The sequence below is a fragment of the Gymnodraco acuticeps genome, unplaced genomic scaffold (assembly GCF_902827175.1).
Source record: "Gymnodraco acuticeps unplaced genomic scaffold, fGymAcu1.1, whole genome shotgun sequence".
Classification (NCBI taxonomy): domain Eukaryota; kingdom Metazoa; phylum Chordata; class Actinopteri; order Perciformes; family Bathydraconidae; genus Gymnodraco; species Gymnodraco acuticeps.
In genome coordinates this window covers 614,618-732,741 of record NW_022990299.1, presented here as the reverse complement: position 1 = coordinate 732,741, position 118,124 = coordinate 614,618, and the positions used below count along the sequence as shown (strand labels likewise).

Genomic DNA, 118,124 nt, shown 5'->3' with positions numbered 1-118,124 from the left:
GTGCGTGAGCGGTAACGTGGAATGTTGTTGTTAGCATCTGGTTAGCTAGCTATGCTAACGGATATAAAGGGCTGTTTCTACACCAAGGTGGAGGAGAGTCCTCTCCTGTCAGACTGAGAGGATCTTATAACGTCAGCTCAGTGAGGTAAGGACTCTCTCAGTGTTTAGATAGTTCACTTTAGTGTAAGTTATCTCAGTGGGTCTCAAACGGTTTGGTCACCATTTATGTAAGTATTTTCGAGGAATACCTTTTATATGATCATTATAGTTATTAAGAGAATAAATGAAAAACGGGTATGAAATACTATAGGACAGTAACACAAGAATACAGTTTAAAAGGGGAATGATTAGTAAAATATCCATAAAGAAAAAGTAAATCTGTTTACAGTTCTGTTTCATATGGATGCTGAGAGATGTCAACCCAGTCTCACAGCATTTAGCTCTCAAAGTGCACCAGATTGATGCATTTAACTTCAATATTTTAAAGATAATCTTCCCGGGGGAGCATGCCCCCAGACCCTCCTAGAGGAGGTTAGGTCCACCCCCACCTAAAACATGTTCACATGGATAGGATACTAAATACATTTGCACACTTTTTATATGGTGGCCTATCTCCATATCAAATCAAATCAAGTTTTATTTATATAGCACATTTTTCAACGATTTTTGGTCGAGCCAAAGTGCTGTACATATAATAAAAAATAACCTACAGTAAAGACACTTTACAGCAAATACAACAGCACAGTTTGTGCAGAATATCAGTATGAGAAAACGACACCCTCTGTCCTTATATGTTTCTGTTTTGGTGGTCGTGCGACTCGTGCCACAACCGTGCATGTATGCACAAGTCATAGGTGCGCTATACAATAGCACTACACCCTGCAATGTGTGTGAAAAACAATAGACTTTACAGCATGTTTTTTGAAATTGAAGTTGCGTTGGTGTTTGTGTGTTGGTTGTTGACGGCAGTGTGTGCCCCCCCTTGGTAAATGATTGCCCCCCCATTCGATTTGTTCTAGAGCCGACCCTGGTTGGAGAGAAACCCCCCTCTGGAGGAGACTTTGGGATTTGAGCATTTGCAGACCATTTACATGCACACAAACGTTAACTTTATAATCCTAATTACTTTTGCCAAATATGTTTTAAAGTAAAACACAAAAGCTGCTGGTAAAATGTGCACTGGCAACATTTATTTGACATAGGAATGCATGTTATTTGACCTGAGCACAAGGGAAGGGGTATGGTTGTAAACAAGAAAAAGGACCCTAAAGTCATGTGGTTTGGTTAAGGCAACAGCGTTAATTATGGTTAGGGAAACACTGGACACTGTTGAAGTCTAGTGTCATGCTTCAAGCCTGAAGTTTCTCTGTAATCTTAACCAATTTTCTTCTTGCCTAACATAACCATAAAAACATAAATCAGGCTTTTGTTGCTATGAGATTGCTATGAGGATAGTGTTGGGAAATTACCAAATAGAGAACATCTCTTTATAATGTTTATACATAGCATTATGTTTCTCTCAGAATGCGTAAGCGGTTTCAAATGAGTTGTATATCAATGTTATTTCTAGGAGAATGGGTTGCCTAAGGTAACTAGCCCCAAGCCCATTTGTTCCTACTGCAGACATAAATCATTCAAAACAATTGAATAAAAAATTTCCTAAAACAGCTTGTTAGTTGAAAAAAAACATTAACAGGAGGAGTATTGGTAGGGACTATTTTCAGCTGCGGATTAACACAAATTTGGATCAATAAATTGTAGTTATTACAGTATGATGGCGTACGTGGGATAAAGTGAAAAAAACATTGTGTGTTTATAATAATGAAGGGCCATGTCACCCTCTGTGTGGCTCATGAGGTGTTTGTTATTAGTTTTTAGAGTAAATTGGAATTATATATATCAGGCATGGATCCAACTCTCTCTCACAGCGACCCAATTTCACAGTAGTATGATACATCTTTCGACTCCACTTCGAGCGATAGAACTATTAACAAAACACTTATATACTAATAAAGGGCTGGCTTATCTAAAGCCAGTTGAGTAGCACTTGCAATGTTTTTGCTCTATGAAGCCTGATGTACTTATATGATTCTGTTTTCTTCAAGTTTGTATTTTGTTGGTCGAACGCACTTATTGTAAGTCGCTTTGGATAAAAGCGTCAGCTAAATGCAATGTAATGAATGCTTTGTCTTTCATGGGATAAGACCACAGCCTTGATTAGAATATCCCTGAATATTCTGCAGCATCATTTTGGTTAAATCTTTCAAAGATGTGATTACAATACACTCCTCTGATCCACTTTCAAGTTTGCTCTACTCCACTCCTCTGCTCTGTCTGCAGCCAATTACATTTTTCTCCCTCCCTGTCAACCTCCATTTCTCTCTCCTTCTATTTCTGTCTGCATTCAACTCCAAATCTCTCTATGTCTCTCCTACTCTCTCCATTTCTCTCTCTGCTAGCACAATTTCTCCCTGCATCTCTCTTTCTACATCAAATTACATTTCTCACTCTTGATGTATAAACATTTCTCACTCACTGTCCCATTCGCTGCATCTGACTCCGAATAGTTTTCTCCCTTTCTCTTCCCCCAACCTGTCTCTATTTGTCTATGCCTGTCTCTTCCTTTGCTCCGTCTCTGTCCAGCTGCATCACTTTCTCTCGCTGTCCGTCTCTATTTGTCTGAGTGGACAGGTTGGTTTCTCTGAGGGCTGCACTCTGACACGGTGAAATGGAGTTAGTTTGTTCCTGCAGCGATGGCGGCACTTTGCAGTCAGGATAACAACTCCACATATTGACGGAGAGCAGGGAGAGGACTTCAGGGGTCAGCGTGAGCAGGCACTTTCTGCTTTATCCTAGGGAGCCAGATTAAACAAATCTCTTTTTAGTTTATTTATTTCATTTAGTTTCAGCAAGCAATTTCGGCCTAATAGATTATTTCATTTGTTGATTTGGCCTCTTGCTTCAGAGTATTGCTAGTTAACTTAACTCTGTCGGAGTAATAAATAACTTTCTACAGACTTCAATTCATTGCTGAGACTTTTTGTTTGGGGAATGTATCGTTTCCCACAGAATTAGGCTATTTTTGTACCGTAAAGGGAATTTGTGTTGTATGTGAAAATACTGTGAATGGTCTTTCCAAACCTTAATGCTGTTCTCCCACACATTGGGGGCTTTGCTGGCCCTCTTTTACATGCTGGCAAAACTCCTCATTGGTAGGTTATTTCTCTCGTGCTTTTGGTTGGCAGTTATTATTTGTGTGTGGGAGTAGCCTACAGTATTTGAGTAAGTGAATAACATCACAACGTATCCCAACAATGAAAAGTTGGGTCGATTAAAAAAAAGCGCATTTGTTTTTGATTACAAAAGTCTTTGGAAACGTTGTCACATTAAATGGATGCAAAACCGAGATCCTGTCAGAGAAGTTGGTGAGAAAGGGCATGGTTACTCAACCAATGTATCAGACTGGTCGTGTTCCTGAGGGTCTACATGTGGAAGGGAAACTACCGCCCAGTAAGGGTAAACTGGCCCCTCTTGGCAGTCAGGATCAGGATGTTGACCCAATAATTCTGTCACAGGATATGGTAGATACTAAGGTTTTGAAAGACGCAACCTAGAAACCAACCCCTATTATACTGTTTTTCATCAATATATTATAGGTCTCAGATATATAAAATTCATATGTCTCTGAAGTGTTTGGCTTCAAATACCAAACAGATCATGCATTGTAGCATTACATAATCCCCTCTGTTTCAGCCCTGTTTCCAAAGTGCTGATTCTCTGTCTGTTACTTTAGATGAAAATAAGGAGCCCCTCCCCACGCCCCTCTGAGAGATATTTGGTTAAAAAGAACACAATGGTGCTCTAGGAGGAGATTCAGTTGATAAGAAGGGGGGGGCTAATGGTTACACAAGCCAAAAAACCATTATGACATCCTAAAGTGGCCAAAATCTGATCAGCTCATTTTCAGACAGGTTTTTATAGAAATGGATCAGAACTAAAATTGGGGGGCGTCTTTTCTCTTTACACAGAGGGAACACATTTGTATGTATAAAAGACATGAAAAAGTGGATTATGGATAATAGGTGACCTTTAAGGTTAGGTGCATTCACCTCAGAATAAGTGCCTTAAAAATGTAACGGAGCTAAAGCTATGCTAACGATATCGGTTAGCATTTTGTTTCCTGCTCCAGGTTTCTGATGTCAGTAAATATTGTTAAGAGTGAAGAAAACTAGCTCTCTTCTCTTTTTCAGCTTAAACCCAAGGCTGAAGTATAAATCACACCTGCGCCATAAGTATCAATGGCAGGACTGTTGCTAAGCACTTGCATCAAATATATATCCAGCTTTATACTCCCACTCTGTTATACTGGACACTTAGTAGTCTATACTTAGACGGTAGTATATTATTGCCTTCCAAATAGGAACATGGCCAGTTAACTTGTTGCTAGTTCCGATACGCTGTGTCAAAGAAGTTGTAACTTGAACATCCTATTATGACTGTCCTTTCAGACAATTAATCATTTCGATCAGACAGAAATAAGTGTGTAGTAATGATTAAGAAATATAAAACTGGCTATTCTCTCTCCAGGAGCTGGAAGTAAATGTACTCTTCTGCAAATTTGAGTTCTCCATGACAATTCAGATATGAAAAGTGTACTCCTTTTCTCCTCTACATTTATCTATCATTTGTAGTTACCAGTCCTTATGCAGATTAAGATTTTACATTAAGATAATATTTTCTTTAATAATTTATGATACATTTGAGTGGTAATGTTATAAAAGCAAAACATTGTTAAACCAGACTTGTTATGGGACCCCCAGAGTTGGGCCCCTTGTCACATTTCAGATGTCTCAGAGTTAGCAAGAGTTAATTCCACTCTAACTTCTCACATGGTTCCATTTAAATAACTGTTCAAGGCCTAAAGGCCTCGAATTATCCAATATTTCACAAAACAAAGCAGAAATTCCGTTTAGTCCAACAACTGGAAACAGCCAATTGTATCACAATGTATTTTCTGTTCTAATTCTTTCATTAATCATTTCAAGACCCATCAGGTTTATCTTGTGACACTCTAGGTTGGGATCTATTGGACTAAAATAGATAACTGTATAAAGTAGTTAAAACCAATTCCCCCTCAGGCATACAGCGGTAACAATTCTGCTTACACATTGATGCATCAGTATTAACAAGCTGTGTTATATGTTATGCCCTTACATGAAACTAGTTCCTTTGGTTTGATACTTTAAGCACATTTCACTGCTTAATATTGTTCCCTTAATTAGAATTGTTAATTAGTTTTCACTTTAAAATGGGTACTTTATTGTCTTATAGCTATATTTGTACTTACTCATGTGGATACTTTGCGCGAGAGTTACTCCTTTAGATACTTGAGCTGCTCTAAAGCCAGTTTTGGGCCAGTGTTGGCACCCAGATTCAGACCCACTGTACCGCAACCGATTCTCATGCATTGTTCATCATCTGACTACCAGGCATGTTGACTGCATCTCTGAACCAAGAAGACGTACAAAAAATACGTGACATCCCATAGGTGAGCTTATTTGTTAAATTGAATTTCTGGTTGACAGAGGGAAAGGAGTGTTATCCATAACTGAACAATATATTCTTCACTGTTGCTACGAATTAAAATCCCATTTAGCTGTGCCGTGGAGGCTGGGGAGCCTATTAGCTTTTTAGGGTGAAAGCTAGATTCATTTAGAAAACTACATTTTAAGAAGTATTGCTCATGCACAGCCTTGAGGATGAAAATATATCCTGAGCAGCAACTGAAAGAATATCAGTATTACCGACAAATGAATCCTTTAGTGTGATTCCTTTTCTGTGGCATTTACATGTTGTAGCTATGTGACAAAACCTTTGAGAGAAGTGCATTTAGCATGTGTGTCAGTATGCTTGTTCCACACAGTCTTCATTCAGAAACTCTAAAACACAAATGCATTTGATGTGAAAAGTCCCCTCAGTAGTTCTGCTTTCTGACAGGAAAATATTTTTAGTGATTGTGACCATGATTGATCTAGTTGGGAATTGTGATCTTGTGAGCGGGTGTTTGTGTGAATGAGATATCTTACCAGTTGGGTCTGAATCAAACATGACATTTTTCTCCAGTGATCTCATTCGCTCAGCGTCGTAAACCACATCCTGTCATTCTTCTGTAAATAAGCCAAGACTAAATCACCAGCCTGTCACATGATCCAGTGTTCTGTCAGCAGCAGCTTCATGACAACATTCAGACTTTGTGACAAAGACGTACTGTACATATGCATTTTAAAATAGCTACATGAAAGATAAAACATATGTATGTATGTATATATATATATATATATATATATATATATATTGGAATGACAGAATACATAATGTACAAGTGCTCTATATCCACTTACACTTACTCACACAGTTAGACTCATGAGGTGCTTCCCACCCCTCCAGCAACAGAGACGCGCACACACACACACACACACACACACACACACACACACACACACACACACACCCTCTGATATACAAAGCCCAGCATCTCATCTTCCTTATTAGCCCGTCTCACTGTTTCAGCTAATCTTTACCATCACAGGCCAGGCCGCCATTGTTGGGATTTCCTCTTCTTAATTACTGGGACACTGGGCTTTGTGCTGGCTGCGCGGCTGTTTCAGGCTCCATTTCTAACCCCGTTGTGTGTCTTTAACCCCCCTGTGAGTGTAAAGGGCCAGGGGGCAGCTAGGTTTACCACCTGTTGTGGCAATTACTAACCGAACAAAGCATAGAATGCTAGGAGGGGTTTTATTTCACCTGTCAATGCTTGTTTTATTGTAGTCACCATCATTATCCAATACACTGAAGCTGCAGCAGTTTATGTAATGAAATACAAACTAGCAAAGGAGCTAGTGCTTGAAAAAGGGGAACAATGACTGAATACATTCCACCACTCAAAGAGTAAAGAGGTCAGTTTAATGTTGTCCTTTTCACAACCTTTTGTGATTATAATGGTTATCATTTATTGTCTTCTGTTAAACTCATCGTCAACCTCTTGCTCAAATCATCTAGCCTACCTTCAATGAATGCAAAAAGAAGTGAAGCTGATGTAGTTTCCCTCGCTTTGAACCTTGATGAAGACCTACAAAAATGTCATGTTAATGGTATGGTCCGAAAATGAAACTATGGAACTAATAAGGTCCTTATTTACTATAACCTTTCTCCTGTACAGGGTGTTCAAGTTTGTTCTTTCATTCTGAGACCATTCAGATACATTATATTTCATTTAGCTGACGCTTTTATCCAAAGATACGACTCTATGTTATTGAATGTAACTATCCACACAGGTTCAAATGCGTCAGATGTTCATGTGAAAGACTGGAATTTGTGTCTCATCCGTCGTGCTTTGAAAACAAAAATAAATCAATAACCACACACTCTCTTTACCTCGATCATACCATCGTTTCCTTACACATATAGTCTATTATAGAAATGCAGACCTTCAATAGGTGTGAAGGACAACCTTCACAATAGAGAAATTGTATGAAAAAGGTTTATTTGAAGAACTTATCGGACCAGCTATAATGCCAATAAACGATATACAGTAGAAGAGACACTGTACTATGCAGATCTCTTTGTACATATCCCCCTTAGAGAAGATGGTTTCTACAGCAGTCACCAAGGTGATTTTAAGGAGGGTAATCTCTCATAATTCAAGTCGGATGGATTCACCGGAAATCAAATCAGCTTCCCAGACTGTGAGCTGAGGAGGCAATATCCCAGTGCAATTCTTCATTGACCTACATAGCATTTCTCCCTGACAGTTCTCTCCCGCTCTACACCCCCCTCCCCCTCCCCCCCTCCATTGCCCTCATCTCTGGGGCTTCTCCCTGTGCGTTTGATGATGAGCATCACAAAATTCATCATCTCAGTCTCCGAAAGTGGAGAAGAAAAAAAAAACCCAAGTGGAGAATGGAACATTAACCCAAAAAAGAAAAATATTTATCAAAATTTGAAATTTGCCAGCCGGTTCGCTCCCCGGCTTTCCCCCCGAAATGTAATTAAGCTCAGGCACAATCGCGAATCTGTGTGTCTCCCAAAAAAAAAGATGGCTTGATTAGGTATCGAGGACGGGTAATTTCCATCAGTGATGATGTGAAATTGGGGTGCTGCGAGAGCCGAGTTGCATATGTGTGTGTAAGCTCACACATACATATATACACACACACACACACACACACACACACACACCCATTTGCGGGAAAAGGCTGTCACATGTGCAAACACTCATACAGACCCACATGCACACCCAGAGACAGACAGTAGGCTAGGCTCCCTCATCATTAATTCAGGAGCCATCACTCTCACCCTCCTTCTGCCCCTGAGAGTCTCTCCATGCTTCCCGGCAACATTATGCATATTTATTCATACATCCTCCCCGTTTTACTAAATGTCACTGTAAATGTTTCTACTTCCAATGAAGCCATTTCTTTATGTTTTTTCTTCTATTCCCTTTACCCCGCCCTCCTCCTCTTCCTCTGTGTTTCCCCTCTGCCGCCGCTCGAATGAGGAATATCCCTGAAAACGCTTCAGTCTCGTTGTTCTTTTTTTATTACCATAATGTCTCTAAAACTTCAGAAGCGCTTTATTCAGCCCTCTACTAATTCCATTCACACTTAGTTTCACCTCGCCCAAACGCCTCAAAGGAGTAACGCTGCCTTTGTAGCAATTATTCCAGACCTTGATCTGACTGAACCCCTGCACAACCATAGACTGCACAACCAACACCCTCCTCTCGAGTCAGCAGTGCAGCGATTTTTTTCAGGGTCTCCTCAGTTTCTTAACCAAAAGTGAGTTAAAAAGAGCCACCTCACTTTGGTTTATTATGTATTTTCTCCGCTTTGTTTTGGGTTCCATTCACTTCTCTTCCCCTGCTTCTCCACCTCCTGCATTTCACATTCCTGCGAACACAAAAGTCCCGATAACAAAACCCTAACAGAGTTTGAAGGTGTGTCGTTTGTGCCAGCAAGCCTGTTCAAGTGAAACCTTCTTTGGCTAGTAATTATCAACAGCTCCAGAAAATGTGAAACAGGTACAGAAGCATACCCTATTCACACGCACAATAACCTTTCAGCCTGTCTTTTACTGCGGTTGTCATGGAAGAGAAACTTGAACATGGCCTGATTAGTCGGTAACAAGGTCTTTTTTTAAAGTTCATGGCCTGCACCTCTAATCCACTTTGCAATGCAGTGAAACAAGATGAGAACATGCATTCAAATGGTGGAGGAAATACTATATCTCTCATCTCATACTGAACCTAAATGTCTAGAGTGTGAGCCATAGCAATGTGCCTGTTGCACTTTGTTTTCACGCAGGAAATACTTCCAGGATGGTGTAGCTCATATCATACGCTTGAGTTTTTTTAGTGCATAAATCCAAGAGATGAAATTGCCCATGCGATAGCGGCAAGCAAGATTCAGTGTCTGCCTGAGATCAACGCAACCTTCATTGGATGATATGACATCAGGACTGGCATCCTGCACCCAGTCATTTTGGGTGCAGGGCTGAAAATATCAGTGCTTGCTGTGCAGCTGCAAGTGAAAAATAAACCAAATCTCTGATTGGGTGGCTCAGTATATTCCCCTCATTCTGCTAGCTATTACTGCCAGGGTAAGTTGACCCAAGATGGTGATCATTTCAATGTGAGGGAGGGTAGCTAATGGAAAGGTCCTGAAGAGGGATCTGAACTCCTGTATTTTGTTGCCGGTCTACGTCAGACCTCGATTCATTCTTTGGCTAGCTGCTTGCAATTGTTGATTTCACACATTGCTGCAGAAACTTTTTAGATCAGACTTGCGTTTTGTCTGATGATCGAAGTTCTGATAATGATCACACAACTAACAAACCTTTATTGAGAGCATTTAGGATCATGAAAGGAAGTCTCTCACCCTCTTTGTGTGTTGTAATCCGTTGTAATTATGTTCTTTTCTTTGTCTTGGTAGCCAGTACTCAAGTTCTAAAAAAAATCAAGGGGGATGGTGGATTTTATCACATGCGGACATCATTTGTGCTGATAACCCGCAGAGGGTGGGAGACCAACCAGCATAAAGATAATTATTATACTCCTAAAACAACATGCATGTTATGGATGTTCAGATACTCCTTTCATTGCTCTTGACCAAGGCACCTCAGAATTGGAGTCGGTCCCCGGGCTGCATTGGCACCACTAACATTTAGGGTCAAATGCAGAGGACCAAATCTTTTGTTCACTTTAATTTAAAGGGGGGGAGGGGATACAAAAATGTGGTTATAATGGAAGTCTATGGTACAAATCTTGCAGGTTAACAGTCCCTCCTTTATTATTCAGATGGATCAGCTGATGATACTAATAATAAAGTCAAATTTGTTTTTAGAATATTGAATTATAGTGTATTTTTACAAAAAAGCAGTTACTGGTATATGATCAAAACTGGTATCTAAAGGGTTAATTTTGTATCGTGATTAATTAAATCATTATGTAAATTAAACACTTCATGAAAAAATTGAGGGAAAAAACTAGAAAAATATTGATCCGTCATCATTTTATTGCAGTCAAATACAAATATTTTATGTTAACATTCCCAATGTTACTTTTTTTAACAGGGCAGTGCAGATTGACATTTTCTACAAAATATGAAAATATATTAAAAGATTATACAGATAATACAAAATAGGACCAATTTTGTCAATGGCTGCCTACTCCACTCTCCCCCATCTCATATACGTTTCCAAAGATTTTCATAATCATGCTTTTTGGTCTCAATTTTTCTGGCTCTTGCTTTCGGATTGTTAGCTAAGCAATGACTTTGAAGCCAAGTCTTGACATATACATCTGGTCTGAACTTGTTCAGTGGGGGCCAACACACTTGATGCAAGGCTGACATGCTTTTTACCTCTAGGGAGCTTCTAGTTGTGGTTAAAATGTTCATCTGACTAAACCCACGTTCACACTCAGCTGTGGAGATGACCAGAGTGTTCACTGCTTGAAGGAGGGGTTTCAGCTCTTCTGGTGCTGGTGGTATCATTTCATCAACAGTTTTGAGTCTTACCAGCTAGCTAACACGAGAGAAAAATGTAGCTAAACTCCAAACTAAGTTGTTATTGCTGCTTATGTCCATAGATTCCACCTTTGGTGACTAAAGTAATGAGTAATGACTAAGATTACTGACTCTTGATTTACCTAAAATGTTATTTTTAGTCTTTTTAAATATGAAGTCCCTCAGATCGCGTTGTCCTCCGTGGTGCCCTCTAGGGCACTCGCATAGCATAGCGTCAGTGACTTGGTAAAAATGTCATTGCATGTGTGCGTGCTCCCTCGCCCACAGTATTTTACTCAATATGCGCAAAATTAATATTGAAATAGCAGTTGTCATGATTTGAGTTTTGTGTGTTAAGTTTTGGGTTTATTTTGAAATTCTGTTCTCCCTGTCTCTTGTTTTCCTTCCTGTGTTTTTCCTCCTGTGTCTGATTGTTTCATTGTGTTCACCTGTTGCCCTTGTGTTTCTGCCTCCCCTTCCCAGCTGTGTCTTGTCCTGTGATTACTGTTACGGTTGCTGTTTGTCTGCTCATTAATCTGCCTGTGAGTGGTTTCAGCTGTGTGTATGATTATGTAAATGAGCTGTGTGGTTGCCCCAACATCATTGGCTGCCCATCCTCTGGTCCGCCTCTGAAGATGGTGATTGGATTGACGTCATCCAATCGCAGAGCACAGCCGGCGCACACCTGCTGGGGAGGAGTACAAAGGCCGCGGACTATCACCACTCTGGAGGCTCTGTGATGTGAGACAGACGCCTCTAGCCTCTTGGTGCATTTACTTGTTTGGTTGACATTTAGTGCTTTTGTGTTATGTGTTAAAGTTGTACTGTTTAGCAGCGTGTTAAACCCAGTGCTTCTGTGTGGGATAAGCAGGAGCGGACCTAGCACATTTGGTGCTCTAGGCGAGCTTCACCACTGCGCCCCCCCCCCCCAAAAAAAATATCAAAACATCTTAACAGTTATACAGTAAAGTACTGCACCTTTATTTATTACAAGCAAGAACAAGAGGTAAGAATAAATGTAAAGTGCACACTAAATAATTAAAACAAACAACTTAGCTAACAAACAATAATAATAATAATAACAATAACAAACAATAAAAGAATGTGCAAATTTGCTTTCAAAGAAAATTAAGAAGAAATGTAAAATATGTTACACATGTCAAATAATCAATATATAATATGCTAAATAAACAAACAAATAAATAAAAATTAAGAACTATTTACATTCCACTCACTATCATCACATTAGCCTACATATTAGCTCCTACTGGTTTCCATTTACAGTGCAATCCTTCTGGCCTTCCTCGCTGCAAAGTCATCAATCACATCATCATGTGAAATCTGACCACCAAGCTCATGGTTAATACTGATTACAGCCAGACCACTGAGGCGTTCTTGAGCCATGGTTGACCTCAGGTATGTTTTCAAGAGTTTTAATTTGGAAAAACTCCTCTCGGCTGAAGATACTGTTACTGGTAGCGTTGCACTGATCCTCAGAGCAATACACAAGTTGGGATATATTTCGGTGAGCTGCTTTGTGTGTATGAATTTCAACAACTCAAGAGTTGTCATGCTCTTTGATGGCAAGTCAGGTACATTTTCCAACTCCTGAGCCAGCTCCTTCCCATACAAATCCGATTTCCCTCCATGGCTTAAGGTGTGTGCAACTGCCTCTGCTTGCTTCATCAGCTCTTGGTGTGGCAGGTCTGAGAAGTACAGAATGCCAAACTTGTCTTGCACATGTTTAAGAGTGGTAAACCTCTCCTTTTGTGCTGACACTGCAGCATCCACCACCACGTTAAGGAAGGTTACCTCCAGATTTTGCAAGGCATCCCTCAATGGCTCATCAGGAGACTAATATGAGAAGTGCCTCTTTGTTGACTTCAGCCGCTTTTGTTTCTTGTCAACTGATGCAGCAGGTGGTCCCAGATATTTTAAAAGTGAATCTAAAATGATATAACAAAATGTGTATTATCAACATTGAATAATTTCCATTTGTTAAATGTAGCTATTATTTAGTTAGTAAGCATTTGGACAGCCTGACAGGTCTGATTGAACTAATCAAGAGCTATGCCTATGTTATTAGAACAGTTGAACCAGGTGTGTTAGTTCTGGGTTGGAACTAAAACATTCAACAGGACTGGAGTTGAGAACCACTGAGCTAGTTAGCTAACGTTAGCGCACATTATGACAGGGTTGCATTTGGCAAATGTTTGACTCGAATAGTCAATGTGCTTTCTGAGGTAAACTTAACGTTAGCTAACGTTACCAACTAACTAACATTCCACCACACTGGCTAGCTCGCTACACCAAAACTAACATTGTTATTATTACTAATATTTATATTTCATGACACAACGAAAATAGCCTTATGACAGTTTCGACTGAATGACAAGCTAGCTAACGTTGGCTTGGCTAACTAGCAAGATTACATGATCCATTCGCTAATGTTGACAATACAATCAAAATTGCATACCTTTCACCTTGGCACGTTTCTCTTCTTCTTCTTTTCTTCTGTTTTTATACTGCGCCTCGGATGGCTTTTGCCTCTTCATAGTTCTCTAACGTTAGTCTTTCTTTCCTCAACGCTCAATTTTATAAACACTTGACCGATACCCATCAATGCACAGCGCTCTAGCATGTTCTGACTGTGAACACCTAAAGCCGAGGCTCTTAGACCGACCGACCGTTTTAGATTTTTGGCTTATTTCCCCTTATGTTAGAAAAAAAAAAAAAATTGTTGGTGCAATTTTTGGCGCCCCCCTCTGGGTGACGCTCTAGGCAATCGCCTGTATCGCCTGTAGGAAGCTCCGCCCCTGGTGATAAGAGATTACCGTGTACATGTGTAAATAGGTTCCAGGGTAGCTTAACGGTTAGCACCTGTCGATCAGCAGCAGCTGTGGTTTTTGCACAGCCTTTTCAGTTACATGTACCACGTTTAACGTGAGGTTTTTGTTTTCCCTTAATTATAACTCTGTATGATCTGTCAAACTCCCTTTTGGAGTCCTCCTTTGTTTGTTCATTAGTTAAGTCGGCGCCCTTTGGCCATTTTGTTTGTTTCAGGCTGCTTGCCTGCCATTTTGTTTCACCCTTTTACAATAAAGCCATTTATAATTATTACCAATTCCAATCTGGTGTATGTTGCTTTCCTCTCCCCCTAGTCGGGATGTAACAATTACCCTTCTGTGTATTTAGTTTTGTCCTCCCCTATGCTCCATGTCGGTTCGTTGTATTTTCTCACTCTCCATGTTTGTCACTTATCTCATGCTACCTGTTTATGATTCACACTTTTTTGTTCTTGTTTTTCATGCCAACAGCTTTATTTAAATAAAGCTCGCTTTTGTTTTGAAACCCGCTTCCCTTTTTAACTGCATTTGGGTCCTACCTTTTCCCGAATCCTGACAGAAGTAATACCAGTGCCACGTTCATTGATAAAATGACATAAGGGATGGAAAGGGGGGATGGCAGTTTTTATTTCAGGGGGGATGCCATCCCCCCTCAACTTGAGTACTGTTGGTAGCAAGTCCTGCTGTGCTTTCATGTTAGGGTGCTGGGTATAAGTGATATGCCTCTGTTTATTCCACCATTAATAATGTTTGTTTGCTCAGCAGCACTGTTGCTGTTGTCCGACACTGTTGGCAGCGTTAGCAGCAACCATCGCACTGATACAATCCCTCATTCATAGATATACTCTGAACTCTCTAGAAAAAACGTACATTAGTTAAGTATCCCTAAAAAAATACATCCATACTAGAAGATTCTTGAGGTGCTAACGTTGAATGTCAATGCAGGATGAATTTCACCCTTTATGTAGCTGAAATCAAGTGTGGTCAGAGTGTATAGTAGTATGTCTTGCTTAAATGAAGGCGACAGGCCTGTAATTCATATGTTTTGTTTTCATCATGCATAAAAAAGTTACCCCAACCTTGATAAAGTGTACTAATTGCCATAGTGCAAGAGTAATTTTTTGTATAACCATCATCGTATCCTAACCTTTACGAGAACTCTCGGCAGATGACTCCACAGACAGACTTTTCAATCAGACAGACACTGAGATGGAATGCTCACACTGACTTTGTGCCAAATGGATTGAACCTGTACATTTCACTCTGACTCACTCACTTTGGTGAATAAAGGCCAGGCTAATGAAATCAAGTCCACTGCTCACAGGAGCCATAAAACGTCTGCTTTTGTACCAGAGCTAATTATTCATCAGGGCTGTACTAAAGATTAGTGCGGATATATTTGAAGAAGCAAATCCTTTAAATGGCTCTTTTATTGTTCCTGCACTACCCCCCCACCCTCATTTCAGATACGGCACAGGCAAGCGCCCTTGTGAAATGACTCCAAGCCATTGTTCCTGTGTTATCCTGAAGACACGAAAGGCTAGTTAGTGCTGCCTTTGATAGAGATGCCCGGCACCATTTTAACATTTGTGTTATCAGCAAGACAGAGAATTACAGAGGCTGGGATGGGAATAAAGTCACTCGATCCTCTGTCTCCCTCACTTTCCAGGAGCAGAAAATAATAATGTGCAGGGATTGTAGGCTTATCTGTCTCTTTTGTGTCACCAAAAAGAAAAAACTTTTAAAACGGGGGACATCTCAATACACTGTGAATAAAATATGACACGTTCTGAATTGACTACTTACATCCCTTCAACACAATGGTTTATTTCTTTAAACAGTAGATTATAATACAAAGTTCATGACAATTAGTTCACCACTGATATAAAGAATAATAATGTTAATGCTGACGAATGGAAAGTCTGACTCAAATGTATGCTGAATATAGTGATTAAGTCTGAAAAACCTTTAATCAGCGCCCCTTGTTTGTAAACCCAGCTGTGCAATCTCAGGGCATTACAGTAAAATGAGATTGAGGAGCAATAGGTGGCTTTCTGTGAGCTGCTCACCACCTCTGATGCCCCCTACAGGGCAGAAGCCTCAACACCACGGAGACCTGCAGCTGTAAACCTCCAGTTATTGCATTCTATTGAGCTGAAACAGCAGAGAAGTGGAGCAGCAGTGTGCCAGGCTTAACCTCCTGAGGCCCGGTGACAGAAGCAGGGTCATGGAACTTCTACGCAGAACACTGTTTAAGTTTCAGTTCCCCTCACTGGAATTTCACAATGAGAGAAATATGAATTTCCTAGATCTCAGAATACTTTCATGTCACCTCTCCTGTTCATACATGCCAAGTCCAACAAATGCTTAATTTAAATAGCTGTCAACCCTGTTTGAATCCTTGTTATAACCAAATATAGGGAATTTTAAAAGTGTTTGTTTTTAGTAACTTCACTTCATGCACCTTTAATGCCACCCATGACAATATCTGCTCAAACTGACATATGCTGTCATTCAAGAGTGTGTGTGTATTTTTGGTTCAGGCTAAAGAGTGTGACAGACAGATTGTCCATACACCAACAGAGAAAAGCTTCTTTGTTCATGGAAACAACAGTGAGTGTCTCAAGGGCCCATATAGGCTCCTAACAAACCAGCCTATAGTACCTCTATGATATGTGTATGATATTTCGATAGGAAGCACAGTAGTCCCTTCAATAATCCTACAATGCTCCCAGGGACTTACAGGTTTACTTTGATGTTCCTGTTGCATCCTTAGAAAACGTATAGAAGTGATATTGTTTCCTCACCAGACAGATAAAGATAAGACACATTTTCGGAGTGATCAAACAATAAAACTGATCTCATTCAAGATGGCTCACAGGCTTAAAGACGCCATCACGTTAGTCTATATTCTGTCTTCTAATGTGACTTTCTGATGTAAAGGCTACAGGCTGAGAGAGAGAGGCAGCTGGGTAAAATCTGCATCTCGATTGCAGACACCCCTTCCACACACTTCAACACACACACACACACACACACACACACACACACACACACACACACACACACACACACACACACACACACACGAAGACGATCACGATCACGCACGCACGCGTACTCATCTCTCGTAAAGGGGCGTGTGGGTCTGGCAGGGACTCAAACCCTCTGCATTTGCATCAGCGGAGGAGCCGAGAGCGGTGGCGTACTGAGACACGGACCGGAAGAAAAACTTATATTAGATCAACCAGGACTTTTCTGCATTATTCTTTAAATCCCTTTGACATTTCTGGAACTGCTTATTTTTCCCCTCACACTTGCCGGATTTCACACGTGACAGCGCTGAATGAAAGGCAGCGAGACAAGCGAAGAGAGCAGCGGGGAGTAGGCTAGTGTGCACGCGGAGAGGAGAGCGAGTCTCCGGGCATCGGCTGTGCGTATTTGCGCGCTGGGGACCTATATGACCGATTCCGACTGCGCTGTGGTTCTCCCCCGCTGTAAGAAATAAGGATTTTGGGGTGGAAATAACTTGACTTTCTCCTGTGGGGCTCTTGAGAAGATCTGCTGTCATTTTTGAACAGAATCGCAAGAAGCCTATCGGATCACTCTGCTCCACGCATGTTGGAAGTGGTGAGAGGAGAGCCGGATGTCTGCGGGTTTGCGAGTCCTCAAGACGCAGGTGAATGCAGCTGTTTTTATTTCTCTTATGCATAGGGCTTAAGGAAATATCGCTGAGTTAGAATGCACTCAAACGAGCATGGACATTTAATAATTTTCTCAAACTGTTTTAGGAACTTGACTCTATTGTTTAACAACCCTTTATTTTTTGGTTTTAGAATATTCCAATTACAACATATTTATATCAAAACTATGTTGTTATGTATCGCTATGCAATATATTAACGCAGGATTGTGCACTATGTACCGGTTGAGGTTTGTTGGATAAAGCCTGCTCTGTTCCTTTTTGTGCGGAGTGACCCAGTAAGGGCAGCCTTGAGTAAATGACTCGAGGCTTCTTTAATTTATGCTTTAATTGATTTCCCCTAAATTATAGAGTGCCAGTTTAATGGTGTCACTGTTGTGGGGCAGACAATCAGCGCATCTGGGTAGCTACTGGTGCATAAAAGAAACCCACAAGGTCTGAGAGGAAGAGAAAAACACTTTCTATTATTTAACTCCAGTGCAGAGACAAATTGGGCCTATAATAAGCACTGCAGTATGCTCCCATTTGAGCTGGAGGACCAGTGTTTTTGAAGGATTGGAAAACACAAAAGGGAACTTCTGTAGATTGCAGTGTATCACACAGAGTCCCAAGTGGAATTAAAGGAGGACATCCCGAGGAAACACCTAATGTATTTCCTATCATCTAGTTTTATAATCGTTCCAATAAATCTTATTTTAACATATTTTTGACACATGTATCATTTGTATTCAAGCCAAATAATGTTTTTATTGTTTCTGGAGGGAGTCCTGTTCTGTTACATCTCCTATTAATGTCTAGCTCGTTTTTGTTATAAGAGGAAAGAAAGAGAGAGGGAGGGAGGGAGAGAGAGAGTGAGTGAGTACAAGCGAGGGAGAGGAAGAAAGAGAGGGAGTCATGTCACTTAACGGACTGCTGGTACTCTGTGACTCAGTGTGCAGCTCCGCTTACATATAAAGACACTGGGCTTTTCTCACATAGGTTGGCTATTTGTAATCAAGCCAATCATCAACCCAGTCCACACTCTGAGCCTATAGAAGCGAAGTGGTCACAATTTTGGGGAAGGGGTGTATCCATGCTGTTATAGTCTTGTTTATATCAGTAACAGCGCGTTTAGACAGATCGGGTGAAATGTGCAGAGCGCAGCAGCAGAACGCATTCCTAACCTGCTCCCTTCTCTCTTTTCACTCCACAGCCGAGGATTACCTCCATCCAGGGCACACTTTAAAGGAGTAAGGACACAATAAAAAAAGGAGTGTGAAGTTTCTTCTTAAATCTTGGCTTCTTTGAAGAGGGTATGGCACGGTCGTTGCTGGAGAGAGGAGCGCAGCCGGCGCTGGAAATAGGAAACAGGAGCTGAATGACAGGATGCCAGCGACCTGAGTCCGCTCTCAACTTCGTTAAAAGAGACACTTCTGCTTTATTTTCTCCAGTTCAGAGAAGGAGAGAAGATACTTGCCAAAAAAAACCTGTTGGAGGAGTTTAATTTCGGAGTTTTTTTTGTATGCATAATTTTATTTTTGTGGAAAGGAAACAAGGATGCATTGTGGATTAGTCTTTATCCTGTTCATGGGAATCCTTTTGGTGGTCAAGGCTTTCAAAAACGGTAAGTGTGACATCTGATATATGTATAAATACAGCTTTTATGTACTCTACAAAGCCTCTAATCCCAATATTTTTCTAAAAGATTAGCCTTCTCTGATCTCCGCTGATCTTTTGGCAAACTCGCAAGCGCTCACGTGCCCATTCAGCCAACACCTTGGAAAATCTGGTTTATTGAATTGCAACATAGATTTAGACACTATTGCTCATACTGACTTTAAGAACATTATTTTAGCCTTGTTTAATTGTCTTGCCTACTTTTTTTTACATCAACTTTATTTTGATATTCCTGTCGATAACTGTTATACCTTGTTGCTGCGTTTTGATCTTCCCTGATAAATTCAAAATGTAACTTCATATATTTTCATTTGTATTAATGCTATACAGCGTTCGTTTAGGCTTGTAAACTTCATCGTAAACTGTTTTTAGAGCATAACATTAATCCCTTTCTGTGTGGCAATCGGTTACGGAGGTCTGTGTTTTGGTGGAGTTCAAAAAGTCAGCCCGAGTTACTGAACTTCCCAAGTTTTAGTATTCTTACAGCAGCAGTTTCGTTTCTAGCTTTGATTTTATACTCGTTTTATATTCGGATTAAATTGATTTTAAAGAGGCTGTGCTGAGCAGCAGGTGTGGAAAGCGTCAATGATTAAAGGATGAAAATGGGCGCGAATGAAGATAAATGTCAGTAGCGGGGCCTTAGAAAACAAAGGATAATCCTTTTTAATGTTGAAACTCACATGAGGTTTTAAGGAACAGATTCTTGTGACTTTTGGTTTTAGCGGAACAAAAACTTTTTTTCCAAAGCTTTTACAACTTTTTTTATGAATCGTGCATACATCCACCCAATGCTGTTCCTTAATACATTATATTTACATGTATATTTCACCTTAATATAACTTCATCAAGAACGGCAGAGCAAGAAATAAAATATATACTTTATAAGAGCTCATCATATTCAATGTGATTACCCAATATTATTATTATTAATAATGAGTAATACAAAACATACTTTCAACCAATCAAGCTCTGAACATTTACCATGAGTTTGTCAAATGAAACACTTGTGAAAGATAGATAGATAGATAGATGGATGGATGGATGGATTTTCTATCTGTAAACTGCTATGAAATCATTGTAAAAATGGCTAGATAGGCTATAGCTTAAAAACAGCAGCAATGTGGAATATGTTTTTCTTTCTATAATTGAGCTCACTTTGGTGTCCTCTGCAGATAAATGTGGAGACAACATCAGAATCTCAACGGCCAACTACCTCACCTCGCCCGGATACCCCCTCGCGTATCCCCCTTCACAGAGATGTGTGTGGGTGATATCGGCGCCTGGTCCTCACCAGCGGATCCTCATCAACTTCAATCCGCATTTCGATCTGGAGGATAGGGAGTGCAAGTAAGTAAACCGTGATCTTCTCTATGAAAAATAGATGTGCTTTTGGTACCAAAGAAACTAAATCTTTCAATCTGATTCTGTCCCCTGGGCAACAATCCGATCTAGTCAGTTGGTTATAAAGATGGATAAATTGAAACGTCTCTGAAAATACTCTTTATGGTTTTATCTCGTGAATATGGGTGGATTAAATAACAGTTTTAGTGTAATTAAACTGTCTCAGAGCTTTTTTAAGTGCCCATTTGGCCCCCATACTACACTATGGGAGCCACTACACCATTAGACCCCGTGTAAAAGCTGCTCGCACATACATATATACCTATAGATTCATATTTGTGTTTATAGCATGAACACATGAGGGATCCTTGTACGTATGTGACACTCTTCCCCCCTTTCCCCTCATGCATATTGCACATGAAACTGCGCCCTCTAGTGTCCACAGGATTGCTGAAATTGTCAATGTGCTCTGGCTCACAGGGCAACAGGAATTTCTTGCCCCTGCCATTTGGTTTTGGAATGTCCTCGCTTCTTGCGTCCTTGTGGAATGAAGTCACTTGGGTATTTTATTGATTTGTATTGGAGTACTTTTGCAGAAGCAATGAGGGAGAGTCGTTGGTCCAAAAGCTCACCATGGAGCCATTGAGTGTGGTTTACTTTATGCACTCCAATAAAAAAATATCCATCTTAATGAGCCAACTCTCCCAACAAAGTGAGAAAATCTCCAAAAGATTAAAAAACAAACACGTTTTAGCTCTTTTTAATCAGGCACTTAAATAGACGGGGTAAGGGTTAGGTGACTCATGTGTTTTCTTTTCATTAGATTTAAAACACCAAACTATGTTTTGAAGGTGAATTTCTCAGTGACAGTCAGTTACTGATCCTTATTTGACTTGTAAGCCGTGAGCTGTCGCATCCAACAAAAAGGCTAAGCGGCTAACCTGTTGTCAAATAGATAGTTTAAGCCGATGAAACAGGAGACAGACAGTAATGTGATGAGCCAGTGTCAGTGTGGGTGCCCTGAGGTGAGCGTTGCCTGGGCAGACTGCCTCGCTCTGATTGCCTGTCTTTGTGTGTGTGTGTGTGTGTGTGTGTGTGTGTGTGTGTGTGTGTGTGTGTGTGTGTGTGTGTGTGTGTGTGTGTGTGTGTGTGTGTGTGTGTGTGTGTGTGTGTGTGTGTGTGTGTGTGTGTGTGTGTGTGTGTGTGTGTGTGTGTGTGTGTGTGTGTGTGTGTGTGTGTGTGTGTGTGTGTGTGTGTGTGTGTGTGTGTGTGTGTGTGTGTGTGTGTGTGTGTGTGTGTGTGTGTGTGTGTGTGTGTGTGTGTGTGTGTGTGTGTGTGTGTGTGTGTGTGTGTGTGGTTTTGGTGCCTGTGTCGGTGCCTCTGCCCTGCTCTGTCCCAGCTGTTTGTTTACGCTGCAGGGCTCGGGAGAGTACAGGGCTTTGCTGGATCCTGTTACTGTATCCTCACTCCACCCAAAACCTGGACCCTACGCTCCTTTTGTGCTCCTTCAACAGCCCCCCATATGGCTAGGTTTTCTAATCCGTGATTTCAATCCCACTTTAACCTTTCTTTACTGCTGTCAAAGATTTACGGCTGAAAGGCGCTGTCTGTGTCTCCTTGACACTTCTTTTGGGTTCCGATTTCATCACCAGAGGGACTATTAAACTGTCCGAGATCCTCAGTTATAAAGAGAGAGGGAGGACGGGACAGCAGGAGGGGGGTTAGCAGTAACAATGCTCATGCTAATCAAATTAGTCAGGAATGAATTTCCTGTTTCTAAACACACGCACGGAAGAATTTAGTCCCTTCAGGCTCAAAGAAGGCTTTTTTTACAATTTGAAAGGAAGGCAGGCTGTGAGTTAAGTGATCCACCCATGTATCAGTTACAAGTTAGCTCTGCGCTTTCATTTAGCTGCCACTGAATTTTCTCATTGCCAGCTTGTTGTTAAATATGTTAGCAGATGGAGTTTGTGTCGTTGATGTGTTAGCGTCTGTGAGCCGCTCTCTTCTCCCTGCTATTTCCTTATGCATTACATTTGGAGCAGACACAACCAATGTAATACCAATACTGTGGTCAGAAGGTTATAAACCGCTTGTCTAGAGGAAACCATAACAAAATGCTGGGGCAGACGTCTGCAACTTAAGTAACTCTCCGATTCATGTGGGTCACTCAGAGATTGCACCGGAAAACAGAGTTGCCCTGACCTACTGTTTTTTCCTATTTTTAACTCGGTGAAGTGTTTCATATTTAATGATTTTAATGGAGTGGTTTTTCATGGAACTTTGGTTCCACTTCAAAATGTATTCCACCTTGTGTGGCTTCAGCAAGGACAAGTCATGAAGTTAAACTTATTTTCCTTTTTTAATTCTTCCTCCTGAATTGTAAATTACCGCACTATGTAAAACGAGACTGGGTTATTGTGCTAATCGACATGTCATAGGTAACTCGATTATGGGAGGGGGGAATAGTTCCTTATGCATCTGTAGACAGTAGTTGGGTGTGATTTGTGTTGGACCCATCAGACTCAGTGTCGCAGCTCCACTCACCAAATCAGCCCTTACATAATGGAAACTGATGAGAGCCAGAATGGCTTCCTTATCTGATGGACCGGCAGAGTGGGCGGAGAAGGTGGGGGTCACAATGCATGCTTCAGTGCACTGCCTTGCAATCTAATTAGTGGGCAAATGGAACAAATATGCACCACATGTTCCTCTACATGGCTCTTATCAGCAAACCAAACAAGAAGCACTCAAAGTGGTGCTCGTAAAAAGAAAAACAGCCTTTTACTGAGTCGGGCCTAGGTGGTGTTGTTGCACGTGTGTGCTACCCTTGACAGGTTTGTTTGGGGATGTGCAGGAGCCTGTATCCTGAGAGCTGGGGGAGGAAAACACTTCATCACAAAGATAAGGGGACTAAGTGAGCCCTGCGATTCTGAATGCAGAACGTGTTTACCTTTCATGCACCGTTGTAGACTTTCACAGAGTGGAGTTTCGGGGGCGGCCTTGCGCTCTCACAGCTAATGGAGTTTGAGGCGAAGGCATAGCCCGCATCAAGGCAAATATTTGAAGTCAATTCGCTCTGAAAATAAGTAGAATGAGCAAGCAAGTGAAAAAAGAAGTAAATAGATATGCTTTTGCTCTGCTCTCCCCCCGCCTTTTGTTTCTCGGTGATCCGATAAGGGCTGTCAGGCTTGTCTGACTGTGCCATCTGAAGGGAAAATGGAGGTTTCAGTTGATTTGAATCTAAACAAGTGACGGGCAGGATTGACGTCAGGCACACTGGAGGGCAATTTATCTAAGATCTTTCTGTGAAATTTGAGAAATGTTTGAACATACTTAAACAAGCACCTGGTGCATCTTTTATCCTGGGCTGCAGGCTGTTCTCTCCATGCTGACTGGAGGAGAAACAACATTCTGTAGATATGATGTACCCCTGACAACATCATGAATCATTGATAGCATCGGATTTGCTGACCAAACCAAAAAACTGTTCTTCAGCACACTGAGATTCCTTGCAGTCAGTCAAGGCGGCACCGTTTGTTTTTGGAGGAGCAGAGGAGAGAGGGTAAAAACTAAAGGGAGAGAGGGACTGTCTCCTCTTGCTTAGCACTCCCTAATTTCTTTGCTTTTCTCTCTGTCTGGATGGTATTTTTCTGGACCTCTGGAAATTCCAGTGTGTGCAGTAGATGGAAGGGGGGGATGAGATGTATGGATGGCTGGTACTAGGCACCGGAGATATTTGAGGAATGCCTTCTCTAGCAGCCCCTTCGTGGGGGAGATCGATGGGAAAGTCGGCGAAAGCCTCCCACCTCTCCACGCTTCAAAAGTCTTCGAGCCCCCCTGCCTTCAGGTGGCTGTAACTCAAAGCTTGGAAAAGCACTATTTCCCCTCTTTTAATTGTAGTCCTTCTGCCCCTTCCACACCAATCTCCCACTGAGCTGCCCCTGTGGAGCTGCTTGGCCTGCTGGGAAGGCAAACATTCTCTGCTGTGCACCCTCTACAATAGACATCCTGCCCCTCCTGGCATTCCTGACCAAGCCTGATATGACTAACAGCAGCTTGGGAAGGGGGAGCAGGGGTATAACCCTACGCTGGATCTAAAGTCGGCTCTCTCTTTGTTATGTGGAATCCCACTCATATGGTCATAGAGTCCAACAAAGAGTGCCACCTGTCTCTAGGAAGTGAGAGTGGAGGACAGAAGGGGCTTTTGGGGAAAGATACTCTCGGCCACTTTCCCTAATTCTCCTGTTACCCTGCCACCTGAAAAGCATGGTGCAAGCTTCAAAGCTGGCTAAGGAAAGAGCAGTAACTCCTAACTTAATCTGAAACCTTCTCCTCTCTCACGCTCCTCTGCAAGGCGACAAATAAGGAGAAGCGGTTCTGTGTGACCGTGTATCAGCCGTTGTCATGGAGGAAAATAAATAAGGCAGGAACGCAACATGAGCCTTTTCTTAACAGGCCTGTAGCGGTGGAGGCTTTTAAAGAAGGGAAGTGCTGTGACCTCTGTGGCTGAGGGTGCGGGGCTCTGGAGTGACATGGATTGTTGGAGATAGTTATGGCCTGTTAGCGAACATTTATTTCGGTTGTCTTCTTTTCATAGTACATGTCAGGGAAGAATCCATGCCGGTGGAGTTCAAAGCAGCGCTGCAAAATAGGCACAGCAAAATAAGCATTGCGTAGGGAGACGCAGCTTCACTTAACTACCAGGTTTGACAAAAGCAGCCGAAGATTATGCACCTGGTACTTTCTGAAGCGATAGACTCCAACAGTTCATTACAATGGAAATCAAATTACACCTGAAATTACATTGAAACAGTTTACTTTGAAAGACTAGCTTGACAGCAGCGCATCAAATCGCAATCCACTTTGAATATATCTTGTTTGCACTTCACGGCAATTATACCAAACCTTATTTTGTCAGCATGGTAAAACTTCAAGAGACAAGCACTTTGCATTTTAAATGTCTGTTTACAATACATTTTACATTTTTCTACCTGCGAAACGTTATGGCTTTGGAGGCAGGTGAGCCATTTAAAGCTACGTATACATGTTAAGTGAATACCTTGTTAATTAACCAGAGGGCAGAAGAGAAGACAGCAGACAGAAATGTTGCACTGGAAAGCCGTTGACCTTCACTCACATTACTCTCCTTCCTTCTCATCGCTTTTATACATAAAGGGTGACTCCCTGGCTAATGAGCAGGATTAAAGTAGGTCTGTGCACATGTGAGCTTGCATGGTGCAATACATATGTGCGTGAGTGACCGAGGAGTTGAGGGTCTTTTTTTCTCATCCGCCGGTAAAGTGTTTCACCTTGGCCGCTGCTTGGAAGGGCAGCCTGATTGAAAAGCTTTCTGGCCGTGGCATCTGCCATCCTCCCCACTGTTCTGTCACCACTTTGATTCATGCACAACCTGACCACAACCGGGAGGAGAGCCACTCTAGCTCGCAGCGGGAGGGAGGTCCACTTCAGAGCTGAGGAGTAAGAAAAGGAGGAACAAGGGAGGGAGGGAAGCACAGAGAGAAAGAGAGAAGAGACAAGGCCGGTGCTCTGCTCATAAATAACCCGCTGGATTTCAAGCCTCGGTCACATATCTGCGGCAGCACAAAAGCATCATATGCTATCACGTGTCTGCCTGTTTTGTTTCTCATCTCGATGTTGGAGTTAGCGTCTCACGTTTGGCAGGGATTGAGTGTCACTAAGCTGTTTCTGGCACAATGATGGTGAATTCTTTTTTTCCAGACCCAAAGCAACACAAGCTTCCCTATATGGAAGTTTCTTGTGGAAGAGAGCCGCGGCCCACACAGCTTAGAGAAGTCAATCGTATGGTATTTTTCTTTCTTTTATCCAAAACAGATTGTGAGAAAAGGAGCCGTATGGCGGGTCTCATGATTAGAGGACAAGATTTTGTAATCTCAGCTCTCTATCTGGATACACATCTATTGATTGTAAGAAAATTCTTACTGATTTTCCTTCCAGCGCCAATGAAAAAGCATTAAACACAGAGGCTATGATTCAATTATGTGTTTCTGTTTCCAAAGGACAGTTGGCAATAAGTACTGTCTCCCCCTTCCTCCGCCTCATATAATATAATTAGCAACAGGTTTTCGCCTTTTTTCCTTCCATCAAAGTTTATGAGGCTGCATGGAAAACAACAAGAAAGGATAAGGATTGTGAATGAATGAGGAATATTTTTGAGTGCATGATACGTGGGACGCCGTGGAGTAGTCAGGGGTGGATAACGTTAAAACAGTACCTCCCAATGTCTTACTTATCCACCCATCCCAGGGGAGAAAGGAAAGAGAAGAGGTTGTTTAGTTGAATTGATGAGGGAGTTCTGCACACTTTAATGCAGCGTGTCCAGGCTTGTCAGACATGTTTCCTTCAGTGGTCTAACCTTGAATGGGGCTCATGAGTATGATTGATGTGGCCGCGGTCTTACGTGGTCTGTTTGTTGCTCTAACGCCACAGTGCTTACAGATTCACAAGGGGAGGCAGGTGGGAGGGGGGCCACGGCGACCACAAGGTTCTTTATTCAAACAATCATGGAAATCCCCAGAGGGGCACTTGGTGAAACAAAGTTTGTTTGCAGTGGGTAAGAGGGTAGGTAGGTAGGAAGTAGAGCCAATGAACCTCCTGTCTTAGCCCCAGATCCCCGGGGGAATTTTTGGTCACTGTGTTTGCGCACAGCGGACCGTTGGCTCGATGGTGTTCCTCCACCAATCAACAGGGCGTGATTCGACCGGGCGGCAAGCAGACAGTGATGGATGGGGCGGTACCCCACTGCTCTCTGATTGAGTTAGAGCCACTCACAATCCAGCGCTTTGTTTGCCGTTCGCTTGATCTCTCCTCGCTAAATTGCCAACATTAGTTGTGGTCTTTCTTTTTCATAGCAGCCGCACTTTATCTATTTTTTTCTCACGGCTTTATTTCTTTTGTTGCATGGCAGTAATTGTAAAAAAGGATTGTAAATTCAGCCCCAAAGCAACCTTCCGTGGTATTATCACAGCAGGGTAGTGCTGAAAGAGTTATTAGTTGCTTGTACCTCTGGTGCCTGTCAAGCCGTTGCAGGTTGACCTCTGCCTACACACAGATAAGTGACAAGTAGGCCTCTCTTCAATGCATTCTTAGACATCTCCCGGAGGATTTCACCGAAAAACAGAGGGAAATGAACCTTCTGGACTGACTTGCTTCCAAGTTGGCAACATTGTTTGATTATAGGGCCAGTAAATGGAAGAGTCGCCTTGCCCTCCAAATTCTGGCAGTGGCTGGCCGGCCATCAGCACTTAGATCGGCTCTGCATTGGCAAGCATCCAGCTACACTGCTCGGCACCACGGAAGAGCTACACCTCTTGGCATGTGGCCCTCATAGCACGACCTATTTGGCTTTAGAAGTGTTGCCTCAGTGGAAAATCTAAAGTTATTTGCACGCAGTGAAAACAATACAGCCATCAGAATGAAATGAAGGAGGTCTGTTGAAATGGTCGATATTGGATCCAAGGGCTGTTCCACATTCGAAGGAAACCACCCAAATCTGCCAACAACTGATCAACTGACCATGCTAGCAAAAATGTGCCCATTGTAAAAACACTTTTTTTATCACCATCCTTTTTCCTCTTTCCTGTCAAGAATCAGAAATAGCTTGTCTTGTCTCAGTGTTATGTTTGGTTGAAGGTCAAGTAGCTGATTGTCCGCATTGTATATACTTAAGCGGACAATCCCAAATACTCCATGACGCTCTCTCGGGCCTGATCACAGCCAAGTGACTGTGTGTCCAGCCAGATGACCGGGTCACGCGGGCATCCAACCCAGACTGCTCTCTGACCCCCCCACCCCCAATCCCCCGCTGCCTCCACAGGCTACAGGGAGGACAGAGGAAAGAAAGAGGATGCTAGAGGGGACGGGTGAGGCGTTTAATTGAATAATTCCCAGTGCAGTTATTACCACCATTGCCCTCGAGCTTCGAAGCTGCGCCTAAGCCATTCAAAATAATCGTAGATAGAAAGAAAGCTTGCTTTATAACTCTGAACCATTTTTGGAATAATATTGGCACCTGTTTGCCAACTACCCCTATCAGATTTTCGCACTACTTCTCTCTTTTGTTTCAGTTCCGTTACTCTACATGCCTTAAAATGTGTACTTTATCTCTACCTCGCCAGTCGGTTTCCTTTAAACCCACCCACACCCCACTCTTTCTCCCTTCCTGCCCATTGTGGAGAAGAGAATTTTGAGCAGCACCCAAAGGCTTTACCTTTCGTTGACCCCAGTCTCAACTCCCCTCCTCCTCTCCCTCCCTCCCTCCCATCCTCCCTCCCTCCCTCCCTCCCTCCCTCCCTCCCTCCACTACTCTCCTCCTCAGCTCCTATAGCCGTCTTTGAATATGGCTCCTTGCACACACAGCTCATTACCCTACGGGGAGCACCGCTCACTTCTCACAAGCATCAGATACAGATATATGTTCGCATTTTTATATGTCCCTCCATTTTGGGGAGTGCTGTTGTTGTTTTTTGACATCAGCCTTTCAAATGCGAAATTATGTAGCGCTCACTTGGTTTATTTTAGTGTATGGCCCTAGCACAACGTTTTTGCAATTATTTCCTATTTCCTCATGTTTTTCCTTGTCACATAGTTCCAGCATGCCGTCCTCAGTCATATACAGTATACATCCTACACATTGTAGTCATGAACAGGATATCCAGTTATAGTCCGTCCCCTAACAAGCACCCCTTTTATTACGACATACCTAGAATAAATGGGATACTACTTTCGGAATCCTTTGATTAGGGTTAGGATCCTGGTCTCTTCTGGAAGTTGCCTCTTTTGAGTTTGCGAAAAAAGTCCAGTTGATAGTTATAGATTATTCTAGACAGCTACAGACAAATATTATAACAAACCCTTACTCCTGGCCCATTTTGGACACCTGCTAAAGGGGCCTGTAATGCATTGAGATGAGGTTTATGGGCTTCTGAATCTCCATTCTATGATAGGTTAAGATGAAATAGACCAATACTTCCTCCCTCCATGCAGGTTGTGTGTGTGTCTATGCGCGGGAGTAGACGACAAGAATAGGGCGATGACCATGAGTGTAAAAAAGGACAGTGTACGTGTTGACCCTGCTGTGCCACTTCGAGCCCTTTCTCCCAGTGCCCTGTTATTTTTACCCTTGACTTCTCATTGTTGTAACGGCGGCGTATTATCTGAGCCAGGCCACAGACCCCTGTGGAGGACTCTCTCTTCCCTCACCTCTGCCTGCCCCCCTCTCTTGTGTAATCAGAGATCCTCTCAAATGTCAAGGTGGGACAAATGGGATCCATTCCCTCCTGTAATGGCCCAGAAATGGTTTGGAGTGCTTCTTGTTTCCTCCCTTTCAACACACAGGACTGTTCATCCTTTGTATCTTACTGTATGCTTCTTTCCTAGAATTGTTCAGACTTTTATGCTAATGTGCTGCTTTTTTTTCTTGGTCCTTTGTAAATCATACCACAGAGTTTCTGGCTTTGTGGTGTTAAAGTGTTAAACCTTTGCAGAATATGGGTGTATAAATGACTGAATCATTGAAAATGATCCTATAATAAGGTTTTTCTATTGCCTAACTTCTATGAAGTGTTTCTTGGAAATCCACCGAAGGGGGTTCATTTGCAAAAACATATATTCACATGTGAATATTCATATCTGCACACTTAGATGCATACAGATCGCTGCTGTATGCTGAGCAATCTCATTTCCGAAGCTCACTTAGCAGGGAAAAGTGCTAAATGTGTATTTCCATTCTGCCATGGGCAGTTTTCTAATTAATTGCACTGACTCATTCTTGCTGTATTCATGATAACAAGATGTGTGATGGGGAAGAATGTGGTTAGATTAATATTCTCAACCCTGCCCACAACTGTAGCTTTCATACAGCTTTCATTTAGTCTTGAATTGCATACATCAGATTGATGCTTCTCATTTTTATTATTTAAACGGTAGCTACATTTGTACAGTAGATGTTGAATTCTTACACTTTTTTTGTTCATACATCTTTAAAGTTTATCATGTTTTATCATTGATAGTTAGCACCTATTTAATATTATAATATTTTGAAATGAATACATATTTAATGACTTTTTATTTGGACTATGAAACATAAAAACAGTTGAACATGAATGGGAGTATAACAAAAACAAATATAAAAATAACCTTTGCTGTGCAACAACTATTTATTGATTTAATAATACATTTTAGGGTTAATTAGCAGCTCATTGTGTTTTATGTATTGCTATTAAGCAGTTTAAGGCCAAGTAAGACAAATTACTTTGTAACAGAAACTGTATCTTTTGTTTTAACTACTTCACATTTCTATAATCTCGTTATTGTGACCTATTTGTCATGCTTGGCCCTTTTAATGAGGCAAGAAGGTCAAAGTGTGCATAACAGGATAACTGAAAATATGCACAGCTCTGCTTTAGCCCTGTAGGCATGCCACAGTCGCCCATGGGAATAGAAAGCAAGTCAGCTGAACATACTACAGCTCCACCAGGGTTCAAAGTGCAACAGGCCTTACATGTGAGGTGAGCACGGGGGATTTAGAAGGCCTGCTAACAATGAGTGCTTTTGTAGTCTGTGTTATTCCCCTGATTGTTTTTAGCTGCTCACCCCTCACTCCCCGTCTTTGTCCAGTTCAGATCACTGTCCCCCCTTGGGGCAGAATACTCCCTATGTCAGTCTGCGTTCATACCTCCGAATAAAGGATTATTGTGCATGTTGCAAAGGGAGGGGGGATGCAATAATTGGGTCTAAATAGCCAAATTCATTAATGTGGTTGTTGGCGACAGCAGATCTCTCGACAGTGTAATTAGGAAAGCTAATGGATTGAGGCATGCTAAATCCATCAATGCTAATGATAATTGCCGTTCAGGAAAACGAATATGCTTTACAAACATGTGGCCGAGGCCGCCTCAGAATCAGAAACAAGCATCTAAAAATATGAGCGCGCTGAGTCTAACCGTATGGGGTTGACACCCAAAGAGGCAAGTCGGAAGGGTGCAGCTGGGCCGTGTGGGCGGGGAATATCCATCTTTTTTATCTTCAATCCATCCACGTGGCAGCGTGGCGGCGAGCGAAGCAATCATGCCCTTCTCCGCTCGTCCACGAGGAACCACTTCTAAACCACTTCTAAACCCATCAACTCTGATTGGTTGGTGGTTTGTCCCGCTGGGTGGGTTGCCCAAATTTGAGGCCTTCAACTTCTGCAGATACAAAATTGGAGAAACATCAGTAGAGAGTGTGATCACTTAAAAGAAAATCTATTTTCCAGCTTCACGGTCACGTTCTACAATTTGACCATCAATACACTTCTCAATGTTAGCAAGTCAATTAGGGTTAATGTTTTCAGCTGATAACATTCAAATATACACCTGGCTTACAGCTCGGATTTTTTCGTACTTCCTCATTACAGGAAAGAGGGGACATGTTATTCTAGTGTGGGTTAATGAATGTCACATGCACGAGGGAGGCAGTCTGGTAGAGAAAGTAAAGACAGAAAGACCATTTGATTTCAACGAAGTATGTCCCCTCCAGGCTAGGAAAAAGTAAGTCAGGGATCAGCTTGTCTCTTGCTCCTTGTACAAACATTAATGATGTTTTTTCAAAGGCCCAAGTGATGGTTTGTTAGCCGAGACTCGTTAACACGTGAGGTCTCCGGAGTTTTCTGACAGCTGACAACAAAGTCTCTTTTCCTGCTAACCCCCCTGGGCCTCACTGAGCTGTCCCAAGTCTGTTGTTTGGGCCTCCCCACTTGTGTTACCCAGGGATGTTTTGACATGTTGTAGGTGACATGTTTTCGTGCGATAGCAAGTTATACTGTGACAGCCGCAGAAAGAGAAATGCCAGAGTAAAGTGCAGGGCATTTGTTCTATACTCGGCTGAACCAAAGGGAGTAATGGCAAAGAAAGAGCTCTTGTTCTGGGGGTTTCCACATCATGCTTGAGCTTATAAATGGTCTGATTAAGAAATCTAACCAATTGTACAAGGCTTATCCAGTCTGTCATAGCGTTATTCCATTGCCTCGGATTATATTGCCTTTATAGAACCATATCAAGCAGACATTTATAGAGGGAGGACAGATTGTTTCCATGGGAAAGCTTCAGGCAATATAACCGTTATATTGTAAGGCCGCTGGTTTGTCGCCTTCTCTTTGGCTTTGCAAGGAGGGCTAATGTTCTCGTTTGACACTAGCGGATTGCTTTCTCTCTGTGCCTGAAGAAAGAAGGCAGGCTAATACATTTGAGTCCGTGAAGCGAAGGTCGTTGAGAATTACATTCACTCCCCCCTTACCCACCCAACCCTCTCTTTTTTCTCTTTAATTTCCCAACTGGATTGGCAAACCATTGGCAGCTCACAGTGTGTGTGTGTGTGTGTGTGTGTGTGTGTGTGTGTGTGTGTGTGTGTGTGTGTGTGTGTGTGTGTGTGTGTGTGTGTGTGTGTGTGTGTGTGTGTGTGTGTGTGTGTGTGTGTGTGTGTGTGTGTGTGTGTGTGTGTGTGTGTGTGTGTGTGTGTGTGTGTGTGTGTGTGTGTGTGTGTGTGTGTGTGTGTGTGTGTGTGTATGTGTGTGTGTCATTTTCTGTGTGTGTGTTGTGGCGTGCTTGCAGACCCACCCAGACCCAAAGCAGCCTAGACAGATAAATAGGTGCATGGCTCAACTGAATTGTACTGCCATGAGGAATAAAAAGAACAACAACAGGAGTGATACAAGATAAAAAATCACCCCACAGGGCCCTGAGAAAAGAAATCCAAGTTTAAATTGGAAGGTCAGGAGGACCCCACTTGTGTGGAACCATATGGGGCTTAAAAGTAGGCCATGTTCTTCTTGTATGGTCATAAATAGGTGTTGTTAACCGCCGCCCATCTTCCCTAAGGATTCCAACCCTGGGAGCGATCCCCACAGGTGTTTAGAGCACTGGATTAGAGCTACTTTTACACAGCGGGCAACGAGAGCCTTTTCAGAGCTCAAACTGCCCCATCAAGCGTTTGCCTTAATGTCTTCCAGATGATAAGGGCCTGGATGGATCTGTGTTAGCAGAGCTACTGTAAGTGTGCGGGCCCACTGGCGCAGGACCACTCCAGCTCTGGCTCATACACCAGTTATTTAGGCACAAATAGATTTTGGAGAAGGAGGTCCCTTTCTCACTTTCCCCGCACACAGAGCACAGCGCGTATTCTCTCTTCTATGTGCATCCTCTCTCCCACTGTGCTGCCTTTATGAGGGCAATCTGAGCTGATGAAGCGCCAGGGAAAAAATGCAATAAACAGCTTTTCTGGAGGTGTGAGGAGTCCAAATATAAAAGAAGATAAGATTATCCGTCTTGTTTGGATATAGACTAAGGAGATTGTGAAACAGGCGATATGAAAACATTGGTTGCCTGCCCATCTGTCCATGTGCACACAATTCAAATCATACTATCCTCTACATTATGCATCATGTTCTGTATGTTTGTACATACAGTATGTCATGCATATGTTTATACAAGCAACACAACTGCAGAAGCACTTGCTCAGCTCCTTCTGCTGTTCTCTTCTCTCCTTCTTCACCTCAATGATGCATCTCAGCATCCATTTTTTAGGCGCCTGGCAGTGCAGAGCTTTTGGCAGTTGCTGGGTGCAGAGAGGTGGGGGGGGGGATAGCTGCAGAAACAGAGGCCCTGAGGTGAATTATAAGTCTGCCGATAGAACAGAACAGGGCTACAGAAAGATTGATGCTCTCTGCTGGGAACTGGGAACCAAAAAGATGGTGAGGAGAGGAATCAGGAGGCTGAGAAATTGAAGAAATTACTGCAAAAGGATTAGTCTTGTATCTTTCAATTCATAAACTATCTGTCCTGCTGACTAAACTACACAGATGACATTGTAACAGCAAAAAGAAACCCAATGCCCTATTCAGCGCAGCCCTTAAAACTAAATAATGAGTAACTCCCCGTCCATTTAGCAGCAAAGCGCAGGGGGGAATAACATTGTAAACACCATGTGCAACTAGTATTTTTTTTACTGTGCTGCAGCTGATAAAGTGCCTGAAACAAAGTGGTAATTGTGTAAGCCGAGCCGGGCTGTTGCTACAGCTTGAGAAAAGAAGACCACTAATATCCCAATATGGAGAAATAAACAGAGGCCAAACAACCAAAAGATTTCAAGACGTATGAAGAGCCAAAGTGCACGAAACCAGATCTTTTCGGGACACTTTTTGGTGAGATTTTTAATTCTAGAATGACTGTAGGATGAATTGTAAAATGTTTTGAGAGCAAATGGCAGTCATTGGTTTTATAGACAGACAGCAGCCTTCTTGCCACATATCCAACTTTAACCCGGAGTCACTGAAAATCTTATAAAGCGAAGATGAAGATGAGGAGGCACTTGATGCATGTTGACAGCTCCATATCACCTCAGATCACTCCGTCCGAGCAGAAAGAAGAGTGAAGTCATCCATCCTGTGCACCACCTCAGGGGACACAATTTCAAGAAGTGCCACTTCTGTCCAGCTCTACATTTAGTTACACTCTGTCCTTTTTTTCTCAATAGCTGACTCCTTACTTTCAAGTATAAAAACCCAGCCGAAACCCCTTCCCTGAATCACCTCTGGTAACCTGATTTTTGCTTTACAAATATATTTTTTTAAAGTAGAGCCATTCAAAGAAACCATTTTTGTTGAAAAAGGTGGCAAAGGTTGCGTGTGGATACAAGTACGGCCCCACCTGAGGGATTTGGCCCACCCAGAGCTATCATTCAAAGTGTAAATGGCCTTTTTGTGCAAAATCCTGTGCATTAAGTGAATTCAGAATCACTAAGGAGACGTGATGTTTTGACAGTAATTTTGGATTCAAGCTAAACTATGGAAATAGGCCTCTTTTGCCCAGGAGGCACATATTTTCTGCTGAAAGGAGGAGGAGAAATGCCCGCACACCTGCAGCGTATTACACTTACACACATTATAATTAATTTCTGTATTAACTGTGTGAATAGCATTTATTTCACTTGGTTGCTGATGAAGACTGAGGACCGCCACAGCAAGGAGCAGCGGGGTTTGGGTGGGAGTATTTGCTCGATAAGTGGCCTGCAGAGCGGACAAAACTTGGCAGGAACGTGCGTTATGGCCAATTAGAAACTGTGGAAACCTGAACCCAAATCTGCTTTAGGAGTCTTGCTCGCCCTGTCACTCACAGTCAAAACACAGCATGGAAAATCATCGGAACCATCATGCAAACTTACACACCAGATATACAGTGCAAAGTGTGAAAACAACTTAAAGTGCCCTCCACATAAAAACTGAAAGCTAGAGGCTGTTAAGACCACCCTAGGCCAGTCACTCTAATTTCTTCTCTACCCGCTTAGGTTACACATGCCAGATTCCGTGTGTGAGTGTGTGTGTGTGTGTGTGTGTGTGTGTGTGTGTGTGTGTGTGTGTGTGTGTGTGTGTGTGTGTGTGTGTGTGTGTGTGTGTGTGTGTGTGTGTGTGTGTGTGTGTGTGTGTGTGTGTGTGTGTGTGTGTGTGTGTGTGTGTGTGTGTGTGTGTGTGTGTGTGTGTGTGTGTGTGTGTGTGTGTGTGTGTGTGTGTCTTATAGCTCCTGTTCCCCGTCCTATTTCAAACCTGTATTCCTCATCTGCTCCTATACTCCGACTCTATTATGCGGCTGCTCCCTTCAATAGCCCTGGGTCTGAAATTCCATTTGACTGTGATGTTTGTGTAGGTGTGTGTTGAACAGCGTTAACACCTTCTCTTGCTATGCACCATCCTAATCCAAAGGCCACGATATAATCACTTTCAATTCCCATTTTCTCTCATTCAAGAGGCACACACACACACCCTGAGTGTTATCTCACAGTTTAACAGGAGAAAGACAACTGTTCAGCGTAGTCATAGCAATTACGTAAACCTGACCTCAGTGCTGCTGGGAGGAGCACACCACCTCTGCAGTGTGTGTGTTTGTGCCAGGTTGATATAATGAAAGCATAACCCGCCCACCTGTTCTCCGAGTTTTAACCTGAGACCTCATTAGTACACAGTGTTTTATTTCCGCTACATTACCTGCGCAATATGCTGTGTTGCTCCTTGTTTATAGGGTCCTCTGAGTATGACATTTTGTGTGTTTATGTCAATGTGTGTGTGTGTGCGTGTCTTCATACATGCACAACATGAGCCCAATAACAGTGATAAATGGATTTCGCACAAAACCAATATACAAGAACGGAGCAAGAACAGAACTAAATGAAAACTAACCCTGAGGGAAATGGTTTTCTAAAGATCATTGTGAATAACAGTTTCCCCTTTCCCTTGCCTTCAGGTATGATTATGTGGAGGTGCGGGATGGTGTGGACGAGAGCGGTCAGCTCGTGGGGAAGTACTGCGGGAAGATCGCTCCCTCTCCGGTCGTCTCCTCCGGAAACCAGCTTTTCATCAAGTTTGTGTCTGACTACGAGACGCACGGAGCCGGTTTCTCCATCCGATATGAGATCTTTAAGACAGGTGGGTGGCCTAACACAGATGCAGCTTCACTTTATTTATTGAAATATTACCTTACATGTCACTTACATCAAAAATATAGAGACAAAGGGATGACAATGCACATCATAAGTCATTTCAATCTGTGTAGTTTCATGGTTTATTTGTGATTCAGTCAAGGCACCAGAGCATCAAATTATGCAATCGCAATATGGCAAGCAATATGCTCCATTAAAAAACTAATGAATCGCAGTCCCATATGTTCCGTAATTGTAGCAGTTTTTATCTGCTGAGAATTATTGTACAATAAGCAGGGGCATAATTTGCTAAGCATTGACTCAACAAATGTTATTTAAGTGTTGGTTTATTGTCAGATGGCAATCCACAGCAAGTGTATAAACCCGCAATTATAACCACTGATGAGTTGGTTGTGGAGAAAGTGAATTCAAGCCACAGAAGGAAGTGCTTTCCCTGCAGTGGTATCCAATCAGTCTGAGGTTCCTTCCTTAATGTAAATAAGTCCTCTGGGTAATTTTAGTGGGGGAGACATGTATGATAAGCTGCAGATATCCTCAGGGGATGTCTATCTTATCAGAATACAACACCCCAGGAGGAAGGATTTCCTGTTGGTTGGCTGCCTTCCTTTGTTTGGACTGGAAGGCAGAGGAGGAGGCGGAGGAGGACAGCACATATCTGGAGAGTGACTTGTAGGCAGACAGGTGCAACAGACTCCACTTTCATTAATTAACCTTAGCAGCAGTCTATGGGACAGCCCCCCATGACCTCGGAGACATGATGAATGTCCTCCCTTCCCTTTTCATCTGGACTAGTGTGTGGTTGTGCTCGTGTTTGTGTGTCCGGGCTTGTGCGTGTCACCATCACAGCAGAGCAGCTGGTGGAGTGTGGCTCCATTTACGAGATCAAAGCACCACTCCACCCAGACATACGCAAACTCATCTGTACACACTCTCTCATTGCCCTCCATAGGCCAGTTAATCTACTCTATTCTTCCCATGATAAACATGGAATTTCCCAATCTCATCTATTAGCCAACACTGATTATAAATGAGGCGTGTGAATGGCCCAGTTGTGTTAGGGATTGACACTGAGATATGAGGAAATATGGATATTAGTGTGGACTTCTTTTTTTGGCACTATATAGGAACTTTTTTGCTTATTGAATCAAATGGGGAATTGAGGGCTGGGGGAAAAAAGGGCTTCAGAGGTGTTGCTGTAGATTAAACTCAGAGGAGCACCATGGGTGTGCGTTGCTCCCTTGGTGGATCCAGGCCCTTGTTATGCTTTGAGTTTACTTTGTGTGTCTACTGCTGCGCGGGCTGCCGCCAAGAACGGGGCTCTGAGATCAATTAACAGCCCTGTTTACGAGAGCGAGTGAGAGAGAGAACCATGCAGAAAGAGAGATTCAAAGTTAGCTGATTAGCACAGCTTATCAACAAGCAGGGTATTAGCTGGGAAAACATTGTGTTGGCTAACACATGTAACGTTAATGATGATACACAGATGCTCTGATAACGGATGGAGGAATGGGAGGCTCGCACTTGTGCATGCCAATGAGGAGAAATGCAAAGAATGCAGGCTGTTTATCATTGTGATTATATAGGCGCGGAGATCACTGGAAGTCAACCTCAGGGGCTGGTACTGCCTTTCTTCTGCTGTTATATAAAAGCAAAGGTCAAATGGAAGATAAATATACCCACAAAGCAAACGTATGTAAACACATACTGCCCTCAGGGAGCCTACGCCAACTTATACAAGTATGTTTACATGTGCAAGTCTACCCACTTAAGCTATAAACTATGTAAATACACTCTCACACACACTTCAACATGCTGGTGTTTGCAGCCCTGGTTTTCATCGACAGTAGCCTGCGAAGTGTCTAATTGGAAGAGAACAGGTTGTTTTGCGGCTCTCTATGGCCGCTTCCACATCAGTCTCTACCCCTCTCCACTCCTCAGTCCCATCCAACCATCTTAATTAGCATGGGCAATTTATTTTATTGCCTGCAAATTGGCAGCCTCGCTCCATTGGCTGAAGTCTGGCGAGAGACGGGTAGAGCGAGTTGGCGGGGGAGAGGGAGATAGGGAGGAGAGGGATACATCTGGGAGTGAGGAATATTTGAGTTAAAGATTTGCAACATGGTTGTGTTTGTTTTGTCTTTTGGGAGGGAGTTGGCCTTAATAATATAAAAAAGTAGGGCTTGACTTGATAAACAACCGCCATTATGACACACAGTAACCGAAAGGAGTTGGGGTCACCATACACCACAATCCTGGTCCTTTTGTAGAAGACTGAAAGACTGTGTTTATCCTTTCATCAGACAGTATCGCACTTAAAATCCTCATGCGTTTCTGGAAAGATCCGTCTTTTTAAGTACACATGCGCACACATGCACAACATATGTTCTCTTTTAACAGCTCTCAGTAAGCTTAGAGCCACATCAATGCTGGCTGAGGGCCCATTGAAGTGGGCGCAGAAGCAGAGATAGTGCCAGTCGTAGCCCCCCCCCTCCCCCACACACATCCCATACACGCACACAAACTCATCTCGGTCCCCTCTCCATTACTCAGCAGAGTGACTAAGTGAATTGGACGGAGGCCCATAACGGTTGCCTTTACACAGAAAAAAAACATATTTTCACGCAACTGCCTTATTTATCATGTCACTGTGATGCGGGCGCTTTTAGCGTTTGCACACTCCTGTGAAAACACTTTCAATTATGTGTGTGTGTGTGTGTGTGTGTGTGTGTGTGTGTGTGTGTGTGTGTTTGTGTGTGTGTGTGTGTTGGGTGGGGCCTAACAGGGGGCACGTTCTGCTTTCATGGATGGCACGCCATGATGACATAGGTCACATCTGGCATGGAGACATACTGTCATCTCACACACACAGCCCGCATGGAAACCCAAGACAACAAATCTCTTTAAAGGGGAGCCAGAGGGGGACTGTGCCAACCCCCCCGACCCATCTCATTAGCACTTCGTCATCCCCTAAAGCAACGTCACACCGCTTAATGCCATGTCAGTATTGTGGTGCCTCAGGGAGTGTGTGTGGGTAAATGTAAACCGGCCTTTCCATATGTTTCAATGACTGACACTCCACAGGCTTCAGGTTAATGTTTGATTTAGTGTTGAAAGAGTTAATTCTCCACCGACAATTAACCCCTCTGTACGTGTGGCATAAAGACAGAGCGAAGGGGAGGGAGAGTACGAGACCTGTGAACTGGGCTAATGATCAGCTGGAGAGCAACATTGAACATAAACAGTGGTGATTTACTTAGCAGTCCAAGAACAACACCTCCAGCCCCTATGGCTCTGGCCTCTAATAAACCATACGAAGGAGGGTGGGAGATGAATGGATGGAAAAAAAATTGAGAGAAGCAAGAGAGACAGACAGATCTTAAAATGAAAATAGCAAGTGGCTGTCACACTTAACGCCTGTTCCTTGGCGTAATGTGGTTCTAATGATTAACGCCCAGTCTCCGGTCTGCTTTCAGCACTTAAAGCAACAGCTTAATAGAAACATAACAGACAAGTCATCAGGGAGAATAACAGTCGAAAGGCTCCCTTCGCATTGAGGCCTTATTTATTTAAGATTTATATCGATCTCTAACACTTGCAAAGATTGAAATCAGATCTCCATTAAATATAATTTTTCTCCGACAAATCGTCCTGTTAAACAAACTCTCATCACTCAGGGAGAGAGTCAAAGTGACATTAGTTTACTCCCCCGTCCACAGGCTCAATGTAAACGAGAGTTAAAGGAATTCATTACTGCCGGCTGTAAATGTTTGAGCTCCTGGTCGGAGGTTGCCGGAAAATGTTGCGTTCAAGGTTACTTCTTTTTACTCTCTTCCTGTGGTAAATTCAGCTGTTTGTTTGTAAGCAGTGGTTAGTATACTGGGTGAACAGTTGCCACACTGTTATATCTCAGATAAAATGGGACAACTGAAGCATGGCAGCCTTACTTGAGTTAAAACTCTTATTATTTACAAATACATTTCTGTGTCCTATTGAGGCGATAAGGTTAGCATGTGGCTGACAACAGGATTAGCATTTCTCCTGAAGCTCTTTGACTGCACGCATGCATGCACTGTAGGTAAGGACGCTGCCACAGGAAAGTGTGACTGCTATCACTGGATGCCTCTGACGCATCAGCACAAAGCATCCTGGATGTAGCGAGGGCGGGGGGGGCAGGGACAGAAGCCCTCCCGTGTGGAGACAGTAGATAAAAGAGATCTGTTGGATGATTATCACGCCGGTGGGACCGACCACAGCGCTCAGTTTTCTCTCGCCAGACTGTTTTGTTTGCGATGTCTTCACTCCGTCCTTTTCCTTGAGGGGGTATAAACATGTTCCGCAACACAAAAGCTGACAATAGTGGAGTTTGAGTCCGCCTCAGTCATGATAATTCAAGAAAAAGCACAGACTCAGTACATAATGGTGATGGTAAAATGTGTAAGTTAGCTGGAGTGAAACATTCCCAAAGACTAAATCTGTTCTGGTGAACTGCTGAGCTGAGATAAGGGTCACGGTGGAGGCTGATGAAATACATTGAGAGTGGAGTTTTGAGCCAATATCCACAGGAAATTCAACAAACTGACCTGAATTGCACTTTGGGTACTTCAGCTGTCTACAGCACACAGGGACTCATGGGTGCCCTTTTTCCAAAGAAGAGGCTAGTATCTACAGGTTTTTCCCCCAAAACGGTCTGACATTTCTCTACAAATACGCCGAACTGTGCAGACCTGCAGCATCCAGCAACCCTCTCATCTCGGCAAATGGCTCTATCTGGACAAAATCTCTCAATTTTCCAGACATAAATACGAAGGGAAGCTGTGAAATTAATGGTGCCCACTGTTCTTGAAAGCCACACTTTAGCAGCAGCACTAAATGTCAGCTCTCCTTAGAGGCAAAATGCCGCTTGTCGTGGCTTTTAACTTGGGGGGAGCAAAAATCAACATGGCTCTCAGTCCCCTTCACTCACTCCATTGGTGGACAGACTGAAGTGGGACTGATGGTTCTGAATTAGAGGCCCAGCGAGCAGCTTGAGTGACAGTGGAAAAAGCAGTTTGCCACATTTATTTAAGCTACAATGACTGTGGCACGGAGGCTCTATCTAGCCAGAACTCCCTGCAATTTTGGTTTCGATCGGCCCCATCTGCGCCCATCACGCCGGCTGTCAGACTATCATGAAAATGACATTACCCTGTGCACATTTCTGCCACTAATGGCTCTAAATAATTGCCCTGAATGACAGGAGTCCTGTTTTTTTCCTGAGATGTGTGTGTGGTAGTATGAAGCCAGGCTTGGCTACAATCTGGCCCAGTGCTTGAGCGTGCATAGTGAATATGTTTTAATGTCTCTTCCTATCACTCTTAAAAAATGTCCTGCAGCTGTAAGCGTCATTTTTTAAATCGCATGTCAGTCATTCTTAAATCATAATCTTGTGCTCATGGTGCTCTGAGAAATGACTAATATTGAGAATGTGTTAAGGCTCATCAGCTGAAAAGGCAGTTAAGGCTCTGGGGAGCCTTGTGAATACATATTTTCCCTTGTCTATAATTGTGTTCAAGATTCCATCTGTGTGTTGATGTACGAACAGTCATTGCCCTTTATTTGTATCACTGACATGTCATATGAGTGTCATATGTCTCACATGACCGAGTGAGGGTGTGTGTGACAGGTTTTCGCACATATAAAGTCGCTAATCCATTTCTCCCCGATTCTGATGATTGAGTTATTTTACTGATGTTTCCTCTCACAGTCCAGATGTTCCAGATTTAACACGCACAGTGATAAAGTAGAGTGATGTTGGTGCCCATGAGGAAACACAAAAAAAATGCACAAAACCACACAGAGCACGGTTGAGAGACCCAGATGTAGCCTCTGGTGAATAGAAGAACTATCAAGGTGGTCTCCAGTCTCTAGGCGGTAAACTGTCCTTCAATCAATAGAACAGCTGGGAGGCAGAGTTCCTTAATACCCACCACACAAAGGAACCCCAAACAGATCAGTTAACCAACAGTCTTTCAAAAGAATCATCCCCACCCCTTCCTTTGTCAATGGTTCGTCTCATCTTCTCACTTCCCATCTGGTTTCCTCCCTGCAGGTCCCGAATGCTCCAGGAACTTCACCTCCAACAGCGGTGTCATAAAGTCACCTGGTTTCCCGGAGAAATATCCGAACAACCTGGACTGCACTTTCATGATCTTTGCCCCCAAGATGTCTGAGATCATTCTGGAGTTTGAGAGCTTCGAGCTGGAGCCCGACCCGACGCCCCCTACTGGTGTTTTCTGCCGCTATGACAGACTGGAGATCTGGGATGGATTCCCTGGAGGTAAGCAAGAATGGCTGGTTAATATAAAAACTAAAAGTGACTCTTTGATACTATTACTTGCTTTCTCATTTCTTAACCTATAGCAACATTTGAAAATAAAAAGTATATAAAGCCACTGCTTAGAAATCTGCTTTCCTGCGATGGAAAAGGGAGAAGGTGGGTCTCAATGCTCTTTCAGGAGAAATAAACAGCTTTACACAAAAATAGCAGAGGTGGGAGTAAGTCCTACATGTGCAAGTCATGAGCAAGTCTCAAGTCTTGACCTGCATCAAGCAAGTCCCAAATCACTGTGGTGAGAGTCAAGCAAGTCAAGCAAGTCATTGCTCAGGTCAAGCAAGTCAAGTCATACGAAATTCTGATGAATAAGCCCAGTTTCCGCATTTCCGCATCAGTTAAAAGACAGTGGTTATGAAAATGGATTTAACCCACACTATAATCTTCATTACATACACAGTTAATCATTTGAAATCTAATTTCTAATCATATTAGATTAATATTAACCCTAGAACTGCAGACAATATAGCTAGGACTCAATCAAAAAGTCTGTTAAATATATATATCATATGTGTGTGTATCATATAGGCTATGGCATTTGCCATTACACATATTTAATTTAAATTCTGTTGTTAACACTAGAACCGCCAACAGCGTCAGCACCTACATAGATATCATTTTCAAATCATTTAATGTGTTCCTCTTCATAATTTCCTTATAAACTAAGTAGGACGATTTAAAACTCACTTAATTGGGTTAATGTAGAAATTGCTTCAGTTTATCATCGTAACAGATCAAAAAGTTCAGATTCATTTTACAATAAATCAAGGAATGATGCACTTCTACAAACAAAAACAACATAATTAAAACATTTAAACAAACTAATAAAAGTAGATGAACTACATTATTCAAAAGTCTCTCTCTCTCTCTCGAAGCGAGCGAAGTGAGAGAGAAAGAGAAGAGAAGAGAGAACTCTCTCTCTCTAGCTATCAGATCAATTCCATCGCTATCTCTATCTCTCTTCTCTCTCTATCTCCTCTCTCTCTCTCTCTATCTCACTCTCTTCTCTCTCTCTCTCTCTCTCTCCTTCTCTCTTCTCTAGTCTCCTTCTCTCTCTCTCTCTCTCTCTCTCTCCTCTCTCTCTCTCTCTCCTGACAGCCCGGTCAGTATCGGGGCTGTTAGTACAATATGAATCCCTTGGCGGTTCTAGTGTTAATTTACCGTTTTGTCTTCTTCTTGCAATGCTTAATCGATTTGAAACCAAGTCTACGTAGCTTTAAACTTAACGTTAGCCTTTCTAGCTAAACACAACACATGCACGTACCCTTTCTCTGTGTTTTTTTGTGACGAATGAAGTTGGATGTTGTGGTGGTCGTGTCACTGATATTTATGCTGCAGACCCTGCATACCGCTGTTCTCTTCTTATTACCATCATCGACAAAATAATCCTTGAATCCAAACTTCACTATTTTTGGAGTAACGCTAGCCGCTGACATGTTAACTGACACTCCTGCCTTCTAGTGGGTTGCCAGGTTTGCGCGCACGTCGCTATAATCACCCAATCACGTTTTTCGAAAAAACTAAACGTAATATCTCACTACAAAAACAAACGCAAATATTTAATTTTAAACAGTCAAGTCCTTTCAAGTCATCTGTCTCAAGCTTAAGTCAAGTCTCAAGTCATGAATACCAAGTCAAAGTCAAGTCAAGTCTGTTATCAATGTTAGACAAGCAAGTCTCAAGTGAAAAAAAATGCGACTCGAGTCAAGTCATGTGACTCGAGTCCCCACCTCTGCAAAATAGTGGTATTATCCAGTGGACTTACTGCCTCAACCAGACTTGTCACCGGTTCAAGTATCTATCGGCATAAGTGAAACACTTTGTCATCGCTCAACGATAAACCCTTCCTGTTTGCGCAAGCCTGACACATTTCCTTTTTCTGTCAAAGGCGGCATTGATTGTACATTGGGGAGTTCAGTAAAAATCTAGGCCATGGTATTTAGGTTGCTTCTCTGAAGTATAAAAAAGACAATTCAATCTTGTAGGGAAATGACTCTGAAAGGAATTTCCTTGAGGTTTTCTTGTTTTTCCCACAAGGAGAATTTGAACTGAACCAGTTTGGTCTTAACAAGATCCAACATCTCCTCTTTGCAAAATCCCACAGCAATCGAAAAGATTCAGACGACTATTAAATATCGCCATAAAATGGCGTTCTCAAAACCATCTTAAAAATCAACAGGTGAGAGACGGAGTGATCAAAGCAATTCCGAAATGGCCAGAGATGAGGCTTTGAACTCAGTGAGCAAAATTCACCTCTTGAAGTTTTTAGTTTTTCTTCTGGCTATTTTAACACAGGGTGAACAAGATGAAAGCTTTTCTCACCCATCAGTGGCTGAAGTAGTCTGCTATAGTGTTCCAAGTGATAAGGTTGATGGGTAAAAATCATTGCCTTTTCAAGTGAGTTTACTTGAAGTTCAATATTCTCTCAGCTCACATCTCGGTAAATTTGAACTGTGCTTGCTCGACTTTTTGATTCTACAAAGTATTCCTGCTCATTTGGTGTTCTCTCCCTGAGGTGGGACTTGTTTAATTTTCAAGATTTGTGTTGATTAGTGAAAGGCTTGGAGAGCTGAAAAAAATGTCACATTATTATCACCTTTTAATACATATTTTAACCAAAAAGTACTTCAAGGGATGTGGAATAGAAACATTCTGTGCTTCCGACTTATTAAGATTCAGCGATTCCTCAGTTATTTCTCAGTAGAATGAATGACAAAAAAGAATACGCACAAGAACCTTTTTTCAAACGGCAGAACTGAATAGACTATTCAGGGCAGAAAATGGACTCTACCACTTCGCAATGATGTGGCATCACACCCTTCGAGTGTTTTTGAATGTGACAGACAACCTTGTATAAAAATAAGCCATGTGAAGAAATAGTGTGTGGGCTTCTGCCAGGTGGCTCCTGTGGTGCCTGGTGGATCGATAGTGCATTAGGGCTAGAGGCATGCTAGCCGTCGCGATGGGAGATGTCCGTGCAGGCCTGTGTGAAGCACTGGGATTACACCTCGCTGGACAGGTGCTGTGGAGGAACAACTTCCACTCCCTTCGTCCCTCTTCCCTAAGGAATGGAGAGGCAGGCAGAATGCAGACTTCACAGCGAGGCTCTTTAAAATTTCATAGCGCTGGGGAGTCATGCAGATAATCCGGGAGATGGCATTTTTATGTTCAGCCCAGGCCTTTGCAGGTTTAAAAGCACACATAGATTCTCACGCACATACATCAGGCCTGGAAGATTAATCGGAGCCTGCCCACCTCTGCCCCTCGAGTCCCCGTGGTCTGGCCTTTGCCTTTCATGTAGGAGCTGAGAGAGTGGCATGTTTTGGATGACAGGAAGCCACAGGGAGGCAGGACTGTCACTCGCCACTGATCACAGCATTACTAATCACAGATAAGCTCCGGGTCCCTACACACCAACAGCAACACACACTCACAAATGTGCATGGATCATAGCACACATCACAGGCATAGGGCAAGGTCATTGTGCTCTCTTGCTCTTTCTCCATATTTCTCTGCCTCCTCCTTCTACCTCCCGTTTCCCTCACACTTCCTTTTTCTCAGTGAAACATGGGCTTTTATTGCTCCCTTTAATGTTCCCCTATTGTCTCGACGCAGTCTCCTTTATAAAACTCACTCAGCCAAAGCTGTGTCCGCTTCAAGATGGAGAAAAAAAAGGGTGACGGTATTTACAGCCAGCAAATAGACAGAGACCGTGACCTGCCCACACCACAGGTCCCTCTTCCGCTTTGCTCTTTTTGTGGCAAGCAGGAATGTTGGGAGTCTTTTCTCAAGCGTCTTTATGGGGTCGGGTACAAAAATGCAACCGGTGTCATACCACACTGACACACTAGTTTTCACACTTCCTTGGGGGGCTTGGTAGTTAAACCAATGTGTGACCTGGCTTTGGCACACAAACAAATATTGAGTTAACCCCAGTTTAACTAGTGTAACAATGTTTGTGCTTTTCTCTTCTTCTTTCTCCAGTCGGTCCATATGTTGGGAGATACTGTGGGCAGAACACCCCAGGCAGGATCATCTCATACACAGGCATCCTGGCACTAACAATCAACACTGACAGCGCCATCGCTAAGGAAGGCTTTTCGGCAAACTTCACTGTCATCGAAAGAACCGTTCCAGAGGGTAAGCGGGCATAAAAACACTGACAACTTTACAGATCTGTGTATAAATCACAATCCAGAAAGATGTGTTCAATAGAAGACCATCTGCATTGTGTTAGAGTGAATTAAAACTGAGTTGCATAAGAATTAGAGGGTAATAAAGTTGCCCCCAGAGGAGTAGTACTAAAAGTAAGAAGCAGATGTCTGCAACCGAAGCCACACATGGTCATATTATGATAAATTCCCACAAGTTTAACAGAGCTGAGGAGTTAATTAAATAAACACCTACTGCTTCTTCATTTGGGTAATGTAGGGTACAAGTCTACCACCCATGGTTTACAAGGCCTACGTTTACACACTGTGAGCCCAGACAGACTGCAAATGGCAGCTTCCCCACCAGTAACTATCCCCGGAACACATCCCTAGGGCTTTGACATGCAGCATCGTCATCCCTGGGCTCGACCCCCCGACCCCATTTTGCAAAATGCTCCAACAAAACATTTCATTAAGGAAGACAAGCACTGGTAGCAGTCATAAATCTTTCCAGAGGCCAGACCTCCTCGAACACACACAGCCAGTCTTTGAAAAGTAATAAAGATGGATAACTTTCAACAAATCTACTAATCGTCTCCAAAAAGGATTTTGTCTTGCCAGAGGGAAGACAGGCGCTGAGTTAACTTACACACACACACACTCACACATGCACGCGCGCACACACACACACACACACACACACACACACACACACACACACACACACACACACACACACACACACACACACACACACACACACACACACACACACACACACACACACACACACACACACACACACCAATGATGTAATTCCTCCCAAGTTTCTTCCAAGTAACTTGACTCTCTTTAATCACACATCTTAAATCAGATTACGCTAATCAACTTTTCACATTCACCATTAAGATGCAGGGTGAACTATCTGACCCGTGATCAGTAAATACCCTTTACATGAGTTGCTTAGTCTTACATCACCGACCAAGACGTTTCCAAGATCCAAACTGGGTCTGCGCTCTTCCAGAATTGTACCACTTGAATCATTCATAATCCCCTTATGCATAATACACGGTGGATTTTTTTCGCCTCCGCAAAGCAAGGGGAAGGGTACACTCAAGCAGAAAGCTGCTGATGTGATGTGATAAGGTGATGAAAGGAGGCCTTGTCTTCTGTTTTACCCCTTCCCTCCAATCACCCTCCCAAGCCATTCAGCAGCACTCCCTATCTTCTCAGCTATATCTTCTCAGCTATCAGCCCTTTGGTTTTGCACCCAAACAATACCTCTTTGTGTGTTTGTTGATCATCATCCAGTTATCTAAGTGATGTGGGTCTGAGTGCAAAACTTTGACAAGTATGAGCATCAGCTGACGATGGGAGCGAAGAGGTGCGAGACATTGTTCTAAGCATCACACTGAGACTCGCGCGCGTTAGCATGCGCGTACATATGCAACCGTGCATTGACACTGTAAAGCACACGCTGACCCGGAGACGGAGGTGTGTTTGTATCATGGCAGATGGAGAGACCATCTGTCACATAGCAGCTCCTCGTCCTATGCCCTCTGAGTGTGTATAGGCCATGTACACACAAGCACATGACTGCGTTTTAGGGCAATGCACCATGTGGCTGAAGAAGCCTTGCGTTTAGAGAAGCAAAGACCAACTTCACCATCAGAAGATAAATAAGTAAATAAACAAAGGAAATAATTATGGCCCACATGAATGTGTGAAAGTGTGTCTCCACATGCCTCTGTGTTGTTGTAGTGACGTTAAACGACTCCTACCCAGATCAAAAGGTCAACGTTTGTTTCAACCGTTGCTGCAGCGGTGTCAGTTTGTCTGACCTCCAGGGGTTAGAGTCCGGCCCCAAGCTGACCCAGCTGAGTCTTTAGTCCCGGAGTCAAAGTGGCTGCCCCATGTCAACACGAACAAGGAAAGCCACCTCCTACCATGGTTGGTTGGGCTATTGAGTATAATATATGACCCCAGAATACGAATCTAAGCACACCTAAACTCCCCCAAGAGACCAAGATGGGAAAAATAGTCAGTGTGTGCAAAAACGATAAACTGCCCATAGGGAGGTGAGGGAAACAGATCCAGTCAGTGGAAGAAACAACTGGAGTGAAAGTCACTTTAACGCCTAATACTGGAGTAATCTTAGCCCATACTGAATGTTTTATGAAGACATTTTTACGTCTTGATGTGAAACGCTTCCATTCGTCCTCCATTAGAAACTAAAGAGGGAGAAACAGAAAGGATTTACTGAGGCGTCGCTGATGTGTGGTTCTTTTTCCGGCAAGCAGCGCTGAGTGCCTGTCGTGTGGTGTCCTTCTCCCCAGAGACGAGCTCTGAATCTAGGGGACACTGAAAGCTCATGCTGGGTACATTCTGGTGCTTTCAGTGCTCAGGATTCACATGTTTCCTTTCATTCCCTCAGACTTTGACTGTAGCGACCCTTTGGGGATGGAATCAGGAGAGATCACATCGGACCAAATCATGGCCTCGTCGCAGTACAACCCCAGCTGGTCCCCAGAGCGCTCCAGGCTAAACTACTATGAAAATGCATGGACTCCGGCAGAGGACTCGAACAAGGAGTGGATACAGGTACAATATTATTTATCATGTCACAGAGATTTGTATTGGGGGCACTTGATTAAAATCACAGAAAATGACATTGGGTTCCAGAGGAGAGGTAGGAAAAATCTAAAGCCATGGCAGTATAAAACAATTTGCCAACTGCCCACAGTTTTTTGGAGGTGAGTCACAGTCTGAGGAGATATTGAGTATTGGAAAAGACCTGCTTGAACACAGTATGAGTTTTCACTGTTTGTCCTTCGGTCTCTGAAGGTGCAGTGTCTCCATAACACTTCTGCCAGACCCGCCAATTTCAATGATGAATGTCAGCCGTCCTTATGGAACTCCGGGTGGTTGAGTCCACGCCTCACAAAAATTGCCTGTGTCCACTCTCTCTGTCACTGTCTAGTACCTATCTGTATGTGTCTTTTCTCTCCCTTTGTCTTCCTGTCCTACCTGATAACTTCCCCTTTCCTTGATAACAGTGGCCGCCTCAGGGGATGCTGGGATTTAGTCCAGGCATCCTGCCCAGCCTCACACACACACACACACACACACACACACACACACACACACACACACACACACACACACACACACACACACACACACACACACACTCACACACACACAGATTCTGTCATATTGTTCTGTCTGTCGGCTTATCTGCACGAAGCGATCATCACCCACCGGGGGAACTTTATGTGGAAAGATTAAGGATTTAGTTCTTCCATCCCCAGATGGGGATAAGTCACATATCCCAAGTCCACTCACAGAAGAAACCCCCCAGTGACAGAACAGCACTACCTTGCTGCAGTCGGAGCATGTTTGATTTATTAACCGAAAGCCTCCAGGCCTTGTAAATGCCCAGACTGTTTTTCTTTTTCTACTGTTTTTTCAACAGTCTTTGCTTCACTGCTGAAAAGTTTGGCCCCCACATATTCCTCAGGGGATGAATAATAGAGCTGACCCAAAGCCAAATATTTGCTTGGGGAGGGCCATAAGCAAGCTTTTCCTTTATTATTGCAATGAAAATATTGTCCTGAAGGCCCCTGTTGCTCCTTCAGACTAATTTAATCACTGTTTGAGCATGTATGTGTGTGGGCTTGAGAGCATTTTCTCATGAGTGGGTGTGTGCGTGTGTGCGTTCTTGGCTCTGTGGTGAAGGACGAGGGTTTGGCCGGGTCCATATTGTCCTGCAGAGGAACCCAGCATGCATCTGAGTGGATCAGGAAGAAACATAGCCTGCCTAACCACTTCCTCTAGTGGTTGGACAGTCTGTTGTATTAAAGTATTTTTCTCTCTGAAAGGAAAGCCATTGTTCACAGTCAGATATGTGTAGTACGGTAACAGCACTGAAGGCTCCTCGATTTCACTTTTTGTCAGCAGAAATTACAAGTGATCACAATGATTTATTGCCACTTTAGAACCCCCCCACCACCCGCTATAGTATTGATCATATTGAGGATTTGATTTGGCAGTAAAATCTGGATGTGCTCTAATGGGCATGCTGATTTCCCAATACTAATCAGATCAAAACACTGAATGGAGCTCCTCTTATTTCTAATTTCAAAAGCAGCCAATTCTGTGGTTGCCGCATAATTTATGTTTTGCGAATGAGTGCAATGCACTTCTGCCGAGCGCTCTGAACTGAAGCCCAATTATCACAAGTGGTATTAAAAGAGTAGAATTCTTCATTCCTCTTTCATTAAGCCTGTCCGTGGTGCTACAACAAGCTCCGGCCCCCTCGCGGCACGTACAAATCATATCAGTGTGCCGTCAGATGCATAGTAATCAATTCATTATTTATTTCATTATCATTCCCCGACTGCAGTTTGAGGCAGACGGTTTTTTATTATTCATGAAACGCTGCCTTTTCATTCTTGGGCATTTTCCCTCACTCCGCTTTCCTTCTTTTTTTGCTGAACATAATCCAGATTTGTCATCCATTTTAATGCTGCCTCATTCTAATGCACGGAGTAGAGAAGGGCAAGATACTAGAGACTGTGTGCTCTTCTCTGGGTAATTAGATTGGTGTGGTGTGGTTCAGCATTGAGTGCTGGGTTAGCCAGGCCATTAATCAGCTCCTTTGGTGTACACAGAGATGGACAGATGTCCTTTGAGGGGGGTTTGCAGCTTGAGGAGAGAGTAAAGAAAGGCAATAATACTTCAAAACGGACCTTCATTTCATTTGCTCCTTTCAGATCTGTTCCTTTTCACTCCTTTCTTCCTCATTTGCCTTGAAAGAATTCAGGTCCACAGATCTATATCGAGGAAGAAGGAGATTTTCTGCATAGTATCTGCCTGTGTGAGTCATGGCATGACTTTGAAGCTTAAGAGGATGAACTTTATGAACTCAGACTGGCTCCGCAAGGAAAACCTGAATGCCCCATAACATAACACATTCGTCGTTGAGCTGAAGGAAAATGTATTGGTCGCGTCATGGCCTGAAAACTGACAGTTCGTTGTGAACCGTGACAGGGGAAATTGCAAAAAGCTGACCTAGAGTGGAATGGCTTTGTCAAATATCTTGACCGAGAGTCACCCCAGCATCTGAAAGATGCAATAAAACCAAGACTGTGTCTGTCAGGCAGCTGGCATTGATCGCACATACACACAACATTAATAATTTAAACTGTCTTGGAGAGAACCCAACCATCAATACCTGAAAGCCTCTTTATTGAGAACCTCATAATGGCAATATACTGTACAGTACGTTATCCCATATGCTAGCTTGAGTTGATTTTGCTCTCCATATCTATAATTTAGCTGCAAAGCCTCCTGCCATTATCTTTAATCTTCTTGCCAGGATGCATTATCCCTTAATTACCTCTTTGTTATTTATGTATGTATCAGACTGACTATGATGGATTATATTGTTGAACTATAAGAAGAGATGTTTCATTTACTTTTGTCATTTGAGGAATGCTTTCATGTTGCTTGTCTGATAGATTACAGCACTAACATGAGAAAACATGTCAGTGTTTGTTTGCACAATATGGTCCTTTATCTTCTGCATATGGTACATAGAAACATATGTATTTACATTGGACTTTAAAACATTTAGGGGGGACCGTGTAATTCCATAAGGCAAACAACTGTGAAACAAGGGCCACTTAGCAAAGATAACAGGTTGAGTTCCACTGCCTGACCAACCAAACAACCACTAATCACACACTTCCTCCATGAAAACACGGCCCCGGACCCACAGTGGCGTTTTTCTTTTCCACTGCCTCGAATGCAACGTCAGACGCTAAACCGGCGCACTCTGCCATATCCTGCTTTTCTATTCATCCGAATGTGCTTCCAATTACCCCAGGTCAATGAGTTGCAGAAATGCCCCCTTCGTTGAGATTGTCTCTCTCTTCACTTCTGTCCTCGTTCCAGGGCTTACCGCCGCGCCGAGTGATGAGTAATTAGAATATGGACTTGTAATTAACAGCAGCTTCTCAGTTGATGAAGTCTAGCAAGAACTGAGTAGCGTAGGCTGGCATGCGGCTGCCGGTGAGATCATCACCACGTCGTACAAATGGAAACAATGGACGCCGTCTGTGCCTCCATGCCTCGCTCTCAATTGGAAAATCAATGAGAGGATAGAGACACACACTCGAGTGAAGTAGCCCAAAAGTGGGACTAGAAATCGAAGCATGAGCGATGGCATGATGTAATGAAACAAAACTGCTGCATTTGTACCCTGAGAAGAGTTTAGCCGTAATCAGTGTCATTTTCAGTGTCTGCACTATAGACAATACAGCCTTAGAGCTATGGAGTCATCACTGAACAGTCATCTGCAGCTGTGTATCCTGGGGAAGGATCATCATGCGGCTTCCAGACATGACATACCTTTAGGTCGCCCTCCTTTCCTTCCTTATCACTGTGTCTTAGTTTCATAACGGTGACTCAGAGCACTGTCATGTGTGTGTTGCAAGGGTGGGAAATGACCCTGGAGTGAGTCTTAAAAATGATTCAGAGGAAAGGAAACCATAAAAACCACCCTGTTAAAGACTTTCTTCTAAAAGCTGTTTAATCACCCTCATCGTACAACAGTCTATGCACTTGCGTACTTCACACACAATAATCGTTTTATTTCACAACAGTTTAACGCCCTACACATCCCTCTTTGTCTGGAACACAGATGATCGGCGCATGGGAACACATGCATAATTGAATGCCACGAAAGAGGTGTCGGGGGCTAAAAATAAACTGTGATCATGTCAGGTGAATATTGTGATAAATGGGAGGTCGTGAGTGGAGCTCATAGGTCCTGCAGCGTTTGAGTAATACCATTTTCACGAAAGGAGAATTAATTACACTTCCAGGTAATAGAGCTATTTTAGGACTGCAGGTAAAACAAGTGAAATGATTGCTGGTGGTTAGTTTAGAATACTGCATCTGGGTGTTAGAACATATTTCCTTATCCTCATACCAAACTAAAAACAATATAATCAGGTTTTGTACAACCTATAAACACAGGTGACTCGAGGCTCTGCTTGTACTTGATGACTCCAGGCCATCTTTCTTCTAACTATAAGATCCTTTGAGATCCATAAAGAATGTCCAGATGTTTTTTCAGGCCGCTGTCTATGTCTGCTCTTTAACTTTAGGAGCTCTCCCTTCTTCCTCACTCTCGGCATTTCTCTTGTTGTTGTTTTTGGAGTGGGAAAACGAATAAACTCATTCCCTAGAGGCCTCGGTTATTCAGTCAGCAGCCCACACACACACAGATGGGAAGCTACCCCCCCCCCCCCTCCCCTGTGTTGGGGGAAGCAGAAAAATGGATTTAAAAGAAAGCATTTGGTAAACTTCACCCAGAGTACGGATTGCTGCATACAACCTCTTGGCAACTCAATTATAAGCCAATCAAGCAGTGAGAGATAAAGCTTTTGAGCCTTTGCTGTTTCTTCCCCAACCCTATAAACCACATGTCTCCACACTGCACCCACACAACAATGACTAGGCTTTAGCCTTAAATAAATGTCATGTGGACTCGCTGGCTGCAGATCTGAGTCATGCCACAGAGACACAATACACAGTAACGGATAGACCTAATGATCACGCCCACGGCTGCCACAACTGTTGGGAGATAATTGTAAAATGATCTCTTCCAACTTGTACAAACATGTAAACACGTAACTGTCTCTCTGGCGTTGAGTCATTCCCACTTATACACATAAATACGCTTCAATTATGTGGATTTCAGTATGTCGATCTAATTGTATGACTTTAAACGGCTGATGTTACAAGACCGTGCACGACTAATTCTTTTTCTGCCTCTCTGGTTTCATTAGTGTCTGAAACCACTGGAGCTGTGTACGATGGCTGTTGTGAGGTTGGAGCCATCACTTTGCCTCACAACAGGAAGGTAGAGAACACCCAAAACACACACAGGAGTCAAACATATTTTGGACTATTCTGGAGCAGCAGAAACCTCTTTGAGACAAGGACACATAGAATCCCTGCCCACATATCAGCCTGTCGTCGCTTTATGGAAAGATTCTGAGAAGTCTGGGTGATTTCTTACCCTGCCTGGCATGTTTATGGCTCAGAATGTGTGTGCGTGTGTGTGGCCCTCCAGATATAAGTGCACCAGCATGCCCAGAATGCATGGTGTCATCTGTCTATAAGGTGGGCTTCAGTCCAAACACTCACTCTCATAGGAGAAACAATAATATGGAGACACAGGCTTTCTTCTGTTGGATCAGCAAAGTCTCAAAATGCAGCACATCCCCATAGATGCTAGATTAGGAGTCATAATTCACACCTTTCCTCTCAGTGATTACATCACCCATTAAGCATGATTCAGCCTCTCAAGGCTCAATGACAAATAGTTTATCATCCGAGAGTGATATATTTGCCTGAGATCCGCTGTGCACCGCTTGCCATTTCTAAATGTTAGTTATTGGTTTATGCATAGAGGTCAGGTAGGGCTGTCTGTGGCCCTGGGCTAAAAGGAGTCCCACAAGTAATCATTATCATTAGGTTTGTTTTCATTGTAGTCTCTGCGGTGTGGTATGGACTTTGCTTTACATCCAGGCTCCTCTCCCTGACCCTTGTGTTAGCACATGTTGGCCACATTATTCCGCTGCTAACAAGCAGCCATTAATAAATCACGCTTTGCTCATTACCCGGGTCCTGATATCAACCCGCTTGCTGTGAAATTGATCTAGTGTGTGCGCTTCTTCACTTGAGACCCCATGCTTCTGTCCTTCACATCATGCAAGGCATCAGTCAGCGGCTTGTATCCTCTCGCAACCTTCTCCTTTCCTCTCTTTAAAGTTCATCTCTCTTTTCGTCACAGTTTATCTGATGCAACTTTGATCTATGCACATATTCATTATCATTAAATCTGATCGTTGGTGCCAAAAATCTTCAAAAATGTATGATTTTTTTCTTTGCTTAGGAATCTTTACTGTTCTTGGAACCCTAAAATTATTAAACCACAAAAAGTGTTTAAACTCGTCATTAAACTAGCCAATTCACTGCACCCTTTAAAATGTATGTGTAGCGTGGTACAGAGTGAAGTAGCCCTCCACTACACATTTAATTTGAAAGTCTTTTATTTTGTTCTGCAAAGAGCCAAAATATACATATTATTATCACAGTTCGCCACACACACACACCGTGACTTCACTCAAGTGTATGTTTACGTTCTCTGAACGTATTCTCTATACTAACACAGACACAAAATGAACATCTGCATCAACATCCAAACAATAATCATGTCTGTTGCATTGCTATTCCAGACCAGTTTCATCTTGTACATTCAATATCAATTTGTTGCTCCGATATACAGTCAGCCAATCATGTCTACCTAACATTGTCACATTAACCAAATCACTTATGTATCTCTTTTAACTTATTTATTTATCTATTAACTATACACGAGCAGTCCGGGCTCTTTAGACCGGCTCATTGTTCTACTTTCCCGCCTCACGCTCGTTCAAGCTAACAAGGCCACCAGTGCTAACTACTGGCTAGCCATTTTCAGTACGTTACGTTTGCTGAACAAGTAACGTTCATAAACACTACTACATAAAGTCCAACCGGGATCATCAACTCACACATAACATATTCACTCATCAATTACACAATTCCAACTCTCCGTTCTTACCTGCAAAGAGCCAAAATATACATATTATTATCACAGTTCGCCACACACACACACCGTGACTTCACTCAAGTGTATGTTTACGTTCTCTGAACGTATTCACGCGAGACTTCACTTTGTCCCCAACACCGTGTAGCGAACGCGCCCTCTGCTGGTCGGAGTTAGACACTACATTTTCCAACAATAAACCAACCATTCCTTATCAGAAAACACACAGACAATTCTCACCACACTCTGAACATGAGCTGTATTAAATGCAAATCATGTTAAACATGTAATTACTAATAATGTAGGTATATCAACCCACTAATGGCTCTGTATGCCACATATGCCCTTTTAAATAAGTACATAAACTCACCAAAAAAAACTTTCCAGCTGGCCCTGAATGTTGATTAAAGTCATACATCACTCCAACCCTCTTCAAACCGATTTTTCAGCACGCTCAGGTTCTGAAATTGTTTGAGTTTGAACACCAATGAGTGTTCCCAATTAGCCCCGTCACTCATTTCATTCCCAGAGGCTCTTCTTCTCCATTACTCCTAATGAGATCTTTTTCAGAGCAAAATCCCAAGGCCAAGTCCTCCGATTAGACCTTTTTTTTATGTAAGCCTTTTCAGTAAGCCGCATGGCCATTGGTCCAGATTGTAAATGAGTCTGGCTGGCTATTTGAACACAGATGTTATAGAAACCTGCCTGGGCTAATAAACACCGGCACAGGCCTCGCTGCCATCCGCTATGCTTTCCTCATCCAGAGCTGGCACATATGGCCGCGGAGAGGAATTCAGCTCCTGCGTTATTAAATGAGAACCGTCTGAAGCTGATGGGATTTGATTTTGTCTCTATTTTTGGACCCAAAATAAATCTGGGACTTACTGTATAAGCCCCTTGAGCCCGCAGACAGGAACAAAAGTATTCCGTCTCTATATGTGACTGTTTTTTTTGTTAGTCTCCAACCATCCAAATCCTATGAGTAGCCAGGAGAGAGCGAGAGAATAGCATGGTGGAACCTCATTTATTACTCCCATCTGTTTATGTATTTTTTACTCGTGGATGTGAATTTGAGGCGCACGAATGACCAGCGCTCTGTGGCATGCAGATGTTCCGTTCCTGCTCTTTAGCGTCGAGTCATTAAGTGTGGTTCATACTGTATATAAGGTTGGCAGACAATGCTAGCTGGCTCTGGACGTATGGTTTTTAGCATGCCAGAGCTCGATGGAGACTTTTCAACGCTGTTCGCCCTGGCTTTGATTTTCTCGTTCATTCTTACACACCCTTGCACATGCACACAGCCAATATCTCCTCAGTAATCTACTCAAGACTCTGGTCACCATTCCATCTCACGCCAACATCAAAGGGTCTCGTCTCTCATCGTGGTCTGGAAAAACCTGCTCCAACGCTGCTTCCTGCCTCGATTCCACGTTTCAACGGCGGCTGCACGAACCACCATTACTCCTCATTAACGTCAGCTCGTCCTGTCAGAGACGCTGTTAATGCTTGTTAAAAATAAGCGTGCTGCTTCAAGACTGAAGAGTTAGCAATCTTTTTTTAAAGCCTTTCAGTTTCACACTACTCTCCTTCTCCTCCGTTATGGATGAAGGGGTTGTACGGTGGGGTTAAGTAGACACCACAGAGGTCATAAGGAGAGCATTTGTTATCACTGGTGGCTGAAAAATTCCTTGCGTGTCCGAGAACTAAGGAAAGCTGACCTCTCCTGCAGGCTGCCTGTAAGTCTCGGTGAAGTTAGGAAACGTTAACATCATCAAAAGGCTATTCTTAACACAGTAACAGAAGCCAGAGTGACATATAGAGGACCGTGTGTGCATGTTTTCTCTCTTCCCTAGCAGTGATGCTCATGGTTGACAGACAGACACAGGTCTGATGCAAACCAGTGACTTTCTCTGCCCAGCATGAGCATACACACACATTCAAATATATACATGAATCTACAGAACAGACACAGGCTCACGTGCCTCTCTGACCCAAACGCCTCTGGCTTTCTCCCTGTGAGAGTACAATAGCCGTCCAGTAATGCACAGCCGTTCATGATTACTTTATAAAGCCCTGCATATATTGAAGGCACAATGTTTGATATTCAATCTGTATCTCTCTTTCCTCCTGGCCAATTTTGATAATGTGATTGCAGCAGACCTCGCTCTATTCAACATTCACTTGTATCCAATAAGCCCTTGTCTCCCATCTCAGGAAATTAAGTTGTCATCCTCTTTCATTAATGTGAATATCATTTCATTGCTGTTTATTGAATTCCAGGTAACAGAGTATGGCCAGAGGTGATTTTAATAGTGGGGTTTTATTTTTAAATATCTAACGTGTCACTACATTATTAATACACACGATGCATTAAAAGCCCTTTTTTATTAAAATGATTTAGGGTCTATATTCCAGCTGAACGTGCTCCAGTTAAAGGGGCCCTATTATGTTTATAATCACGTACAATGTGTTGGAGCACTAGCCAATAGAAGCGCACATGTAACATAGTGATGTCACTATGTTTTGGAAGTAAACAAAGGAATAAATTCCTAAATTCTCCCACACCACTCCGCTCCTCCGCTCCCTTCACTGGCTTCCGGTAACTGCTAGAATCCACTTCAAGACACTGGTACTTGCTTACCATGCTGCGAATGGATCTGGCCCTTCCTACATCCAGGACATGGTTAAACCGTACACTCCAGCGCGTGCACTACGCTCTGCATCAGCCAAACGACTCGTTGCGCCCTCGCTGCGAGGGGGACCCAAGTTCCCATCGGCGAAAACACGTGGGTTTGCTGTCCTGGCTCCAAGATGGTGGAATGAGCTCCCCATTGACATCAGGACGGCAGATAGCTTGCACATCTTCCGGCGCAAACTGAAAACTCATCTCTTTCAACTCCACTTCGAGCGTTAGAACTATTAACGAAGCACTTTTATACTAATAAAGGACTGGCTTACCTAAAGCCAGTTGAGTAGCACTTGAAATGTTTGGCTCTATGAAACCTGATGTACTTATATGATTCTGTTTTCTTCAAGGTTGTGTCTTCCTGGTCGAATGTACTTATTGTAAGTCGCTTTGGATAAAAGCGTCAGCTAAATGCAATGTAATGTAATGAATACAATCGAGGCGTTTCAGCCTGGGGGGTAATGCGTGGGAGAAAAGCATAATAGGCCCCCATTTAACATTCTCCTAAACATTTAAAGAGAAAATATTGTCTTGTCTTGCCCTTTGGAAAATGTTCAGCAGTGTTTCTTACGTGTCCTTCTTTCTTCACCCTCCACAGGTGGACCTTGGGTTCTTGCGGTTCGTCTCGGCCATAGGTACACAGGGCGCCGTTTCCCAGGAGACGCACAAAATTTACTTTGTCAAATCCTACAAAGTGGACGTCAGCTCCAATGGAGAGGACTGGATCACTTTGAAGGAAGGCTCCAAACAAAAGGTAAGATACTTTATTACTGTTTATCCTCAAGTAATGAATAAAGAAAGTGAAATGATGGGGAAAAGTAAAGCTCGTAAAAACGTTTCTAAATATGGTCGCACCCCTAGCTCTACATGACAGTGGACTAGTTATAACGATTATGTATGCTTCTGCCACCATCATAAAGTCACTGCTTCACATTGTTGCCACTTGAAATATCCTATCTTGCTTAAGTAGTCTGCTGTCTTGAATTGTGGTGCTCTATTTTGAGTTGCCTTTAGGCTCATCAAAAGGGGGAATACCCAGCTATATGTACTTGAGTCTCTGTCTCCCAACATGCAATTATACACTTTCCACTGTTTGGTAATATATCCACCACCGTCTACATAAGTGGATAGTATTTCCAGCACAGACTAATGCAGAACTGCAGTAGCCATAGGGAGGATTATGTAAGGAATGTAGCCTCTGTTTCATGTCAGGCACCCGTCAACTTGTCGTTAAAGAAGCAGGGATGACAAAAGACTTGACAAACAAGAGTTAAATGGATAGAGGGAAAGAGGAGAGGCTGTCATGTTTGAGCAGCTGGTTGAGAGGGAAAAGAAGAGGGAACGAGGGAGGGATGGCATGCCTGACCGGAGAGCCACAGGCTGTAACCATCGATTGCTGATCGGAACAGGTTTTCTCCATCTGGAGGCAAACAACCCTCCGTTGTGGGTGTACCAAGGGTCATGGAGACATGTGTGTGATGTGTAAATACGACAAGGAATTTTGGATTGAAAGACAGCGAAGCCGCAAGTGGAACAATAAAAGTTCTCAACAGCGAAAGAACATCCAAACAAGCGTGTTTGTGTCTCTCAGTACACATGGCCCCGGGCTTGATTATTTTATGGTCTCTCCAGAGTACACAGTCCCTTCTGTAAAGTGGTGGCTTAAAGGTGCCATGGTAAGCCAGGCCTGTGTTTTTCCGGACTCTAAAGTGCTTTTGTGTGGAGGGGCACCATTTGCTACATGCTGAGCCTGCAGTTTGGCGTCCCAGCGCCGGAGAAAGCCACTTTATACAGTTAGCGAGTGCAGAGGAGAGTCATCGTGACATTTAGGAGAGTGGATGACTTTGTTGCAGTCCCTTAGTGACAGGTATCGCTCAGGGACTGAGTTGCAGACATGTAGGAAGGCTGTATGGACTAATGGATCAGCCATGGTGCGGTTTTAGTCCATCCTAGATTAGCGGAACTGCTTCCTTTCTCTCCGCCTGTCCATCTTGCTCCTCTCAGCTGGACTCCCCTTTGCCCCATTGCTACTCCGTTGAGGGAGGTCAGGAGGTCATATGGTCAGTGGTGTGATTCAATTACGCAGAATGCACTGTGACAGACTTCGGGGAGTTGTTTTGCTGGGTGGCCGGCCTCTTCGTATGGTGCTAGTAAACTGTCATCAGACCCCAGGGGAGAACAGTGGCATCTCTGACCTTTAAACAAGACACTGCAGTAAAACGTCCACCAAATGTGGAACTGAAGGACAGAAAAAGGGCATCTTGAGCCAATCTGGTCTTGTCAGTGTTATACACATAGCCTCAGGTTTCACAGCCACATGCCACAACCTGTTTTTGCTACATATGGCGCAGGAGGTCAATTTCAGGGGTGATGGGTGAATCAGTTTCATCTGTCTTACATGTGTGTCACGTATGTATAAACACAGCATAGCAAAATTGTAAAGATTGTCATTTTAAATATTCTAATGCTACATTTGACAAAACTTGCAGCATTTAATCAAAAAAGCAATATTTTTCTGCCTTCATGCTCCATTTCTTTATTCAATGCAGCCAAGGTCTCAGATGAACTTCCACCCAGCATCTCAACTCAACATGTCAATAATTGACTCTCCTTCCGCCTTTATCACAGGTTTTCCAAGGCAACACCAACCCAACAGACGTTACCAAGACAATGCTGCCCAAACCCACGCTGACGCGCTTCCTGCGGGTCCGTCCCGTTACCTGGGAAACAGGCATCGCACTGCGCTTCGAGGTGTATGGGTGTAAGATATCAGGTAGGTGCAACTGAGATCCCTGCTGATCTGCATACACACATTCACAAATACACACACAACCACAAACATGGAAACATACTCCCTTAAATGCATACTGGCTCTTCGAAAATAAAAACTCTGAATACAGTTAAGTAGCAATATCCTTTTGTTCAGTTTTAGTATCAACAAGACAACAAAATGTCAAAGTATGTCATTAATAGTGCGTTGTTTGGTTCACAATGGTCCTATTGATTTAAAATTACAAGAAATTGCTTTCTTATGCATGAAAATTAGATTAATGTACGTTTTTATGTGTTTTCCCAGACTTCAACACAGCAATGCATTATACTGCTTATAATCTAATTACAATGAACAGATTCAAAAGCCATAATCAGATGAGTCCACTGACTCGATTTAGTATCTCTCCACATGCCCCGGTGTGAGTTTCACTCCCTTGTCTGGCCCCAGTTGCACAAACACCTTGCTTTTGCCAGGTGTTGGATGCAGCTCTATTTCTGTGAGAGTCCTGCTCTAAGGCTAAAGCTAGCTGTTGCATAATAGACGAGTGGCACACAAAGGAGGATTACCTATTTATGTTACCCCATGTTTAGATGTACCTCATTTATAATGAATGGAGCCAACAGCTGCTAGGCAGAGAGAGCCGGAGCAGGGTGGGATGCATACGGTCCCTTCCCTCCTGCTGGGCCCCTCTCAGCCTCCTCTTTAGCCACAGCCTGTCTTTTGCTTACAGAGCTTTGATTTTGTTAAAGCTTCTCTTATCTTTGCTCGTTGATGCTATTTTAATGAGTGGTGTATGTGTGTGACTGACTTTCATATGGTTTCAGCACATCTGTGTGCATCTCTATGGGTTTATGAGCATGTGTATTGAATATGAATTAGTGCTGTGTGTTTTGTATAGAATAGGGAGTATATCTTACAAGGACAAAAAAACAACAACATGTTATTAGTGTTGTTAGTTCAGCATTAATCCTTGGATTACAGTTTGGGTCCGGATTAATTGTAGCCTGCCGAACATGCTTTTATGAACGTTTTTTATGTTTATATGGAGTTATGCATTACATATGTGAGGCGTTTCATGTGACAGCCGAGGGCATTGTGGGTACAGCAGGGTTACAGCTGGGGCGTGTGTCTCGGGCGCTCAACCAAACCGCTGTACAGCGTAAACACATCACAGGACCGTAGTCACCACAGGGCCTCCGTAAGGACGTAAGCACCTCTGGGTGCTATGAAGTCACTGCCAGCTCCACTGCACGCAGGCAGCGCTGAAGGAGAGAGAAACTGCACAAACTCAGTGACTCACTGTACCTTAAGTTATGATACTTAGTGAAAACTTTTGTTGAAAGATTTTTTACTTTTTGAGTACACCTCCACCTTTCCTGAAAAATATATACAGTGCACCAAAATGTGAGATATACTGTATGGAGCTATACGAAAGTATGCATTTTTTCCAAGTACCCAACCACAACTTTAGATATCATGACCATAATTCAGACATCTGATTAGAGGAGGAGATGCGCCCAGAATGTTGCAAGATGTTTTCCACTAAATCATCATGGTCGCGTGCCTCTGCCGATAAAAACATCTACTCGTTAATAAAAAGATCCACCGCCCTGTTGTTTGTAAATATGCCCTGGTGTATAAATATCTCTGATGAACCACTGATGCTCCACCCAAACCCTAAATGTTGGCCACACTGCCGTGTATCGCCATCTACACACTTACAGTCCACACACACATGTTTGTTCCTCAGGGTGTGTCATTGCGTGCCTGCCATCTCTGATGCTTCTGGGATCGCAGCTGAAGTCGATTAGGATCTCCAGATAACCCGGGGAGTTCACCCAAGTGTCTAAACTCAGATCAGACACACAATCACACACATTTACCTTACTCTCATATCCTCCCACTTCAAAGGCAATCCGCTTTCTGCTCAACCAGAGGCTATGACCAGTCTCAAATAGATTTTGGCCAAAGATTAAAGAAAGAAGGTAGTAAAACCCATAAAAAACATCAAGAGGCCTCCACATCGTCAGGGGTTTCTTCCTTGAGCTCTAGAATGCAGGACCCGAGATTTGTCTCATGGGTCTGCGTAGGAGCTGTTTTGGATAACCAGAGAAAAATCTGAATGAAGCCTTGTTCTCCCAAGTTTTCACTCTTTTTTTCCCAGATGCAGCTATGCTATGAGTCCTTCAGTGGTACAGTGCACACTGTCTCATACAGACCCAAAGGATGTAATAATGGCCGGATTTATCCCTCCGTGGGAGCCAGATAGTAAATATTTTATTGCAGTCAGGTCCCTGACTCAGTGTCTTGGGATAAATTGTAAGGAAGACACAGAAAGGAAGATTAACCACCAAAACAAGTATCAGAACATTAGCAATTACATAAAGTTTGTGAGTTTCATCCAATTCTACTTGGATTCAAAATTCACTTTTACACTCACAAAACCTATAACGTTTTACAGTTTGTTCTAGTACTACTGAATTTAACATTAAGGTGTATTAATAGATTGTGTGCCAAAAAATAAACCAGACACAATTCGCTTTGTCAAAATTATCAAATGTCAAAACTTGAAAAGGCACATTTAATTGTTGTTTGTTTTTGATGGGGACGTATGGAGCCTTAAACGCACAAACAAATGGTACATTGCAAATGAATGCTGTGTTGATCAGGTTTCTTAATTAAATCTGTCCAAGTTCACATGTAGACATGTTGTTATTTATGAACGTTTCATGACACTGGAAATCTGTGTTGGTGACAACATGTGGAAATTGCCAAAACAAAATTCCTGGTTTAAACATGCAAATACTTTCCAGCGGTTGGTTGCCTGCTCGGCTTTTGATATTGAGGTATGGCATCAAGATATAAGATGAGAAGGAATACGAAAACAGCTGCCTTCTTTTTTTAAACGAATGGGAAACACATCCAAAGATGCTTAAACCTACAGAGAATAGGCTAGGGTAAGATCAGAGAAGTAGAGAAGAAAAACTTTGAAAATGTGGACAGGAAACAACACTGTGTCGCACAGATGTTGACAGCTGTGGAGCAGAAGGTAGATGAGTGCAGCAGCAGATAAAACAGAGGGAGAATGTGTGTTTATGTGTTTGTATATGTGAGTCTATAGAGGAAGGAGGGGGTGGATAAGGTGGTGAAACGAACAAGCACTCCCAGAATGCAGGACGTGGAAGCACCAACCGAGAGGAGGGTTTTAATTGGCTGCCTGGAGACAAGCGCTTCAGGCAGAGGTATTAGTATGCATGAGATCTGCAGACAGAGAAAATGAGAATAGAGGGAGAGATCACAGCAACATCACAAAGAGTTTGGGGAATTGTCCTCTTCACTTGGTGTTTCACTATTTCTGTTGAACCTCAAACTCACCAAAGAAGACTTGTGGAATGGTAAATGATGTCGAAAATAGGCCTTTAGGTATTGGTCAAGTCTTTTGTTGCACATCATCTCTGCCAAGCTCACCTACTTTTGCTTTGCTTTTGTCTTTTTAGAGTACCCATGTTCGGGCATGTTGGGCATGGTATCAGGATTGATCACGGACAGCCAGATCACTGCCTCCTCCCATACGGACCGGAGCTGGGTGCCAGAGAACGCCCGCCTGTTAACCAGCAGGACGGGGTGGACCCTGCTGCCCCAGCCCCAGCCCTTCACCAGCGAATGGCTGCAGGTGGATCTCGGCGATGAGAAGCTGGTGAAAGGGATGATCATCCAGGGAGGGAAGCACCGTGAGAACAAAGTCTTCATGAAGAGGTTCCGCATCGGCTACAGCAACAATGGCTCCGACTGGAGGATGGTGTTGGACAGCAGTGGCAACAAGCCAAAGGTGAGAGTGTTTCTAGGCATGTATTATGACGATCATGCTGTTGAACTCTGATACATTTTCAAATCAGAAGCATAGCCCTAACCAAAGAACACGTAATGCTTACTTTGTTTGATACAAGTTATAGTTTGATTTGTAACAGAAACACAACATTGTGATATGATTTAAATACATATCTCTGAAAAAATAAATCTCAGCCACATCCGCTCATCGATTCCGATTATGACGCATTCAGTCTAGCATTGCGCCTGGCAGTTGTTAGTCATACAGAAGTCGTTGCTAGTCAATTTCAGCAGTGCTTTGAATCACATTAGGATAAGCATCTCAAGTCTCTCGGAGCCTTTTCCCAGTTCTCTCTTTCCCTGCTTTGTATTCCGCCCGACACACACCGTTCAACCCTTTCAATGGATAGTGAAACCTCTCCAGAGACGAAGGAGGGGTGAAGGGAGCCGGGGGGGGGGGGGAGAAACAGTGGAGGAAAAAAGAAGACGAGAGGGAGGAAAGAACGCCGCAACGTAGAGAAGTGACCCAAGATTTATCTGCCAGCGTCACAGCACGCATGGAAGACACACGCCAACACTTTCCTCTATGCATACACACGCCAACACATAGAGAATCGGTCACGACGAGCACATATACAACCACACACACCTCCAAGGAGACCTGCAACAGCCCGTCCCCAATTACAAGCGTCCCTGACAGGGCATAAATCTGATCCAGATGGGCTGATGGTTGATTTATGAAGGGACTAAGGAGGATCCATATCCCCCCTGTCCTAGTTAGCCTCCTCTCTCCCCTCGCCTGAGAGGTTCCAGCGTCTAAGGTGCACCAGGCTCTTTTCAGGTGATCACACACATTAATCCACTTCCATCAGTCCCTTATCTCCTCTACTTTTGCATCCCACCTCTTTTCCCCTCATTTATTCCTTTTTCTTGAGGAATATCTGAGGCAGAGTTGAAAGAGCCAGGGGTTCCTTTGACAGACTTGTTTGCCATGCTGTGCCACTGCCCCCCCCCCCCCCCTGCTTCACTTGCCTAAGCCATGCCTTAGATGTCAGCAAGATAAGACAGAGCTGGTCACCTACTGTTCTTCCTTGCCACGTACCAAGCACATGCCGCCCTGCCTCTGGTATTCAGGAGGCAGGGATAAGTCTGCCTTGGGGTATCTGCATTTGAAGAGCTGTATCTGTCAAAGGCCCAGCATTTTCTTTTACTCACTCTTTTTCTCTTTGTCTCCATCCCTTCCACCTTTCTCTTCTTTTCGATGCCAGATATTTGAAGGGAATAGCAACTACGACACTCCTGAGCTGAGGACGGTGGAGGCCCTGACGACTCGTTTCATCAGAATTTACCCAGAGAGGGCCACTCCTGCTGGCATGGGCCTACGGCTCGAGCTCCTGGGCTGCGAGATTGAAGGTAAACTAGAACTTGTATTAAAGGTCCCATGTCATGGCCATTTCTACTGATCATAATTCCATTGTTGAGGTATACTAGAATAGATTTATATTGTGCAATTTTCCAAACTCACATTGGTTTCTCATACAGCATCTCTGTATAGTATGTGTATTCACTCTGTCCTACACGGCTTGTTGGAGCTCCCCCCCCCCCCTCCCTGTGAGCCCACTGTGCTCTGATTGGTCAGCTCGCCCACTCTGTTCTGATGAGTCCACCACCATTACAGCGGAACATCAGTGATTATGTGTCACAATGGCGTTAGCAACTAGGAAATGACACCAGTAATGACAAACAGGTGAGAATGCTGCGTGGGGTCTGGGTGGCGTGTTGGCGGGACATTGCGCGGCTCGCTGCTGCGAGGAGCGGACAGTTTGAGCTGGGTTCATTTCCTGCTTGCTGCGTGGGGTCTGCGAGACAGCGAGACATCGCGAATGGACGCTGGAAGGTGTGTGGGGGGGGTGCTGAGGAGGCTGCAGCACCCCCATCTGCGAAGCTCCACTAGCACCCGCACCCCCAAACGCGGCGGACCTACAATGTAAGGCTCCACTAGCACACCCCCCCCAGCGCGTCACAGTTTCGCCGCTGTGTGTGTGTGTGTGTGTGTGTGTGTGTGTGTGTGTGTGTGTGTGTGTGTGTGTGTGTGTGTGTGTGTGTGTGTGTGTGTGTGTGTGTGTGGTGTGTGTGTGTGTGTGTGTGTGTGGTGTGTGTGTGTGTGTGTGTGTGTGTGTGTGTGTGTGTGTGTGAGGAGCTCCACAGATTGGTCCATTTGGACTATCTATAATATCCTTAAAGATTTGGTGCAAAAGATGCAAAGAAGAGATGTTTTTTTCCTACCCATTTCTACCATTGGTGCTTATTTCTCCACCAGCAGTCATGTTGTTTGAACTAATGTTGGTAATATTACTGGCCAGGATTACACTTTTTTTTAATGGTGATGACATTTCAAACACCTTTCACCATGGCAATGGAATGTTATCTCCTGGTGCTGACATTTCCAGACATAATTCTCATTTTCTACCCGCAATGACAGCCTTACCTTGACTCAGAGCGTTTGTTCAGACATGTGTTAGTATCTGACATTGACGCACACGCAGGTTAGCCATCTATCATCAGAGCTAATGACAAGTAGCTTTCGCCTCATGTCTGGGTTATTTAAAGATGTGGCAGGTCCCAGTGTTGAGCCAACAGCTGTTCAGCCCCTGCTCTTTATCCCTACAAGGGACAGTTGTCTTGTCTTCTTGTTACATCAAGGTTACCGCCATAGCTAGCCACTTCTAGAGGGTATCAAATGAAAGCCCACCTGGCCTGGTAGGATTATTGCAACAAGGCCCGCATCGCACTCTTCCCAACCCCTGCATGTCTTGCTTCTTTCAAAGGACCGCACACACTTTACTATCTTTAAAATTACCCCTATTTTTCTCCAGCTCTTTATCTGTCTCTCTCAAAGCTGATGTAGCCCAGCTCAGCATATAAGAGTGTGCAGCGCGCTAGCTCTAAGTGGATTTACATATTGGATTTCAGGGAGGCCCATTCCGTTGTAAGCCTCATGGACTCCCACCGGGGGCTTTAGTCAGATGATAATGCATGTTTTCAGTGTTAATGCCAAATACACACATACTTGTATATACACACGGAGCAACCGCAATCACCCTGCCAAATATGTGGTTACAGGCAGGGATACACAACCAGGCACTTACACAGGTGCTTCTCTCTGTGTGTGTGTGTGTGTGTGTGTGTGTGTGTGTGTGTGTGTGTGTGTGTGTGTGTGTGTGTGTGTGTGTGTGTGTGTGTGTGTGTGTGTGTGTGTGTGTGTGTGTGTGTGTGTGTGTGTGTGTGTGTGTGTGTGTGTGTGTGTAGCAGGCCATAGCAGGAGGGCTAAATCCTCATTTCTGTGAGAGGCTCCCCTGACGCAGCATTGACCCCATCCCTGACCTTCCCCACCCTGAATATGACAGGGGCTGATCTGCCTCATATTTCATCTCACAAAGGGAGAGAGCGAGGGCATCGGCTCACACACACAGATATTGTACACATACAGGCAGTTTTCCCCTATCTGTCTTTGCCTCGCTTTTTTTTCCACCTCTCGTTTATTACTCAGTCAGTGTAAACACACACGGCTGTGCAGCAGCGGAGCGTGGAGTAGATCTAGGGCCATGCCCACATCCAAGTGTAGCGGGGCCATAATGATAGGCCACTAAGGAAGCAGAGGGCCCTCCCTATATAGCCAATCCCAAGCCAGGTCTCTGCATTTCTAAAGTTTCCGCTGCTCTAAGGACCAGGCTTTAGCTTTATTTATACACCCACACCTCCGTAGCATGATAAAAAGAGGGATTTGAATAGCTCATGCCTAGATTGAAGCCCAATATGTTACTGTGGGTAGAACATACTGAGCTTCCAAATAACATATTTTCAGAGTTTTTTTGTTTCTCATGCTAGCACTCCTTACATCTCATTTATTTGAAAATTCTAAGTACTTTTATTCCAGTACAGTTCCAGTTTGTTTTTCTTTGCGATGTCACATTCCTTTGAGATATTCAACCCGTGCAGCATTTCCCCTCTTAATATCAGTGTAATGTTTTACATTGTTAAGGGAACTGATGGTTTGCTTATTAAAATGTTTTAATATGAACTAAACTAAGGCATTCATCCAATATTACCTTGAAATCTAACCTATGCGGCCTTCTGTCTCTCTTCCGCTCCGTCTATACAGCTCCCACACTCCCTCCTACCACGGTAGTTCCAAGCACCACTCCGTCGGACGACTGTGACGACGACCAGGCGAGCTGCCACAGCGGCACAGGTGATGACTACGACGTGACAGGTGCTGACATCGCCCACATGAGACTGCAACTAAACTCCCCCGCCCCCCTCTTGCACTTCCTTCTGCCACTGCTCACACTCTATCTGCTTCACTCTCCCCGGCTTCCCTTCTCTCTGTTATAGCCAGATTTGATACCGCCGCTAATCTGCCACCTACTTTTTTTTTGAAATATATGTATTTGACAGGGACAGTGCACATTGATTGACATTTCTGTAAATGCGCCAGAGTTAGCCAACAGGCTATTTTTCGTCTGTAGGCCTAGTCCCTGGACAGATGTTAAAAGTCATCCTAAAAACAAAAATTCACTTCAAATAACAGGTAAATACAATCAGTAAAACAACATTCAACAGAGATACTTTATGATAAAAGCATATATAAAAACATAAAAACTAAACTAAAATACACGCGGTACATGATGCTGTTTACACACCTCTAATTATCTGCACCTGTATCATCCCTCAGGATTGTCGCACTTGCGCCAAAGATCGCCAAATGCGCCACACACAGCTGCTTCTAAATAGCCGGCTCTGCCTCTCTCTATCCTTTCATCTCTCATCTGCCTTGTCCACCGGCTCCCTCTTTTCAGCTCACTCCTCTTGGCCTCATTTCCCACTAACCCAGTAACTCTCTGAGCCTGCTGCCTGCACTCCCCATTAACCAGCAGTCTCCAATGATGAGCATGGCACCGTCTCGGTCACGTGTTACATGACGTTATAGATGTTAGATATATGAGGCAGGGGACTTAGCAGACTGAAGAGAAAGACAGGGCATGTGTTAGATAGCTATTTTTAACTAGCAAGGAGACATTTGATGCATGAATGTAGTTATTTGCAAACAACGTAACTCTTGCCAGGCTGAGCTAACCATGCTAATGTTTTGTGTTACAGCGGGTACCATAATTCCAGAGACCACTACTGCGGAAGTGGATACCATCCCAGGTGAGCAAAAACATATTTATTACATATAGCCTATACTCCGCCTATGTCTCAAAAGCATGATAAACATACTAACAATTTGTAATAATCTACTTATAGCATTGGTTAATTTAGTTATTAGCGGTAGTAGTAATGCTTTATTAGAATAATAATAACACATCAAATACAATTTTATAAGGAGTTATAATGTTAATTAGGGAAAATTGCTGGTCATTCATTGATGATGTTTTTTTAAACAATGACCACATAGTGTAACTAGGAATCACATTACCATACAATGTAAGAAGATAATAATGTTTTGAAAGTGATTGGAATTATAATAACCTATATTACGTTTTTGGATACTTGACCTTAAAAGTCATTACAATATAATTGGCAGATCATAACGCATTTTAAGTATGTTTATCTAGCATTATAGACATGTGCGTCATAGATAGTGTGACCAATTATTCTCTTTCCCTTCAATGATTCCACCTCTTTCTAAATGCTGAACCTGATGCCATCAAACGTTACATGATGAGAATGTTGAATCGTGGAATAAATATTTAACCGCTCAAGGTTTTTCTGAATTAATTTCCATGGATTTATCAAAAAGCGTACCTTAGCTAATGATTGCCAGCTTGAGGCGGCCTCTCTGATGTGTGTCTGTTATTAAAGCTGATGATATGGCCCTGAGAGGCTCCTGCTGACAGGGTGAGCGAGGTTGTGTGATGCAGGGCTAGCTGATGATTAGCACTAGTGCTCTGTTGCTGCCTCCTCAGCATAATCACTAATCACTGGGCCGACTCTGCCACACACTCAACACACACACACACCGTAACACAAAAACAGAAGAGCACAATGCAAATGACCACAGGAAATTGGGTGTGCTTTGGGGTCACATGCAGACACACACACACACAGTGCTGTTTCCTATAGCAGGTTGATGAGGCAGCAGCCAGCTGAGAAGCTGTGCCCCAGACTGACCTTGGCTAATGGGCCATAGGCTCCACCCACCCCCCCTCAGCTGGCTCTGTGGTCTGTCTGCAGTCTGCTAGGCCACCAGCTATGATAGATGAGAGCTAAGGTGCAGGTGTGTGTATCCACATTTGTGTGTGTACAAACAGAACTACATTTCTGTGGATAAACACTCATCCGCCTGACTTTTTATTTGAAGACCACGCCTGTTAATCAGTTCTGCCTATCTGTGTGTGTTTGTTTGGGTGTGTGCGTGCCATGCACTCTAATCTCCAAGGATCTACTTTCTGATGACATTTGGCGAAAAAAAGGCTCTTTTTCTATTCATCAAATGGCCAAGTGAGTCATATGGCTGCTCATCTTATCCACAGCTTGATGGTAGCCTTAGTAAAAGCCTCCCAAGAATGGAAAAAGACATTTAATTGGGAATGGGTTGTCTCGACGAAAAGAAAGGGGCTTGGCGTCTCGAATGTGGTTCCACATGGGAATTCCATCCTTTGAGTTTAATGGGCAAATAGAGCCGTTGCCTGTAGAAGCTAGTTAAAACATTCCCATTATTAAAGGGAATATTGGCTCATTAACTGTATCTCTAAAAGCATCTCATGCTGGAGTCTGAGGTCCTGGCAAACATCCCAAACATCTCGCTCCCTCTCGTTCCTTGGAAGTCTTTCTTTATCGAATTTGAAGGAAAAAAAACACTAAAGCCTGCGCTCCCACACATTGTTTTGCCTCCACTGAGGCTCCTTCAGCGCGGTGTGTGTCCATCCATGGGGGATTGCATTGTTGGAATGGGGCCCCGGCTCTGTTACCATAGCTGTCTTCAAACCTCAAGTCTCTGCTCTCATTAAAATATTGAGCTCTCTGCGGGTCGCTATGAATGCTTTCTCAACTGGACACCTTGTCCAGACACCCCATCTTCCTCTTTCCCTGTCTTTTGTGCTCTGCCTCTTCTAAGTATCCCTCTATACCTCTGTATATGCCCTGTTACTTTGATTAAAGAAGTCATTACTGTAGCCAAGACATAAGGTATACATGAGGTCTGGGCTGTCAGCTCCTCTTTTTGAGCCATAACTGTCCCTGTCTGGCTCTCCCTCCTGAGTGCCGTTTTTATCTCCCCCAGCAATGGGACTCTGAGCGAACATCCCACAGTTCTTTGCTGCCCTCTAGTGCTTTGTATTGATCAGAATGAATGAATGAGGCTCCAAAGTGTAGCCTACAGTCACATCATGACAGGCCCCCAGGTCATTGTTGGTTGAAAGCCCATAGCTCCTGGCAATTTCTCCTTTTGTAATAAGGAAGATGATGAAATACGATCTCCTGTCACACGATCTTCACCTTTTGTTTTCTTCACATTTGCAGCTTTTCTGTGGTTTGCCTGTGACTTCGGCTGGGCCAACGACCCGTCCTTTTGCAGCTGGATATCAGAGGACACTGGCTCCAGGTGGCAGATCCAGTCCAGCGGCACCCCCACCTTAAATACCGGACCTAACATGGACCACACAGGTAAGGGTTCCACTTAATTTATCCCACCTTTTTATGAACCTCCTCTTGTTTCTTTTCATCCGCAAAGTTGTTTTATCTGTCACTGATACAAGCAATTTTTTTTCCAACAGGCGGATCGGGGAACTTCATCTACACCTTGGCGACGAGCCCCCAGGAGACGGAGGTGGCTCGGCTGGTCAGCCCCGTGGTCAGCTCCCCGGACTCAGACCTGTGCGTGTCCTTTTGGTATCACATGTTTGGGCCACACATTGGCACACTACATATTAAACAGCGCAAACAGACCGTTGACGGACCGGCTGACATCCTGCTGTGGACGGTCAGTGGTCACCAAGGGAACCGCTGGAGAGAAGGTCGTGTCCTCGTGCCACGAACCAACAAACCCTATCAGGTAAACGATTAGTCCATGAAATGATTGAAGTATTAAACCACTGTACCCATGGTGGTTCCATTTTGGTATCCAAAAGAAGTTGCTGAAAAAGTTCTTTTTTTCAAGGTGGTGCTGGAAAGTCTGGTGGAGAGAAAGAGCTGGGGGGACATTGCTGTTGATGACATTAAAGTTCTCGATGGACTCAGCATGGCGGACTGCAAAGGTAAGGCTTTCAGTTTTCATAGCTTCAATGCCTGCATCCAGCGCTTGATCTGCAATTTCACTACACAGTTTTCTTTGACATTGGATTTCATTAAAATTTCTGTTTGAACAGATCCTGACGTACCCACCGAGTCGATGCTGCCAGAGGACCGCCTCAATGAAATCCGTAAGTTATTTCACACATGGAGGGTTTATTAGCTGTTTCCCTTTTTGAGAACTATTTGCCCACATTTCAAAGTTTATATCACATCTCACTCTCCTTTTCTGCATCTCTCTCTCCCCTCCAGTTGAAGACATCACTGAGTACCCAGACTTTGTGGAGACCAACCAGATCAGCGGAGCAGGCAACATGCTGAAGACGCTCGACCCCATCCTCATTACCATCATCGCCATGTCCGCTCTGGGGGTCTTTCTGGGGGCCATCTGCGGCGTGGTGCTGTACTGCGCCTGCTCGCATGGAGGCATGTCGGACAGGAACTTATCAGCCCTGGAGAACTATAACTTTGAGCTAGTGGACGGCGTTAAGCTAAAGAAAGACAAACTCAATGTACAGAGCTCATACTCGGAGGCGTGAGGAGGGACTGAATGCATCATGTGACTGTATCACGTGCAGAGCGTGCACAAGACTGGCTGTAGGCTTATCCTCTCGTATCTCCACGAGAAGGCAGGCTCAAAGGACTGCCAACACCCTCAACACTCTGGATGAGGGACAGGTTCAGGAACCAATGGGAGGTTTGGACTGATCCACGCTTTTCTCAGGAGCTGCAGTAAAAATAACCTACCAGTAGGGGACACTGTGTACAAATAAACATACAGAAAAAAATATGTACAGATGATTTAGATGATATTTTAATTTTCTATTTTGATTTTCATTCATTTTTACAATCGGATGCTGGTGTTGAGACCAATTTATTAATAATGTTTAAAGTATTTATCGTTTTCTGGGAAAGAAATTTCTTTTTTTTATTATCAGTTCATGAAGGCTGTTTATTTTCAAGTTCGGAAAGAGATGTATCAAAATGAACCATATCCGGCAAAACTGTAGATGTGCCCAATGATGAGCATACAGGGTGGGCTCATAACCCTTGACCCTGAAACATGTACTCTCTCCCCTTTGACCTCTGTCACTCTAAAGTGAGGGTCCCATTCATGGCAATGTATGGTTCTGACAGTGCCTTTAGTACATTTCGGTTGGCCTCCTCTGTTGATGTGGGCGGGGTATTTTTTACTGTACTTGGCAAAAGTTATGATGACAGGAAACAGGGGTACATTATCTTTAATACCTGGCAAACAAGATATCAGTCACAGCGCTTTGTTTTGTTTTTTTCTGTCCAAAAAACCATACACTGTAAATACGTTTTAATATATTTTATTGCCCTTTTTAAAGAAAGGAAAAAGGAAAAAAGCTGCAGTATCCCTTTTTTCATGGGTGTGTGTGTGTGTAAATACAATCTTCTGACTGTTTTTTGTGGAAGATGCAGTGTTATGGTTTTCTATTTTAGATTACTTTGCTCAGATGAGTAATATTTGTGTGATATTACAGCGATTTCAATGTGCATTCAAGCCATCTGTCACGAAAACACCCACTTCACCAAAACCACCACAGGATGAATTAATCAAAAGGTAACAACAACAAAAACCGAATCTCTCATATCTTCATCAGATCTCTGCTTCGAATTTGATTGATCCCCAGAACATTTTAATAACACATTCACGACAACGGCAAAGGAGGTGGTGAAATATAAATATCTGCCAGCATACCAAAAAACAATCATCATTACTTTGCTTTAGCTCAGAACTAGCTTCTCACCTCCAAACGTCACTGTGGATTGTTCACTGATGAAGTGCCCTCTGGACAATGCAGCTTGAATGCACTTTGTTATTGATTCCCCCCCGATAGGAGCCAATTAAAAGAGGGGTAAACACACTAACTGAAGAATGGTGCTATCATTCCTTTAGCCAGACACATTTGTCTGAAGATAAACCCAGTTTGTATTGTTCACATGCTGTATTGTAGCTTAAGGCCTTTCTCGGTCCGCAAAGAATTTGTACGTGTTTCACGTGTAGCAGCCATAACGTTGTGATGTCAGAGCTGATGTCATTAGGACGGGACACTGGTACAGCGGGGGGATCGAGTGGCGTCACCTGAATCAGGTCACCTGGCTCCCTGTGTGTGGCTATACCAAAGGATGGTCGCCCCCTTCTTTCTCACCGGGGGTTTTCATGTACAGGTCAATAATGGTCATCACTCACAAACTTGCTCGGTCAAAGCCCCCCAAGAAGAAATCAAGAGGGGGAACGCTTGTAGAGAAAAGCAATGTGTGATGCTCTTTTTTTAATCTCTTTTTAAGCTTAAAAGAAGTGCAGCTGTCACCTCAATGTGAACTCTTTTGAATCTCTCTTGTTTGCTGATGGATGGATGGAGGGGACAATCCCACCACTAGACGCTTCAAGGGGAACTCCCTGTGAGATTGACAATTTCAGGACACAATGGCGCAAGGGACCGGAACTCTGTGGTTTTTCCACACCACAATAAAACAATCAAAAATCCTGAGAAGGGTGACGTCTTTCACATCCGTGTGCTTTGTAATGAACACATTCTCAGCTTGTTCATTTCAGATTTGACCTCCCACTCCTCTCGACACCTTTTGTCTGCGCTCGCAGCTACACGGAGGACTGTAGCTCCAGCGACGTCTGCTAAACTAGAGAAAACGGATACTGTAGCGTGGACTCAAAACAAACAATGTTGCACTGATAAATATATTTAAGAGGTTTATGTGTTTATAGCATTTCTTTGCAAAAAAAAACCCAGAAGAAAGTCAAAAACACAAAAAACACGTGTTCATTTCTTTCCTCTTTTTTATAAATCTATATATATAGTTTCAGATTATGTGATATAATTCTGAAATGTAAAAAATATTATGATGTTTTCATTATTGAAAAAGGCATAAAAGATTTCCCAACATTAATGTCCCTCCCTCCATTTACATGGCATATTAGCGCTTCGTTTTGTACTGTCATTCAAATTTTGTGCAGATTTTTGTTTGGTTTTTTACAAGAACAAGAAAATAAGACTTTTATTTTCAATACTGCTTCTGTAATTTGCTGTTGTAGGAAAAAATGAATAAACAGCAAAGCCTTAAAAATAAAAAATAAACGATATTTGTTTTGTGAAACTCCAACTTTAGATCGTCTCAGATCCACATCAGAGCTGTTAAGGGTTACACCAGCAGCTCTCTGAAGGAACATCTGTTTTCTGCATGAAAGTAGCTTGAATTACAGCAATACACTGATATAAACAAAAGCATGGTGCCCAGGTTTTTCTTACAACCTAGCACTTCTAAGACTAAAACGAAAAAGAATCTTCATACGTAGGAATTTGAACATTTACTTACTATAGGTTATTTTTCAATAACAGTTGTTGGAGGAGATCTAAGATCAAATGCAACTGATTCTGACAGCAAGTAATAAATAGGGACTATATTTTCCTAGATCTCAGAGCAGATGGAAACAACAAGTGAAGCATGTAATTATTACCCACCTATTAGTAAACAGCGGTAAACTGATGGAGCGTAGGGCGGGTACTGACCACTAATGTGAACCTGATGTGAGCCACTCAGTCGCTCTGACTCGCTCAGCTGCTTTTCTAGAGGTCTATCATTAGCAGAAATTAAACCAGTCTCCACTGATTTACGTTTCCTATGAGGAGGTATCCATAAGTGTTGCAGTGTCTTACTTTAGCAGACTTGGAATATTGGCAATTATTTGTGATGCTTAATGTCTTTAAACATTGGTACATATTAGATAAAAAGCACAGCAATGCTTAGTCTCCATTAACATAAACAACCAAATTAGACTTGTAACATCATTGTGCGGCATATTCTTCGTGCACAATTAACTGCAAGAGATTTGTTACTCAGCCCCCCCCCCTAAATCCTTTTTTTAATCTCTTTTAATGCTGCCTGAAGCAAGCATCATGCATTAATTAATAAACCAGTCAACCAATGAAGAAACCAAGAATTATCAACATTTATTCTTACAAAGAATACAGACAAAGTTTTAAAGAAATACTATTCAATAACTGTCAGTGGTGTGTATGACTGGAAACTCATGCAATATTTTGTAAATGAGCACTACCCCTTCCTAATAAGTTGCCCTGTACTGCATTCATGTACTTTGCTACTTTGTACTTCTACTTGACTATACAATTCAGAAGTAAATCATGCACTTTTACTCGACTACATTTATTTAGTAGGCCTACCTTTAGTTACTTTACAGATGTGGATCAATGATGTGAAATATAATCAACTCTTAAATCAGACTGGAGTAAATTCACAAGCTACCCTGCAGTATACAAAGTCATTAAGTAAAAGTAGAAGTACCAGGGTGTATGGATGCTCTGTTACAATTAAAGTCCTGCATTCAAAGTAAAAGTACAAAAGTACAAATACAAATATAATTAAAGTACCAAAAGCAAAAGTACTCATTCTGCAGATTGATCCATTCCAGTTTAATATATATGATATGTTTTAATGAGTTTTAATGTTATAATAAAACTGTCACAGGGACCACACAAGATTTTAACTTATATTGGAGTACTTGTTATCTTTGTATGTGTTAACTACCTCCACCACTGAATTGAACACAGCGCCCCTGACTGCTGTGAACTCTGCCTGCAGTCTACCGTTACACCACTAGATGGCACAGTGGACTATTAGAACAAGGTAGGAATGTCTAACGGGTAGTCGGACTTACTACATTTAACACAACATTTCTACAAAAGTCTCACTCGTTTTCCCCCGGACAAGTCACATAGTTTGCTAAATAAAGAGTTCTCATGACACAAAATGCATTTATGCCATAGTTAAGTCTACCAGTGCCTGTGTGGATGGTTCTTTTCATTGGTTTACATCCAGTCAGATGTAACAGTAAATACATCACACGTATACATAATTGAATTAATGATCACTGATTTCACTTCATAAAAAACACCCATTATTATGTTGCCATGACAATGAAAGTTGTTTGTTCTGAATGTTAAGGAAATTACAGGATTTTGGGATGCTATGAAAGGAAAAACAAGAAAATGTAAAGGAACTATTATTGCATTTTGCTTTTAGCTATTTGTCTCATGAGATGACCAAAACTGACCAAAGGGGGCGCCAGAGCTCAGTGTAAATGAACACTTTAAATCACTTAATTAAAGATAGAACGGTTAAGATAGAAAAATAGGAGGATTGTTACTGTTAAGAGGACTTACCGTCAATAAACAGTTTTACATTTGACCAACATTTTTAGTTGGAGGAGATCACTTGAGTCAGAGGAGAGACATGTCATCTGATAAAAAGAGTTTCCATGAAGTCTTCCATCTTTGGGTCACATCCAGTCTGTCTGAGCCTCTGCTATGTTGCCTTTGGACATGTTGCCTCATCTCTATCACCTCCACTTCCTGTTACTGAGTCAACACTCATCTCTTTACTCTTTTGGTCATTTTTGCTCACTCTTCACTCATGCAACCAAGCAATGCCTCTGATCTCAATTCTTTATTTGTATCAGTGACATGACTGTTGCATCTGGATCATATTAGTCGTACTAATTTACATTAATTTCAAACTTTTGTACTTTTTAAAATCCAATCCAGTAGGGGAGAGGATGGACAAAATGTGAGTTTCGCTCCAGTTAAAGCAGATTCCACTTTTCACCCGTCTCAAGGGGCAAGGAGATAAAGTGCTGCATTTCCTAGTAAACATTCCCTGAGGACTAAACAGGATTCAAGGGTCTTCCGGACATGATGGTTTGTTTTCTTTCTCATTTTTCCCATTACATCTCAAGTGCTCAGACAGAAATAACTTGCTATTAAGTTGAAAGTAAATACATAGCCGGCTATGATGATTATTTTCACTGAAACGGATCCAAAAACGGTGTAGTTAAAGCGCCTCAGCTTCTTCTTTTGTTTAGTTTTTTCAAAATTAACAAAAATATGTTAGTGTTATTTTAAAAGTAGAGGTTTATTAACTTTTGTAATAAGATATGACTTTCTTTATACAAAGACTCATCAGGAACAGACTTAAGACACCAACATTATTTAAATCAGGAGAAATATATGCATGATGAATAAAATACATTATTTTTAGATAAATTAACAATAACACAATTTCTGGTTTTTCATTTCACTCGTCACGAAACCTTGAATTGTTTTTAAGATCGCCTGTATCAAGTTATTGTCTTGTTTTCTTATTGTTTGCGGTCATTTATTAAGAAACAATAAATCATCATGAGGGGGGAAAAATTGTACTTAGCTTTTGGTTTAATTGTTGAATGATACAGTGTTACAACACGATGGTGCTGTTTCTGTACTCAAGTTGCTTCTGTTTATAATAAAAGAGCAGTACATTGATGATGATGATGTTGACAGACAGCCATTATGATGGAGTAACAACAGATTAATGGAACATTTAATAGACGTGTTGCCAGCATCTGTATAAATAGGCAATTTTGTGAGTGGGGGTGTCCTCTACGTAGGCAAGAGGGTCAGACTGGGGCTGCATCAAACCGGAAACATTAAGCAAAAACAAAACAGGATATAATTAACAGCTGCCTTCAAAATAAAAGCTCTTGAAATGTGATAGGTATGTAATGGGTCTGCAATGGATAATTATTTCCAGTTATTTCATTCTACGTATCAGTTTGTAGATGTCAAACCTCCTTTGTGTTTGTATTTTTAGCTCTATTTGTTGTATCCTTCACTAAATCATGATGTGATAAGTGATTATCTGTAAACGTAGGGGTATCAATGTAACAACCACAGGTATCAACGTGTAGCCATTGTCTAAAAAAGGCCCTGTTCTATTACTGATTATTTTTGTGAAATCGGACTGGTATATTATATAATATATATATATATATATAGGGTCAAAGAAGGGTACCACAAACGGCAAATGATTCAAAGTAAAGATAACTTGTTGGTAGTTTTAGTAGTTAATTAAAAAAAATATCTAAAAAAAATGTACATGCTTAAATCCCTATTTGTATATGAATATAGTAAACAGCCAGAAAGCTACTGCAAAAAATCTAAGGTAAACACTTGCTAAATCACTAGTTTAAGTGTTCATATGTCAGCATTCAACAACACTATTGTAATAATTGTATTGTGTGACTTCATACACCTTATGCATAGTAAGAAGAAATAAGAATAATGTCATACTTGCATAACTGTGAACGGGAAAAAACAATTCAATCGAGTTTAAAAACACAGCTGGCGGCAACATTTCAGTTTTATTTTGAAAGGATATAACCGGAAGCTCTGTGTAACACTGTGTTTTGGGTAGCACGAGCGCACCTCAGCGGTTTTGCCTCTCCGCTTTCCCCTGAATTAGACCGAGAAAAAGAGGCACGAGCGCTGCTGGGATTTTGTGTCCCCTCTCCGGCTACCGAACTGTTCCCGCATTTGGTTTTAATAAACACGCTCTACATTTTCCTCTGTGGAGGAAAGTTGGGGAGGGAATGAGCAGCGGGGGAAATTGACCGTGACTTTTTCGGAGGAGAAAGTGGCCCCCCGGTGCCAACAGGGCAGAGAGTTGCTGTCTGTCTGCGGCGTAGCGGACCATCACTGGGAGAACAGCTAGCTTACTTCTTCTGTATGTTGCCTCGGAAATAAAACCACAGCGCCAAGGTAAGAAAGCTAATATACGTACTTTTTTTTTATCTAAGCCTCAAAATATTCTCTAACGATATGTTTTAAAGGTGTGTGCTATATGTTCAGTGTTACATATCAAATTAACACGGATGTCATGGTGCTCTCATTCACTTGGCAACATCCTAATTTTCCTATATAACGGGGGAAAGTAATTGAGTTTGTGATTTACATGATAAGGTAACACTATAAATAGCTTTAACATTTTTTTCTAGTAATGTTTAGGTGCTGGGATGTAGTTATTACTGATATTATTGGTACTGTATGTTGGTGGTGTTGTGTGAGTGTGTGCTCTCCCTATTAATAAATAAATACATCTTCTCTGGGTTATTTTGACCAACATTTACTATTCGATTCACCTGTTTGTTATCAGATGCAACAGGCTGTCATGCACATGTAATGTGGATGGTCATATGAAAGGGCTTCTTCTCAACAATATCTCACATGATATGTTTGAGTTACTCTGGGATCACTTCACATGTGATGCTGACTGCCCAGGGGGGAAGAGAGTTGAAAGTCAGTTATGAATGAAATCCTGGAAACAGGAAACAGAGACCTGTATGGATGGGTTGGCTAGGATTTACAGGAGAGGACTGGATGCAAAACACTCAGTATCTTGGGCTAACAAGCAGCAATGATTGACAGGCGGCACAGCATCCATTGATTTCATGTGGAGGAGGGCAGAAGGATGAAGGCCTGATACATTCAACTGACTCCACAGAGGAGAGCCTCAGCATCAGTTTAATCAGCCTAATGGAGACAGGAAGGGAGGGAGAGAGAACGTCAGGAGGAGATATGGAAGGCGAAGGGCGTTGAGGAAGGACAGTAAGCAGGGAGGGGGAGGAAGGCTAATTGAGGAGGAGGGTAAATGTAGGACAGTGGGGGCGGGGCTAAAGACTTTAGTGGAGCCGGTAGCCACCAGCTGAATGGATGTGACCTAGCCCCGGGGACCAGCTGCTTCCGGCTCCCACCTCATTTACGAGGTCACTTAGAGGGGCCACACCCAGGCCTTTCTACTGGACATGTGACGTTTCCCATGTGTGTGTTTTTCTGATTTTCTGTGTGTGTGTGTGTGTGTGTGTGTGTGTGTGTGTGTGTGTGTGTGTAGGACTGGACAGGAGTGACGAATGTGAACAATTGCCCTCTGCGACACATGCTTTGTGCCGCAGAGGGAGATCCCGGGCTCAGAGGCGTAAAGCAGTACACATAGTCGCCTGTTACAGCCATTTACCTCTACCACACACACACACACACATGCACACGCACACACACACACACACACACACACACACACACACACACACACACACACACTTACCTTGCTAGTTTCACAGCTGATGATCCCGAAAGAGCATATATTTGTGATTTGTTAGACTCTGAATCACATGGCTGACCCACAGCACAAACCTCTGTAGTCTTCTCTACATTCTAAAGGTTTTTCAAAACACATATGGTAGTCTAATTTTGAGTCCAGTTAGATTAAATATACAGTGAGGAAAATGTACGACTTGCTTATTTTCTGTGCAACACAATAATCTTCTGCCGCTTTTGTCCTGTTCCTTTCTTCTAAAGATTATTTTTGGCTCACATTTGTATATTTTCGAAGCTAGATTGCGGTGTGGGCCTTTTGGTTTGTGACCTCCCAGAGCTGCTTTTAGCCAAGCCTTTGCTTTTCTCTATCTTTGTTTTCTTCTCCACATTCTGGGCCTTTTATGGAGGGGGTGTTGTTTCCAAAAACAGCCTCTGAAGCACCGGTGAGGAATGGCATGGTTAAAGCTGACCTCTGCCTGCCAAGGTCTGCTGAGGAAGCGAGGCGAATCATGTTGGTAGTAAATACATAGTAGAAGTTTTTCGTGTTCTGTCATACTGTGTTTACTGTTGTGACTGCGTGAATGTCTAACTGCAAGGGCATTTGAGATGGAAATAAACGTTTATGTGCCTTTCATTCACAAAAGGACTCAGTTCAAGGACACAGAAGAGTTTTTGTTTAGAAATGTGGTTTTATTCATTAACGTGAATGCCGGTAGTCTTCACCACACTTACAATAACGTAGCTGTCAGAGAAATGGTCGTTATACTCCGATGGAAAACATGGGGCTGGGTCACCTCAATCCATTGCTAGTACCGATTATAGTATCAAATAATGTTCCTACGATGTATTTTTGGGCCTTTTATTAGATCGGAGACGGTGGACCGTTGTATGAAATGAATACAGGCCGATGTGAGATAACAAGCAACAAAGCAAAGTATTTAGTGGCGTGTTTTTTTAGATTTTATTGTTAAGATAAATCTCAGTTTCTGCTTCTTGTGTTTAAATCAAGGGCTGTTTGAGAATATCGGCATATTCTTTGTTTAAATAAGGAGATGGTATTAAGAAGCATTTTTTGGTTATGAAACTCTCATAACAGCAACGTTTATATTTCCTTATGAAAAACATTACTTTGGTATTGATGCTAAAAGAAGTTGTCATAATTTACAAATTTGACAATTTTTTTATATCTATGATATCTAAACATTATCTGGACGTCTTGGAAATACAAATGGTATTCTTAGGTATTTTGACATTTGTCTCACTTAGGATTGATGAGGTCCCATGACCCTCCCCTCAGGGCCGTATATGCATGGACACAGAACCAACACAATGCAAACCGTGTTCTCTGCCCGCGTGGACGTGGTCAGTTACGCTGATGTCTCACTGCTGTTAGGTGAGTCGGCAGGAGAGACAAAAACACACTTGGATGCGCTACTCATTCAACAGATTTATATCTGATGTAGCTCGATAAGAGGAGACAATTGTTCTGACTGAAACGGCCAATATCTAACTTCACTGAGATGTCTTTCCCAACACAAATTGTAAAAAGATAAAACCAAAAATGCTTACAAGTGTACTAGGGCTGCTCGATTATGTCAAAAATCATAATCTCGATTATTTGGGTCAATAATTGATATCACGATTATTAAAAACGATTATCCATTTACTTTGAAAACATCCATTTATTGAAAAGAAAAATGTGAACAGTATGTTTTTAACAGTTGATTACCCTGAACTTGAAGTATAATTCAACTGAAAAACCAATAAGAACAATAAAATAAAATCGTTTTATTTCGATTATGTTGTTTTCATAATCGTTGCAAGCCAAAATCGTAATTGCGATTAAAATGCGATTAATTGAGCAGCCCTAAAGTGTACATATAATACTTAAAAGAACCAACTGTTCCCATCAAAGTAATAAAACACTTCCTTCGACATACAAGGGAAGTAGTTGAAGTTGCTCACGACCCTTAATGGCTAAGCTCTTCAATGTTAGTGTAACGCTGAACTTGTATCCGTACAAGTTCAGCGTTACACTCAAATTGAAGAAGGCTAATGAGGCAGACGTCCAGCAGCATGTAAGGAACAACACCACACTGAAAGAAAATGTCAGAACAACTTGAAATCTAATTCACTCATTTCTATTCAACACCAGCTGTACAGTTCAGGGACATGCAGCTTGAAAGTTGTATAGCAGTAAAGTAAGTCTACTGTTCAGAATAAGTGATACAGCAGCAATGTTTTAGAACACAATGTCCAGTACCTTAGAATGCCTGGAGAATGAAACATGACAGATATTCCTCAACTGTTCCCAGGAGGAAATGCGTGTAAACGTGGACTGCTCACCGTTTCAGCTCTGCAGTGTTCACTCTCCCGTGGTAGCGGAAACGGAGGCCCTCTAGTTCAAGTGTCAAGTCAGGGGCCTAATGAAAGACATCTGCGTGTCCTTATTTTTGCCAGTGTTCGAGCACTAGGGCCTTGGCAGAAAGTCAGCAAAGGTGTCCACAGCTGCCCCACTGCTGGGTTTAAATTGGATTAAGACCAATCTTTGACATAACTGTTTGTTTAGCGCAAAACAGAACAGCCTGGGACTTAACGCAGCAGTTTCCACATGCTCTTTGTTAGCTTCTGTGGGACAGATGTTGTACTGTAGTTTGATCTCTGTGCTGCTGTTCTCATAGAAAGTGACGAGGCTGTCTTTTTACCTTGAAATGTTTTGCACACATTCCTCCAGCCCGTAGGATGGACTGATATGACCATGTGATCCTTTTAGCATTTCATCTAGACACGTCATCAGGTCAAATACTTTATTACTCGTCTTTGAAAGCACTTTATATTTATTTATATTCACCCACAAACAGCCAACGTCTTATGAGATTATGTCCTCTTACATTTTGATCTTGTGGTATCGCATAAGTGTGTATTCCTGGTCAATGAAGTCTGCATTACAGTAAATGGATGTAATGCTCTGAACTTACCCTACAGTTCACGGTACGCACCAATAGGAAACCCCTCTATGGTTGCAATATTGATATTGATCTGATATATTTAGATATTTTTTTAGATCGTCTAGCCTGACTTAAGGTAACTTCATTTTAAGAAGTCAAGGTCTGTCTCCCAGTAGCAACAGCTCCTCTCTAGCAGATTGACTGTTAGCTCTGGTCTTTCTCTTCGTCCCTTCAGACCGGTGAATAATCACCCCTCTGCTGTAAATATTTATCTTAGACTGCAGACTACTGTCATGTATCTACATTATTAGTCTCTGCAGTGCAGGTGATTGTGCAGATTTTGTAAATCGTTCTAGACACATTAATATTACCTAAGACAGCTGTTTATTACTTTTCAGTGAGCTCTTTTGGATATTTCGATAGCATTGCGTGAAGCAGTTTCCAGGCTTGTTTAGCTTTGAGCTTGGTGATGGCCTGGTTAGGGAATCGGACATGCTCCATTCACAAAGACAATATGCTGCCGTCTTGGCAGCTAAAGGCCTTTTCAACTCCCTGTGACAAAGCACTCTGTTCTCTCCCTCTCTCTGTCTTTCTCGCCCACATTTGAAGCCAAATAGTTCATAATTATTTATGACTTCAAGACGGAGATGTGGCCACGATACTGGCTTCCTGTGTGATTCAGATGAGCTTCCTGTGTTCCAGCAAAGGAAGGGCAGACTCAGCAAAGTTATGGAGTTTGGGGAGGCTTACTGTACAGCAGCTCCCATTGTCCCAACCCCATAAGATCCCCTAAACTAGCCTTCCTTTTAGCCTGGTGGTTGGTGGTGGGAATTTGATATTCTGCCTTTTCCAGTTCTGTTTTCTTGAGTAAAAATAATTGACCAAATCGCATACACTAGCAACTTTGGAGCTATTTATTTATGTGGGATTCATTTTCTATTGCTAAAATAACTGCTGTTTACATGAACACATGATTAGTTTATCTTGTCTCTATGGGGTTGAGGAAGATTTGTGTCTTTGTGTGTCTCCTGTGATTTAGTCCACCTTTTGGAGTGATTACAGAGGCCGGGTGGAGAGGACGAGTCAGAAATAACTTGTTAGCACTGCACTGCTATTTTCACCACAGAGACGTAGCCTTGGATAGTGGTATGGACTTGGCCTTCCTCCAAAGGTTGTGGTTTTGCCTCAATTGTTTTTACTGAACCGCTGTGGGAGGACATGTTGTGAGGAGATGTGAACCCTGTTCAATATGTATGTATTGCAGATGCTAAAAGGAAACTAGAGCTGCCAAAGTGTTATCGATTTTCTGACTGGAAAAGTTAGAAAGTCCTTGCAAGGCAGTCCCCCCCCCCCCCACCCCCCCTCTATCTTTAGACTCCTTCGCACAAGGGGAATGTTGGCAGGCTCCAAGCCAATGTATGTGGCTAAGTGTTTTGTGTGGAAAGTAAAGCAGAATTTTCAAACTGTCGGTTGAGCTACTCATCAAGCTGGAATTCAGGCTGCTACTAACTCTGCTATTTTAATATCTTAACAAAGAGGAGGTCTATGAACCAATTTGGAAACTGATTAAAATACTTTATTAACACCCGTTTAAAAACATGTAGAGTAGACTACTTGTAATCCTGACCACCTTGTCCAGCAACAAATCTGCAATCTTTCACTACAATGACGTTTCACCATTTGGCATTAAAGCAAGACTATTTGAATGTTTTTCCAAGACGGGGCTTCATAGCTTGTGCTAACTTTGAAGAATGTACAAAACAACGTACAGTACATCAGGGTCAACCTGTGTGAATTCCTTTCATTCCATTCCCATTAGGGATGCACGATATTGGTTTTTTGAAACCGATACCGATAACTTCCTGCTTCTCAAGACCGATACCGATAACCGATAATAATATAATATATATTAAATGTACCTGTAGTTTTTGCACACCTGGTGGTAAAAAAAAGACTAGTAGTGAGCAAATGACATGAGCATTACTACTATGAACAAAACAAAGCCAAGAACAGTTTTGACTCTCGTCAAGCGCCATCATTTCTATGATGAAGTTAGAGATCGTTTTAGCCCTGGGGTCGTCTCTGGCAAACTTCTTGCCTTTTTCAAAAGCCTCGTCGATAGGTAAAAGCCCCGGTGCCTTTGCAGCTGGCTTTGGATTCGCCTCTAGTTTAGCAGCGCAGGCGTCTTCGTACGCTTTTAACACACCATCGTAGCGATGGCGATGTTTCAGGTGACTAATCAGGTTGGAAGTATTATAGCTCGTTGCCTTTTTCCCTCCTCGTGGAACTTCTGCTTTGCATTTGTTAATACAAATAGCAAGCGAACTATCTAACTCTGAAACTTTGAAATAGTCCCATACTACCGGCGACATGTTTGTTTACTGTCCTCGCTTCACGGCCGCACACCATTTACGTCACAGCCAGGCATGAGTTAGGGAGCGCTGGATTTGTGAAAAACTCCCCTCTTCCTAAACCACTAATACCACAGTACTGGCAAAACGGGAGGAGCCGAGTGAAAAACAAGCGCCCCTCATCCCAATCCACCCACACCGCAGTATTTTTTTCTTTTTTTTACCCAAAAAATATATTGTATATTATCGGGGCTATTAATACTGTTATCGGGTTTATCGGGATGACGTCATAATTCCTAATATCGGACCGATAATTATCGGGCCGATAATTATCGTGCACCACTAATTTCCATGCATTTAACATGAATGTCAAACACTGAGTCCAACCAGCAAGTTTCCACGTATGGCTAACTGCATGTGGATCTAGGACTGGGAGATTTGCTCGACTAATTTTGTGTTCTTGTCCTTATGCTGTTGAGGTAGTGTGACCCCTCTTGGTTGATATAACTCAGGTTTGGTTCACAGACTTTTCCCGTCATTCAACCACTTAATTATATTTCAATCAGGAGAGACGTGATGTATGAAATACATGTTTATTACAGGGACACATAATATGAAGGAATAATGATTGACGGATTACAACAAGTGAATGGAATGATGTTTGGCGATTAGGCCCCAGTTTGCAGGATGATCATTCAGGAGGGGAAAACCGCTCCGATGAACCCCCCGGGGTCTAGACACTGGTGGTGGTGATAAGTAGTTCGGTCCGGTCTGAAGGGAGAAGGTTGTAGCTTGGCCCTGTATTAGGAGACAGGAGGCGAAGGGGTGGAGGAGGGTTGCACGTTGACACCTGAAATGACAACTGACGGAGAGGGAAGAGCAGATTTAAAGGGGTTAGCGGATGCGATGATTGGCTAGCCGGGGAGTAACGCCCCTGATCACTTAATGAGAGAGGAGAGAGTATTGAAGTGACGTGTAACACCAGAGGATATTGGTCTTCCTGATTGAACTTGCGCTAAGCTACATTTCTCTCAACAATGCTAATTATCTTGTAATTGAATTGGCTGCTGTTAGCTCCTATCAGTGCTGACATTATCTTGTTAGATAATGTTACTACGAAGTCTTTATCATTCCAGTGCCCTAAATCATGTGTCTCTATATTTATTTTGGGCTTAAAACAAAGAATAACAAACTAAACCTGGTGCAAACAAGTTTTATTTCTATCTGTCAAAGCTTCTTCTTAGAAACAGTGAGAACACTTAAATGCTCTTGTAATGTGGAAACTATGATGACATTGTTCTAGGTATGTGTATCCTTCTCCCAAATGCTTCAGTGTTTTCAAAAATGTTTTAATTGGATTTCCGCCATATCGATGTCCTATAAGCACAGAAGCGCCGAAAGATTAAAGACATAAACATGTGCCTCATTAGTATTATTTATCACGCTAAGGCTCTTCAGGCCAGGAGTGCACAGTGAGTGTGAACACTTAAAGGATCAAACCCTCTGTCATGGTTTCACAGGGCAGCCTGATTCATTGCTTTTGTCTGCTATGAGAGGGTTCTCCGGGTGGTGGTGGGGGGTGGGCAGAGACACAGACAGACACTGTTTGGTATTCTCCTTCAGTCCTGTCGGGAGGCTTGTACGTCTCTCAGCTCTGACATGTTCCCGGCTCTGCGCTGTTTGAAGGGTACGTGAAGTCAACAGGGCCACTGCTTTGGCTCTCAGTGGAGGGAATGAACTGAGCAATTGTGTGTGTGTGTGTGTGGGGGGGGGGGGGGGGTTAGTGGAGGAGGGGAAGGAAACAAGGCAGAGAAAGAGGGAGGATGGGAGTATAGGATGCCGGAGGAATGCCAGACAAAATGAGAGTGACATATTGCATCTTGGAATGGAATTTAAATATGAACTAAACTCAAAAAGTCTAAGACACTTAAGCCATGCTAATCTGTTCATTTTCTCTCATTTGCCTTCACCAAATGAATAAACAATTTACATAAAAAAGGCCCGAACCACGGACTGACACTGTATACATGGAGAAAGGAGGATTAAGTGAGACTAAATGGATATATTACTGAGCAAAAGCAAGGATAGTCTGTAAGTTCCTTTCCTTTGGACTTGAAGCAACCCTTTTCAACTCCTAGCTGTGCACCACCCTTTCCTGTTTTTCCTTCTTTTCCATTCCTTCTTTTCACGGCCAGAGAAGAACAGCCTTTCTGAGCAAGGGAAGCCCAGGCCTTCCCCCCATAACGAGCACGATGACTGAGACGCCAGCTTCTTCACTGCCGCAGTGTATGCTTCACTGTGTCTAGCTCCCCTGGTCATTATTCATGGCCAGGCTTGCTGAGTAGTACTTCTAAGCACTTGCAAATGCAGCTCAATTGAAAGGATAGTAAATCCTCTTCACAGCTAAGGTTTGGTTGGCTCAATTAGGCTGGGTTCTACCGGTTCTACCCCAGTAGGTTTCACAAGTGGTTTTCTTCAGGGCACACCTGGGGAGCCCAAGCATACAACGTGTTGTATCAAATGAATATGATATAATGGGTTATTTTAGTCCAAAACACAACCTATGTTGTCATCAATTACATTGTCATAGATCATGATAGTCTGGTAAACATTCTGCTGGTTAGCTTCCTCAGGTTGTGTCATGGTGGCTTCTTAACAACAGAGAAACTGACAAAAGAGTCAGCATACTGATCAGAACTCTTGGTTTGTTGACCAGGCATCATCTCTAGTTTATCTCTGGTTATATTTATTATAATAAACAGTAAATATATACTATATCAACAGTACTAAGATAATGTATTTGGAAATGTCACAATATACAGAATAAAAGTTGTTTCTGGAACTGAAGGCCTTTTTACTGAATGATTAGCAACAGACTGCGGTAGGAGGATTGTGGGAATCATGGTGCTACAAATACAGCATCCCTCCATGGCTCCCAGAGCTCACATTTCCCACAGTGCAGTAGGAGTGCTACAGGTTACTATCCTGGTCATACAGCGCTCCGTCTCTCAGGAATGCCTGAGATGCTGGGCCCGTTTTAGTCACGCACCGCAGTGTCTGCCATGCATCACCTTCCCCTTCCAACTGATAACGCTCTGCAAAGCCCATATAACACTGGGATGCCATTAGTCACAGCTCAGGTGTGTGAGACAAGTGGACAGGCGTTGAGGAGTCAAATGTGTGTGTATACATGCTCGTGTCATGCTGAGAGAAGCGTGGGAGGAAGATAAACTGTGCGAGAAAACCCAGCTCTGTCCCGCTGCAGGAAACTGTCTGGAACGTATCTTTTTTTCATTATTCCCATGGATAAACATATACGAGCATCGTGGTTGTTATTCAAGACCTTGTCCCTCCATTTTGCATATTTGTGATCTCTGTGTGCCACAACCAACATATTGAAGCTTATTGGAGCACTGTTCAACTCTCATATATCAAACTGACTGTTTTTATAGTGATGTCTGTTAATAATACAACATAATGCTTTCTTGGCATTATCCTACTTATAAATGGAATGTTGGTTTGGTTTCTGAGTACTCCTCCTCCTCAGTCAAACTTAGCTTTCCCACCGACGAGTGCAATCTAAGGCAAAAAGTGTTCCACCAAACTGAGAAACTCAAAACATGGTTACAGTAATACGACTGGGGAAGTTAAACTTATATGAAGGTTAGAAAATATTGTTGTGTCTATTAGACACAGGAAGTCAGTCTTGTCACTGCTGCTTATCTATGAAATGAAAACTCTTTGAAATGAAATTGTGAGTTTTCACAGCTGCTTCCTGTAAAGATACAAGAGAGACCTCATTCCAAGAAAAACCAATTGTATATTGAATATACAAAGAACCCAAAGAATAATACTCACATTTGTTCTCCTTGTTTCTGGCTTTAAACCACCTCTTTCTTACTTTCTGACTAAATATCATTTTTTTCGGGAATGATTTGTGTTTTTCCATCACCGTTGTTTTAGTGGCCATGTTAACCAAAACCAGCTTGAAATGCTGACGAGACATATTTACGACGTCTGAACTCTGAGCTTTGGAGGAACACTTGAAGGCAGCATAACATCCTGCTCCGTGCTCTTTTCCTGCTCTCTGTCCTCTGCCATATTTTACACTAGTTTTTCATGACACAGTCCTCTGTGCAGCTGCTAAGCTTCACGCGATCGAGGACATCAGGGTTATTTTTTCCAACTTGACGCCTCCCTGGCGTTTTGTAGACGTAGTTTGCATTTGAATGATTCCCTGGAACTGAAGTTCAAACCCCAGCGAGTGAAAAGAAAATATCTGAGTGTGTGGTTTTGTTATAACAGGAATGTGAACTTAGATTCCTTCACTTTCGGCTTGTTTTTCACTGACCGCAGTAGTTCATTGTACATGTACATACATCACAAACTGCTGCATATAAACAAACCACTTTAAATAAACATTTTGTGACTGTTATTCTCTTAAGAATATATTCTTGGGTAGTAATAACAGTGTAGCAGAACCAGGTAGAATGCAGTATGTATCTCACATACACACACATTTACACACTTCCCATGTACACCAGTGGGGATTAAAGCCAGCTGATCTAATCTGGGGGGCTGTAGACAGACCGTCTGCCCCTCTGTGTCTATATAAACGCACACACGCACACACACACTGGAATGCATCACTCAACACTGCGCACACCGACCATCAGAGCTTCCTTCACCACAGTGTGAGGGAATGCAGTCTCTTAATGTAGCCTCTATGTATAGCCAGCAACAGCCACTGGTCCAAAAGACAAATCATTATCACTCTGTCTGGCTCTAATTTGAACCTCATGCTTTCATATCCAATGTGGTTGACATTAGCTACTGTGGAGACTATCTTAGAAAAGGCTCCCATGAGTTTGTTATTTATGGTCAAGCGGGATATTGGTTTACATTCCACATGTTAATTAGATTCGGCACACGCTGATCCCTTGCCAGTGCACCACAACACTAGACCATTGAGTCTGTGTCTCTGAGTTGGAGCCTACCCAGCTGTCGCCTGTTAGATCTGCCAATAAGAGGTGGTAAAAACCCCCAAAGTGTGTCACTCGGTGATAACCAGATCTTTTAAGACAGCACCAGTAATGTGGAATGTCTAATGGTAGTTTGGCAGGGGGCACTGAAAGTTCCTACAATGTCAATAAAACCTAAGCTCTAGTTAGGTCCTTGAGAGGATGCGCCTTCCCAGTATTTTGTTTGGTGCTAAAGCTTTATCCCAACAACATTAGCATGTTTGTTTCACATAACCTTAGCTCGGCTCCCATGATTCAGCTTCAACCTCAAACTCAAAAAGGTCTTTCAGGCCATTTTGAGCAATTCTAGCACTTCTTCAGCGAGTCTCTGAAATATCTCTGCAACTATTTTATGGCTTTGAATGGAATAATGTAAAGACATTCATGGTCCCCAGAGGGTGTATCCTGTTTCTTGTCCATGAGAAGATTCAGCGCACCAGTAGGTCAACATTTTAAAGCAACTTGATCAATATTTTCACATATTGTCACAAAGTTTGGTACAACAATGAATTGCTGTACACACATACATTATACTTGCTAGACATCATGCTAGCATTGTCATTGTAAGCATGTTATCAAGCGTTTGCTCAAAGCACTGTACAGTTTCAAAGAGCCCCTATCAAGGCTGTAGACTGCTCACAAATCAGCTGATTAGTGCGAGGAAAGGTCCTTCAGCGCACTTATCCTTTGTAAGTCATAAGCTTTGCATTAAGAGTAGGACAAGAAGCATCGATACAGCTGAGAAAAAGGCCTGCGCACAGACAAGGAATCAATATAACAACCAGAGGGGCTGCCTCTGGGAAACTGATTCTATTTACAGTGAAAGAGATGGGGGGGGAAAGGAGGTTGCAGTCCAAGCTAGTGTGAGAGTGTGTGTCTGTACGTGAATGTATGCATGTGAAAGTGCTCTGAATTGAGTTTGCTGCCTGTTACCCCTTTGACCGGCTCAGAATAGCCAACCCCTGCCATCAGATAATTTATGATCTCCAATAATAACCGAGCCATTTACACATTAAATCTGTCATCTCTCTGGGGCGCTCGCTCGCTCGCTCTTCCAGGAAATTATCAATTCAAGCATTCAGGCTTCCAGGCACACAAGCTATTGTTGTTAACAAAGAGATGTTCATAGATGACATATGGCTCAAAACACCTAGCTAGATGAGATGACAACAACCAATATTTGTTTTTTTTCAGATGGACCTGAAGCTGCTCTTGGTATCCATATTATTTGGAGTCTTTTGTTTCAGTAATGCTCAGAAAGGTAAGATAACGTACATACTGTGTAGCTTTAACATCATTATTTTGTCACATGATTTTGTTGTTGTCAGCATGCATAGTAGTAAACACAACATTCATAATGATGACCAGCTCCACAGAGAGGGAGGCCATCTACTTAATCTTAATGATGTCATTGACCAGAGATCCATCTACAGAGAATAGAGGATAATGGAAAAGAGGGGATATTCTGTCTCTAATTACCATTGAGCCACACAGTGTTCCAGATGAACTGATGTATAAACATGGGGGGCTTAACAGGCTGCTTACTTTGCACGGCCTGTGCTGTGACCGTGCTCCCTCTGACTCCCCCTCTCTTCTCTCTTTGTTTTCCATCCAGAAGGGAACGAGTGCATCAATGCCAACGCCAAATACTGCGGGGAGTGCATCCAGGCTGGAGCCAAATGTGGCTGGTGTAAAGACCCGGTGTGTGAATCTCAGCTGTCAGCTGTAGTTGTGCTGAGAAATGCATTCGGATGCCAATATGAGGCCATTAGGCATATAGTGATAGTTGGCAATGACCATGCTTGAGTGTGGGGCTGCATCTTATGATTTCTTTATTTGCTTTTCTTTAAAAAAATCTAAAATTATTTTAAATAATAATACATTTAGCCTATGATATGTCAGAAATTAAGAAACATTTTTTTCCAGAGCAAAAGATGGTTACTTTAAGTTCTTACTTTTCTAACAAACATTCCACAACCAAAAGTAGTTTCTTTTGCAACAATAGAGCCAAAAAGAAACTGTTCCTCAGATGCAATTATTAGTTGATTATTGATTTAACAATAACAACCAATTAATCTGCCACTTTTGTTGACAAGTCAAGTTTTCTGTTTCTCTGTATGCACCACTTATACCAAAGAAAATTCCTCGTATGTGAAACTACTTTTTCTGATCAATTTACATTTGATATTTCCAGTGTTAAGATTTCTTGCTTTATCCTTGATTTATATTATTGTAATTTGAATACATTTGTGTAATTTTGTCGGATAAAACAAGCAAATTAAAGACGTCATATCAAGTTACAAGGAGCATATTGAATTGTATTCTTATGTTTCGCAAAAATGATCCAGTCATCAATCAATAAAATAAAAGTGTAAAATCATAAATATATATTGTCACATGACAGCAGATTGTTGATGAATTGTCCCATTGATTCTCCCTGTGCTGCTGTTTCCAGGAGTTCCTGAAACAGGGTGAGACCGTGTCGACGCGCTGTGACGAGCTGCAGTCTCTGATAAAAAGGGGCTGTGATGATGACATGATCGAGAACCCTCGCGGGGATCAGAAGATCCTGAAGAACAAAGCGGTGACAAACCGCGGCAGGGGAGAAGGGAAACAAAAGTCAGAAGCCAGACTGAAACTGAAGCCAGAGGAGATCACTCAAATCCAGCCTCAGAAACTCAGCCTGATCCTCCGATCTGGTGAGAATACATTCTAATGAACCTTTCCTGAAGCTATTTCTTACCTTCTTTTTCTCTGACACAACTTCTAAATGACGGTAACTTCATATAGGTGAGCCCCAGTCCTTTGACTTGAAGTTCAAACGAGCGGAGGATTATCCCATCGACCTGTACTACTTGATGGACCTGTCCTACTCCATGAAGGACGATCTGGAGAACGTCAAGAACCTGGGAACCAGTCTAATGCTGGAGATGTCCAAGATCACCTCGGACTTCAGGATAGGTGAAGATTAACATGTTCTCAAGTGTGATTACATTTGACACTAAATGTAAAATGTAAATGAAACTTGTTAATTATAAGGTACAATGACATTGTATTTACTGACTATTGCAGTGATTGTTCTCTTTACATCTAAATATCAATACAAACATGAACCGCTCGATTCCAATACTTTAAATGGTGCCAATTGGCTCAAATGTAAACAAATGAATACTGAAAAAAGAGCTACATTTGTAGCCCACAGTCAGTTCTGACTTACACCCTGACTTATGGCGCGTTTCCACTGCAGCGGGGTAGCCCCGTTTAAGCGTCCCTAAGCGTCCTCGCTCTGGCCTCGGGCTGCCTCGCTGGCCGTCCGAGGCCGTGGCGCATTTCCATTACAGTTTAGGACCTGGGGTAGCAACGCAGTGTAGGCGGGGCAATCGGCTTTGTTTTTGTTCACATTTCGAGTTGTTCCGTCGAGCTCCCGCTGGATTTGATCATCCCCAATGAGATGAAGGAACGTCGTCACCTCCTCGGTCGACCACGGTGTGCTTTTCTTATTAGATGTAGCCATTTTTGTAGCTCATCCGTTTACAAAATGCTGTTTATAAAAATGCTGCAAGCTTGCTTCTAGATATATATGCGACGCTAGGGATGAACTCGCGCGCGATCTTGTGACGATTCTCTCTGACCAATCAGCAGTCGAGAGTGTTGACGTCACTAGTTCAGCCCTGGCCCTGGTCTGATAGAACCACGATTTTATGGGGCCGGAAAAAGAGGGGAAAAGTACCCTCTAGCCGGTACTAGGCTATATGGAAAGGCCACCAAAAACTGGCCTGGCCGCTTGAGGACGGTTAAGGACGCTTAAACGGGGCTACCCGCTGCAGTGGAAATGCGCCATTAGTAAGGGAAATTGTCTAAGTTCTATTATTTAAACACTATAATCAATCCAAAGATTGATCCAGTGTAGTCTTTTGATGTTCGGCCCACAGTTTCAGACTTTGAAAATGAGGTAGATTGACTGTCTTGTCTTTTCAGGTGTACTGTTGTAGGTATTTGTTGCCACCCAGGTTGGAATGACCTTTTTGTGACCTGTACAAACAAACCAAATAATCAAACACTCAGCGACCTTCTCTGAACAAAGTGGTGTCAACTTACCCTCAGACTAGAGCACCTAGACTCAAACCAAGCTACATTTAAAACTAACTGTCTTTTAAAGGTTTCGGTTCCTTTGTGGAGAAGACAGTCATGCCGTACATCAGCACCACCCCGGCCAAGCTGCTGAACCCATGCACAGGAGACCAGAACTGCACCAGCCCGTTCAGCTACAAGAACGTTTTGAAGCTCACCAGCGACGGCAAGAAGTTCAACACCCTGGTGGGCAAGCAGCACATCTCTGGAAACCTGGACTCTCCCGAGGGGGGGTTCGATGCCATCATGCAGGTTGCTGTGTGTGGGGTAAGCAACAAAATAGAAGCCGTTTCCTATCAGTGATCCAGTCGGGGGAAATAATCCTTCTCAGGTTCTCAATTCAAGGCAGTTTTCCCACAATTACGGCACTTGCTTGGAGGGATACAGCGCTAATAAATGTGGTGATATGTGAAAAAGCTGTTTTATGAGTCCTTGGTGTTCACAAGGAGATTGTTGAATGCAGTGATAATCAGTAGTTCATGTCTCACTTTACAACCTGCTCATATTCTCCATTAGTCTTTATAGAGGGAATTTATCGCTTTTGGCAGATGTTATTTCTCCTATTTTTAAGTGTTTCTTTCTCATTTCACAGGACCACATTGGGTGGAGGAATGTGACTCGTCTGCTGGTGTTCTCCACCGACGCTGGCTTCCACTTTGCTGGCGATGGAAAACTGGGTGGCATCGTTCTGCCCAACGATGGAAAATGTCACTTGGAGAATAATATTTATACCATGAGCCACTACTATGTAAGTAACCCAGGCTTTTTACACATGTGGCAAACACTGCTACTGTGTGTTACAATGTTAATATGACTCCTCTCCTCCCCATTTTGTTTTAAAGGACTATCCCTCCATTGCTCACCTGGTTCAGAAGCTGAGCGACAACAACATTCAGACCATCTTCGCAGTCACAGAAGAGTTCCAGCCTGTTTACAAAGTGAGTTATCTGTCTCTGGCACACTTTTACTTCATTTTCATCCCCTTCTTTTCCAGAATACTTTTCCTCATTCCTTCCTGTGTGCGTGTGTGTGATGATGGAAGATGCCCAGTATGTAAAAATATCCATCCAGTCCAATGCCTCTGCCGGGAGTTATGGTAGCATCTCCATAAAAGCTCTTAATTGCTTCCTTGTGCCTTGCCGTAACATCTGAGTTTCATTAAAGTTCTTTATTTATCACAGTAGCTTCTGTATGCTTCAAAGCAATAACAATTCCACCATTTCAAGGTTGTAATCAATGTTGTATCTATCTAAATCTTGGATTAAATGTTTAAACTGATACATTTCCAGGCTGTAATAAAAATTCACTCATGTCATTCAGGTGGAAAAGCAGTCTATTAAAGTGCTTTTTTATCTTTTGTTGTTACTGATAGAGGTTTCAGATATCACAGGATAAATAGAGCTCTGATTAAGCTTTATTATAAAAACTGTTTTTTTCTCTCTACAGGAGCTGAAAAATCTGATTCCAAAATCTGCAGTAGGGACTTTATCTGCCAACTCCAGCAATGTCATCAACCTTATTATAGACGCCTACAATGTAAGTACACTGTTCAGACTGTTGACTTTAAGTGCCCTTGAAAAAAACACTTATCATTTAGTCACATGGGCCACATTAAAGAACTCAACAATGTGCCTTGAGTTTTAACTGTCAAATATTTTTCCAAACACATACTGTCATTTATTACTCAGCTAATCCTTTGTGTACCGTACGCTGCCAAAGCAAAGCTACCTGATGAAATTCTAACATTCTTGTTGTTATCTCTTGGATTTGGCAGTCGCTCTCCTCAGAGGTCATTTTGGAGAACAGCAAGCTTCCAGAGGGAGTGACCATAGCTTACACATCGCACTGTAAGAACGGAGTGGTTAGTGAAGGGGAAAGTGGACGGAAGTGCTCCAACATCTCCATCGGAGATCAGGTGAGGATAAGAATGTTTCTCTTTTTTGTTGTTATTCAAAAGTAGATGATTAATCCTATTTCAGTCGTTAATGTTTTATGTCATTGTGTGTTCATGGAAATGTATTTTCTAAATTGTCTTCTCTCATGTGCTGCACAGGTGAAAGTCTTTCTAATAGTCATGCATTTTTCTGTGAGACGGGTGGATAAAAGTTTTAATTTCCTTGGTATTTAACCATTTATTCGCACCTGGAAGAACAATTATATTGCTTTTACTCGCATAAAAAAAAACGAGGAACTGGTTTAATTCAGTTTTTGTCCAAAAAAGTGTTAAAACAACAATCACAACTACCTGCCAATTTGCGATCAATTGGAAGAAGAGCGCCCCCATGCCTCAACAACAGGTGTTGTGTTTGGGAGTGGTGCTCGATGCAGTGGTGCCACCCTGTCAGAGAGCAGACAGGCATCCTTGCTACAGGCAGTTTGCAGACTGCGACAGGAGGCAACAGTGACGGCTTTAACTGTTATGCAGACCCTGGGTCTCATGGCAGCGGCTCACGTTGTGGTCCCGCTGGGGTTACTGCAGAGGTGGTTCTCCAGCCTGTGTTTAGATCTCAAGAGACACAAACGGCGGCTGGTGACCATCCCCCCCTCGGTGGGGGGCAACCTCCGGTTCTGGGGTCCCCGGATCACCTCCGGAGGGGGTCCCCGCTGGGACAGGTGATCTCCCACATCTCAGTGTTCACGGATGCATCCGGAACGGGATGGGGGTGAACCTGCCTGGAGAGCTGTAGGAGGGCGCTGGTCTCTAACAGAGACGCGGCACATTTCAAACTCTTAATCTAGGGAAAACATGTAATGATCAGGAGCGACAACAGCACCACAGTGGCATCAACAGACAGGGCGGAGTCCGCTCTGTTGACCATAGCGGAGAAATTGTGGTTATGGGCTGCAGAGGTGATGTTATCTCTGAGAGCCCTCCACATTTCGGGTCTGGAGAACAGGGGGGCCGACCTCATGTCGAGGGGCGGACCCCTGCCAGACGAGTGGGCATAGTGTTATTCAGTCTATCCAGGCAGCTAGAGCGGGATCCACCACAGCCTGTTACAGGCCAAAGTGGCTGGGATTCTGGCGATGGTGTGAGGAGCGGAAAATAGAGCCCCTATCTTGTAAATTGGGATCTATTTAGTTGTACTTACAGTTGTTGGTGGGCAGAGGGCTTGCTCATTCCACAGTGAAAGTGTATGCAGCAACCATCTCATTCTGCCATGAGGGATTTGGCGGCAGGTCAGTTTTTGCCCAACCGCTAATGTCGCGGTTTTTGCGGGGGGTCAGGAGACAGCGCCCAGTGGTGCGCGCCTCTGCCCCGCAGTGGGACCTGCCGCTTGTGCTCGAGGCTCTGGTCACAGGACCATTTGAGCCTCTGTAGCTCTCTTCCCTGAAAGCACTGTCATGGAAGACAGCATTGCTACTTGCCTTAACGTCAGCCAAAAGAGAGTTAACCGCTTTATCGGTGCACCCGAGTTGTTTAAACATCCGGAGTGACCGAAGCGGGGCGACAATCAGACCGAACCCCTCCTTTGTGCCCAAGAGCCTAAGGAGTACGTTCAGGTCGAGGGCTATCCAGTTGGGGGGTTTTAATCTCCCCCCCATAGTGGGGCGACGGAGGCTAAATTGCACCTCCTCTGTCCGGTGCGTGCGCTGGCATGTTATGTAGATCGCACGACTGTCCTTAGACACACAGAACAGCTGTTTGTGCGATTTGGGGGTGGGGTAACTGGAAAAGCTTTGTCCAAAAAACGCCTGGCGGGCTGGCTTTGCGAGTGCATTGCACATGCCTACGGACAGGCGGGGAGAGCCTTCCCCACGGGGGTCCGTGCATACTCTACACGAGCCATGGCTGTGTCAACAGCCTTATTTAATGGCGTAAGTGTGGAGAACATATGCACGGCGGCATCTTGGTCAACACCAGGTCCCTTCATTAAGTTTTATCTCTTGGACATGTCTGGCTCCTTTTCATCGTCTATGCTTGCTGGGGTAACGCAGGACTGGTGAGGAGGGAGAGGGGGGCTGTGGGTCAGTGGGCATCTGACCCCCTCCCCGGACGTAATGTGCTTACGTTTCCCGGGCCCCCGGCCCCGGGGGACATAACGCACACATGGGCCCATAGGGGCTGGAGGTTTCTTTTGTTCCCCTGCATTAAGACAGGAGGAGGAAATCCTCTACATTATGGCACACCTCCGCGGGGTAAGCGCGTCAGGGTGTGCCCAGCCCGCCGCAGCCTCTTTCCCTCCTCGGTTACGACCGAGGGAGAGGTGAGGGAAGCGCAGCGGCTGCTAAACAGAAAGCCGGTCCAAACAGGGTGATGGAGTGGTGTTCTCGCGAGACAGTAGAGCGGGTATACATCGGGCTCCGCCCCTGTACCCATAGAGTGGCGAAGTCACGCCCATCTACTTCCGGTCCATGGGACCTTATTTCGGAAAAATTATGTATTGAAGTCAATGGAGAGAGAAAACGTAACTTTCGATCCCGTTTGAATTGTGCCACGAATTACACATATGATGTTTGTCAATCTTAAAAAATAATTTCCATGTCAAAAAAGTCAGTTTTTCGTAAAACTATTGAAAAATTATGGGCTCAGAACAGTCTCATAATACACACATGCACACAGAAGGATTCAAACTTGTATTTCCGGATCCATACTTGTGTTTTTCAATGCACACACAAATGTATTCCGTTTCATATACATGTAAATAAAATCCAAATACAGAAAAAAGTTTTACATATGTATTTTTGATTCTCACTTATTAGTTTCCCGTTTAAATCTCCTGAACCTGCAAACACAAACAGCTTTCTGTGCACGGATCGCTTTGCATTCGTGTGTGGGTTTTTTGAGACTCCCCTGACGGTCAGCCGATTCGTACTTGTAATTGTTTCTATCTATAGCCAATCAGATGTCTCCTTCATTCTAAGCCAATCACATGAGCGCGCCCCCACGAGGGTAAGATTACTTCATATACGCATTTTTGCGCAGTCCGGTCAGCTCGCTAAACAGAGGGCGGAGCATCAGGTGATCATGCAGAGCAGCGTGTCTCCATCAGACTCAGCAGCTGATCTGATCTCTCTCTCGCGTCCGGTTATACTTCACTCGCGTTTATGTCCATATCGATCAGATCCAGCTCTCCTGATCGGTCTTTATAGAGAGCACCGATCAAACTATTAAGAGTGAATATCGGCCGATAATGACCGGCGGGGCTCCCCCGTGTTAACTGATCGATTAGGCTAAGCTAACCTGTAGCTGCTCCACACTCACAACAACTTCATACAGACATAAATAAAGCAGCTGTATTCGCCATACAGGAAACACACATTTAAAACGGTTTTGCCTGCCGTTTTTGTGTACACAAGCATTCATCAATGGTTTGGAAAGTGGCGCTGTACCTTCCTTAATAATATAAAGGCTTGTATTTGCGTGCATTTCCTGTTCGGAAAGTGGCGCTGTACTGAGAATGGAGGGTGTCCTGAGATTAGCGCCTGCAGGCAGGCTCCATGGACCTGTCAGCTCCGGACTGCGCAATATGCGTACATGAAGCGCTACGTCATGAACGCAAGAAATCTACCCTCGTGGGGGCGCGCTCATGTGATTGGCTTAGAATTGAGGAGACATCTGATTGGCTATAGATAGAAATAATTACAAGTACGAATCGGCTGACCGTCAGGGGAGTCTCAAAAAACCCACACACGAATGCACAGCGATCCGTGCACAGAAAGCGGTTTGTGTTTGCAGGTGCAGAGGTTTTAAACTGAAAACAAATATGTGAGGATCAAAAATACACATGTAAAACTTTTTTCTGTATTTGGATTTTATTTACATGTATATGAAACGGAATACATTTGTGTGTGGATTGAAAAACACAAGTGTGGATCCGGAAATACAAGTGTGAATCCTTTTGCGGATCATGAAATACAAGTGTGAATCCTTCTGTGCGCATGTGTGTATTATGAGACTGTTCTGAGCCTATGACCATGAAAAATATCCGTCTGATGAAAGGACCAGGAGTGGCTGGATCAAGTTAGCTACCTTGCTAGTAGCAAGCACGTTAGTTAGCATTACAGCCTTAGCCATGTCATTTTTATTAGCCTTAACATGAAGTGACATTAAGTAACCCGGGGGAAATGCTAACGCTAACGCCACATTAGCATAGGCGATCTTTTGTACTTCATGCTATCTGCACAAATGGTTGACATTACACATTTAAAAGATCAGGCAGTTCAGAGAGAATCAAAGGCAGGAAGGCAGGCAGGCAAGCAGCTTTGCATGACATTCTTCTGGACGTGTAGTCGATCCCTTGTTTAGCAAGACAGTAGTGACGGCCATCTTGGTGACGTCTGTGTTGTTGTGCGAGAGCAGAGATGTAGTTCTTTGAGCGTTTCACACACAAAATGTTGTTACTTCACAGTTTTTTTGGACTGGCAAAATTATCTTTTAAATTCACAAACATCATATGTGTAATTCGTGGCATAATTCAAACGGGATCGAAAGATAATCTTTCTCTCCATTGACTTCAATACATATTTTTTCCGAAATAAGGTCCCATGGAGGTCCACCGGAAGGGGAGGGACTTCGCCACTCCAGTAGAGGGCGGAGCCTGTGAGAGATATAACGTTGGGTTACGTATGGTAACCCTTGTTATATAAGCACAGCGGAGCCCTCTACTTATGGAAGCACTGCTGTCCTATGCTTCTTAGCTGAAGAGAAAGTAAAGGGATAGCAGTGAGGGGGCAAGGCCGCCCAGGGGCCGGCTACGTCTATGGAAGTCTCAGTGAAGGAATGCGTGCATGAATAGGATACATGGGAGTAGCCATAGAGTCCAGTGAAGGGCTCCGCTGTGCTTATATAACAAGGGTTACCATACGTAACCCAACGTTTTAATACAGATCATTTTTTTAGATCAAACACCAGAATGATTTTTCTCACCTGCCTCTCGGGCTTCCATAGAAAACTTGATTAATATCCAAAGCTATCAGTCTCTCACTTTTGTCAGGCTAAAATGATGAGATATGAGGTCACCAAGTCAGACACTGAAAACCAGCTTCTTTCATTCTTTGTTCATTATCTGCCCTGGGCCCTGCACTCACATCCCACACACTTTTTCCTTTTTTCTTGTTTCATTCCCAGGTCATGTTTAGCATCACTGTGACATCTAAGGGCTGTCCTAAGCAAGGCAAGCCTGAAACCATCAAGATCAAGCCCCTGGGATTCACAGAGGAGGTGGAGATTACCCTCAACTTCATCTGTGAGTGTGAATGCAACCAGGACGGCATCGAGAACAGTGAACTCTGCCACTTCGGTAACGGCACCTACGAGTGTGGAGCCTGCAAGTAAGTCTGGAAACCTTTTGATTTGGATCTGTTTTTCGTCTTAAGAAATGCTCCAGAATCTCAACCTCTTCTGTCTCAGGTGTAATGAAGGACGAGTGGGCAGACAGTGTGAGTGCAGCAGCAACGATGTGGCCACAGAGGACATGGACCGGACCTGCAGGAAAGACAACGGCACCGACATCTGCAGCAACAATGGAGACTGTGTGTGCGGCACGTGTGAGTGCAAGAAGAGAGATAACCCCGAGGAGAGGTACAGCGGCCAGTACTGCGAGTGTGACAACTTCAACTGTGACCGCTCTGGAAACAAACTGTGTGGAGGTGAGCACGACGGAGAAAAAAAACAATAAGAGACTGCTCAGAGATGGTTTAATACACCTCGGTTGATTTGTTTCTGTTTTTTTAGGGCATGGACGCTGTGAGTGCAGAGTGTGTGTCTGTGACCCCATGTGGACCGGAAGTGCCTGTGATTGTTCTCTGGACAACAGCACATGTATGGCCAGCAACCAGCAACTCTGTAACGGCAGAGGAACGTGTGAATGTGGCACCTGCAAGTGTACTGATCCCAAATTCCAGGGTCCCACCTGTGAGACTTGTCCTACCTGTCCAGGGGTCTGCACTGAACACAAGTAAGACTGAAATGAAGACATGTCAATGTTTTTAAAAGCTCATATTACAAATATTGATGTATTGTTTGGTGTATTTGAACATTTGAAGGATAAATTCACATTTCTTTAAGTATGTCTTAATAAAATATTCACACACATTAAACAGATTGAATCAATACCTGTGCTAAACAGCATTCGTAGTTAGTTTCCGTAGTATAGCTGCTGGTTTGGCTTGCTTTCCAACAGCTTTTACACATAGATTTAAAGTTAGGTACTGTAAATCCTATAGCTCCAGATTCCCATGATTTTTATCAAAATCACATCCAGAAGATCCAATTATCTCTTCCCATTTTGAAGAAGCATCCAAAAATCTTCTCTGAATTCATTGAAAAAGCAGCCTCCTCCATCATCTATTACATTTTTTTCAGGATTGTATTCCTGTTATTGCTATCTTCATATCTATTGGTTTACGGCAAACAGGGACTGCTTGCGTGTGCATGATAGTAGCTAATCATGCACACTTTTCATATCAATAATCTATTACAAATGTAAACAAATAAAGGATTTGAAAGTGTTGACTTTGTAAACATCCTGGTCTAAAGTAAAAAGGACAATTTATGGAAAGGGATGCTGCTGTTGAATTTATAATGCCATTCTTCAGAACGTGCACAATGTAGTTCTATTTACCTACATTTTCATGGAATGGGGGCAAACATTTTAGATATGTATATGATCTTTTGAATTTGTGAAGCATAGCTCATCTCGTTGCTTATCACTAACAAACGCCCTGTATCTTCCAGGGAGTGCGTCCAGTGCCGGGCGTTTGGCACGGGTGAGAAGAAGGAAACATGTGAGAGAGACTGCAGCGACTTCAACCTGATCAAGGTGAAGGACCGGGAAAAGCTGCCCCAGCCCAACGACGCCACCTACCCCGTGATGCACTGCAAGGAGAGAGACGCCAACGACTGCTGGTTCTACTACACCTTCGCCGTCAACAACAACACTCAGAAGGAGGTGCATGTGGTGGACATACTGGGTAAGCAGAAAGCTGGGCCAACCAGGGTGTGGAAGGTTTCTGTTACAGAGAAAGCTAATTACAGGGTCTGTGGTGGGGCTGCGAAAATAGCACATTTGTTTATTCACATACAGCCGTGTGAGGGTATGTTATTCCCATGGCCTTGTTTTTTTTGCACATTTATTTCAAGCTGCCTAAACACCTCTGTTGTGTTTCAGACTGCCCCGCCGGGCCTGACATTATCCCCATCGTGGCGGGCGTGGTCGCCGGCATCGTCCTGATTGGCTTGGCCCTGCTGCTCATCTGGAAGCTGCTCATGATCATCCACGACAGGAGAGAGTTCGCCAAGTTCGAGAAGGAGAAGATGAACGCCAAATGGGATACGGTGAGTGTTTGGAACCGGCTCTGTGAAAGACTAGCAGGAATAACATTTTCGATTTTTGGCTGGTAAGGTTATTTAAATGTAGAAAACAGGTGTTCTGTAAAGCCACAAGTGTCAGGGAATTAACTTGTGAAGATGATTTGTTGTTCTAAGCAGCAGATGAGATTTGCAGACTTGTTGATATCAGTGTCTCACTCACATTCTCACCAGCGCTTTTGAGTGGCGCTCAAAATCAAAAGGGAAGTTGTCAGGCACTGTGTGGACTTTTTTGGGAATGTTATGCAGTCTGAGCATGGCTGGACTTTTTCCGGGGAGTGGCCACAGTTCCTCCCTTCCATGCTTCCAGCCCATCAGCCAACATCAATATGACTTCAGCACTACTCCATGTGCAGCTCAATGCCTCCCCCTAGTGGTGGAATTGTGTCATAACCCATATATAATGTGGGTTTGGTGATGCAGATGTTCCTGATCAGTATGCTGGGGTCTTACTTATTACCATGGGCAGGGCAACCTATGGCTCCACATCCCTTTAATTTGAAGAAATGAGAGACTGTTCTGCCCTGGGTTTCCTTACAAAAGCAGCCTTAAGGAATTCCAAAGATACTTTGTGATCTCCTCATGTTTACAACCACATCATCCTGATCTGTAGCCTCAACAGTTTGGGGTTTTAGTAAGTAAAAATAAATTTGGTTTAGGTTTCACAAAATCATTTTCTTCCATTGTCCTCCTTTCATCTCTCTTACTGTTCCTTATTCAAACTTTTCTCCCTTTTTATAGTGCCTTTTATATTATTCGTTCCTTTGTTTCTGTTCTATGTTTTTCCTGCTCAACTCTATTCTTTCCTCATTCTTTACCCATAGCAAGACAACCCAATATACAAGAGTCCTATCAATCAGTTCCAGAATCCAAGCTATGGACGTAAAGCTGCTGTCCTTTAAGTTTGTATTTTCTCTCCTTTCCACCTCATTTTCCTGCATGGGCTTTTCATTATGTTATATTTTTCACTGAGTATCTACTTTTTCCTTTATTTCACCTGTCTTTTCAAACTATGAACTACATTTTCATAAGACTGGAACATCAGGAAGAGACATATTACTTTCAAATTTTGTGAAAAATGAGTGCATGAGTGTGCTGTGAATATCAAGGCAGCTAAAAGTGTCTACAGGGCAAAAATACTAAAACCTTCTCTGGTAAGTATACAATGTGTTTAAATATGATGCCTAATTTAAACCTCCTGATATTTGGTGTGAAGTCGCAAAAGCATGACGGTGTGCTAAGTGTGATTTAAACAAATGACCTACAAGAAGGTGTAGTAGTCTTATCCCTAATAACAAAGTGTGTTCGCAAATTGTCTGACTAAGCAATAACATGATTATAACTTCAATTTCTTTGCTTTCCAGGGTGAAAATCCCATCTACAAAAGTGCTGTCACGACTGTGGTCAATCCAAAATATGAAGGAAAATAACTGGTCACGGTTTTCCATGAACTCTGCTATCAAGTATCCGACAACTGCAGTATTTACCACAGGTCTGCGGAGGAACCTGTGGTCGAGTTTCTGTCATTTCCTTTTGTTGCTTCCCCATTATAATGTACCCAGCAGCCACTGCATCTGTATTTTTACTAACACCTATGATTTATATGCATTTGTGATATGTTAGATGTACAGTATCAAGTATGTGTATATACTTTTAAGTTGCATATTTGCAAAAAACAATGACATGAAGGTGTTCTCTTCCTGCCACAGGACTGGTATGGCAGAGGATTACACCTTTTTTTTTTAACAGCACAATATGGACACTATGGATATTCAATTATTCTGCAGCTTCTGTCTCGTTCTCAGACACTTCTCTGTCTCTTCGTCTCTCTGTGCACTGACTTCCTGTGTGTCTCTGTGTGTCAGATAGGACATGACTTCTATATGTAAATTGTCAGCCATAGCAGCACATAAGGTCAATGTGTGTGTGTGTGTGTGTGTGTGTATATAGATAACAACTGAAATGTTAAAGGTCATGTCATGCTTTTCCGGTTATTACCCATCCCCTTGTGTGTTATGAAGGTTTTTCTGCATGTAAACAGTCTGCAGTCACAAACCCTCAAAGTACACCCTGTAGCGAGTACAACTCTAACACAGAAAAGACCTGTCTATGCTGCCCCAGAACGCCTCGTTGGACATTTTCTTTTTTCTTCCGGGTACCAAGTGACGTAACGACGACCAAATGGACCCATCCGTGGAGCTCCAACAAGCCGTGTAGGACAGAGAGTGAATACACATACTATACAGAGATGCTGTATGAGAAAACCAATGTGATTTTGGAACATTGAACAATGTCAATCTATTCTAGTAGACCTCAACAATGGAATTATGATCAGTAGAAATGGCCATAACATGGGACCTTTAAGTATTGAATAATATTTCACATTCAACTTTGATTTGACCATTTGTTGAAACAGTAGTGGTGTGGTTGTAAATGTAGTTTTGAACTGCAGCTTTACATTTGAATGCACTCTTTGTGAGTATTGTTCTGAAGGAGTAAATAAATACACAATATGAAGAATTGTTGTTATCACAAAGGGACTGTATACCACTTGTTGAAATTATGATATTGTGGCAATGTTGAACAATCCACAGATTTGTATAGTTATGATACAAGTTTAACGTTGAACATTGTTGTACTTGCAGTAACTTTATTACTCTTTCTCAGGTCCTTTCCTGTGTTCTTGTCAAGTACGCCAAAAATAGTTTTGTGTTGGCTTATTTTCGTAAACTAGTGAACTCATGTGTGAGTCATTCTGTCAATTTTGAGATCATATGACGGAAACAAGAGTGTTTCTGTTCCGTATTCACATGAATCACCTCTGAAATGCTTTCACCTCCCAATGCCTCTGAAGTACCACATGCAAGCCTTTAAAGTATTGTTTTCAAAGTGCCTTTTATTTCAATATCTTGTTCTCTCCCAATGCTGTTTGAGTTATTTATTAAAAGTACAACAAATGTCTGTGTCTTCCTGTTTCGCTAACTGAACCTACAGTATGAGGTAGATTACATTACATTGCATTTAGCTGACGCTTTTATCCAAAGCGACTTACAATAAGTACATTCGACCAGGAAGACACAACCTTGAAGAAAACAGAATCATATAAGTACATCAGGTTTCATAGAGCCAAACATTTCAAGTGCTACTCAACTGGCTTTAGGTAAGCCAGTCCTTTATTAGTATAAAAGTGCTTCGTTAATAGTTCTAACGCTCGAAGTGGAGTCGAAAGAGATGAGTTTTCAGTTTGCGCCGGAAGATGTGCAAGCTATCTGCTGTCCTGATGTCAATGGGGAGCTCATTCCACCATCTTGGAGCCAGGACAGCAAACCCACGTGTTTTTGCCGATGGGAACTTGGGTCCCCCTCGCAGCGAGGGTGCAGCGAGTCGTTTGGCTGATGCAGAGCGTAGTGCACGTGCTGGGGTGTACGGTTTAACCATGTCCTGGATGTAGGAAGGGCCAGATCCATTCGCAGCATGGTAAGCAAGTACCAGTGTCTTGAAGTGGATAGATCATCCCATTTGTTCTGTAGAAAATGCACCATAAGGCTGATGGCTAGAGGCATGCTCCAATGTTTTAAAAACATTTCTGATGATACTGAAGAGCAGTTAGTCAATAACAATGAGTTACATACGCAATTCAAGTTCAGAGCATAGCATGCATTATATATTCTGCCATGTTTTCATCTAAAACGTTATTGATAATATAGAATCTGTATAAGGAGTATTTGAAAAATAAATGTTAAAAAAAGAATGAGAAAGATTGATGCAACTTAGCCGTAGAATAGATCCTCAGTGCCTCTGTGTTTTGCTCTCTAATGACGCCATCCCACCTTTTCTTGACTTATCAGCTTTTCTGTACGACATAACGTTTTTTATGTATATTTATAATAACATCTGCCCATTATATTTATGTCAACTAGAAATAAAAAATGCAATGAAAGCGTTTTCCTTTCAAATACATAATTAGTATTATTAACATATTTAATACAACTAGTTCAAGGGCATACACTATATGCACAGCAACCGTGTGTGTTTTTATCCCTGAAGAGAATGATTCAATTATAAAATGCAAATTAAAAAAATAAGAAATTCATTAGACCTATTTTTCCTCCAAGTGTGTCCTATTGTATTGTAAATCACACACATGTCTATGCAATATATAATCATAATCCCAGGGTCTGCTTATTTATGTAAACCCATCACCTACAAGCGGAAGTGCCACAAATCAAACAGGATATGGTTGGAGTGAGGCGTCTTCGTAACAAGACATTAACCACTATCTTTGTAGCAAGCTGTAAACAGGAACGCAAGTAACCGAGGAACGCCGTTTTAAGCAGGCTGTTTTAGCCGTTTATCAAGAGTAACACCGCTCACTGTTCAAGAAAAATGGAAGACGACACACTAACGACGCTGAAAATACTGATAATAGGGGAAAGTGGTGTTGGGAAGTCAAGGTAAGCTGTAGTTATCTCAAAGAAAATGATGTCGTGGCTCACTGCTGAGATAGCTAGCGTTAGCTTAGCAGCCAACCAAATTATGTGATGTTCAAAGATAATGCGGCATTTTAAAAATGACTTAGACTTCTCCGCTTTAGTGGTTTTCTTCTTTAATGTAAAAACCAGACCTTGATTTTACGTTGTAAATGTAAATACAGTTTATGGTGTTGGCAGCCAAGCTAACCTTAGCTAACTGAAGGTAGCTGTGTGTGACATCACCCATTTCATGTCTGACAGATGTTGCAATCGAGACGGCTATGCAAGAACTATTCCCTATTTCTAATCTTACTTTATCTGGCAGTAATACATATATTTATCTAAGATCAAGAGGTTAACACATCAATATGAACAGAGCTAGCTAGCACTATCTTAAAGAAATAGCAACATGTAACAGGTCATGTTTCAGTTAGTTTGGCCTCTTCAAAGACTGCTGTATAGCTTTTACATCACATTTGATTTAGCCAACATGTGGTAAGCAGGTCCTTGTTAGCAACCACAAATCCGCCTAATATTCAAGGTAGAGTATAATGTTTTTACTGAGTCTGGCAGTGTGCCAACTTGCTGAGGTTTTTCTGGCATCCACCTCTGTGGTCCAGACTGCATGAAAGAATCCTGATAGCCAGCCTGATCCATCAACCATCACATGGCAGTCTATGGTATCTAGTACTGCATGCCTTCCATAGTCATAGCATGGTACATAGGTAATGAGCTGCCCACAGCTTTATTGTAAGCCTTTTGACATGGGAACTGTCTGGTTAATAATCATGTATCACTGCAAACTGATGACAGGGCCACATATTCTTAAAATGACAAGGTGAACCACAAAAGTGTGCAGTAATCAGAAGAGTGATATCTTCAGCATGATCAACAGGATATCCTATGTTAAAGGGAATGAGTATACCCTTCAGCCAAATTAAAAGTTTGTCGAGAAAGTACATCATTTCAAATGTTTGTACTAATTCATGCACTTAACATCCTCAAATGTCAGCGCCAATATTGCATTCTTACCTCCCCTATTCCATTGGTTTGGCATCATCCTATTTTTTTTTCTTTTTTACATAACAACACATGAGCAGGCTCATTTACACCTTGAATCTGGGCCTGTTTTAGTATAACAGTAGCAATGTCTTGTTTTCTTTTCTCCAGTAGTGCTGTTAGTGTTCTTAATGTAATGATAGAGGAGAGACTGAGAGTATGCCAACACCATCATGTATAGACCTAGATGTGCTTATAGTTTGAGAAAACAGAAGCGTTTTGTAGCCAGCTATATGGTGCGCTGACTTTTTAGTGCATTATTGAGCCAAAAGGCGTTTTCCAGAATTTGTATTATTATTATTATTAATCTTTTCCTTAATACAATGAACTTCAGTCTATGATTAGTTTCCAATATCATGATTTGAATGCTCCTGAGCCAGCTGTACAATTGTCAAGATGGTACACTGACTGGACTATCTTTGAAGTTGCATGCAGATATTTAATATGTTTCCCTGCAATCTGTTGAAGCCCTTAAATCATCAGGGATGTCTGGCATTGAATACACAAGTTTTATTTTACCGTAACAAATGACCTACACAGAACACATGTTTTACTTGGCTGTCTTATAGTCTAGCTCATCAGTTGAATGGCCCTCTAACAATAAACAGTCAGCGCTCCAGCATCCTTCCTCGTGCCCCATGAGGAAAAATAAGAGAATTAGGCTTGGGTCAGGGGAAAGAGGGTGCGCTTATTCCATCACCAGCGCTGCGATTATGGCCTTAGCACTTGATTGGTCATAGTTAAGAAATGAACCCTGTCCTCACTGCAATCTGACGGTGATATCATCTGCCGCATGTACGACGCAAGTGTAGATCAAAGACATCAATCGAAAGAGAAACAGATACATAACTCAGTGAGATGCCGCTTGCCCTGTTATCTAAACGACAAAACCTGATCCCAGACCAAACGACTTCTCAACCTGCGTGGAATAGAATAACTGAAACAAACTTCTGCTGTGTTTGTTAGTGATAAATTACGTGATCTAATTATTTCCTTCTTCCTGTCAACAGCCTTCTTTTGAGATTCACAGATGACACGTTTGACCCAGAGCAAACGGCAACAATAGGTGAGTAACACATGAGCTCAGTGAGAGGTAAAGAAATAGCAGTGTTTTGTTGTGTGGTAACAGCGAGTGCATTATAATGGAGTGAAAATGAGACACGTCTTTAATGGTACACACAAACAAGGATTTTATTGAATTAAATCATTAGGGGAAGCAGTGAAGTCTGCAATTATCAGCTCATATTATATATTTTAGCTCCTTGAATGTTATTCATACCCACAAAAAAGAATGGACAAAGTGTATCCATGTATCCAACCCTATGTGAGCTAGGGATCGACCGATATGGCTTTTTAAGGCCGATACCGATTATTAGTCATCAAGGAGACCGATAACCGATATTTGGAACCGATATACATTTGCAGTAAAATCAGAAAATCTTGGTGTCAAAATGTAGAATAACACAAACTCCAACACAACTTCTTTGAAATGCATTTAAGCATATATTATGTTTAATGAACTTTTAAACATCTTACAACTGGTTTCCTCTCTGTGCCCTTTTCTTTAGTGCAGCCATCTGCAATGAGTTAGAGAGAGAGACAAGAAGTGGGGCTGCAGGCTGACATGCTTAACTAACAAGAATGCTTAATTCATGATATCAAAACAATGCCCGTCTATCTAGCATAAAATCCCAATAAGCTGCTAGCAACTGCAAAACACTAGTGCTAGCTAATGTTTTGCAAACTATTCAAAGTGAGGCTATCACAGTCGACCTAACGTTAGTCTCGTAGCCTCACTTCTAATATTTTGCCAAACATTTGTTAGATACATGTTGGCTAGCTAATGAGCTTCACATATCAACCTGAAAAACTGCGAGGCTCCACTCGCAGCCCCTCCCCTCCGCACCACAGTTACTCCGCTGTGAGACGCTGCACGCACCCGCAACTCTGACTGACCTCCTGCGTCCCTGTGTAACTGGGAAACTGATAGAATTGGATCATAAGATCGTGGTGTTTTTGAAACTTCAGCATAGGGGATTGGGATGTTTATTGAACTTCGGTTTAACACATGTATGCCGCTCAGCGCTGCTGCTTGCTTCAGTCTGTGTCTGCATTCTTTCGCACCTGCCTGTAATCTGAGAAGGTCCCGCCTCTCTGGCTGGCTCCCGCCCGGAAAATCTGGTGACTGCAGCCAGAGAAACGGCCGCAACAGAGACAACGTTTTATCGGCAATTTGATAATAAAAAAAGGCCGATACCGATAATCGGTCAAATGCGGAATATCGGCCCCGATAATCGGCCTGACCTAATGTGAGCCTTGGTCATGAGATATTTAAGAGAAATGTTAAGTAATCTGAGTGATCTTAGTGCAGTCTATTGGTTCAAAACTCATGTATGACTCAATCATCCATATGAGTTTTGAACCAATAGACTCGCTGCTTCACAAAGGTCTGTAGAGCCAATTAAAGCAGACGTGTTCAGTGCTGCTTGGTGAATGTTCTTATAGTTTTATGGGTCTACAAGGCTCCAGACATGTTGTGAGTTTTGCCGAGACTTAAGCTGAGCATGATTTTGGAGATTTATAACCTCCATCTCCATCTCCACAGGATTGACACTGAACAGTTCAGCCATCTTCTTCTTCGTCTTGACATTAAATTATAAACCATAATAATTAAATTGTATAGGTCTAGCCTCCCTATATCTGTGTGTGTTCCATGCTCAAAAACAAAAAACTAATGCTTCTGCAGTCTAGCTGCAGCTTCTAGCAACGGTCTTCTGTTAAAAAAAGGACACTGAATGTCCTGAATGTGGCATCACACTCAGGACTTGAGTCTGAACACAGCAGACAACAGGAGTATTTACAACAGCATATAACAACTAAAATACTGCATGTGGGTGCACACTTACATTCTCTGTCTTACTGTTACATAAATCCCATGAATGTAGGAGATTAAGTTAGCTTCATTATATCTCAGTGATTAAGTGAATAATAAAGTTTCTATCGGGTCACTATCAGCCTGTCACTCATTATTTTCAGGAGGGGGCGGGGCTTAGAGGAACAGAGGAGACGGTGATCGCGGAAGCTTTCTTCCTCCTGCCTTCACAAACTTTACACAAGTATTTATCAACTGAAAATAGCTAGAGGACATTCATACTCTGCAATCCAAGACTTGATTAAATCCACCAAAAACCTGACATGACGATAACGAGTGTTTTTCAAAAACACAAATCCCTCCCTGTGTCTCTGAGCCGCAGCGACAGGGCCTGATTCAGAGCGGGTTCTGCTGTTGGTTCTGGACTGGTGTTGGTGGAGAAAGCAGACTGCTCCGTGTGTGCTGCTCCAATTTTATATTCGTGTGACAGAAACAATTCTAAAATAAAAAAACTTTATTGTCCAGCCGCGGTCGAAAAATCAAGAAGCAACCTTACTACGCTATAATCGAGCGGCGAGCTACTGAAAAGCTGCCCGCGAGCTACGTGTTGGAGAGCCCTGCTCTAAACCAAGAGGTCCAGCAGATGGTTTGAGTGTGGACTTCTTTAAGAACTCAGCTAACAAAGGATCATCCTTTGTCAGCTGAGAACCAAACGTTTTGATAACAGTGTTAGGCAACAGTAAGACAGTAAGTAAGGCAACAGTGAGATCTAATGTAATGTTATAGTGTTCAAGTTTAAACAGAAACAGGCCTTTATAAGATTCCTAAAGGTAGAATACTTGAAACATGAGTGTACCTAATATAACGTGACCACGTAGTGTGCATTCCAAATATATATTTGTGTTTAACATTTATTTTATGTATAGAGTAAGCTCATTAGGTGTGTCAGAATATTTGTTCCTTCTTGAGTTTTTAGGACTTCTAAAGGACTACCGTAGACAACGATTGCTACCACATTGAGTAAATGAGACATAAACTGTTGTTCATTCTGCCTCGTAGCTGGTACGCCCTGCTGCGGCGGCTGGCAGGCCCTTCACATTGTTCTGAACAACAATCCAAACAGAACTACTGTAATCGCTTCTTGTATCAATTACACACCCAGCAGGCTAATAATTGCAGAGCGTTTTAAATCAGTTATTTCAAGTTAAAGATGATTTTGTCCTGAAATGAAAGTCAATTTGAGGTCACTGTGCGTGCAGATGTTTGGCCTTTTAGAAGATCTGCTAACAGCTGGAATGAGCTGGAAGTGAAAGTAACCGCGATGCCACACACCCTCTCAGCCACAGATATATTTAATTTAATTCTAACTTCATGAAAAGGTTGGAAACATCTGCAGTGGACCAGGCAATCAATCTTATCCTGTGAACTTTGACATACATTATTCAGCAATTCAGTCGATGTCTTTCCAAATTGTGATGGATCAGCTTCTTTTTAGTGATATGAATCATTTGAAGCACAGAGGACACACCTGTTGTTTTTTAAGGCTGTAACTTCCTCCCTTGTCTTACGTTCAAGCATTCAGCAACTCCAGATTTACAATGTTCTACTGATAAGTTTAGAGAAATGAACCACCCTATCTAATGTGGTTTGTAAGGAGCGTATAGCTCACAGTGCTCGCTTTGTTACAGCTAGAGACACACATCCCAGGAGAGGTTGAAACAGTTGAAACACTTTTTCTCTTCTCCCAGGTCAGGGCATGGATCTCTGCTGGGAACTTTTGCCAAACAGATGTCTTTATTGGAGCTACGCCTCCATCGTTGACTGAAGTTCCTTTATTCAGACAGAAATGTAATCCGCCATCACTCCATCTCAATTATTGCAATTTTCATCCCTGCCACACCTAAACTGTGTAACCGAGTAACAGTGTCCCGTTAGCAGACAGTGTATTTGCATCATTTTTGAATAAATAAATAAAATACAAATAAAATATTCATTCGTCTTGGCCGTTCCCCTTCATTACAAAATTAAATAAAAATAAAACAAGTGAGACAAATGGAGAAAATTATATATATACATTTATTTATGTATTAATAATGAAAGTATATAT

General features: G+C 42.7%; 3 protein-coding genes across 5 annotated transcripts in view; all 3 read left to right on the top strand.

Annotated features, from left to right (window-relative positions):
- Nucleotides 1-17,069: 17,069 nt before the first annotated feature.
- Nucleotides 17,070-77,999, top strand: nrp1a (neuropilin 1a). 2 transcript variants are annotated; one of them, XM_034222597.1, is made up of 18 exons: nt 17,070-17,588; nt 18,804-19,214; nt 20,440-20,614; nt 36,919-37,100; nt 43,203-43,430; nt 47,469-47,624; nt 50,070-50,236; nt 60,587-60,742; nt 62,617-62,761; nt 66,259-66,590; nt 67,858-68,002; nt 70,752-70,841; nt 71,750-71,800; nt 74,114-74,257; nt 74,368-74,645; nt 74,751-74,847; nt 74,959-75,012; nt 75,134-77,999. In XM_034222597.1, the coding sequence occupies exons 2-18, from the start codon at nt 19,148-19,150 to the stop codon at nt 75,418-75,420; spliced, it is 2,754 nt and encodes a 917-aa protein (XP_034078488.1). In that variant the 5' UTR covers nt 17,070-17,588; nt 18,804-19,147; the 3' UTR covers nt 75,421-77,999. The 2 variants fall into 2 exon arrangements, with proteins under 2 accessions (XP_034078488.1, XP_034078487.1); XM_034222596.1 differs by having other exon boundaries at nt 70,752-70,862.
- A 4,192-nt stretch (nt 78,000-82,191) lies between these two features.
- Nucleotides 82,192-110,575, top strand: itgb1a (integrin, beta 1a). Of its 2 annotated transcripts, XM_034222619.1 has the most exons (17): nt 82,192-82,518; nt 95,365-95,431; nt 95,786-95,871; nt 96,626-96,869; nt 96,961-97,131; nt 98,330-98,568; nt 98,894-99,049; nt 99,144-99,239; nt 99,748-99,837; nt 100,076-100,216; nt 105,374-105,576; nt 105,656-105,894; nt 105,980-106,202; nt 106,982-107,217; nt 107,415-107,581; nt 108,439-108,516; nt 108,979-110,575. In XM_034222619.1, exons 2-16 carry the CDS (start codon nt 95,365-95,367, stop codon nt 108,514-108,516), a joined length of 2,436 nt encoding a protein of 811 aa, XP_034078510.1. In that variant the 5' UTR covers nt 82,192-82,518; the 3' UTR covers nt 108,979-110,575. The 2 variants fall into 2 exon arrangements, with proteins under 2 accessions (XP_034078510.1, XP_034078511.1); XM_034222620.1 differs by lacking the exon at nt 108,439-108,516 and having other exon boundaries at nt 82,193-82,518.
- A 1,273-nt stretch (nt 110,576-111,848) lies between these two features.
- Nucleotides 111,849-118,124, top strand: part of LOC117550240 (ras-related protein Rab-18) — a 13,048-nt gene continuing 6,772 nt past the window's right edge. Inside the window, exons 1-2 of the mRNA XM_034222634.1 lie at nt 111,849-112,068; nt 114,156-114,211. Of these exons, the coding sequence (XP_034078525.1) occupies nt 112,001-112,068; nt 114,156-114,211 (124 nt within the window). The 5' untranslated portion in view covers nt 111,849-112,000. The remainder of the gene's footprint in view (nt 112,069-114,155; nt 114,212-118,124) is intronic.

What these genes read in the sequence shown, in the direction of transcription:
- nrp1a (XM_034222596.1), top strand. Translation starts at nt 19,148, where the DNA reads ATGCATTGTGGATTAGTCTTTATCCTGTTCATGGGAATCCTTTTGGTG. An exon ending in ACCTAACATGGACCACACAG is followed by an intron (nt 74,258 to 74,367) that starts GTAAGGGTTCCA and finishes TTTTTCCAACAG; the next exon opens with GCGGATCGGGGAACTTCATC. An exon ending in GAACCAACAAACCCTATCAG is followed by an intron (nt 74,646 to 74,750) that starts GTAAACGATTAG and finishes CTTTTTTTCAAG; the next exon opens with GTGGTGCTGGAAAGTCTGGT.
- itgb1a (XM_034222619.1), top strand. Translation starts at nt 95,365, where the DNA reads ATGGACCTGAAGCTGCTCTTGGTATCCATATTATTTGGAGTCTTTTGT. An exon ending in CAGCCTGATCCTCCGATCTG is followed by an intron (nt 96,870 to 96,960) that starts GTGAGAATACAT and finishes AACTTCATATAG; the next exon opens with GTGAGCCCCAGTCCTTTGAC. An exon ending in ATACCATGAGCCACTACTAT is followed by an intron (nt 99,050 to 99,143) that starts GTAAGTAACCCA and finishes TTTGTTTTAAAG; the next exon opens with GACTATCCCTCCATTGCTCA.